General features: G+C 39.9%; 11 protein-coding genes and 1 long non-coding RNA gene across 29 annotated transcripts; 7 read left to right on the top strand and 5 right to left on the bottom strand.

The window, feature by feature from the left end:
- The first annotated feature begins 4,952 nt into the window (after window positions 1-4,952).
- LOC111272429 (uncharacterized) lies at window positions 4,953-6,305 on the top strand. The gene has a single exon (XM_022853880.2). The coding sequence runs from the start codon at window positions 5,231-5,233 to the stop codon at window positions 5,813-5,815; it is 585 nt and encodes a 194-aa protein (XP_022709615.1). The 5' UTR covers window positions 4,953-5,230; the 3' UTR covers window positions 5,816-6,305.
- A 4,410-nt stretch (window positions 6,306-10,715) lies between these two features.
- Window positions 10,716-34,216, top strand: LOC111272384 (uncharacterized). The gene is made up of 7 exons (XM_022853821.2): window positions 10,716-10,894; window positions 11,992-12,174; window positions 24,981-25,200; window positions 26,508-26,742; window positions 27,344-27,603; window positions 32,464-32,601; window positions 33,300-34,216. Exons 1-7 carry the CDS (start codon window positions 10,795-10,797, stop codon window positions 33,382-33,384), a joined length of 1,221 nt encoding a protein of 406 aa, XP_022709556.1. The 5' UTR covers window positions 10,716-10,794; the 3' UTR covers window positions 33,385-34,216.
- On the bottom strand, window positions 27,816-32,111 carry LOC111272417 (uncharacterized). Its single transcript, XM_022853861.2, has 5 exons — window positions 31,743-32,111; window positions 30,524-30,600; window positions 30,256-30,363; window positions 29,259-29,367; window positions 27,816-28,765 (listed from the first exon to the last, which is right to left on the bottom strand). Exons 1-5 carry the CDS (start codon window positions 31,762-31,764, stop codon window positions 28,533-28,535), a joined length of 549 nt encoding a protein of 182 aa, XP_022709596.1. The 5' UTR covers window positions 31,765-32,111; the 3' UTR covers window positions 27,816-28,532.
- A 635-nt stretch (window positions 34,217-34,851) lies between the features above and the next one.
- tzn (hydroxyacylglutathione hydrolase tenzing norgay) lies at window positions 34,852-37,832 on the top strand. Of its 2 annotated transcripts, none has more exons than XM_086973323.1 (6): window positions 34,852-34,898; window positions 35,210-35,420; window positions 35,722-35,911; window positions 36,161-36,330; window positions 36,657-36,776; window positions 37,184-37,832. In XM_086973323.1, exons 2-6 carry the CDS (start codon window positions 35,313-35,315, stop codon window positions 37,382-37,384), a joined length of 789 nt encoding a protein of 262 aa, XP_086829449.1. In that variant the 5' UTR covers window positions 34,852-34,898; window positions 35,210-35,312; the 3' UTR covers window positions 37,385-37,832. The 2 variants fall into 2 exon arrangements, with proteins under 2 accessions (XP_086829449.1, XP_022709586.1); XM_022853851.2 differs by lacking the exon at window positions 34,852-34,898 and adding an exon at window positions 34,905-35,088.
- Window positions 37,833-39,552: 1,720 nt separating this feature from the next.
- psidin (phagocyte signaling impaired) lies at window positions 39,553-42,320 on the top strand. Its single transcript, XM_022853915.2, has one exon. It carries the CDS (start codon window positions 39,809-39,811, stop codon window positions 42,170-42,172), a length of 2,364 nt encoding a protein of 787 aa, XP_022709650.1. The 5' UTR covers window positions 39,553-39,808; the 3' UTR covers window positions 42,173-42,320.
- Window positions 42,321-42,847: 527 nt separating this feature from the next.
- Window positions 42,848-60,481, top strand: Rab10 (RAS oncogene family member Rab10). Of its 6 annotated transcripts, none has more exons than XM_022853932.2 (5): window positions 42,848-46,391; window positions 47,215-47,378; window positions 54,431-54,617; window positions 55,490-55,709; window positions 56,211-60,481. In XM_022853932.2, exons 2-5 carry the CDS (start codon window positions 47,252-47,254, stop codon window positions 56,292-56,294), a joined length of 618 nt encoding a protein of 205 aa, XP_022709667.1. In that variant the 5' UTR covers window positions 42,848-46,391; window positions 47,215-47,251; the 3' UTR covers window positions 56,295-60,481. The 6 variants fall into 6 exon arrangements, 5 of the variants coding, with proteins under 5 accessions (XP_022709667.1, XP_022709676.1, XP_022709694.1 ...); XM_022853941.2 differs by having other exon boundaries at window positions 47,192-47,378; XR_002687533.1 differs by lacking the exon at window positions 42,848-46,391 and having other exon boundaries at window positions 46,398-47,378; window positions 56,211-56,744; window positions 59,642-60,481.
- Window positions 60,482-60,767: 286 nt separating this feature from the next.
- Window positions 60,768-67,787, bottom strand: LOC111272442 (uncharacterized). Of its 2 annotated transcripts, none has more exons than XM_022853896.2 (11): window positions 67,656-67,787; window positions 67,092-67,493; window positions 66,484-66,614; window positions 66,080-66,270; window positions 64,892-65,897; window positions 64,596-64,737; window positions 64,249-64,363; window positions 63,879-64,001; window positions 63,253-63,478; window positions 62,644-62,902; window positions 60,768-62,327 (listed from the first exon to the last, which is right to left on the bottom strand). In XM_022853896.2, exons 2-11 carry the CDS (start codon window positions 67,114-67,116, stop codon window positions 61,978-61,980), a joined length of 2,568 nt encoding a protein of 855 aa, XP_022709631.1. In that variant the 5' UTR covers window positions 67,117-67,493; window positions 67,656-67,787; the 3' UTR covers window positions 60,768-61,977. The 2 variants fall into 2 exon arrangements, with proteins under 2 accessions (XP_022709631.1, XP_022709640.1); XM_022853905.2 differs by having other exon boundaries at window positions 66,580-66,614; window positions 67,656-67,753.
- Window positions 67,788-82,389: 14,602 nt separating this feature from the next.
- Window positions 82,390-92,742, top strand: LOC111272486 (nuclear RNA export factor 1). Its single transcript, XM_022853976.2, has 11 exons — window positions 82,390-82,610; window positions 83,523-83,578; window positions 83,973-84,176; window positions 84,498-84,797; window positions 85,323-85,588; window positions 85,740-85,849; window positions 88,927-88,963; window positions 89,133-89,204; window positions 89,466-89,697; window positions 89,942-90,228; window positions 90,565-92,742. Exons 2-11 carry the CDS (start codon window positions 83,527-83,529, stop codon window positions 90,826-90,828), a joined length of 1,824 nt encoding a protein of 607 aa, XP_022709711.1. The 5' UTR covers window positions 82,390-82,610; window positions 83,523-83,526; the 3' UTR covers window positions 90,829-92,742.
- A 306-nt stretch (window positions 92,743-93,048) lies between these two features.
- On the bottom strand, window positions 93,049-99,055 carry Txl (Thioredoxin-like). The gene is made up of 5 exons (XM_022854011.2): window positions 98,388-99,055; window positions 97,221-97,299; window positions 95,202-95,372; window positions 94,908-95,055; window positions 93,049-94,457 (listed from the first exon to the last, which is right to left on the bottom strand). The coding sequence occupies exons 1-5, from the start codon at window positions 98,480-98,482 to the stop codon at window positions 94,102-94,104; spliced, it is 849 nt and encodes a 282-aa protein (XP_022709746.1). The 5' UTR covers window positions 98,483-99,055; the 3' UTR covers window positions 93,049-94,101.
- A 139-nt stretch (window positions 99,056-99,194) lies between these two features.
- Window positions 99,195-123,691, top strand: LOC111272521 (uncharacterized). Of its 7 annotated transcripts, none has more exons than XM_086973276.1 (6): window positions 106,075-106,285; window positions 110,649-110,709; window positions 110,792-110,858; window positions 117,247-117,488; window positions 117,731-117,995; window positions 121,906-123,691. In XM_086973276.1, the coding sequence occupies exons 4-6, from the start codon at window positions 117,352-117,354 to the stop codon at window positions 122,104-122,106; spliced, it is 603 nt and encodes a 200-aa protein (XP_086829402.1). In that variant the 5' UTR covers window positions 106,075-106,285; window positions 110,649-110,709; window positions 110,792-110,858; window positions 117,247-117,351; the 3' UTR covers window positions 122,107-123,691. The 7 variants fall into 7 exon arrangements, with proteins under 7 accessions (XP_022709802.1, XP_086829402.1, XP_086829403.1 ...); XM_086973277.1 differs by lacking the exon at window positions 106,075-106,285 and adding an exon at window positions 107,070-107,179; XM_086973278.1 differs by lacking the exon at window positions 106,075-106,285 and adding an exon at window positions 108,861-108,875.
- On the bottom strand, window positions 101,475-107,392 carry LOC111272560 (uncharacterized). Its single transcript, XR_002687597.2, has 2 exons — window positions 107,261-107,392; window positions 101,475-102,405 (listed from the first exon to the last, which is right to left on the bottom strand). It is a non-coding gene; the product is annotated as an uncharacterized LOC111272560 (long non-coding RNA).
- On the bottom strand, window positions 121,865-140,947 carry LOC111272493 (inhibin beta chain). 5 transcript variants are annotated; one of them, XM_086973263.1, is made up of 8 exons: window positions 140,485-140,947; window positions 135,542-136,276; window positions 132,582-132,860; window positions 131,834-132,068; window positions 131,343-131,595; window positions 130,701-130,916; window positions 122,319-122,454; window positions 121,865-122,100 (listed from the first exon to the last, which is right to left on the bottom strand). In XM_086973263.1, exons 2-6 carry the CDS (start codon window positions 135,654-135,656, stop codon window positions 130,785-130,787), a joined length of 1,014 nt encoding a protein of 337 aa, XP_086829389.1. In that variant the 5' UTR covers window positions 135,657-136,276; window positions 140,485-140,947; the 3' UTR covers window positions 121,865-122,100; window positions 122,319-122,454; window positions 130,701-130,784. The 5 variants fall into 5 exon arrangements, with proteins under 5 accessions (XP_086829389.1, XP_022709719.1, XP_022709739.1 ...); XM_022853984.1 differs by lacking the exon at window positions 122,319-122,454 and having other exon boundaries at window positions 140,485-140,946; XM_022854004.2 differs by lacking the exon at window positions 122,319-122,454 and having other exon boundaries at window positions 135,905-136,276; window positions 140,485-140,944.
- Between the last annotated feature and the right edge of the window lie 2,035 nt (window positions 140,948-142,982).

Here is a 142,982-nt window from a genome sequence, read left to right as displayed (position 1 = left end):
AAAAACAGAACAAGATTACCTAGTGAATATTAAATGCCTTATTACAGACCGCATAGCAAAAAACATTCAACATGAAGAAATACGAAGTCACGCACTCCAAGTAATCCCTGCTGACTGAACCATACGCAGGTAAGTTCTACCATCTATAAGCAGGTTTTGTACATTGACTGACTGAGTTCAGAGCAGATGGCATAAGAAATCTCGAGGCTTTCTTTGCCGCTATTCAGCACTATAATATTGGGCTTTGCAAGACCTAAAAATACATGCCCTTAATAGTTTTGTAACGAATGTATATGAAGGTAGATAGGCTATGTCTGGTAAAGCATCGTAAATGCTAGCAAGTTGATCAGCAGTCCCGTACAAAGCACCCTCACAACGAAGCTCATACATATATACACATAATTGACCGTTATAAATGTCCCGATACTAATTAGATCTATTTTTGATTAAATTCCATATTAAAAGAACTGCCATCCCGGAGGCAAATTTAATATTCCTAATTAGGACAATTTTATTCTGTCGACAATGCAGAATACTCATGCAGGCCACAGGTGTCATCTTTGTACCTACTACATAAATGTTTTAATAATTTTCTACGTTCTTTATTAAGTATAATATTTAATTATTATCTACGTTTTCTGACGAAGATATTCTAGGCATTATGAAGATTTCCAGACAAACTATTTGCACCCAACGGGAAATAGGTTGTTTCATTGTCTCCATTGCACCGAGCCATTGCAAGATAATATAATTATTCTACCAGCACCCAGCGAAAGGAAAATGTTCATTTACTAGCCTCTGCCATCATTGTAAGTAACTCAAAGATATATTAGGAATAGAAATATCATAGAAACACGCTTATTTCGCTGTTTTCGATAAGTAAGTATGGAACATTTAGACTGTTCTCGATGAAATTCGCCGATAAGACAACTGGGTTGCTGAGTGAAATTAACAAGGTCAGCCAAAACTTATCAACATACTACATCAACACACTAAACTTACGTCATCATTTTAACGCACTGCAACTTGAAGTTATAGTGAGGCGAAGCGGCGGGCCTTCGTAAAGTAAATAACGAACTGAGCCAGGCCTGAAAATAGTTCATCTTCATATATTAACTAATAATTGTAATAAAAAAAAAAATAATTATAAAGGAGAGAGAATTTTGTATTCTTCTGTTTGTGTGCGCGTATCATATTATTTAGATATTAAAACCTGTGGAAAACAACATTTTTCTTCCTGCACTACCAATGATAACTATTTCATCTGGGGCCATATCATCGTTATCTACCGTAGTACGTATGTAAGCGGTTTGTGTGGAAAGTTTGCAAAAAAAAAGAAAAAAAAAAGGCTGCAAATGCAGATCAGCGCAGAGAAGGCACATAATAACCCTTTAGCTACACCACTACATTAAATACGCATATAGTTGAAAATTACCAAATAACTTAACAACGGGTCCAATGGGTTGTTGCCAATAAACATATATGTAATATATATATATGTATTAGCTATTATATTCGTTATATTTTCAACATTAAACCTGATCGCAATTTTAATGTATTGTAGCTTTTATGAAAAGGCCATCCGTAACCATACGATAGCGTTAACGATAACAAAACCGTAATTTCCTATTATATAATAATGTTTATGAACTGTTGTTACAGGTGATACTACAGGCAACCTCAGTACAACAATGAAATCCTTGATTTTTATAGCGTTAGATAATTGAAATTCATTTACTTCGCAATAGACAAATCATTACTATGAAAGAAATTAATTGATCGAACGGCTGAAGAAGCTACAATATGGCTAGTTCAAAACGGAAAACAGCCGTTACAAGAAGTGCCTGCCAACCCTTGTCGACAATACGATACAAAAAATCGTGGATCAATGCATGACATTGCGGGGTTCGGCTTTAACCGAAGCTTAAACAAAGAACTACGGAAAATAGCAAAGTAAACATCTTTGTACGCAAATCTATACAACCATATGTTAAGACCTTTCTGTTGATACTTAGCTTTTTTGTTTATTCCACAAGATGGGAGGGATCACGTTCACGTCTGAAGCCCTTATGGACAGCCAACAACGACGCAGTTGAATGGAAACCTATTTTGCGTTATATATATATATATGAGTAATTTCGTACCAAAAAAGATTGAGGCAGTTAGTTACTATTAAGCTTGAAGTTTTGACTTCTATTTTTATTAGATTTTTAAAAAATTATTATATTAAGGCTATATGACTTAGCAATTTGCCTTTCGATTTAACAATATTTTTTTCAAACACCAATTTAACAACAATTTTTATAGATATGCTATCAAGTCTCCGCTGCTTTTTCAGAAGTAGTATAGTTTTTTTTTTTTTTGGAAAACCCCTAAGAAAAATTGGGAAAAGGAAAAATAATTGAAGCTATGTCACGTGAGCCGGATTCTTTGGGAAAAAAACAACTACAAACACCACCTTATTTGTAAAGTAAAATTAGCAGGTCCAAGGTTGTTATGTGCCCTTTTATAGCTAGTAAATGATAACACCTAGTAAAGTGCACATAAATGCTTGTTACGCATTTATGTGCACTTCACTGCACGCCAGGGGGCGCTGCTGATTGGACAAACAAAAACAGCTGGGGGAGCTATTATCTGCAAACACACTTAGAACGACTTTATTAGCCGAACGGTAAATATTACAGCTTCTTTTTTTTTTTTTCTTTTTTTAGTTCTTATTCCTAGTCATTTTCGCAATGTGTACAAATACTGCTGGCCGCTCAGAACTGAAAACGGTTCACGTATTGATCCTTGTAATACATCAAACACTGAAAACAAGCACCGTTTCGGCATCGTATATGTATGTCCCTTACAGAAATAGCAAACGTCGAATAACTGAATTTACGTTCAGCGTTTCTGTTATAATAATGAGACCTGGTGGCTCTGGCCATCTGTCTAGATCTATTTTGTACTTCAATGCATGGCAAAGTCATGTCGTGGTCGCACCTGACCTGAAGTGTTGCGGATGAACGCAGTTATCGCCAGTCAGAACAGAAATTTACCCACGCTATTGCCTGCAAGGATAGGTTTCTGAGGCAGCAGTTAATGAAGAAATCAAAGACTGAATCAAAACAGCTGTTGACCTCATTCTTACAGGTAATAGCAACAACATTCTGAGTTCTTGTTTTAATTCCATTTCGAAGGTTAGATAGGTGTAGGCATAAGTCTAGCTGGTAAACGAAACGCTAGTATTGCTATTGTACCTCAAATGAATTAATATGCAGCTCTGGATTTTATAGTAGTATTCATTAGATTTTTAACGTAATCATTATATTTCATTAAAAAAAAAAACGTGTTCATTATTAGATCCGGAAAAAAGCAACCTGCAAAGTAGGACGGAGTTATTACGTTTCATTAATAAACTGCAAAATATCATAAGTGTATCAATGTGAAAAATAATTTGATCAAACAAAAAGGATCGATAGGTGAACGCGCACAAACTTCGTTCGTTCCGCATCAAATGGTTCCTTTGATTTTGAGTTTACAGAGTCTAAAGCAGGTGGCAAATACAGGTCGACGAAGGTTGTCTAAGTTAATGCCATTACCTAAATAGAGCTTTTCCTTTAAAAGTGGATGATATCATCTAAAAATTCTAGTAAGCGTGTGCAGATAAAAGCGCATTCTTAGAATATTTAAAAAAATCGCCGCACAGATACTTTCTGCCAATATAAATAATATTAACGGACTATATATTTTAACTCTTTAATTATGAGCTAATTGCGCTAAAATAACAGATTTCCGTCCTTTGTACAGTAAAAAATCGCAAAGATATTATTATGTTAATATTAAAATAGTAATATTTAATTAAAAACGCATTCGCATATTTATTTGAAGTCTCAGAAAGTGCCCTTTGCATGGCGCGAACAATGCATTTTCGAAGAAACGGAGCCTAATGTTTGTCCCTCTTATAAATTTGTCAAGGTAAGAGCACAGGTCTTCTTTCTTCTCCTGACAACAGTCGAACCGAAACTCATGCCCTAAACCGGATGAGTCATCAATTCCTTGATGACCGAAACAACAAATTTTATGTCATTAACACAGAAGACGTCGAATGCGCCTATGGACAAATCGTACTATTACCTTGATGAACGAAACTGATCCAAAAGGATTTCTACAAGCTACGATTACTAACATCTTCACGTATTTATTTAAAATTATTATCATATCATTTTTAAAATGCGCAACGCCGAAATATAGGTATCTTCTCTATGACAATTTAACGCTAATTAGTGCATCTGCCTCATGTTTGACATGAGCAGATGCGCAGTAGTTACCTTTTTGGCCGTACTATACGTCTCGCCCTCTTCTAATGTGAAGGCGATATCTTCTTGTATCAGCAGCTTTAGACTAGAAAAATATCTAAATCTTCCTATCGCGCAGACAATTACGCGATATTTATGGGACAATTATGTATATATCTCACCGTAAGCATGACTTTTTTTCTTTATGTGCTCTAGGATAGTCCAACCGCTAATTTTCGCTTTGAATATGGACGGGCGGGAAAAACGACGTTGGGCTGTTAGGAATGGGGCGCCTCTTGTTTTTGATACGATATCTCACTACGTGTTCCATTTGGCCAAAATGTACCTGTCAATCAACCGGAGGCACGACCATCACTCCGACTAATCGTGTGTGTCTCATATGACTACAGATCAGCCAACAATGAATTTCAATGAGGCTTAGCATCTTTATGGATCGAGAAGCCGTTGAACCGTGCTTCGCTGTTAGTCTTCGCTGTTTTTTTCCAATGAAGGAGAATCTAAGCAAACGGCTTCTACTTTACTATCGTTCTCAGCTCATCCCCGCTAAAGATTTAGATCAGACGCGTCCCCTTGGTTCTGATCTTGTCCCGCCAGTCGCTATCATGCCTAATAGCTACTGAAATCCGCTAGAATAGTTTTCGGTTGCACAACTAAGTTCGTGCAAAACAAGTGGTTTTAGCTGCTCCTGTTCCCCGCCTTACATATAAAGCGTCTTCCCCCTTTTCCCTGTTTTCTTTCACAGCCATTTTCAACGAACACAACCGCCACTATATAAGCTTCGCTGACGACCCCGATTTTAACGTGCGTCGTTCTGTGTGTTTTCCTCATTCAATTTTCTTGGTGTCGCAGTATTTTTGTCATCGTTATTTTGGCCTCTAGCGTTTACCGTTGTTCTCGCGAGTTCGCGTTCTTCTAACTTCACCATTGCGATGTTGTCGTATATTCTCGTGTGCTTCGCTGTAACTTCAGTGACCGTCTTGGCTTCAGGCGATCCTGCCGCGCCCTTCGTTCCGAGAGCGCCGTTACTCTATGGGCCAGCTGCGTCTCCAGTTCCACGAGTGGCCAAAGCCGTAACAGCTTTTCCTCCGCCTCCAGCTCTAGCGGCTCCGGTAGCCCCTCTTCATCCGGTTATTGCAGCAGCACCAGCCTATGCTGCGCCTGCGTCGAAAATAGGAGCACCGGCCCATTTTGCCCCGCTGGCTGCGCCTCCACCTGTTGCATATGCAGCAGCCCCTGCTCCAGTGCCCACTAATCTCATTACTTCATACTCCTACCAGAGCCATATCAACCATGCGGTGCCAGCCGGGGTGTTCCCAGCCCCGGGGCCTCCGGGTGCTCCAGCAGTATACGCTGTCCCAGCGGTGTCGACACCTCTTTTAGCAGCCTCTGCACCGCTTGCCAAGGTATCTCCTGTGCCCTTGGCTCACGTTAGTCCGGCCCCTCTGCCATATGCCCCAGTAGCCAGGTATCCTGCGCCAGTCGCTGGAATTGCCGCTCCGTATAGATACGTGTGAGAACAGAGCGACTTCGGTTGGATGCCCGCTATTGCGGTACGTCTTTGATGAAGCGTGAGATTTTCGAACGTCAGACCCGTGCACCTGGCTTGAATTAACCTTAAAAAAATTATTTGACAACGTCATCAATTGATGTTGTACTAAAATAATGTTCGTTATAATCGTGGTTAGACACTTGCGGGTGTAAGCACACCCAATGTGTTGGAGAACTGCAGGGTCGAGAGCTACCGCTGATGAAAAACTCTAGTCGTAGGAACAATCATAAAACCGCATCTAGTCCAATTTACAAAACCAAGTTAATTAATAACATCATGAGAAATCATTTGTGTAAGTAATCACAAAAAAAAGCCGACCGTAGAATCTGAATTGGAAATAATGATTATTTATTATATATACTTTCTATGTCAAGTCTTGCTTTATCTATGTCAATGCTTCTATAAACTGCGTAATAATTGATAATATACTTTGATTGTGGTGTTGTGTTGCAAAAGTATGTTTTTTTTTTTATATACTAATCCAAGTAACAAGTCTGTAAAGAAATCGAGTCTAGAGATTAACAAGCTATGAACTAGAGTATATGACCATACCTATTTCATATAACTTATAAAAACACATTTTTCTACCGAACTGCTGATATTTTTTTGTCCCAACGTCTTCTTGCGTCGGAAATGCATGTAATTCTTCTAATAAAAAAAAAAAAAAAAAAAAAAACATTTAAAATCAACGCGTTCCTTCAGTGCCTACGTAAGCCCCTGCATTTTGTGTCCTCCTAAATCATCAATATCCAAGTAGATCACAGGGCATTTATCATGTCGAAGCTATCCCTTTCTATTGCTCTTCCACCGTTAACCAAGTGAGTCCTCATCGATGCATCACATATACGTCTATAGGTTGTACAGTACCCGTTATCTCAATTGCTAGCTGCATGCGTTTATTACTGTATCTTTACTGTTTATTACTGATCCTGTGTAAGTGACTCTATTTAAACAGCGGGTACCTTTACATAAACGCCAATCTATAATTTCTCGGACTCTCTTACCCACTCCTCATATCTTCCGCCATCTTCAATCCGCTGCTCTTCTAAACAGCTTCCGCCGTCTACCGTCATCGTTGAACTCAAAATGACAAATGCTACCGCCACTTGTTGCTGTCGTTGCTGTCAGTGGCCCTGTTGCGGTGATATCGATCGTGTGACAAGGACACGAGAAACCAAGACTTTATTCGGGGAGTGAGTTGCCCCTTATGAAGAAGCTGACATCAACGCTACCATTAGCGAAACTGCCTATACCTTGAGGGCCGCCCCCGCAAAACACGTTTCGCATTTGCGCGCAAGCCAGCGTAGTCTCTTCTTAAATGAGATGCCGTGAAAGAAGACCAGAAGGAGGAGAAAAAGAAGAACAGCGACGAGACGGGCTTTGAACAGACCGGACTGAGCTGAACCATTCAAATAAGCCAACAACGAGAAACTTAAGCATACTACTGACCAATACTGAAATGACATCCAAACAAAGGGAAATACACCGGCGGCAAGTCCTTCATTTAGTTATCTTTGAATGTAGCTAGGATGTCGTGTTCAGTCTTCGCATTCACACGCAGTGCGCGAGCCCTACCAATACAGCCTACAGTGGCTGACGCCACTCACTATTCACTATGTATGAATTGGACCCGACGTGAAGATAGAAGAATAGATTAGAGAAAGCGTCCAGACTCTTGCAATATTCACACATATGTATTTACGTTTCCGCGTTCATGCGTGCTCCCATAACCGCGCAGTCCGTGGATCGCAGTTGACTGTCGGACAAACTGTTGAAACGGTACATGATGTTCGATCCGCCCGGATCTCGAGAGCTACGTCCTACAGGATAGGGAAGCTACGTGGGAAAAATCTCGTAGAGAAAAATCGCCCACTGCATCCGAATAATAGCACTCCGAATGCGACGTCGTCATCGTTGGCGGAGACGGCGGTGCTGTCTTTATTTTGTTACGTATTCTGCAGATTTCTAAGTTGATGATAGTATATCATAGCATTTGATTGTGCATCTATAAACGTTAGTGTCCGTAGAGCGCTAGTTCGCTCATTGACCAGACCGATGCCTTTCCGGCAGTTACGGAAAATTTAACGATACAGCAATAGAGGATTTATGCCAATGCTCATATTTTCGTTATGAGTCGCCATTGTATGTTATAAGAAGCATGGGCGTACGAGCGCGATCGCTGCGTTGTAAATTTTGCATGGGCAATTCGAGGTAGACTGACAAAAATCATATTCTAACCACACAAAGATGTGCCGCTGAGGCATTAAGAACTTTTGTAGTTTTCGCACGCTTTGAACCACGCGCGTTTTTATGCGTGCTAGCGACGGGCGGACCATTGTGTCGTCGCGTCAACATCGTTAAGCGTAAAATCTCACTTGGTGAACTCTGGCTGTGGTAGATATGAATTGTAAACGAAAGTCGCAGGCCAGTTGCAGGAAACAACCACAAAGGACAACTATAGAAATAGCAGCGACAAATTCAGCGTCCGCAAAGTCACAGTACATACGACAAGACGCTGTTATGCTGTAAAAAATCGCATATAAATACGTATTTGCACGTATTTATGTGCATTGTACTTGCTCATATATATATATATATCTTACTAATTGTTTCCATAGCAATATATATATTAATTATTTCTGGCGGACATGGTAGACGCTAGTCTAAGGCAATACCATGGACGAAATGCTATAGTACGTACCCGACGTAAGCGCCATTGACAGCTGATAGAGCGTATGGCCGTGGCCGATTGCTATTTCTGATGTTGTACTGCAATGAGTTACGACGCTCCGCGATGACCTTCATAGGAGGTCCGGAAAAGATCGGCTCCGAAGAGACAATGCTGAACGATTTCTAAGCAGGCGATTAATTTCGTACCGAAGTCAACTTGCGGCGTTATCTGTTTGGAAAACACTTTACTTATTGTAATTAATATTTATTAGTGAAACACAAAATGGCCAACTGCGCGTCGGTGCTGATATTGCCTTCAACGAACTTGTTGTTTTGCCAAATAATATATATATAATACGCCATCCAGAGTCGTGGCAGTGCTTTTTACACACAGCGACTGTTAGATATGTTCTTATCATTTGTAGTTTATTTACATCCGTCTTTGTAATGCACCAGCTGTACACTGAAATCATACATTGTCGGATAAATTTTATGGAATCCAAAGGCAAAACTGTAAACATGCAAACTTAGCTATACGTTTGGTAGGAGCGCAATTTTAACTGAACGGATCATCATAATCTAAAAAACAAAGTTCTGATGATGATGACTAAGATGTCACAAAAAAAAAGGGATAAAGTTCGAACTATTGTGTATAGGAACAGGTATAGAACGTTTTCAGAAAATACATTGTCAGATATCCAGACATCCAATAGCATATATGACCGCCGCTGAGATATCAATCATCTTTTTGATTTGGGACGTTTTGATTCAAACTTCATTGAAAACAAGAAACATTTAATTCAAAAATGGTCCACCTTCAAACCGATTTCGAGTTTGTTTGCAGCTACGGTGACTGAACAAGTTGCGTCTACCGTTAGGTGGGCGCAGTGTTCGATATTAATGCGCTGGTCCTTCCTTAGTGACCCTTCTTGGATCTCCTACTGCGTTACTTCAAAGTATGTAATTGACCCGCTAAGAAGTTCTCATGATCGAAACCGGGTTTACGTAGATAAATAATTAGTTTATCTTACAGGTAGCAGGGCTTTCCGCTGAAAGGTTCTGATGAACTGGCGACTAGTACTAGGAACGAAGCCTCTCGAGCCCGTTTATTAAAGAACCAACTTTATCGCATATTGAAGCAATGTAGTAATCAATTTTATACATAGATGCATGAAGTGTCACTTCGCGGCCCTCGTTATTAACATTAGCTTTTCATCTCTGCAACATAAGACGCCATTACCTAATGATCAATCCGTGCCGTTTTTTTACGATTGTCTTTCTTTCTAAAGTGATATAGCTCGCGCTCTTCTGTCATTTGCTTAGTGCACTCTGTACGCATTTCAGCAGAGTGCTGATAGTTACCTCACATCGGAAAATCCATTCTGATTCCATCAAAGTCCTGAGATCCTGCAGGGCACAAAGAAAGCTCCCCATTACAATAATCATAGTATATCAGTGATATTCCATTCGAAAGAATCTACTACTATGTTATCACATTGTTTGGGTCCTATCTTCTTCGTGGGATTCTGCATATATCTCTCTATGTTTCGTGTTTTACGTCCGATATCGGCGTTAGGCATTCCATTAGACGGCACGAAGCGAAACGGGTCTATGCCCGGGTTCGAACCAATCTTCGTGTTTCTACAACGTCTCCCAAAGGTTAGCAGAAAGATACGTTACCCACTAAGCTATCGCCAGGACTCTTCATCTATCTATTTTACAATCATCCACCCTTTCAATATTACCCCTAGCAAGTAATTTTTTCTCGTCTGTAAAATTAGAACTTTTTTCTCGGCCGTATTGATTCATACCTTGGCAATCACTGGTGCCATTATCTAACGTCGAACTCTAAAAAGACAGATTTTTCAAGCTCTACGTTTGGCACTACGGCTTTTAAGCATTGCTTTAGATGGCGGGCCCCTCCTGTCAGTACAACACAAACCGTGTCCCTACTCCCGGTTCCCTGGTAACGCTAACTTAGATAAGCAGACACCTTACAACTATGTCATCTCGCCAAACCCTACTTTCACCTAAGTAATCGCAAGCTAACTTAGCGGATACTTAAGCCGCCACGCGTTAGGTATATATCGTGTCTCGACCTGACCATTATTGTCGTCCCGTCACTGGCAATTGCCTTGTATTTGCCAGCTGTTGTTGTCGTCGCCGCCACTGACTCCTAAGACATTGAGGCAGCTTGTACAGTTCGGTTTCGGTTGGTCAAAAATCGTGACTCTGGGCGAGAGCCACCGGCGCGAGGGTGGCTTCAGGCGTGAAATGCATTTGCACGCCCTGAGCCCTCACAACCCTTGCCGATTCCGCAAATCAACTGGTGCCACGGAACGTTCACTGCAAACGCACGACGCGGTCATGTCGGGTACATATATCCAATAGAATGAAAATAATCATTCGTAGCTATGGCATAAACAGCATCAACGACAAAAAATACTAATAGAGGAGCAAATCAGAGCAGATTTGAGTGATGTATTGTTGTGTTAAGGCCGCGCCCTCTATCCGTAGGGGCGCAGTTTGCAACAGATCATTGAAAAGCGATGAGTGAAGAACAGGAATTAATTGGAAGTGTACCGTGATTCGTTTGTGTATCGGTGGTGATATTATTATATTTCGAGATGTAGTGCTCTCAACAAGCGGAATTCAGGCGGATGCATTCCTGTGGCCCAACTATAGATATACGTGTCTGAACCGATTTTATATCATCTTAGAAAGCCCAGTTCACACATACTTATTATATCTGTTTTACATGATCGATGGAATAGGCTATTGCTAAAAGGATCTTGTAGTAACCGTTGGCAAAGATCGGAGATAGCTTTAAGATTTACCTATGTTGGCCGTGTTTAGGTGAAATCAAAATTAGCACAACACATAACAGATGTGTAATAGCATGTTGGGCGGAAGCCCTTGTCTGGAGGCAAAAGTCACATGAACTTTTTAACTTTTCACAGTTGCGCTATGAAAAGTCAGTGTTTCGCAACACCTGCCGATTGTTATCGTACAATCAAAAAGGTGTGTACAGCATATCCAGTATTCTCTTTCTTACTTAAATCACCACGGTTAAGTACCACCAGAGTACCTTAAAGATTCTGATTGAATTTTGCTGACATCAAGAAAAGTGGGATCAACTTATCTACTACCCCGCGCCCTTCCAGCTCTAGGCCGTTGAGCCGTGAGCTTATCGGCCATAAGCAAACGTTTCGTTGGTTTTAAACATTGTTTTCTCAGTTTTAGAAATATATTCCTGATGTAGTTTGTTACTATCAAAGGTTGACAGTTGCGTACGTTTTTCATCGATACGTAGAATCGATGATGTGATTGCCATCCATCGTTTTCATTTGTTTATTACGAATGGGTAATTTCTTCCCTATATGATTGATGAATCGTCATTTATTTCTGTCCTCACGCTCACCAATCACCGTTCCGTTCCTTCTCGTCGCGGTCTCGCGGTCGATTCGGCAGTCCGAATTCAGCGACGGGCAATCAACACGATCCGAGAACAAGAAGTTCCTCAGAACGTTTCCTTGGACGGTCAGGACACTCGCGACAAGGAAAGAGACCTACCCCTCAACAATATGCAGTCCAATTTCGAACGTCTGTGGAGTAAGTTTATCGAGAAGAAACGAATGGAAGAGCTCAGGCAACGTGAGTGCGAGACAAGATGATTGCCTGCTTTGCTTTCGCTTACCTTAACAATTCTTTCATAACCTGGTGTACTGTTTTGGTCCATTGTATAACGGAATTTCGGGTAGTTTCAAATTTTCCACCGCGAGCCTATGCCGCAACCGACCCTATAGACCTGAACTGATAATAGCAAAAAAAAAAAAACCAATAACTAGAATTGTTTCATTCAATGCTCTATGCGTGCTTTGCTATATCAGTAAAAGTCAAGTTCGTACCTCTCCTTAGCGACATAGAAAGAAGTTTCTATTCGTGAAGTCCTTAATATATCACATACGTAAATATACGCTCTGTACTCAACGTAAGCTTTCACTACTTGATACGATTAAACATTTATTGTGGTTTCGAATTTTTCATTGCTTGCCATTCACACAGGCAATAAAACGACGAGTTGTGCCACATTTTCGGTATTTAACAAATGTTTTTTTTAAATTTTCCAGTAATCTATAACGTAGTTGAAGTAGGTCCCTGGGTAGATAGGTTTCGTCAAATCATCCTCTCTCCTGCAAACCACCGTACTTTTTTAGATCCTAGCTTCTCTCGTATTGTTGCTATTATCCTTAAAAAGGTATGTGTAGCTACGCTTTACTGCTATACGCTGCCGGACGTAGTTTGCACTCTAGAAATCACACAAATTGCGTCATCCCTATACATGAGGTATAGACACCTATTGAACAATGGCTTCCACCTACCTAATTAGATCTATAGCAATAAGCGGTAATAAACCAAATCAACAATTCTTTAAAACAAAAACTTAATGCCACCGCTTGTTTTTGAGTAAGCAATGATTCTGGCAAGAAATCAATGAACTCCTATAATGGGTGACCCATTGTACTTATCTTATTCACTTAATTTCTTGATGGCATCTCTATGAGGCGCAATTCTATCATCTTTTCGAAATTTACCCGCCAATTTGTAAAACAGACAGGGGCCGTTTTTGACGCCCCTCCTAGCTGTCAAAACGACAGGACAAAATCGCCCTTTTTGTGTGACTACAGGACTTGACGAGTACAGAAAGTTATTAGAGCATTTTTCGTGTCAATGGCCACATATGGCCAGCATTTTATCAGTCTGAACCCCATCAAACCAGAGCCAGTTTTTACCATGGCACAGAAAATATTACCTACCGAAGGGCACTGGCGTTGAAAGGTAGTTACGCTCGTATGCGTTAATTCGTTCACTGTCTAACTTGAAGTTACGCTTAAGCACAAATGATTACAATAATGATGTTTTCCTTACCGCAATGCATGAGTGAGACTTGGTCCATTTTTCCTAATCTTCATTGAAAACGTTTCTTTTCGAACGAGGCCTGTCACAAGCCAGCCAATCATCACTTAAAACTTCGACGTTCAATTTGTCCTACCCAAAAACTAACTAATCGTATTCTCTGTATGAAATTATATAATCTACAAACAAAACGAAGCTTACATCAACCGAGTACCTTTCGAAATACTCTCGGCACCAGTGAACATTTTTCTGCAAACCTTTCAGCAAACCTTTCTGGGAATGCTTTCCTATACGTTCCACCGGAGTCGCATATCGCCTGTCTCTGGTATAATAGTATAAGGCCAGGGCTAACAAAACCAAATACGCTGCGTATATATATATTTATCGTATATTTACATAAATGTATGGCGATGAAATATCCGTGAATGTCTTCATTATGATCCCCGGTCCCCGCTAGTGATTACAAACCGAATTGGATATATTATTTTGAGCAGACAAACAGCCTCATAGTGATGACACATACTGGCCATAACGCCTCTTTCATTATCTGTCCATTGTGTCTTCTTTACTTCTTCGATATCTCATCAAAGCAAGCGAAGTAACGGTGTTCGTACTTTTCCATCCCTTTCACAGCTCTCCTAAGACAATTTTACCGACAAGCAAATACCTCTATTCGTGAAGTACGATCCTGAACTAGTTCGTTATACCTAGACATTAAATTTCAATCGGAACTGCTAAAATGTGTAAATAAATGTAAATATACAGTGTTAAGCAACACTCTCTTAAAAATATGATAGAAAATCATCCGACGGCCAAAGAAGTCTTCGTTTTATGTCTGTCGATCGAGAGTTTACTGCAGAAAAACCTTCGAACTGTCGGGAAGCTGTTTATTTATTTAAGTCAACAGAAAAAATCTCGCTGACATAAGATGCCAATTGACCGGCAAACTATTTCAAAGCACTTCTGCAACGAGAGCAAATCAAAAATAATAATTTGACTGAAATTATAAGCTAAAAATTGGTTAATCAGATCGAAGCTAAAATGTTCTAGAATTGTAGAAAAGTTGAGCTTTCCAGCATCGAACATTATTATTTCTCGACGGCCCACAGGCGGTATTAATCGTCAAGAAATTACGATGCCTCCTTTGACCACCTTAAACGTATTTCTACACCCCCAAAATTTGAGTACATTTAAACATCTCTGTTTTTTTCTTTCTATTATAGTGAAGTGAGTAAGCGCGCTACGTTCAAACGTCTGCAAAAACCGAAACTGCCCTATGTTGATCATATCAAAACGTGAATACTCTCTGGTACGAACCGCGCCCCGTACGTCCCCAGATAACTGTTGGAAGTCTGGATAAGATAGAAATAAAACATACGAAACAAATGAGAAATAGAAACGTAATTTTCGGCACAAGCTCCCACTATGAACTACAGAATACGTGTTGCGTAGAGAGAGAAACGTCGTTCTCGTAAACAGGCAGTTTGAGTCATTGTGCGGCCTGTTTGACGCTTTCGCTTCAGCAGTAGAGCATCTCTGTCTTTGTCGTCGCCTTTACGCGTCTTGACTTTCCATGTTATCTTATGTGACGCATTTTTCGTGGACACACGAAATTAATACAAACGTGTTGTGATTCAATCGTGACGGATCCGGCAACGCGCGACTGGAACAATTGTAACTATTACGAAGAAAACAATGGCTAATACGAAGTTGTTCTTCCGCTACGGCTTTTCTTCTTACCTGTCTATTTGATATTCTATCGCTCTGTGATGATTTGCATTAAAACAGCATTGTATTTAGGTGAGAGATGAAGGTGGTCCTAGCCGGTAGCTGCGCAAAGTGTGGCGGTACCGTGAGTAATCCAGTGTACTGAAGAACATACTCCAACGAGAACGACGGAAATGCCTTAACATGAGGATATACAACATAACAGCACACTAAAACAACAAAAGTACACGAATGATAAATATAATCATAATGGCATGATGAACTTATAGAAGAGTCCCTGCCCGAAGAGCTAATGTCTAACGCGTATCGTCCTTTATACGCCTGTACGCGCGTTTCGTCGAGCGCGTTTCGTCGAGCGCGTCTGTTTCGTGCCGTAATAGCTTCGTAGCGCTTGGGTTCAAACGGCTATCGACGTATTTCCTAAACGTGTTGGCCACTGGACGCGTACTGATTGTTAGGCAATCGTCGTTTATTCCGATGCAAAGGCTCATTTGTCGTAGAAGATTTAGTTCGCTATATAGGCGCATAATATGTATGGCTATGTACAAGTTGCCTAACAACTAAGATAAACCGTAGAAAAATCACCAGCTTCCTACTAAAGTAAAGCGCGTAGTCAGCGCGGATCTAGTTCACTGAAATTGGTCGAACTGGCCACACTCTCATTATGATGGGATTAATTTCTAGTTTTTTTTCCGCAGACAGACTTGTGGAGCCTGAGATGGACTTCGGTTGAAAAAAACGACGTTTTTTTACCCCCTTAGTGACTGACTTCGATCCTGTCATGGTGAAAATTTTACGATGGAAACGATAGTACCTCAGAAGTACGACTAAATTCCCTCATGTGAATTATGGACATCATTTTGAATTGATACTCTCAACGCTAACAAAGTACCAAAATACAAATATTGTCATTGTGGACCATCCTAATATAGATGTATACTGGGCGCTGCGTTTAGTCGCCGGAATTAGATAAAACTATCGTACAACGTTTGTCTGAATGTATCTGAATATGACGAATCCCCGTCTACACATATATTTTCAAGTGTCAAGTTGTTTCAGCACTTCGACGCATCTAATATGGCAGAATTTAGCGACTATAATATTAAGGCACGATTTACAGCACGTTACCTTGAATTTCCCGCGAGTCGCTCAATGATGGACGCGTTCCTTTTCGATAAGTACATTTCACAATTCCGACCACAATAGGACTCATCTCGTGAGTTCTGATTGCCTGCAATACGTCCATCTAATCCTTTATCCGAATTCAGGTTCGTCGCTTGTCTCACTGACGCTTGATGACGCCCATCTTGGGTAAAGAGTCTCAAGTGGAGAAAGATCGCTAGATCCTTAGTGGGCGTACTCGCCGCATCAGTGACCACAATAAAGTTTACCTATCGATTATGCGAACTCGTTTTAGTTCTAAATAACCATGTTTACATTAATCGATGATCGCAGCTCGACTGATAACAAGCGGTTCATATGACGCACGTTGCTACCGCCCTCGAAAGCTATTTCTAATGGCACATTAACGTCTAGACGTGTACATAGCCTACGTATACGTAATGATATACTTTAATTATATACATCATCATTAGCACGTATCCAGTAACATTATCTGGCGTATAATTGATGTAAATATTGGGGTAGTTCGAAGAAAACTTGCTTAGAAGCTAGACAACGATGGTAAAATTGGCTAAGTTAGACGCGAGTATTTGGCCTTAAATTTTCTTAAGGCCAAACGACTCAAATAAAAGCGACCAACAATCAATCTGCTATTAATTTCACTTCTGCGCATTGGCACAATTAGAACAATATCTGTATGTTTCAAGCACATCTTAGCCTACATGAACGATTCGCTTGGTAGGAGGTAAATGTGCTCTATTGCATTATTATAGCCGATGATGCAACAAATCCAACGTTTCGTTGGTGACAATTTATAAATAATGCCTTTAATTTAAACTTTATAGAAGAAATATGTTAGCTGAAAGATCTTATTCGTCCTTCGCTGTCGGTCTGTTCTCCGTAAAGACGTTTTAATAATCCGATCCGCCCGCACAATGGCGATCTCTACGTCGACAGCATCTGATTCGCTCCTTGATTTTTTACTAGCCTTCCAGGATCATGTACCCAATTAATTCCATACCTAAAACCTATAACGACCTGTTCCAGCCGACGATCCAGTCGCGGAGTTCAGCAGTGATGACCATCAATTCAAAATGGCCAATCATGCAATTGTTCCATGCTATTCTTGGGAGCTGTAGAAGGGGGCGGCAAAAGGATCCCAGTTTATCTGTGTAGCTGCACGCTGCAGAGTTTCCGAAATTTATTTACGCGTGGTAAACACCGTCCTCAGTCTGACCCGAGCTCGTTAGAGATTCGTCAGTAAACTATGCCATTCTGAGTGGCGTCAATTTTTCCGCTGGCAGAAAGCCCGCCACCTAACGCCTTCAGACAAACGCGGACCCGAAGCATTGAACGTATAATTAGTTAAACAGACGCAAGCGTTAGTTTATTGCGGCCGTCCTTGCGCCGCCTTCCAGTAGGAGGCCTTATCGACCTTCAACATCAGCAGTATCTGCCGCGGCAGTTGGATGGTCCTGTGATTCGTTATCGCAGGTGATGTGGCTATCTTTAATGAATGAAGGGTCACGAACACGAGAAGAGCGCCAATCGGTTGATGGTCACGAGTGACCACTTCAGTACGATCGGCAGAATGGTCAACAATGGCGGCCAGCGGTTCGGTTTTCTTTAAATTAGTTACTGCGAACAAATGTTAGTCGGTTATCGCCAGTGTCGTCGGCTGTACTATCGTGACGACGTTCAAGACGACGATTGATGATGATCTACTAAAATATGGTAGTCGACATTGGGGTCACAAGACGAATATACTTTTCCAAAAAAAAACGACACGGTGAATTTACTCGTACAGACCTCGCCGTTGTCATCCTCATTTTAGCGGTAGCAGTATGTGGCTATGTGCATGTACCATTTCTGGATGATAATGAACTTTCCACGTATTAATTGGCGATACACTGGCGTTTCATGGTTCCAAGCAATAGCATAGGACTTTTCGAGCATGAGACGTTTTCTAGTTCTTCCTAAATAAACCTGACCTGGTTCGGCAGTGAGTCACTTCTACCCTTCTCTTAGTCGGCTACTTCGATAAGCCTTAGGTAAATCCAGTTCTTTGGGGCGCATATCTACGCGCCGAATGAACGGCCTGTTCCACCTGAAGGTGCGCAAAATTGTTTTGTTAGAGTTGTCAGCGACGGTCCACGACACTCACAAATTAGTACAGAGGTGTTCTCGTCATTCGACTGTTATTACAAGTCGCTTTGAAACTTTTCGTCTGAAGACCGAGCTGCTCTATAAAGTTTCCCCATCTATCGACGTTCCATTGCACGAGACAACGAAGTTCACATGGGTAATCATACAAACAAAAGAAGTATAAAAAAAGTGTGCCGTATTTGTATATATAGTCTGTCTGCTTGACAAAAAACACAAATCACATCGCATCATTATTGTCTGTCTCATGATTTATAAGTTTTGCATCAACAGAACCTCATGAGACGCCGAGATTTAAGGCGCAAAGTTAATGTGAAAGCGAAGATTCAGCTCAACTGGGGTGTTGTGACACAACATCCTATATACGTATATTACGTCAATATCTTTTAAAAGCCCATTCCCGTATTTATCTAACCATCAGACTAATCTGATTTGGACGAGACTGTATTCCAAGCAAATTTTTCTAATACTTTACCTTTCTATGACCCACCAGCATTATCAGATACATTGTCTACGACATACGTAGCATTAGTTTTCAGTGGCATTTGAGGGAGCCTAATACGGCCTGCATTAAGCCCTTAGCTGATGGCCGTATGGTTGGCCGCCGGTTTCGTGACAGGTGACCTGCCCTGGCCTGCTCTGACCTATTATAGCTTGAAATACAAGAGAAACCACAATTTAACTCCTAACTTATTCAGTCTTTTAGCCTATCAGTTAAATAGACTAACAGCAAGGTCGTCCTACCATAGCAAGAGACATGAAGCTTCATGGTTGTATTATACCTTCGACGCACAATGAACTGTGTTGCAGATGATCATTACGTAACTATAATAACAAACGCCTAATACGTCGCTTTCCGTTAGCTAAGCATCGGTGGCTTTCAGCCATTTTGGCTGAAAAGTCTACTTGTCCGTGAACCATTTCACTGCTTTTACAGAACCAAAGCAGCATGCTAACCAGTAGATAAGATGGCGCCAACTGGTGGATAGTGGTACTTTGTTCACTATTTAATTGTGCGCCCATTGTATGAGGAAACCCAAGGAACCATAAGCTTTGTACTAACAGCGAACTATTACGAGTACCTAGTTGAAGAACTTAAGTGCACCTTGAGTTAAATTGGAGGACAAGAAACGGCGAGCTGACAAAGTGCTAGAGTTGACCTTTGCTTTAGCTAAATAAAGTTGACTCAAATAGACTTTCATATATGGAAAATGTATGGCTATGACGCACAAAGAGTTTACAGCAGCTCAAATTTGGAATACTTATTTATTTCCATACTGATTTAGCCTTGCGCCTATGCCGAAAGCAACGCTCGAACCATATGGCATGTTATTAAACGTCTGCTAACACAATGAAGCGTGTCAAAAATTTTCCGTGAAAATTACCTAAATAACATCTACGGTTTTGAGTATGGTGATGAAGTTGGTAGGGCGCCGAACTCATGACTATGTGGTTTTGGACTTGGTTTTCAAAACTTCAGTGATATTTTTGAATAATCCAGGTTGTTGTTGTTTTGAATGATACGCTTAATCAGAGTACTGAATACCACCACACATTCTGCTTTACATATATTTGAAATGAGCGCCCTACCTTACTGCTATTATATATTGTAGAGGTATCAACCTTGAAAGCTTTTAGCCATTACCGAAAAGTTTAAGATTAATCATGTTTACATTAAACAAGAAGTAGACATGCCATATCAATCCACTGAAAACTCGACCATATACACGTAATGCAATGTAACCGCAGTTTATCATGGCTGCAAAAGCACCGAGGTTCCGTCATTTCTAATTATTGTTGTGTTGTTAAACGAAAAAGTGCCAAAAATTAGGACAAACGAACTAGTTCGGCTAGGCCTACTAGGAGTGGGCCTCCGTACCCTTAAATTGAATATCACCAGTACTCACATCTCAACACAATAACTAAACGCCGTTGCAATATAGAAGGTTTCTGATTCTGCTATTATTATCAACCCACACAGCGAAGTACGTGGGCGAAGTAAAAAGCTTCGCAGCCGCCACTCACGTCAATATCTCCGCACTGGCGCGGTTACCATCATCGCGTAATGTTTAGACAAGTACGATAATCATCTGCGCATGCCGATAACGACGACCTGGAGCAAGCACGCAACGAAAACAAAGGAAATTAGAAATGGACAAAACGAGAACGCTTGACAGATCAGAAGTATGTATGTGTGCTTTTCAAGAACCGGGAAACGGCGGCGGAAAGCGACTGGCACACGACGGATTTCAAGCTAGAACACCCAAACAGTCAGCCGGAAGGGTCTCGAATATCGGTCGGAACGATATAATATTCTGGCAGTTGCATCGCTTTCTCGCCGCCGGCCACCATAGGTGCAACAAGAACAACAGTGACAATTATTGTTCGAGACGTGTGGGCCGTGACCGCTGCCACAGGCTTTTCGTTAATTGTGGTGCATCTGGGCGCCTGCAAAACGTCGTTCACCTATGTGCGGCTACAGGGTATTTTAAAAGCGGGCCGCCATAAATGCAAACCACTATAGACCACGAACACACACCAACGTTTCGTATGTTTTCGTACCGCAAGGCCATTTATAAAAAAAAAAAAGAGTTCCCTCATTTATTGTAGTGTTGAAATAGCTGCCTATTGTCTAAGCATATGGCTGTTATACTTTGACGAGGATTTTTACAAAGGAGTACCTTGACAAGGCCACGGTGCCTTTTTCCCCTCAATAAATGAGAACTGTCATGATGCTGTTGCTGATTTATCTGCCCTTGATGTTGTCTGCTTGACATTGATGTCGTACTGCTTTATCGAGACGTTGTCGCCGCCCTATAGCGGAGGTTACAGGACACTGTCCAACAAGCCAGACCAATTACTCAAGCGGCCGTAGATTCGCGAAATGCTCATGGGCTTCTTAACTTGCCGTATATCAGTATGGTTGAAAAACAGAATCCTGAGCTTATAATTAAATTGGACTTCGTTAAATGTCTACCGTATATAATCTACGACAATGATAAAATACACGCGGGCGAAAGTATCTCACCGGTTCGAGAAAAGAGGACAGTTTCACAACCTTTACTTAATATATGCTAAAGTAGCAGGAAAATAAAAATCTAGTAAAAATAAGGGTAGTAATAATAGTAAAACTCATGGACCGTCAAATGAACTTTTCAAGCTGCTTGGAAATGTTTGCCCCGACCCGTAAATAGCTCTGGGCATGTTTGCGTCTGCACAGGATGATACTATAATTTATTGTCAAAGTAAAGCGACCGTGCTTCGTACTTTTCTATGCATGCTTCAAAACTTTGTAAGCCGGGTTTCACTTGTGTAAGTCTCGCGGACTTTCATGTTGAGCCCAAGGTACTGACTATGGCGGCGGTAAATTGCGTTTACTAGCTAACCGAAGCAGATTCTCTGTATCAATAGTACAGTTAATACAATTTTTATTTTGATACGGCCGTAAAATCTTACATGATTATTCATCTGTTGATGAGTCACGTGGTATGCCCTGATTGGTAACGGCGGATCACTCCAAAATGTCGACGAAAAATATTGTCATCTTCTTCGACACCTTGGCCTCCTTCGTTACTATCGCTGAGGAAGCGACCGTTTCGTCGCCAATTCTTGCTTGTGTATATCCTATTGCGTTCAATGACGTAATTCGTACGCAGCCTTATCTCGTATATTTGACTCGATCACAGAACCACTAAGGACTTCTGCCTAGCCCTCAAAACCATTCGCATTAGCAGCATAGTCGGGGGCCCGACCAACCTTGCAAAATCGTGACAGGCCGTGTATATTCGGTTGTTGGTCTTTTCCAAATAGGTCCTTTATATGGAGTTTCGCGCCTTAGCCCATCTTACGAGCCACCATCGGTGCTCGTAAGATGGGCTCGTCTAGGCCAAATGAGTCGACTTGCCAGAAAGACCGAAGCCACGTAAAGCGAAGTCAGACATACATACTTGCATGCATGCAAAGCTCCGAAATAAACATTTGTAGAAGAACGCGTAGCTCACGTGCCAAACCGAAGCTTCGCTTGGTGACGAATTGGTTCCTCAGCTTAAAAACGTAACTGCACCCCGTAAACGATTTAAGATAAAGACTAAGAACCTGTCATTGCATCTATACTAGTAGAATCATCGGTAGGTGACTACACATAGCGTTGGTTTGAGCGGACTGTCCATCAGGACGGCTTGTCCACAGGACCAGCTAGGACGGTGGCGGGAAAAACAATTTCTAAAATTGGCGTTGCGAAGGGGAAATCAACGCACGTAGTAGACGCTTAAACGGCCCCTGCTTGGTTGTGGCAATCTTCTATTTTTTGTTATTATAATTATTATGTCAAATGCTGACGGTAGTTGTGATGTTTACGTATGTTTGAAATCATGTTTACGCCCTTAGCGGCGGAGAGAATCATAGTTACAGCTGAATACTGCGAATGGTTCGCATAATAAAAATGGAATGAAATTACGTAACTTCGATATACAGTAAAGAATCTGTACTTGATAAATGATGAGTTAACAAGTGGTGCGGATTGGTCATTCCAACTCAGAATAAAGGATTCGGTGTTTCGCGCTTTGGGGCCACAGAATCAATGTAATATTTGTAGATCGTAGTAGTACATGTTCCTTTCTTATTGTCGAAAACAATAGATTTGTTTAATCCTGTTTGTCGTATATTTCATTGGCGGGACCCGAATCAAGAACTCTTGGCTTTTTCAGCTAGAGGTTTAAGCTACCTAAAAACTGGAAAAATAAGCCTGATGCTATATTAGGAACACTTTAGATATTGTCCTTAATTTACTATTTGAAAAAAGAGCACTTGATAAACAATCAAAGCACGTAGACTTAAACAATTTTACTATATTATAGGAACGAGCCAAACCATGTCTTTCGCATTCTTTTCAAGAACCAGTCAGAATATTATACTTGAAGGTATCCGCTACAAACAACGTTGTTTACCGGCCAGTCTGTATTGACGATTAGATCAAATAAACAAAAGTCCCGTTCTGAAATTGGCGAACCATATTTAGCAGACTCAAGACTGCGGAAGGTCTCATGCTTTTATACTGCCGACAAACCCGTATCAGAGGGATGCGATGTCGAGCCCGATTTTCCGTTTATTGATCCTCTATTTTCCTTACGACGTTTTTTACGTCCTATATCATCGTTAGGCATTCTACAGGGACTAAAGCCTCTTTAGGTTCGAGCTTGGGGCACAACGTGTCCCTAAGATTAGCAGCAGGCAAATACGTTACTCACTAGGCTGTCACAAATACCCGTCTATCTACCCTAATGCAGCCAAATGGCACCGATTTGCTCCACTTTAGCTTGTAACCACCCGCTAACTCATCCCCAACGCAGCTACCCGTTCGATTCAACCCGTTTATGAAATGTTACGCATCGCATACCAAAGTCAATCGTGATTATTATTTACTTATCTAATTACCATTTGCAAAGGCGCTAAAACGAGATACATAAATGTGAGGAAATTTCAGGTTCAGTTTGTATCCATTGGACGCGGAACGATTTTCCAGTACAAGCCGCAAACATCCACAATAATCATATAGAACATATGGGAAGAAAATTGTGGTACTTGTAGCCGTTCCTATTTGTAATGAGGAGATGATTAGTGTTGTCTTTACACTCTTGGAAAACTCCAATCTCAAATACGTACCCTCTGCGTTACTTCGAAACGGTGGGGGTCATATTCCTGCCACGTAGTCAAGTGATTTAAGAACTTGAGCCTTAACGGTGCAAAAGTGAAAGATCGGTCTGTAGTATGTACGAGTGCAGTATAAGGAGCACAGAAACGTACGCTATGGTCGTAGAAGTAAAAAAGAATCAATCGGATCTGTTGAAACGGCGGATGTTCGTATCGCCGTGTGTTGTGTGTCTGCCAGGCTGTAACTGTAGATATAATTACGATGTTAATTTTAGACATTAGAAATTTCCGACAACAGTAGCTTTATGTCGACTACTAGTTATCGACAATACCGGGTAGACAGAGCACTGGGCATTTTTCATTCGTTGGCAGTACCTCTGTTCAGTTAATTTTGTGACGATGTGTTACCCACTTTAGCTTTAATGGAAGATTCAAGTAAATGCAAGTGTGAACACGTAATGATTAAATGAAGGATGGGAACGAATAAAGTATAGAGTCCAACGATAACAGATAAGAGTTTTTATGTCTCGAAGAATAAACAGACTCTGAAAGCGGATTTGCCTAAGAAATCGAGACAAACAAATATGAAGCTTGACTAAACATCGCAGAATTTACTTTGCATTTCAATTATAGTGCAATCACAGATAGTAATAGGTGTCTTTCGCAAGGCAAATGCATGAGTCATGAAAAAAAAAAGTAAAATCATGAATTTCGCTTAACGATGTTTCCCAGCTGGAAATCGTGAAATCATACTTTTATCATAAGCTACGCAAAGATACCTTATAAAATGCAGATGTCACATGAACGACTGACCTCACTGAAGCGCTTCGTCCTAATGAAAACCGAGCAACTGAGCATTTGAATTCGTTTGCCGTTTGCAGATGAGATTAACCGGCGCGCTCTACCCCTTCCTGACTACGTTCCTCCATTGAGACGAGCACTTCCTGACACACAATCGGTACCTCGTTACCTTCAAAGTACCTACTCGGCACGAAAGAAAATGCTTGATGTGCCTTCGGCGATCGGCCGAGCACAGCCAACCGTGTTCAATAACAACAGTTATAGCAACCACACCTATAATAAGACTACTTCACCGACGGGGTAAGCGACAATTTTTTCTATCTGTACAATGTATTCGATGGGAAATTGACCAGCTTATGTCAGTATACCATATTTCGATACGTGCTTACGCAGCCAAATATGATTGAGAATGTATGTGTGTGGAATCATTTCCTCTTTATAATCGCATTAGTGCTTCTTAACTGTCTTACCCTGTCTAAAATGACCTATTTAATTAACGCGCACTTCAGTACCAGCTTAAACTTGTTTTTAGTAATGAAGTATTCGCGTTACTTACTTCTCCACTCAATCGATTTCTGACTACTTTACTGTGGGGTGAATTTCCCAGAATTTGTTCGAGGCCGAAATAGTTTGAAGTATTATTGCTACGTTCACGGAATGGCCGTATTCCCTTCTGTCTGACTGTCCGCGTGACGACAAATCCCTTCGCTAACGTGCGCTGATTGAACATCCTTGATACGACTTGAGGGTTACGGGATATCTCCCCTTAATCCCGCTGTTACTTCACTCTCTCGTGCGGTAGTTGTTGCCATTATAGCCATGGTTGGTTTGCGTCATGCAGAGCTGGGTGACGGGTAATGCCGCAGATGCTACCGTGATTGTCTTGGGTATGCGCAACTGTTGAATCTGCAGGCCCGATAAGTGACCAAACAACGCATCGACCGACCACAGCTGCTACCTTTACAGGGGAAGAGTGCAGCTGCACGACGCGAACGATCATTGTCGCATTACGACTATACTATTATATGGGATATACTTTACGGACAACGTACTGTATGATGACACGCTCGCCGATGTAGCTAGCAAAACCGATAAGAAAGACACAGTGGTGATTTGCTCGGGCTGTGGGAGCCGGACGAACCACGATAGGTGATTTGTCCGGTAGCGCCATCTTCAATCCGTAGAATGATCGGTGGTGTGTACCATTACCATACACGCGTGAGAGCCCTGTAGTGTGAGTATCTACTCAGATGGGCCGTTTTTGCTACTAGCACATAGGATCAATATAGTCACAATCGAACGACCACCGTTTTGCAGTAGTCCCATAAGTGAGCAGGAATGCTAAACCGGGTGCGCACGCAGCAGAGTTTCTCACAAAGTGAAAATATGGCCTTTTGAACTTAGTGACTCCAAATATACCTATAGTGTGTTAACGTTCGTCTTCCCCATTGTACAGTGTCGTGCAACATTCTTGACAAATTAGTTCGATCCCAAGCACGTAGAAATATAGATTGCTTTGACCATCAGGTCTCCCTACATTTAAAGTGCGCTCAAACTATTCACTGACAAACAATGATGAAAGGTGTGAGTTTTTGGATGGACTTCAGCCGGCCGAAATCGCGTTCACCGATCGATAACTTGTACACGGGCGAAACGCGCAGGACGCTTGTCACTTGCGCGACTGCTAGCAGTGCGGCAAAACAGCGCCCACCAGTTCGCCTCCGCCAGCAGCAACAGCTCAGTCAGAAGATTTCCGGAATTGTAAACAACAACAACAGCGTCGCCAACAGTTCCAGCAGCAGAAGCCGTAGTTGTCATTCCCTAACATCACACAATCGATCGGTAGGTCAATCCTCATAACGTGAGGAAGCATTCGAAATCGTAATGTATGGTTACTATGTACGTACGTTGAAGTGTCTGGCTACGTTTAAACTGGAAATGGCAGGCTGATTGGATCTCAGACACTTTGACAGTGTTTATCAACATCTAAATGACGATTCGAATAGCTACAAAGTTGTGATGGGTATTAGGTAGGTTTTTACTAATGACCTTTTGGAATCTGCTCGAAACGTTCACAACGATCAAATCGACAGGGGTCGCCCTGGAGGTATTCAAAGATACGCTTCTCTCGCGGCCAATTCGAAATTAAGGCTTACTTAATCTAGGAAATCGCTATTTTCTATCTAAATTTTACCCGGATAATGTTTTATTATTTCCAGAACAACAGGATGTGTCACAAAATTTATACCCCTCAAACTAGTAAACTGGCAACCCTGCGTAACTATAAGTAGCCATCATAAATAGCCCAGTAAAATTTGCCACAAAGATTACTATCAAAATAGCTCAATACTGTAACATCGTACATTCGTATAACAAATACAAAACTAAATCACTTTAAATAAACATCAAAGTATTATTATTATTAAATATATTTTTTTTGCAGTCGTCCAAGAAAAGCTCCACGCCTGTGGGACGCAGCACGTTGAAGCCTGCTACATCCGATACGGAGCTATCTCGCCGTAGCACATCTCCTTATGGAGGCCCCCACGTTAGAGAGACTACTTCTTCCTCAAGTTACCCACTAGACTATAATGGCTATTCTGGCCCGAAAAGCTACACGTCTTCCCTTGTTTGCCAAAGCAGCCTTCAACCGGTTACCCTCAGCCCGAGACTAGCTCGCCGTAGCCTGACGGCCCTTAACAGGTTAGTATGCTGCTCGTACGGTTACCATGGTTTCATAGATTAGTGGATGAAACTTCAGATAGGTTTAACAAGACCCACTCTGGCTGCAGGCCTAGTAAGGGGAGGTTCTCGATACCAAATCGACGAGGTGATCCTGCAGCCTTTTGTTGGCAAAGTGCAAGACAGACGAGTGTATTAAAAAAAAAAAAAAAAAAAAAGGAAACGTCGCACACTTACAAAAAAGAAAAAAGTTTTATTTGATATTTTGAAATAATTCGAAATAGATCAGGTAAATTCAACTGTTGGAAAATTGGTGGGGGTGCTTTATCGTGAATGATCATCCCTCTTAGTACTGTTGACGGTTGTAAAAGCCCTGTGAAAAGGCTGGTTACGTATGATACGTGGGTTCTCACCAATTCATTATTGAGTCTATGCGCAACGAATGTTTGCGAACCGTATCGTATAGGGGGCAAAATTACATAAGTATGCGCAGCACTGTAGCAAACCCTAAACGCGAGTTATTGCTTGTAATACAACATCGGTGATGAGATAGGTGAGGGCGTGATGATGTAGACGACGGTTTTAAGATTCAATGAACCACCATCTGCATCATTTAGTGGTGGTGGCTTAGAATTTTTGTTATGCTCTATGAATTAAATGCCATATAAGACTGAGAGATACCACGCAAGATGGCCAAATTTTCATTCGAACTAATCTTCTCTCCAGCTAAATAGACACATCGGTATTCACGGTAAATTTTCCATTTTAATATGGGTTAGCTGATTATACAGGTAGTGGCGTCTACGTAACTTGAACGAAGTACTAGAAAGTATGCTTTGTCTCAAACAAAGGACTGAACCATCGTGGCTAATCACGATCCCTGCAATACTGTTAGTCTGAGACAACGGGTGTATGCAGTAACTTGAATTGCTAATTGAATATACTAACCGCTAAATGGGGCAGAGTTCAAAGTAGATAAAAAGTTGGTAAGCGAGGGATGTTAGTAGAAGATATATATATGTAGGCAGAAAATAGCATCTTGGCCTTAACGCCAACGCCGAATTACATAAATGTCGACTGTCGCATAGGCACACCTCTTTGTATAGGTCCTTTGCAGCCTTTTCCTCAAAACAGCCTCGTTCCACCGATGACACACAGCCCCAGGTTACATTTAGTGGATTATCTGACAAAAGTAATGAAAAAACAGAAACAATCTAAATTGTTAGGTTCGCCTTATACATATACATGAATTGGATGCGACTTGGGATAAAATGGGCCGATAATTCATTTTTAATCGTATCGAATACCGTGCTAATACAAAAACATGATCCAACTGGTAAACAGAGGTTTTCCCTGCTATTGTCGTTATCGATAAACCATAATTTCATTCGACCATGCAACGAACGTGTATTTCTATGACGTTTTTTTTCATTGTGACCTTACCTACATCCGTTGCTCTCTGAAAATTATTCTTCAAGTTATGCACTTTCGTCGAAGAGGCTGAGGCATTACTGGACCCGGCTGGGTTACATTTGCACAGTAAGCCAAAACAAAAAAAACACTACACTTAGATAGCCATTAATTAGCGACAAGTGAAAAGACCATAATAACATTGAGGTTATAAAAATACTTTTGTACTGAATTTGAATTGTGGCAATGAAAGCGCTAGTGCTCACTTTTGACTGATGTGAAGAACTTCCACTTCACACATACGGTACTAGGTCCTAGGCTACATTTAGAGCATAGGCGTTCTAGATCCGCCTTTTCCGGATAGGTAGATATTGCCTAAAGAAAGCCAACAGATACCTGGTTACGACTTCGTATTGGTCGCTCGTTTGCAGCTCTTCGTCGTTTTCACTCACACAGTTTGCATGAAAATAGTTTATGTTAATGCCGTTCAGCAAAAGTAATGAAAAAATCGTACGATATCGCCACCAGTAAGACCTAGCAGATAGGTCTCTCAAGGGTAACCGCAGACGTCTGTGCCGCTCAGCGTCCGATGCGGACAAACGTTTACATTCCACCGCGTAACTTTTACTGCATATTGTAATACTGACGGGTACTTCTCGCTGTAGGCTATAAGTTCAGCAGTACCCATTCGAACTATACATTACAGGCGGATGTCGTAATGATTTCAGTGGTCAATTGTTTAAAAACTGTGAAAAATAGACTGCAACCTTAGGATTGAATCCACAATTTCGAAATGAGATACTGCAAGAGAGTTACATATCCTTGCATAAGTAACAGTTATTTTCTGTGAATTGGACGATTGCCCCTGTTTAAGTTCGAAACCAGTTACTATAGTGATGCAAACACACGTAATAAATGTCACATCAGCGACGCTTTTTGGACAGGCAGTGTGACGGGATACGTTAAGGAAAAATACAGTGTTTAGTATTTAATTTCGGCACTTACGAGGAAACAATTGTTCCTCTGGATAACGTGTTTTTCGGATATATTCGTAAAATCGACTTAAAGAAGCTCTGATCAATAGGCCAATAGGAATAAATATAAACATGGAATGAGTCAACGACTCATTTCTCCGTGCTTCTTTACAACATTATTATCATTATGATTCTCTAATGATGTCTATTTTTAGTGATAGGCCTGTCTTACACAATTTAGTCCTATGAGAATAGGCTAAGAACGTGCACAGAAGCTCAATACATTTACCTCGTTGCCGAAAAATGTTGAATTTGGAAGCATCCATTTTAAAGGATAACTCATTTTACCAAAATCCTGTAGTTCTTTTTGCTTCTGCTTCCTCGCCGCGCTATCAACCTGTGATATCAACCGACAAAAAGTGATTTTTAGAGGAAAGATCGCAGTTAATTAAACATAACAGAGCTAAGCGATCGGGTTATAAGCAGAATTCGCTTCTGTGTTTTTTTATCATTTTCTATGAAGTAACTGTGATGTGCTTAACGTGCACGATACAGACCTTGTGATAAGCGTCCCACGTACATTCATAACATTCCATATGGTCAGCAAAAGCCGTCATCGGTCCGATGCAGAATACTAATAGCAGAAACGTAGATGTTAACTTTAAATTAGTTATTGTGTACTCTTATAAGCGAGTACAAGTTAAGTGAAAAATTGTCCGTTTGATCGGGAGTTTAGAGTGCAACGTCACTTTATCACTCCACAACGAGTTGGATTTACAGCATCTCAAAACGAACTTTACTGCTACTCTGCGTTCCTTGTCGTCGGGCCGTACGAAAAACGGTATAGAGATAGTACAGTATAAACAGGAGCCGCGTACCTTGTGCCGATTTTCGTTGGGACATCGCACACGGCAGGCGCGATAGATCCGAATGTTTGATATGGAAAAGTTATGTGTCAACCAGGAATGTTTTAGTCATACAAGTATATAGTTAGCTCATATATATGGATGTTCATCACAGGAGCCCGTTCCTATGGATAGCCATTAAATTCCACAGCTCTTAAAGCCTGAAAGCTCAGTAATTAAGCGTTTTCCAATAACACTGATCCGTACTTCAAAGCGATTCTTCCACATCGAGTAATTATCTTTGCTCGTCGTCATACGCATGTGAGTCTATGTAAGGATTGTAACAATTTTTATTTCATCACATAGTTCGTGCCTGTACGGTATATAGAATAACATTTTATGCTTGGTTTTCTGGGCTTCTTCGTAACCATCTTCCAAGTGGTATAGCCTATGTACGGCAAGACATAGGTGCTGTCGTCGAACATTGCCGAGATCGCTCTTCTGTCTAATTTCATAGGCACGAATGTACACGGTATCCAGCTGCCGCCTCATAGCTCCTTAAACCAGAGATCTTATTCATATATTTCTCAAACTCGTAAGCTCGAAGCTCGGCGAGGGAATTATAACAATGAGATACGAGCGCTTAACAGAATAGCGGCCCTCGCTGTCTATACTACTACTACTACTACTACTACAACTTTCAAAACAGGCGTTCTAGAGTTGTCGCATCCGACGGAACTTGGGAGAGCTGGACAAGCTATTCGCACGATGTTAGAGCTTCGTGCTGGCCTGCAAAGCCCTGAAACTAGAACATGATCTTCTGTACAGCGCCCCCTCTAAGCACCAGCCTTCAGCGAACATAGAAATGACAACAATTAATCTGCATCCTGGAATGTTGAACATTTACACGCTAAGTGTCTCATACACGTACCGATCGTCTGCACGAAGTTCATTTCAGGAAAATAATCTTCTTTATTCACACTGGACAATAGCCAAGTCGATTCAACTTATAGGTTCAATAACATCAGTTGTACACTGCTAGGAAGCTCGATCAAATTTGCTAACAGCAAATTTAGGCATGTTTAGGTGGCTTGACATGATCGTCCATTCGCTTAGTGTAGCGGATGCAGTTCCCCCGGAGAGATGTCATAAAATAACGAGAGGCGGCCTGGCATACGGCCTATAGCAAGTTCGTATCAAGATTTACAATGGGATTACTTGAGGAGATCTAGCGCCGTACGGCGTGCCGCAAGAACGTTGTGGTAAAGAGTGGTAGCCCCGTATTTCAACTCGATAATGAATCAAAATTTATCAGACACAATTTAACATCTTTGCCTGATTATATAGGTTGCTTTGAATAGTTCACCGAGATTTATTATTGCCTTTTTGGTAGATGTGATTTTAAGTTTTCGGTGTTGGTGATTCAAAAATAAGCGCGGGCATCAAAGCTAATGGTAGGGAGGTGTTTTAAATAGATAAGCCACAAAATTAGGGCAAGTTTTATATTCGGAAACCTAATCAAAATCATGTTACTGCATCGTGTTTCGATTTTGGAGATACGTTTTTAAGTAAAGCTGGGTTTAGCTCTTGTAATTATTTATTAATTACTTCGTAAGAAGGCTTGTAGCTGTAAAACGTGTCGTATATTTCAGACTGACCCAGATTGCCCAGGAAGGTCGAAAAAAACTTGAAACAAACATATTTCCCTCAAAAACATCGAGCTCGTCAACGCTACGCCGAACTGGAACATTTACCAAGGAGGACGACATTTCCACCAGAGATGTCAGAAGGTTTGATACATTTTTCCTGTCAAGCTGAAATGCAGCTGCATTTTTATACCGAGTTAGCAGTTTACTATTGCTTTTAAAATGAACTTTCACTTGTATAAAGTGAAGCGATTTTTAGGACACTAGTACTGTTTTGTAAAAGCGTCAGACAGCTGTATATGTTAAAGCAGGATTCGACATCTGCAGCTGCTTTTGCCTGCAAACAGGACAGTTTATATGTACAATGTAGCATTATTAACGATACTGTCTGACTAACTTATCAAAGGAAGTAACTTCCTCAGTACAGATTTGTTGAACTGACTTCATGGACCCTCAATCGCTCTCTCAATTGAGGCTTGCCGAAACTATCCTAATGGAGCTATATATTCAAAATCAGCCATATATATCTGCTTCGTTTCCAATATATCAATTGAATTGATATTTAGATTGTGCCTTCAATATAATCGAAATTCGCTTTGATGTCAATAAAAGCTGTGCGCTGTAGCCTACCATACGCAAACTCTTGTCCTCATCAATTGAGAAAAATTACTGACTAAGCACAGTTGTCTGCTTAGGAAGCTGTCTTTACTTTTCTAATTTGGCATAAGTAAATGAGCCTCTATATAAATCCTAATTTTGACATTATTGGATCTATAGCTAGCTACACCTCGAACTAACCTCTTAATTGTTCGGTTCACTTCGGGTATGTAACCTAATTACAGAAGTGGCGTCCCTTCATCTTCGTCACGTCAAAGGCCAGCTTCAATTACCGAACCCGGCCTTTGGAGAGGGTCCTATGTCAAATAAGCGTCTAGACACCCGTTTGGCAAGCAAAGCCTCGACGCGCATAAATCACCTCACTGACGTGAACGCCAATGATAGCCATGGAATGACGACTTCCTAAATGCACCATAAATGCAAAGGGAGTCAGCACTTGACTGAAACCTTTTCCATCCCCCCGGGAAGTCTTGACTCTACGCGGTGTGGCCCCAGTCAGCATTTTGCCCTTGCTTTCATAGAATATAAACTGATTTAACGATTTCTGATTTTATCCATTTTTCAATCCTTCGTTGAGTTCTTATTACGTCGCACCAAAGCTACATGATACAATATAAATATTATTTATTTTCAAATATTCTATACGTTATGCAACAGAATTGTGTTCATATAGCTTAGATATATATTTTGCAAGAATAATATGAAGCACGGTGACCGCTCTTCGTTCGTTAATTATTTCTTGCCTTTTCTCCTTACCTCTAATTATCTCACTGTTTATTAGACGTATTCTATATTTTAATATACGTTTCAAATAGACGTATTCAGGGTACACTGAACCATGATATTTTTGTTCATTTTTTTCATACAGGACAAAAGTACTACCAGAAAGGTACTAGGTGATTGTCATAAGCACGATCGGAAATTAACTAACAGACGCTTGCGTAAATCTTCGTAAACTTATAAAGTATGAAAAGCGTGTCCCAATAAAAATATATACCGCATATTAAGAATGAGCTGTTGTTTATTTAACTGCGACATTCGAATAAAGGTCAATAAACGCATAGACAATGGTACACAACATATTATTATGATAATCGTCAATAAAAAAAAAACAAAGGATTTTGTTGGTTTTCTTAAGCGATGTCACGAGCATGTCTTCATTTTTGACATAAACGTTGTTCTTTGTCGTCGTAATAACTGGGGTGTAACTAGTTCCTACCGGATCAAACGATACGGATTTCGATCTGACTGATCTCGGCAATTTTTTTTTTAATCATTAAAAGCTACTAAAATTGAATAGGTATCTCCACCAGCTATGAGCTCTGAAACGTGTTTGGGATATATTATAGGCTCTTTAGGTCAATTCAGCTTGTCACAATCATCCTCCTGCATTAGTTTTTTGAATCTGACGTGGCAAATAATTGACAAAGAAGGTTCAAGGTTAATAAGTGATCAATTAAGGTCGGTCCGGCTGAGAAGCCGGATAGAAATGATCTAATTCATTACTTTGATACAGCCGTCACAAGTACTAACTTAGTTGTTATTATAAAACAAAGAAAATAATATGTCAAAACGATGTAGGTTCCCAACAAAGTACATACCTAATTACATTTAGTACTTGAAAGCAACTATTTAATATACATATATTTAGGCACACCTTTGTTATATAATCGCAATAGATAAAGATCGCATGTAAAACAGCTAGTAGCCTTTGCCGATATCATTCTTTTTTGCTGAACAGCCCGCAACTGCAATACGCGTCAAAAATGCATCGATACGCACGCAATCGCGCGAGAAGCATTCGAATGAACCTGTCTACTCGAGTATGTCTATATTGTTTTATCGAAGGACTTGTAGGTCCCCAGTCACTGTTATATATGTAGGAGTTGTTGTCTTTAAAATCGAAACGGCTTGTTATTATCACAGCTGAAACACAAAGCAGGCAATCTAATGTTAACAACTGTCTGATCGAACGGTTGTCATCTATATTGTTACCGTTTAACCAAGGATGATGTAAGTGTTTCTACTCGCTTAGGTTGCAATTACCCACCAGGTTCTCTAGCCCATCTAAACCCAACAAGGTTTAACAGTCCATAATCAATTTTGTATACTGGGATGTGCCGGTTTTTTACAGCTTTGCGCGGAGTTGTCGACTTGTAACCACGAAATCATTGGCAAACCGCCTGTTCGCAGGCAACAATTTAAAAACATCTTCTGCAGTGTTAATAAAGCGAAATATGGCGGAAGTTCAAATCCTCGAAGCTTTAGATGATAACTACATGTACCTTGTAATATGTCCCAAAACGAGAGAAGCCGCGGTAGTTGATCCCGTTAACCCTGAAAAGGTAAGCAGCAGGTGATTCAAGAATGGCATCAGGTTCATTTATACGGTACTGCCAATCAAGCACCAAAATCGTGTAAGTCGTGCAATATCTTAAGATGTCTACGCATCATACACTTAGTTACCAATTTGTAATCTCAGTGTTTTAATAAAGTAATTAAATAATTTTTATTAATGCCAACAGCTATACTATAAACTTTTGCACAGAAAGTATAGGTATTGATAGATTAACCAAACGATAAAATCACAATTAAAGTTTCCGATTGGACATCATAGCTGTTCCGAATTCTTTCTTGATCCCGTAGGTACTGAGAGCGGTCAAAAGTACTGGAGTAAAGTTGACCACCGTTCTGGTGACTCATCATCACTGGGATCATGCTGGTGGTAACGAAAAACTTCTTCAGTTGCGTCCCGGTTTGCGCGTCTTTGGAGGTGACGATCGCATCAAGGAACTCACGGACAAGGTTAATAAGGACAACGTCAACATCACTATTGGTATGTCATCGTGACCATTTCTTTTTTTGTAGACCAGTTCAACAACAGTCCTATAGAGATGAGACGGTTATTCGCTCATTTACTGCCAGTATTTAATCTAGCACAACCAGCTATGTACGGTGGATGCACAGCCAGCTTATTATTACGAAAAAAAATCGAAAAATAAATTCCTGAACAGAATATCGACAAATTTTTGAAGATAGCTTTTAAGCATGTATAATGTTTCCTTATTCATTTGTCTTATTGCAGGTTCATTGACGGCACAGAGTCTCTTCACGCCTTGTCATACGACAGGACACGTATGCTATTTCATTGCAGGAGATGCGGAGTCCCCAGCTGAACGTCCTCCAGTCGTCTTCACCGGTGACACGTTGTTCACATCCGGATGTGGAAAATTTTTTGAAGGCACGGCTCAGCAAGTACGTCTTATAGATAACATTTCGCATTGGCACCTCGTTTTTTCTTGCCCTACATATTAGTAGTGAAGCGAAGGTTTTCAAAATAGTAGTTTGCAAAATACAGAGATTCTTGCTCACCCTGTATATATAGTATTATATTATATATACTAAAGTTGGTATTTCTTACTACAAGCAACCCATCTATACCTCAGTTGGGTTCTTCCGTTCGATACGTGTTCGAGAATGACAATGTACACGGCACCATCGTTTACATTTAAGTATACGAAGCAATCATTCTCATCATAGATTGTTCTGCTATGTACTATTACCTACCTTCATGGTTTCAGATGCAAGCAGCAATGGATAAACTGGGCTCGCTCCCGCCCGAGACACGCGTTTACAATGGACACGAGTACACCGTGAACAATCTGAAATATGCGCAACACGTCGAGCCAGACAACCAAGCGGTAATTGTTAAGCCATTATACCGATCAATTAACGTTCAACTATCATACCAATCATGAAGTTTCTTTTGTGAAAGAATTCTTTATACGAAAGTAATAATGATATACGACAAATGCTATACTTATTAACAAGTGGGTTGATTTTGTTGTGAGACTCTCGTTTAAGTAGTGTACTTAAGTTGTGACGCATTACTTCAAAGGACGAAACGAAACGTCTATACTCGGCTCCGAACCTAGACTACTACGTGCCTCTATATTAAGCAGGAATTATATTCATTAAACCGATAATAACGTATCCAGAAACCATTTAGAGTGGACTAGTAAAGGCCATACTAAGCTAAATGCAAAGCATCGGTCAAACAAAAAGAGAAACTATGAGCAACAGTGCTATTCTTTTCTCATGTACACAGGTGAAGGAAAAACTATTGTGGGCCCAAACGCAACGCGCCCAAAAAAAACCGACCATTCCATCGACAATCGCGGAAGAAAAATCGATTAACCCATTTATGCGAACCCGCGAAGCGTCCGTTCAGAAACATACTGGACAGCAGGATCCCGTTTCTACAATGAACGCATTGCGCCAAGAAAAGGATAGATTCAGGGCTTTATAAGGCTTAGATACACTCTCTTACATACGGCGGAACAACGATGCTCGTTGCAGCCTACGTTGCATACCCGATAGTTCAACGTGCACAGCTCTACTGACTGTACAGTACTTTCTGTTTAGACGTTTTAAAGCGGTGTAGAATTCTCCAAGATGACATGAGTATCGGAATTGGATCACGTGCGATATTCATGAAAATAGTGAATTCTCTTGTTTATATATGTAAGGAATATTCTAGATTGCGGTGTAAGCTTTTATATTAAGTCTAGGTTAGATTGCTAGGACACGTGTTTTAAAAAAAAAACTTCCAAATTGCACCTACAGTTATTGTACAAAAAAAAATTGTGCTATATCTATCTATATTAATAAAACTTGAAGCTATGAGTGTATCTTTTTAAATAACGTTATATTTTTGTTTGGACAATAAATTCCATACATCGTGAGTAATGTCATGAGTCCCACTGTGTAAAAATGAATTCAAATATATACTCATATATATAGATGACATTAATAAAGGTAATGATAGTGAAACATAATTAAAAAAGTAATTGAATTTTCACAGGAAATTCTTTCATCAACGGGCCATATCAGGTCAACAGAAGAATAATTTAAGCCTAATTTAAGCGATGCTAGTAAGAAGTTAACCTTATTAATGAATTTATTTAATTTATTTAATTTTAGAATGCGTTGCTTTATTGGTTTTACGTGAAGTCAACTTTATTGCCTTAACGGTGCATTCCCTAATGCACCCAGGCGATTCATGACACTGGTGTATCAATGCCTGGTCTCTGCAGGCAACGCCTGAATCGGCTGGTTTAAATTACCAAACTTGGGTGCGTTTTTCCCAGAGAGGGGTGGCTGGCTTAAGCTTTGCCTATTACACGACAAATGTGATTGATTGAAGAAGCTTATTTCCCAACAGAAAGAACTGAAGGATACTGTATATAATCGAACAGGTACTTGTACAAACGGATTCACGCGGAATATACATATTTTAGCTAGCGGATACTCAATGCCCCAATGTATAAAAGAGACGTGTCATGTCTTGAACTATACAACTAAATTACAAACAAATATTTTAGGCAACCTCAAAGGGGTAGAGTTTCGTTTTACTTCTTTTGTCTGGTTTTGGATAATTTAATACAAATAGCAAACCCGGACACGCGGTGTATTTCTTATTTACTTCTGTGGAAACCCACCAACTATTCTTTCAATTCAAAAGAAAATACTCTACAAAAAGTTAAAATTTCTGAGGAATAAGAACTCAGTTATTGCCTTTAAATTAAAAATATCCTGGAATTTTTTTAAAAGGTCGTGCTTGCACGCAAAAAAATTATTTGCATACTAAGCCGATCGATATTTCATATATATCAATCAATCAGTTACAATTTTCATCAAATCTACTTATGATTCATCAATATTTCGATCGAAAAATTACAGTAAGTTCCTTGATTAAAGGCACGAGAGGCCACAAGCATAATGGAGAAATCGGTTTCGAGTCATGATGGTCGCCTACAATTCATGCGGGACCTTAACCTAATGAGGCATTTGACGGCCCTTAGCTGCTAGATTCGTTTGAATGTAATCTTTATCAGCCCCCCAAACAATTTCACCTTTATCCTAATCGTCATGCCATACTCAATAAGCTTCTTTCTATAAATATGAAAATTGTAGTCTCAGTTCTAATCTTAATCGTTTAAAATTTTCAACTATAGAAACCTTTATATATAACTATTATTTTTTACATGACGTCTACAAAATAACATGTATTTTTTTGGAATTCAGAGTACACTAGGAATTACTGGTATAGCACTATATAAAAGTGTCATTTTTATATACATAGTTGCTTATGGATAATATTGTTGTCTAATAGGATACTTTGTTTAGGGTAGCCTGTTTCAATACTTTTAAACTATTGTAGAATTGAGAATCTCTACTTTTTTAGTAATATGCTGCAATGCTTTTTCCCGTTAGCGTCGGGATAATGTCTGTATAGTCATATTAATTAGTCAGTGTAGGTCTCAAACCATCAACCTAATTAAGATTTTACAACAGAAGTTAAGCTAAATTGAATGCATTTGTTAATGCGCTGAGATGTTGCTGCATAGAGCGCCCGGTTGCCCTCAAACCAAAACACTAGGCAAAGATCATTTCATTAGTGCGGTCCATAGGGCCGTTCTATCGCCGGTGCCCCGCAGTGTCTGTGCGAGCGCATGGTCGGGTTCCAGTGCGATTTTGTTGTTCGAACTTTGTATTGTGTAGAATTTTGTCCATGGGATCAAAGAATCAGACAAAAGCGTTGTGAGGTCTACTGAAATTTTTGGCCCTCAAGAAGGCGGGAACGGTGTCTTCCCTTCATTGTGAGTGGGGAGTACATCAAAAATAGATTTTCCGCAGTAGGCGTGCGTGTGTATCAAGTCATAAAGAAAAAATGCCTCCAAAAAAAGAGGAGCAACGTGCTCTTCTTGAGGAGAGACGTCTCCGGACAGTGTACGATTTCTTCGATAATTCCGACTACAAACGAGCCTTGCAAGACTGTGACAAAGTGATAAAAAAATATGGCAATAAGATGGGACCGACCGTGTACGCTTTAAAGGCACTTGCTTTAACTAAGCTTTATCGGTGGCAGGATGCTAATAAACTTATGGATGAGCTAATCAAAAAACAACCGACCGAGGATTCTGCACTTTCACCGTTAGTGATCGCTCTGCGCGATGCTGAACGCCACACAGAAGTAATTCCGTTATACGAGAGTGCATGCAAACGTGCCCCAAATGAAGAGATCCTCAACTCGCTGTTTATGCTTTACATCCGCGAGAAAGAAAGGGCAAAGGCCAAAAATACGGCACTACAATTACACAAGCTGACAGATAAGCGGACGTATTATTTTACAGCGGTTATGCATCAGTACCTCAGTGGCAAGGAATCTGAGGACCAGAGGCAGCGTACCATGTGCTTCACGCTAGCAGATAAGATGCTTGAACGTATGCCTCCATCGGTGGACGCTGAGATTAATTTACAATACATGATTCTACGGGACTCAGAGAGACTTGGAGAGACAGCGGAGTTTCTCGAGAAAAACGCGAGTCGTCTGTATATGTTGGACATTCCGGAAGAAAAATGGTTACTCTATAATCGAATGCAAGACTGGGATCGAGCTGTTGATATCAGCGAGGCTAGTTTTGCTCGAAGAAATTGTGAGGACCACAAATGGCTCCAGCGACGATTTGATATTGGCGAAAAACGCGGCGAAGCAATTGGCAATATTGCCGAGAAGCTTATAAGTCTCATCGAGAAAGTTGAAAACCACGACAAACGTCGAGAGTTGCTCATCAACAGGATGTTGCTGTACAAGAGGTTAGGTAAGTTTGATGAGTTCGAAAAGACGTTCATCAATTTTTACAAGCTCTTCGAGAATAAAACCTGGTGTGTGGCCGATATTTTGTTCCTCGTACGCGAGTTGCCCGAGGATCAGAGAACGCATCTAGTCAATACTATGTCGGAAGTTGCCAATAAAGATTCCCTAACGTGGATGGCCATCGATTTTGATCTTGGCCAATCCAGGTCCGATGAGGAAGAGCTTAAAAAAATCAAGATGTTGTGTGACAAATACCGATCGGGTGCGCCTCTTGAAAGGCAATCAGATGCAAACCCAATGGACGGCTACCTGGAGCTGGCTGTTGATATGGTCGCGGAGCGCTTTAAACGCTGTGGTGACGAGCGCAGTTTACTAAAAATCATCGACGAGCTGGAGTTTGCCAAGGAGCGTTCGCCGAACGGATTCCGGCTAAAAATGCGCTTGATGTGGTGTTACTGCGCGATTCAAGCCGGTCTAAAGGTTCTAGCCACATGCGATAACCTCACCATTAAATATCTGCAGTGGGAAAGCTTAGGGTACCTGATCAGCCCATATGTGCTTCGTTGCTCGTTTGGTGCGACCATTCGACTGTATAGGAAGATAATAGCTTTACATGCTAGCTCGCAGAAGGATATTGGTGAGGGTATTGTTTCCTGCTATAAATTCGGTTCTTTTCATAAAGTTGAGGAAATGGAAGAACTCAAACCATGGCTAGAAAACTCATTTGAATTGGCGAACGCCAAGGTGATGCGGGCTCTTCTGGCGTGCTCAATAGAAAAACTGCACGCCGACGAGCGTACCGGAGCTAAGCTAGAAGGATTCCTCGTGCCGACCGTAGCCTGGGACCGATTACAAGATAATCGTGACACGTCGGTACTGCCAAAGCAGTATCATTTCATCTTTACAGACTTCGAGACAAAGAAACAAGAGCTGAAGCTTCGATACCTCGTCTTGCGGCTATTGACGGCAAAAGACGAAAAAGAGTCGACCGAGGCTTTAAAAACGTTGAGAAAAGTATTGTCACCGAAAGCGAATGTTGCACCCATGGAGGATCTAAGCAACGCGTTCGAGTACTATATTGCACCGCTTACAATACTTGACTGTTGGGCCGATGGCAGTGAGCTGAAAGAACGAGTTAACACAATTACTAGCATCAAGTTAGAGTCGTTACGAAATTTGGGCCGGTTTGTGGTATGTGCCTTTGAGTGGGTTCTTGCTCTTTCTTGCATGACGGTATTTGCAGCTCAAAGCAAGAACGCCACTGCCAAGAAAATCCTCCTTGAAGAGGTTGTCAGGACACAGCAGCTGCCTTTCGCCGTGGACGGAGTTTTTACAAGTGATACCGGCACTTGTCCAGTGCTTAGAGATGATTTCGGCGCGTCGTGGAGTATATCACTCGTTGTCTTGAAGGGTGCCGAGAAATTGTTAAGGTGCTAATCAAACTCGATGACAAGCGTTTTGGGAAAGCTGTTGACTGCTGAAAATTTATGTTGGTTGATGAACAGATAGTTAGCGTTAAAAAATGAAGGTGGCTAGAGCGATAGAAATTAAAAAAAAAAATAAATTTTTCTATGTTAACATTTCCCATGTGACTTTTTATCTACGGATTATAAAACGGTTTATCTGCTAGATAGGTTGTGTGCATGATTGAATGACACTGAGTGATGTGCATTATACTTTTTTTCGAGCTACGGTAATAGTTTAATATTTTCAGCGAAGTCGAATTTAAAGCGATTGTCCGATAAATAAAAAAAAATGTGTTACTATTAACGGAAAAGCAACAAGTGTCACGGTTTTCGGTATAACAAAAACTGTACCTCGCTATACAAGTTAATCACAGTTTTCTGCGTCTCTGACCGGTTTTGTCTCTTTGTAAATTGTTGAACACGAACTACGGCGCTTTCAGAAAACATGATGTCGAGACAGCAGTCAGAAAGAGTACTGTTCTAATAAAAGGTGTTGATTATTTATTCTCTAAGTTCTTGCATAGCTATTACGACTCATAATTAATTGATGAGGATATTCGCGATCCTTGGCCCATTACACGTTTTTAATGGCACTAAATTGTAAGAGATCGGAGATAACATTAATGTTTACTACATGTAATACGGCTGGTCTATTTGGACCATACTGGTGGATTACTCGAAGTCGAAGAGTTTACTTTGCGACCACACAATTTGCAGAATGTTGGTAAGATGCGCAAAAAGCTATGACAAGCACGAAATAACTGAATACGATACAACATATTTGGTTAGTTTAGTTACAGTCTTCTATTTTAAACCAAAATAAATTACAGTGTCAAAATGAATCAAATCAAACCACTTGGAACACATACAGATCGAAGCTATGCTGCATGTACATCATAAGAGTAAATCCAGTAGTTACGGAAAGTGCTTAGTTGTGTTCCAGAAGCTTGCGCCCGTTTTATTAAAAAGTAAAGTAAGTAGTAAAAGATCTTTTTCATACCAATTTAGTCAACATCTAAACAATATATAATTTGTACTAGGCAATAGGTGTAGAAAGCTATCAAGCGCCATGTGTAGCAACATCATCAGGAATGGCGTATTAACAAATCAACCGAAAAACATCCAGCAATCAGTCTTTTGTCGTTACAGTGAAAATCTATAATAGCATTTATTATCGTAGTAACCGATGTACTACTTATACATCGGCAATAGAACATCAAAAAAATAACAACAAGAAAGATAAAATAGAAGATCGTGTTTGCATTTACAACTTGCGAATTTCGAATAACTGTGGAACCGCAGAGCTCGTATAATATTTCTGAGCAAAAAAAATACCTATTCAGGATGCAACCTCAACAAAACCTATATCGATTCGAGTGTCATTGTCATATTGAACTAGTTGCATCTTACTCGTGTTAAAGGCCAATAAAGTGATTGTAAGTGAGGTATCTATTAAATCCTTAATGTTGTTATCTAATAGGGCGTTCTTCAACAACACTACAAAACGAATCCGATGCTTAATAACGTAGCACTGGACCGCGACCGAGGTTTGAAACAGCTTAACGGAAAGGCGCAAACGTATTATTCGTTCGTTGTCCATGCCATTGTTCAGTGCTTTTGGAATTTGCTACTAAAAATTATGTATTGTTTTTACTTGAAAAGCCTTCTGTTTATTGTAATATTGTTAATAAAATATGTTCTCTTTTTGTTATATTCATTGAGTATATATTAGTTTCGGTAAAAATTGGTAAAAAGATACACGTTTAGGTTTGACTGACATTGCACGTTATGCTCTGCAGACTACGACCGGTTACTTAGGTACGGTAATTTATATGCGAATGGACTAAAAACGTAGCCAGAAGTATTTGATAATAACTAACCTGATCGTGAATATCGTAATAAAGTATGAATAAAAACGTAAAAGACGTATACCTGAAATTTTATTTTGAGCAGTAATTTATTATTTTCCAATATATTATTTGCTTAAATGATACACAGAGAACCGCTACCTCAATATAACGTTTGAGAATTTTCTGTCATTATTTCTTTATATTTAGTATAAATTTCGAAGTTATTGTTTCCTGTATTCGCTGAACAAAATATCAATAAAAAAGTATGTTCTATAGCACGAGACTGCATGCACATAATTTGTTTTATACAGTGGAATAACTCTTTGCGCAAAAACAAATAAAAGCGAGACCTTTTTGTCATTTGTTTTAACCTTTCTTCATCACCAGTAATTTCTTTTATTAGAGGTGGTACCCGAAATAAGCACTGCCCAATTTTCGTTAAAAATAATTGTTCTTCTATCATCAACCCGTAATTAACATATCGCTATACAATACTGAACATTCAGCTTGTTTGTTAGGTTGTTTCTTTAAAAAATGTCGTATTAAAACGGTTGGCTTGATCTTTTTGTTTTGGCAGAACTTAAAGGTAAACTTTAAAGATAAAGTTACTACGTCGTATATTCTGCAGACGAATGTAAAAAATCTGGCATCTCCCTGTTTCCCTTCCACGATCACACAGGCTAAATAGCCGAAGCCCCCAGAGATTCATTTGTGCTAATCATACAAACCGACTAATTAAAAGAGCAAAGCTTTGTGGAAATATCCCGACCGATGCAAAACGAAGTTCTTCGGTCTAGTCCAGAGCTTTTTCTAAAATCTTTCGACTCAATTCTAATCCCATAATTTTCCGAAACACCGTTTCAAGCCGTGAGTCGCCTACTATTTTGGCTCTTTTTTGTCATTGTTTTCATGCGTTCATTTATTGGTATGTTGGGCGCAAGAATTAGCGGTGAAGTGCTCCCAATGGCAGAGGTGCTGTCCGCCCGCTAAACTAACTATGCATGCACAACCTATGCTACGGCGGCTGCCCATACTTTTACTGACGATTTATTATGGCAATAGTAAACGGTGTGCTGATAGAGGCATCACGATCGTTGTATTTATCTCTACACCGCTCCACGGCGCCGCTGCTCGTGGCGTCTGCTTGAAGCTCTGTCTTATATTATCTGTTGTTATTTACTAATATGCCGACATCGACATCATTGTCCCTCTTCTCATTGTTGTTTTCGCCGGCTGTGCTATTACGGGTGTCGAGAAGTCTCTTGAGCGAGAAGAGGGTACCGTTTACTGTGTCTGTACGGTGCCGATGTTTTCATTTAGTACGTTATTCGCCAGTAGAGACTGTAGCTGCAGCATTAGAGCAGCAGAAACAGTGGCCTATATTTGCCATTCTACGATAATATTAGCCGTATTGATCCAATCAGTAGCAGTCGGCTGAAAAGCCGAAATTCTAAACTGGCCGAAATTTGAGAAACACATTCTATTTGTATCTTGTATTTTCAGAGAAATATCGCTCTAAGTAAAAAGTTGCATTGACAGCCGTCGCCGCGTGCACCGACCAGCTGTGTGACGCCTGACCTCTTGAGACGCACTGGCCAATATTTTGAGCGATCGTACTGAACGAATATCGTTTGCTCTCAAAATATAATCGCACTCTGATAAACGAGGAGAAGAGGAAAAACAACAGCATGGCGAGTAGACTACTACCAACATCATCCAGCAAACATTAGAAACAAACTTAACGATCAGCCATTGACTTCTGTTTGGTATCGACCGTGTCGGTCACTATGCAGACGCCAGCCACCTAATGCTACAGTCTGGTGGCGCTTTGTTAGCTGATCACGTCATCGCCATAGCGGAAGCGCTGGCAGGAGGAGCAACATCACGACGACGTTTCTGCCTGTCTGTTTGCCTGCCTGTATGGCTGTTTTGGGTTAACCATCCGACAACGAACTAGTGCTGCTGAACTATTCGCTGCTCTGTTGTCCGTAGTGGCCTGCGATTCTGTTGCTGTTGCTGTTGGACCGACTGGTGGACGCACGTTCCGTCGTCGCCTCATCGAAAACGAAACGGTCAACTTTAATAACAAAAACGCAAGCAACTGAGTGTGGCGGGTGTTTGTACTATATGTACGAGAAGTGTAGAAGGCTGGAAAATATAACAATTGTGGAGTTTTTCGTAGTGGTCAATTTCGTGGAAAATTTTTCCTGAAATTGTTGTGTTTTTTCGTATTTGCTCGTGCCGTCGCCTGCCCTCCTCCGTTTGTGTACCCCCACGACCACCATCATCACCATCAGCGCCACCATCACTACCATCGGACAAAGTGGTGCAACGTCCAAGGTGGTTGTTTATTATTTCGTACAGGGTTCAACCCCGATTTGTATCGCTTGATACCAAGGTATCGTAAACCAAGTAGCAAATCCAGGTTTCGGATAGTGTCTAGTTCTCTCTGTGAGGCGGGGCCTAAGCTTGTTAGCAGCGGTGGGGTGGCCTCGTTTTGTTAACTGTTGAATCTTCTCGTTCTTCGTTAGTGAGAAACATAGGTACTCACGACGGAAACGAACATCCTGAAACCCGTCAGCAACCGATAACTGTAATACCTAACTGTAACAACGAGGCACTGGATTTTTTCGTGGTATTATCATTGCTACTTTAGTCGTTATTGTCGAAGATATCCGACACATGTGTGTGTTAGATTTTACATAGAACAAGGAAAAGTGCGAGTACGACCCGAGTGCAGTTACAGCTGCCGTAGTTAGTCTGTTTATAAGGTGGTGTCTGTGTCGTACGCTGTGCAGGTGTACACAAGGTGCTTTTGTTCTTAGAGTGTGTGCGCTTACCAACGAGTTTTCGCTCTTGTGAGAGAGAAAACAATCTACGACTGTTGCATAGGTTTCGTATTGATCAGACACCCACAAAACGTTACGTCAGTTAGAAGGCGCGTGTGACGGTGCTTTGTTCAACCGACACTTTGAGATTTGATATGTTTCGCTGTGTATAATAAATTTTTTTTGTTGCTGTTGCTTGACATCGTCTGATATCAATAAGTTTAGTTCGCTAGATATATTTTCACTAACGTCGAAGCTATCAAAGAAAAGCTGGTCGCGTCAAAACAACAACAACCATAATATCGGAATTAGCATTGATACTCGTGGTGTTCTAGTTAACGATTGAAGAGGATAGTCGTTGTTGCGGCAACAATGGCCAAGAAGACGTACGATCTCCTATTCAAATTGCTGCTCATCGGTGATTCGGGTGTGGGCAAAACGTGTATCTTGTTCCGCTTCTCCGATGACGCTTTTCATTCGACATTCATCTCGACGATCGGTGAGTTTTACTAAGTTAGTTTCTTTTTTTATACTATTATGCTAGTTCTGCAACTAGCATAATAGTATAAAACCAATAGGAATGTGCAGATATACGGTTCTAGTCTTTTAGCAACAATATCTCCATTGGGACTGCTGTTCTTATTATTATTATTATTATTATTATTATTATGATAATTGTAGTGTTTCAAATGAAACTTGTTCGATTCACCATTATACAGCATCATGTAACAACGACGCCAGCCATTCAAGGGATGAATGAACCATATGTGATTTACTACAGTTAAGAACAGGCCCTTGCAGTCGCGGTTGACAATATTCAATGATAATCAGCTAAATCGAGTTATACGCATCAGTATTTTACTCTCGTTTAGGCATTCAGGTTGGTACACCAATATCAGCTGCCACTCAATATTTCCTGGGTGCCAGTCGTAATACACATGTTATGTATATTTTGAGGAAAATGTTAATCAAAGAAAAATTAAATAAATATAAATTAAATAAGACTATTAGCGAGCAAACGACATTTACAAATTGACATTTGAGTTATCCTTTCCCGAACCGCAACTTATGTGAGGCTTTCTATAGCTATTTAGATACAACAATAGTTCTCTTCGCTAATCACAGCACAGTCATGCAAACCATTAGAGACACAACCTTTGTTCCTATTGATCAACAGCAAGTGTTTATTGGTGTTCCATCACGTGTCTATTTGTATTAGATTCGATAGATGAGATCAGATTATCACATATGACTCTGTATTCTACTTATTTGAGTTATTGTTGTTCTATTGAGGTTCTATTATACGTGTATTATGCGTTAAAGCTTTTGCAATGAATCATCGCATGAATAATAGTGGAACTAGTTAGAATTTGTTTCCCGTTGTGCTGTACTGTGCTGATTCCCAATCTGCTAATGAAGCCCAGTCTCTACCAGCCGCTCATCATCGACTCTGTCCAAAATTCGCTCGCGACCTTCGTATATATTAAGAGACGAACGCTGCATTGCAAGGCGCCTGTAACTAACGTTAGTGATCAACAAACCTGCGAAACGAACCTTTCCTAGCTCGCTATAGAACCCAATAGTGATGCTGTCTTTAGCTGCCAGTGGCAACGCCGGCGACATTTTGTCGGTTCGAGCCGGTTCGCTCCACTGATACCTGCACTCTCTCACCACCATCTCCTTCGTTACGTGGCAAGTATCGTCGATAGAATAACGTCTCGGAGCTTCGTTGTCATTGGCGACAAGGCAGCGCGTTGCAAAACTCGCTAAAGATGAGAAACGCAAATGCTAGACGCGACAACAAGCGATGGAACAGGAGCTCCGTCATAGAATGGTGACTAACGTGTCTAGGCTAGTTGATTTTTTTCATTATATTCCACGTAGTGGAAATGTTTGTGTGCTCAACGATAGTCGTCGTAAAATTAAATTACTGGAATACCTTTTTTGGATCTCATATACAAAGTTGGGGAGAGACGATTGTTCCTGAAGACACTAGGTTCATGACTATATCATTTCTCACTCTTATACAACTGCATGTAGGTATATGCAATCTATGTAGGAGTATGATGATCCAAAAAATATTGAGTTACCATACTACAATCGACCAATTCGGCTAATGGTGGTGTTCGTCTTAGGGTCCTGAACTACTAAGCCTTTATGTATGGTCTGCGGTTGACGCTGATTTCTTTTTGAAACCGGTCAATCTTATAATAGCTGCTTGTTCATTGTCTGACGTGTAACCTCTGATGGGTAAAAACCATTCGATTCCTTGAATTTAATTGTCTCATGGGCGACAACGTAGTTAGTGGCGGCATAGGTTGCTACTTTGCTTATGGTTGAGGCCTGGTTGGTTAGCTGTGAAATTATTATTTAGTCGCCCGACGCGCCGCCGTCGGTATGTTAAAAAAATGCGCGAAACTTAAGAAATTAGCGTCGGATGGGAGCAACTCTTGATACTCTCCTAATACAATGCTTTTAACGGTAGCGGCCACGTCGAACGTGCGTACATAAAGGCACGAGCGGCACAACTATGTGACCGACTCCTCGAGCGCTTACCCCTTGGTGCTGATGGGCGCCGTCCTCTTTTCCGTAAGATTAAACTAAAAATTAAACCAAAATATCGCAATTCTGTTTACATCAGTCTGCTGGTGCATGTGTTTGTAATATCAGATTTGCAAAACGTTCTTATTTAATCGTCACTAAATGTAGCCAATGAAAGGTGCCCTAAAGGAAGAAATCAGGTACAACCATGGCCTAAATATGTCGGACCGCAATCACTAGTAGTTCTATGTTTTTTTTTTATTAGCTATAGCTATTTAAAAAAAGAAAAACTTGGCATGGAAAGGTACGGGCAAATAAAACATTTGGCTAAAAAGAACTATTCTAATGGTTACGTAATGACTAGCTAGGTGGTCTTCAATTTGTTTTGGGCTTGTTCTTGGCAAATTGAAACAAACGTTTTATCGCTTACGGTAAAAGTATTTTTGTCTCATGCTGTGTTTGGAAAAATGAAAGTCCAGTTATGTCTATAAGTACGACGCTCCGTGAAATGTTTGTAGCTTAAAGTCAACATCCATTCATTAATTTTGGGTCCTATTTGTAACAACCTTTTTAATTCTGTTTCAGTAGAGAAATAAAACAGACCTTAAAGAATTTGGTTTGTTGTCGTTAATTTACAGCTATATGATAACTTCTATTAAATGTTGGACGAGAACGTTGTCCACTGAAGCTAGCTATACAAATACCATTTATGATACTGATTAAACACTGTACACAGTTGTTTCACATGATGCTATTACATCTTCACGTCCCAGTGATGGCGGAGTAATAACAGGTGATCTGGGTTCCGAGCCGGGAGAGATGCATAGGTTGTTTTGTGTAGAGACCTAGTCGTAGGCAGCCCCCTTTAGGTCAGATCTTAACGGTTCGATTTATTACTATATGAACTGCCTGCTATCAAGAACAACTACTGAAAAATTTTATTTTGCTTGCTTCGGTAGGTAGCTAATCTTATAAACTCTTGTTGTGAATATGAATTCTCACATGTGTTATTTAATATTATTATATATAATTAACAATAAGGTACAGAACACCGTCGTGCCAATACACCGGTTATATTTATTACTGAATCATTTTTTGTATTAAAAACAAACACAGAAGGATACGTGACTTTAAAAGCCACTATTAAAAGAACTTAACCATTGGACTGGACTACCCCGCATTTTACTGGTCTCCACAACCTCACAGTTGCTACTTGTTATTGATATGAATAGTACTTCAGTCGTCTTTACGTGTTTATCAATGCCTGTTGGCTGTCTGTTCGCATTTTCACCTCATCGAACGAGAATGATTTGCAAACATGGTCTCTCTTGTTTTGACCGCAGCTTTCGGTGAATCATCGATAGACACGGACCCTGACATGTTTCATATTTTTCATTCGATACCTGTTATTGTGAAGCATTCTTGTATCAGGCGGCCGGTGACTTTCCAATCAGAAATAGACCGTGTGTGCGCCCACTTTTAAACCCTAATCCTGCCTTACTTCAAGTAGTCATAGGCAAATACGTTAGCACCAAGCCACGACCACCACCACGACGACGACGACGACAACGACAGCGGTGACGACATAATAGACGTATTTGCTCGCTGGTAGCCCGCCGGCCCCCACCGACCTACATGTACATATAACATGCTAACTGTCTGGTCCGACAATCAATCCTCGTCGCAGCGATGTCGCTGATACGACTGCGCTGTGTTTATTTATAATGGTTGTGCGAACCGGCGTATGCCGCGCTCGTACGGTTCCTGCTATGAAAAACAGCAGAGGCAAAATACACTGGGAGTAAAGAACGTAACAATTCAGTAATATGGCGATGCTCATGCCATATGCATATGGTGTTTCATGAATAGTCGGGGATGACTCATTGACGAATAGGTGGGGGCCTCCGTTTTCGTTTGGACTTTAATGACAACCACACCAGTCGCTATGAAAATGTAGTCGCAGATCAATCTTTGTAGCTGCGTTCTTTGTCCACGTGTTTCTTACATTTTCTTTCCCTTAGATCAAACAGGTGGCCGTCGGGTAGAATAGCCAAGGGCCATGGTAGCAATGGCCGGCAGACAGTGTCCTACAGGAGCCAATCGGAAATACCCTGTCTGCTGCCATACGACGCTGGTGCCTTGGTGCAGCTGGCGATGCGCCAGAGCTACTCCCACTCCTGTGAAGCCGGCGACACTAGTGTTTCTGTTGCCACTGTGACTGGAACCGTTGCTGCCGCCGCCGCATCGCCAGTGCTGCTATCGCAGGTAGAATCGTTGGGTATGGGCGTCTGCTCGAGCGCGCCGCCCAGCTCAAGCAGGTTGGGCTTTCGTTGTCACTAACTGGGTTATTTTCTTTCTAGCTCTGCGGGTCGCGTAGCACGTCGCAGCATCACAGCACACAGAAATACAGCGCACACGCACGCTATTGGGGTCGGCGTTCTTGATCCTGTTGCTGCGGTTGAGTTTAATTTAACGCTTTCACTGTTCATACGGCGGGCGCACGTGATTGGTTTGAGCCAGTATGCGCCTGGCGTACGAATTGTTCAATTACGGGAAAATACGATAAACAGAGTGGTGTGCTTCCGACCGGCAGTGGCGGCAGGGAAAACTATTGAAACGTAACTGCTGCGATTTTGAAGGAAGCTCGGCTTGCTTGTTCTCGATGGTTATGATGGATAAGTGAGCGGGGCCTCCGCGCTCCGCGTTTAATGTTCTCATCCCGTTATATCGATTATGTTTTCAATCGACTTACATTCAAAAAGCAGTAAAATAAACGTGTGACAGATGTCACCCGTCGATAATGATGCAGAGAGCAGATTTATGAGACGGGTGCTGGATTCGTGTTTTGGGGGAAGTTACTCGGCCTGAATACGGGAACTGTTTGCAGCATGGACGATGTTCGTGCATTTGGTAGAAGCAATGCTTCATGGATTTTTCTTTCTTATGGAAACTTGCCAGCAAAGGCTTTGTTTTAGTCGATAAAGGATCGAATGTACAGATGTAAATGTACGTTGAAGCTTCTTTCAGGCCGCCTAATATAAATAACAATAGACATAGAAATTATACGCAAAAGATATGTGCCAAGAGCAATTCCCTTTTATCTTCGAGGTCGTGCCATTCAACTTATATGATTCATTTAAATGTATCCCTGAGTGATTTAACAAAAATAATATCCATCATCAGAAGTCCGATATTACTATATGGACTCAACAGAACATTCAAATATAAGAATGTGGCATTTTTTTAATAACCGATTTATCGTACATAAAGAGTTTGTCGAACTTTTTTTTGCTTTTTTTTGGTAATCGAGCACAATTCGAAATATAATATATACCAATTTAGCAAATTGAGAAAAGCACTATGTCTCTTTACTTCGTATTGCAAGTAGTGTGTTATTCTAGCTTGCGAGTGTTTTTGTTTTTTCCATACTTCGAGAGATGCTTTTGTTTAAGACACTTCGGTGAACTATTTATCTATATGTGACGTAGGCGAAAATTGGCTTACATCTCACCATTTAAAAGAACATAGAAGCAGAACCTTCATATTAGATTTTTAGCGCGGGGACAAAGTAGAACTTAGGATGCAGAAGCTGACAAGAACAAACTCAAAAGTTACGAAATAGGCATAGTGAACTGTGCCGGATTAAATGTCCCTGTGCTTAAATTGTTTGCCCTTCAACGTTTGAATAAATCCAGTACTAATAAATGCTACAAACGACACAATTTTAACGTTTTAGCTTCATTAATAGTTACAAAACATGTTCGTCTATATGCTAATCACTTATTTAGCGTTGCACAGTACATTGATTGCTGGCCTCGAAATTCTGAATACCTGCTGTGAATTATATTTAATATTTTGACGATATTTAATTGTAGATTGTTGCTTCGAGAAAAATTGAAAAATCTTCACCAATTCAACCCAGCCGAAGATTTTCAATGTCTAAATACTTAACTGACGTATATATTAAAAATTTATCTGATCGATTTTCATAAAATTAGTGGCCACTTAGTGAGAATAATGCGCTATAGGTCAAAAAAGTCCAGAGAGTCTATAGATTTACTATTCTAGGTGCCTCCTTCACATGCAATAAAGAGTTTGCGTGTCATATCTTTGGCCACATTATCAGAAATATGTTTTTAGTCGTTTCGCAACCAAAAATATATTTCTTTTGGCTATTATTGTAAGGACGTGGAGTTCTCGTTTAAACAATGTCCCGGATAAGAAAGAGAGCGGGGGGGGGGGGATAAAGAAGAGAACTCAGTTTATTTATAGCAAATTGCATATGAATCGTTGTTTCTCCAATTGTAGGTAATCATTGTTGTATATATATATATATATATATTTTTTTTTTTAAATAGAATTGTGGGAACTGCTTGCACTGACAATTAATCACTTTGCTACAAAAAAGACAACAACAATAAAAACACATTTGGCGTTCATACCCAGCTGATTCGAATGGAGAGTCATGCAATCTTAAAGAAATGAAGATCACCTTATATTGAACCCTGTTTAGCTCTTGCAGTAATGGTACCGTATTACGTAGTAACAATTATAAAAAATAGATGCTAAACGTTATATAACAGGCTGCAATAATCTTACTTCTAATCCAATTACATGTTGAGTATTGTAGTCACTTATAGTCAAAAATATGTATGCTTAGGCCATTCCTCACAAAAACACGATGACGCTCAACCTCCAAAAGCACTTTGAGTCAGGTCAAAAAACATTTCCGGATGGAGTTAGTGGTGACTAAAGTTGAATTCTTACTACATGATTCATGTTTTGTATACGATGCAACACTGGTTGGCACCATCATGGACCGGGCTTAATGGTAAATCACGATTCCGGAGACGCGTTTGTTTTATTTCCGTTGTAAATAACACAGCTTGCTTATAGTTTGGTAATATCTATCCAATAGGATTTCTACTTTTCAGCGACAATATTTATCATATCATTAGTTTGATGTTTCTGTATTTTTATCCTCTGTGTTTTTTTTTTGTTGTATTTCAGGAATCGATTTCAAAATCAAAACGATTGAGTTACACGGCAAGAAAATCAAACTACAAATCTGGGATACCGCAGGACAGGAGCGGTTCCACACAATTACTACGTCGTATTATAGGGGAGCGATGGGCATTATGCTCGTCTATGACATTACTAATCAGAAGAGTTTTGAAAATATTGCCAAGTGGCTAAGGTTCGTAGTTGTGACAGGCTTCGGGTAAAGCGTTGTTCCTCAGCTGCCTAGATTGCATCATAGAAGAAACCATTGGACGAAACTAGTCGAAACTATGATTCCTGTGAAATCTTGTTAAACAATATGTTGACTCTCTAAACATGTCTCTGGTAGTAAGATTACTCCTGTTTATAAAAACAGTGCGTACTCAAGATCGACTCGTCAGACACTTGCCGAGTAACGCCTTGCATGTACGGGGCCAAGATGAGTTGCATCATAGTCGCGATTCTAATGTGGACTTTTAGATTAGCTTTCATCAAACTGCTGTCGACTGCTTACGAAACGATAGAAAGTTGACATGTTTCAGGCTGTAACAATAGCTGTGTTACTAACAGCTTTTGAATCCTTAAATAATAATTTATCTATTTTGATTCTATTTACGTTTATTACCAAAGCTTCATTTGAGTCTAGTAGCGTTTTCTGCAACATATGCCTTAGGCATATTTCATTAGACATGCACTTTATCATGCAATTTTTGCGCTTCTTGATGCAATGCTTTCGAATTCGCTATGATTAATTCATACTACTTTTCAAATTTGAAATTGAATAGTCCAATTAATAAAGTAAAATAGGGGCAGAGAGTAAGCTCACAGTTGAAATATATTTTGTCTAAAAAATCTACTGAAAACTTCTGCTTCTTCATTGTGGACTTTATTTCCTTATACCACACACTGACTCCGTGGTTGACTTTATTTTTCTTTACTCTATTTTGCTATATATTTTATATGTCCAGTTATGCATTATGGACGCGGCTCGGAGCAAATCCCATTAAAGAGAATACTTAATATATAATGAAAGGTTGAATGTTGTTTTGCTACGACCTAACGTTACAGATATATCGACGAACACGCAAATGAAGACGTAGAGAAAATGATTCTTGGTAACAAATGTGACATGGAAGCCAAGAGGGTGATTAGTAAGGACAAAGGAGAGGCGATCGCGCGGGACCACAACATCAAATTTCTTGAAACGTCAGCCAAAGCGAATATCAACATTGAGGAGGCGTTCACGCAATTGGCCGAGGCTATTCTGCAGAAACAGATGTCTGGGAGAGTACGTAAAAGTTCTCAAATACTCCATACTTCACAATGCCAGGGTTTGCCCGTTCCTTTTATCTGGTTCAAAATAAGTATAGACTAAACTACGGTGTCTTGGTAAACATTTATTATTTAGACATTGCATGAAAAAGGTCCATATATTATCTTCCTCGAAATTGAAGTGTCTGCATTTTTACGTAGCGATTTTTCACAGAGAGAATTGCATCCTTTGAGCACGAGCTTGATCTAGAAATTCTGTCGTCAAATGGTGTCTTTAAACAATTCGTTGACTGGCCGGGTGCTCACGGAACATTTGCAATATCCGTATCTCACGTTGCTTGCGATTTATAAATTATAACCATTTACCTAATGTGATCATTCACTTAATTTAAAACCTTCTTGAGTAATTGCCGATTCAAGAAAATAAAATGGTCTGGCAATTTACTCCATATCCCTTGATTTGATTTTGATCCCTTGACCTAACATTTGCATCTTGGTTTTTCTTATTTCTCAACAGGCAATTGATGCAACAGCTCAGGATAAAGTGAACGTCGCAGGAGGCGGTGACCGAAGCCGGTTCGGAGCGAACTGCTGCAACTGAATGCATCAGAGCGTCACAGCGATCTTCCTTGCATCTGCAGATGAAGATAGACAACAAAACAAAGGACATCTACGGCATTTCTTATTTTAATATGCTGTAGAGCTGTTGTACATGACAACACCGATTACGACAGATGGAGAAACTGCAGAGAGCAGTTGCGCGCTGAACGAATTCGAACAATTGCTGGCGATTCAGGACCCTGATTGGTGAGGTTGATCAGTCAAGCCAGTTTGCTGTGAGCAGATCACCCACCCCACAGTTTACAGTGAATTTGTTGGCAACGATACGGCGGCTAATGATGAGGACGTCGAAGACGATCTTGACGATAATTTTGACGATAACTAACACCATGAAGATAATGAAGGCAAAAATAGCCTGCTAGCAGTACGCATTAAAAGCAATCATCCGCTGGACGAACTGTTGCTGGGACTCGTAAAACTGTGTAACTCTGTCAGTTTATAATAACTACTGAATATTATACGATATTAAAAATATAATAATAATCATTAATAATAACAATGATAATAGATTCAAGGATGTTGTCCGGGTAAACTGAAAACTGTGCTTGGGTTGATTGGGTTCTTCGTAGGCTGGATGAAATCATAGAACTCAACGGTGATCATGGTAACGGGGACAGATTAATGCTGATGCAGATGACATGAACTGACAATAAGGTGGCGTAAATGTAATAGTAACAATAAGAAAATATACTAAGTATATCAATGTGAAATAAGCAGTGCTGATATGCAAGTTGAGGAGACTCCGGACGTTGAAATTTAACGCAGCAAATACTTTGGTGAAGTTAGTTATTGATCGGTGGGTCGTCAGTCGTTAGGAGCGAACGGGCAAGCGAGTGAGTTGATTGTAGTACCTGTTCTGTGATTCCACTGCTATCTTTGAGTGTACAAAACAAGCAAAATAAATAGCAACACGAGCAACAAATGCGGTGAGCAAAGGATAACGGTAACTTCGACGAGTTTAGGAACGGGAAGTAGCTAAAAAATAAACAGAGCACGAAACACGATAATGATAATAACAATAATAAACTAAAAATAAACAGCGTCACCATAATAAAATAACAACACATTGAAATCTTAGTATTATACGTGCGTGTGTAAATGCGGGTTTAATTGTGGAAAATCGGTTTGTCTAGTGACCGACCGCTGACAGGGTTCGAGAGTTCGGCGGAGCAAAGGACGAGGGGGTAAACGATGGGCTTGAACGTAAAGAAAAAACACATTGAGGCAAATGAAATATGAAAATTCTAGCGCCTAGCATCGAAGCAGCCTAGAAGAATAGATACATTATACGTAAATACGTGTAAAAATTTTCTATTATGGCAATTCGGTGCCGTTGTAAAGCTTTTTTTCCGCTATTCTTTCGACGAATCGAACAGTCTCTGTTGAAAGATTCGTTGCGTTTTCATTATTCAAGTGGACGTGTGCGATTGTGTAGTAAACTAAACTGTACCTTGTTTCCTTTTTAACTAGAAATATCGAAGCAGCCTGACTTATAATCAGTTTTCAGTGTCACACCTGTCCTCTAGCCTGACCCAGTTGGTAAATACGATAGAGATATCATATTAAAAGAAAAACTTTTTCGCTGATGATCCTTCTCTCTATGATGTGCCCTCTTCTCGATGCTCTTTGATCCTATTCATATCCCTCAACTCAATAGAACTGTTGCTTTCTATGCGAGTAGCGCGAACCCTGCCTAATTATAGTGGTACTTATATTCGGTGAATGAAGTTTTGGAATTAACAAGAGTTCTTATTGTCGTAGGTCTGCCGGCTTGTTTTCGCCTGGGCATGCCTCACTCGTAAGGGATATCCATCATCACCATTGATATTCCGTTGTTGGTATCTCCAGAACTAGACAGACGCATGCGAACTACATAAGATAACATGAACCTCACGAAGATGCTGTGTTGCAAATACGTCGCAGTGATGCCTATGGAATGAGAACAAAACGAAAGTTATAATTCATAATTTTAACCAACTGCAATAAAACAAAAGAAAATAGGGGTGGGGCACCCCAAATTCAGGTAAAGCACTGCGAGAAGTGCAAAGATAAAAATACGTCAAAAGATACGCCCGTTTCAACGGTAAAGACTAGCTTTTAGACGAATCATGACCTACTGACAACGACTACTGTTGTAGGTAAATTGAAGTGTGCTTGAAATTTCAATGTTAATTACCTCCTCCTTCTGTTTTGCATAATCATTAACAAACATTAAATCGATCTATCGATGATCTGATAGCTGTTATCGAAGGGTAGCATATAGCTGCCTGTCTGTGTGTACTCACAAAAAAAGCACGGAATTGGAAAATAATAATGATAGCCAACATTAGCAGCGGCGAACCCACATGAGTTAAAGCGGAATGCGGCAGGGCGACAGTACAGTGACTATCAGTGGGTTAGAGGAAGAAAGTCATATAGGAAATAGCAGATAGCCTAACTACCAGGTATGCTATTTCCGCGGGACATTACCCACTACTTTTTGTACTGCCAACTTAGGCTTATGGTAGCGTACGAGTTGCAGTATTCAGCCGCATTACTGTTCCAACTGATTGCCTACGATAAAATACTGGTGGTAGTGATAATAATTATAATGATGACGATGGTGGCAGTAGAAAACCTACGTGTTGGTAATGAGATCCCGCTTCCAGGTATTCCAAAAGCCTTTTTATATTTTTATACCTACAACTAGGACAGTTACATAAGCACAGAAGGAGGAAGAGAAAGGAAATATCAGAAAGCTAAAGGCCAACAACATATGACAACAATAATGACGATAACAGTAATTTAGGGAATAATGATAGAGAAAATAATAAAAATAGAACGGTGCACGGTATGAGTGCGGGTTGGAAATGGTGTGTATGAGGATATCGATGTTACTCATATGGTTTGTTTAAGATGCATGGGGTCAGGGATACTTCATTCGAGTCGAGAAATATTGTTTATAGTTCTATAGACAAACGAAAATGAGGAACAGAAGCAATTCGAATTGGTTATAGTGGGCCGCAAAAAAGGCAACTAAAGGATCAACGGGAGTTACGATACTAGCGTCGGTTCATCAGTAAAATCTGTTCAAATATTCTATTTCAACGCACTGATTCCTCAATTTCTTATGAACTAAAAACGCTCGAACTGAAAAGCAAAAAATGCGGGTGTCTGTTGTTAATAGGCTTCGAAGTGAAGCGCAAATGGTCTAATTGCCGGCGTCCGATAACCAAAACCGCCAAGCTTTAACCAAAAAGAAATGTTCACCCATGGGGCGAACCCATTAGAGAGTAAACGTAAGTACACTGTCAGTAATAGCTAACCATGACTTTTACCTCTCCGAAGGTGATTTCTCCTCTTGGAAATAAGGCCCGTCGAATGCTGTTGACTTGGAAACAGGCGCGACGCACCATTGTCCAGATGGGGACCACAGATGGGATCACGGCGTCGGAACACCGATAGCTCACCATCTAACCGTGCGCTAGCATAGGGCTTATGGCGCGTTTGATTTTACGATGATCGAAACAAGTGCAAACTTTCTTGTGAACTTGCTAACTTTCGGCGGTTACGAAAAAAATTGAAAACTGTTAAATCGATATGACATGGGATATATATATATATATACACATAGGTATTTAGGTCGACTGTTCTTCATTGTCATTTGTCCTTGTTATTAGATCTGCGAGCTTCAGCCCTGCCGAAGAAACGAGCAAAGTGAAATCGTGTCGGGAAAGGCCATGCGAATTGGTTCATGTGAATTCCTTTTTATTACGCGTGAAGTAATAACCTTTACACAAAAGTTGATAATACAGCAACGGTTTTGTTTAACCTATGCTGATAATGACAAATGAAGAATCAAATCCGCGTCAAACAGATTAGCTAAACGGCGTTGGGTGGGGATGAATGGTCTAGTTGATAAAAATGTGAAAGTTTAATTATATGATAACGGTAATATTGATAATAATATAATAATAATAACAGTGATGGTATTATAGAGAGAAACAGACACGTGTAACATGCAAAAAACACCAAAATATCTCGCGAAACAGCTGGATGACACAGTAATGATAGCATAACAGCAGAACTAAGATGAAACGAAAATTTCAAGAATGCACGCACTTAGGCTAGAGAGGTCTTTAAGACAAGGATAAAAATATTAAATAAAAAATATAAATAATTTTTCAATTCTGCGTAGTGATTGATACTTTCGTTTGGGGTTTAACAATAATTGTCTTAGTTAGACTGACCGGAAGGGTTTTTCCTATTGATTTGGTTTATCAGAGTCGTTAATATCACACAACCTAATACAAAATTTAACGATAAATATGGCGTACCAGTTATTCGGTTGACTCCGATCCCATTTTTCTATTGAATTGTTCCAACAATCCCGTTATCTTTTTTCAATTTCTTTACGAGTCTCTTCCCATGTTAATTAACTTCATTCGTAGTATATCGAATCTAGCGTAACCAATAGGTCGATAGGAGATCTTTATTTTTTTGTTATCCGATCATAGGAATCAGTCACATTCAACCAACTACTGTATAACTGGGTTGTCCTGCTGTCTGGGCCATCCCGTTTCCTTATTAGAATATACTAGTACTATTTTTTGTTTTAGCCACTGCTCTTTTGTCCGAGTCATTTCATCTTCCCACCACGATTTGTCCATTACCACACTGTGCGTATTCTTTCATATAAAAAATAGTTCTACTATAAAATTTCAAATCTAAATTCAAACAAATTTTATATCACCACTAGAATTAACTTAGAACTTTGCAAGTCCCGCCAATTACTCACTGCGATTTTCCCTATCGTACACACTAGTACAGCTGCAGATTCATTATCCTATTAGTAAGTAGCTTCAATCTTTTAGTATATATTTACTAATCAATTTTTTGTACATGATCAAGGTACATTAAATATGCGATAACCAAGGCGCAGCTTAATTCTCTGCTCGTAGCTAGTCATTAGTGCACTTTCGCTACTGAGGTTTTAGAATGGTACACCTACTAGTAGATATAGGAAGGTGACAGCAGGCCGCTCGTCTTTAGAGATACTCACCTCCGCATCTGACCAGTTCACTGTCAGAATAACCCAAGACCAAATTGCCAGTGTGAATTGTATTTTGTAGTATCCACGGCAATACGATAACTTAAGGCAGCGGCTGAATCAATTTACACCCCAGTCTTTTCTAAATTAAATCTTTCCGATTATGTATCGACACAACTTTTATAAGCAGGCGAAGTTTTTTAAGCGGACATCTCCGATGTTCGGAAACAAAATTTTATTTCTAAGAATTATTGAATTCTGCTCATCTTAGTTACTTCGTCCATGAGCTTAAGGAGCATGAAAGTGTAACGTAAGAGAAGCTCTTGGTGTATCTATATCGCGCCACGGGCTGCGTATGTTCTGAATGAACTAATGAAATGAAAAACTATACTTTCACAGAATGCTAATTTAGTAAAATTAGGAGAAAGTAAAGCGCTAGACAAACTGAGTTATATACCCAAAGCAATATCAGTGATCACTTATCTGTTAGGTACATTTCGATCGTTTCAGTTACTTGTGCGAAAACTCGTGCTTTTTGTCACAAGACTAAACATTATTAACAATAGGCACATTTCATTGTAGCTGTTTCTATTTACTAAACAGCCAAGGCACTTATTTTTTGCTTCAAAAAATTCTACTCATCATTTTCGGTTGGCTCCTGTTTAACACGAATTTCATACATTTCATTATCTGCTGCGCTATGGTCATCATTACTTGAAGCGTGAACATTAACGCTTGGTGTAGCTTCATTATAATATTGCTCTTCTGCCTCTTGATAAACATAATATTCGTCACTTTCAACGTCCCCCGCGTCTGTTTCTTGCCTGCTGATAAATGGAACCACAAATTCTTGGCGTAAGCCGGTCACTTCTTGTTCTTCATCGCATGCAACCTCATCAGAAAAATCGACTGCGCCGTATTTCTTCAGCACATCCATAATCTTAGCCCGAGTTTTGACTCTTTGGCGGTCTCGATTTGTTGAGCCTGAAAAGATGAGGCCATGGAGTCGTAGGTTTGCATACAGAAACGAGAGTTCGCTTCTTCTGTGAGCCACTTCGTAATCAAGATTTAACTTATCATTAGAAAGAAACAACTGTTTCTTTTAACGTAGTACTAACATTCGGTACGCGCAAGAGAACTCTCTGCCGAACTAGTGCGGAATTTTTTAATAGCTCAAAAGTTACAGCCTAAAAATAATCCATCCAATGCTATACTTACAAATTCAGGGAAATTGCTTTCTTTGGTGGAACATTAATAACCTTGCAATAAATTACTAAATTAGGTCGAGTAATTAACAAACCTGTATGAATGGCATTGACGAGAGCGCAGGTCGCGTCGACAGGGACTACGGGCTGGGCACCATCATAAGCTGTGTCGAAATAGGCGGGTAAAGTTACCTCTTTACTTCGCAGGCGCGAGTTATCTTCGACAGCTGCTGCTACAGCATCCCCTAGAGGTAATTGATAGAGCGATCGGAGCCGACCAGATCGGTTTATAAGAGCTGGACCGAAACAGACACGACCCGCGTCAGCCGGAAACATTTCTTGGAACTGACTCACCTGTAATTTGCAAAATAGAAACGTCAAGTACATTAAAATCGGTTAGACCTACATACAAGTAAGTCACAAACGAGGCTTTTACAGCTCTTTAGACGTATTTCACATCAAGACAAAAGATATGCAGACAAATGCATTTAAGTATATACTATAAATGTTTCGTCCTTTGAGGCCCGGTACCATCGACAGGCCGCCTTTCTTGAACCTGGACCAGCACATGCCTTCTTTAACACCACATCATTAGATCTTCAAGTATACCACATGAATTAAAAAATCAACGCAGATTAAATTTCTTGTATTGCGGAACATATATCGGAAGTGCTACTAGCAAACAACTTTGGCAATATGCTTACCTCACACTTGTTGATAATGATTGATTCTAGGTCATAGAGAAGTTTCTCTATTGGTAACAAGTGTAAAAACTCAGGACTCTCCTGAACCGAGATATTTTCTGGGAGAGGTAATTGGTCAAGGATGGCAGGTGAAAGCATATAAAATGACATCACCCTTTCGACGACCTCTTGATCCGAACACTGCATTCGACCCACCCGAAATGATACGCGACGTCGCTTTGGAGGCCTGAAAACCGTAGACCAGTCATAAATTTCATCGCGTTTTAAGACATAGTAGTTGGAAATGAAATTATTATCAGTCATACGAATTAATAGAAAGGTTGAGTCACGTTGACGGTTGTTAAAAATGGGGCACATCTTCCATTCAAGATTTTGTAAAAGTCTATGAGCAGGCTTTTGGTATCTAAAAGAAAGCTTCTTAAAATAACTGCCTATGCCGTCGCTTTTGTGAAGGAAATGAACAAAAACTAACGATGAGTTTTCCGTACCCAGGTAATTACTAAAAAACGCGTAAGTCACATGTCAAGCATAGCTTTCACACCAAAGCGTAACTTTACATCCTTTTCAATTAGCAAAAATATGATAATTTTAACTAAAAAGAGTTACAGGTGTTGCTTAAAACTTACGGCTTAAACCTGCTAATTTTTTCTAGCTGAAGAATACTTCTGTCCTCGATGGTACACTTTCGTAAGGAAGACTCTCCAAAGAGGCTGAATTTTAATGCGGTTCTGTCCTGATTAAACAATTTTCTGTGAACCGTAATAGAGCCATGACGAAATTAATTATAAAGCGAGTATAACATAATACATGAAATGGTCTGGAGTGCCACTGCATTATCAAATAAATCGGTTTATACATGAAGTCACATTTTCGTACCTATATGACTTTTATTTACTCATTTATCTTTTATATTTATTTTTTAATATTTAATGTTTATATTATTTAATATTATTATTATATAAAAATCACAGATTATACAGTGTCTACTCATGTTACCTATAATGTATCCATCTCTCGAGCGAGTGAGCCTGTACACCATAGGCCTTTGCCACTGATAAGATCGCTGATTTATCTGGACAGGATATCTGCTCCAGCAGATTTGTGATAAAAGCTACGAACCCCCAAAAACAACAACAACAATTCAATGCTTGACTAAATACCCACCTTAGGTTTTAATTCTTTGCATTATGCCATGCACAACTTCGACATGCACACAAATTAAGTTTAAAAATCGTAAGGTCTTCATGTATTATCGTAATCAAGTGCTATAGTAGTAGCAAGTAAATATAGTATCCAGCTAGAGCTAAGCTACGAATGCACATGAAAAACGAATTGACACGTACTTAAAAATTCATCTGCCTTATCGAGGACTTCTCTAGGTTGCGTCAACCATTCGATTGAGTCCCCTCTTTGCTTCCGCCACCATATGTATTCAACGGGTTCGACACGGAACTGCAATAGATACTTGCGCAATATTGGAGATATCTGTAAAAAAACATAATAACAAGGGAAAAGACAAATGCGAGTTTTATCCTGTCTGTATAAGAAGCCCAATAACAAGTGATGACGCATACGGTATAGGTATTGCATTTAAAGACTTAAATATGCTTTTTTAGGCCCATGAGAAAGATCCTCTTACCTCGACGATTGGTAGATCGTATTCGAGCATCGGGAATGTGGAAGTAAAAGGGTTGCCTACGAACGGTTCCAGTCGTGACAGCGGTTTTTCCTGCGGATTTTTTTCGCTGTCGATGGCGGAAGTGGCCTCGGAATTTTCGACAGGGACATTGTTTACATTTGTGCTCTGATTAACCTTTAATGTATTCTTAGCGTTTGAACTTGAATCGTTACTGGAATCTTCACTGACTTCGAGAATCACCTCTGTTCCGCGAGTTCCTGCCGTCGTAGAATCAACCACTTCAGGTAAAATCAGTTCTTGGCAATCTTTGTCGAGATCCATTTTGTTTGTGTCAAAACTTTTAGTGGATTTTGAAGTAGCTGACGTGTTAACGGCTACCGCAAAGGAGGCTTGAGAACTGCACACAGCGTCCCCTTCATCGTCAATCATTCTTTTAGACTCATCAGACGTTTTAGAAGTGCTGGTCTTCACAGAATCCTCCGAAATAATATTTGGTAACGAAGTTGTCTCTTTAACCGCAAATCGCTTCATGGGGTCATTTAAAGCAGAAGACCTTTCTCTATTATCGATTACGGCTACGACCTTCGCTTGAACGCCAGTCGATGAAATCGCAACGACATTTTTGCTTGGGGAGTTGCCCATAGTTAACTTTTTTGTCGAACTTCGCAAATTTCGGGCCATTACGGATGATGATAACGGGTTCGCGTAAAACACTTCCTGGGTCCCCGTAGGTGCAATTTTTTTGGTAGAAGTTGTAGCACCTGTGACAGACAAACAATGACCAAGCTGTGGAATGGTTTTACTGTCCAACGCAGCTGCCGGACTCCAGCTTTGTGACGGTAATGACGTTGCAACAAGACGAATACTCGTAGAACTGTGTGGAAGTTGTGTAATTTTTGCAGTTTTTATGTTGACGCTTGACTCAGGTCCGGCTTCGTTGAGTTCAGATTCTTCTACATTCTTAGCCAACGCGTAGAGTTCTGCTTGCGGTGAACCAGTGTCAAACCTGCAAGCAAAAAAGCTTTGAAAGTATCGTCTGGGCATATATGATATGGCCGTCTAGGATATAACGCTGATATTTCACAGTATACTGATAAATTTCGCCTTATATTTGTGTACGATCATAACAGCTTGATTCCGTTAAGAGGAGCTGTGGCTTATTTGTGTATGAAACAGCTTTACACAAACCGAAAAGGAAGTTGGATCGCGGCAAGAGCATTTCGCCAGTGGGCGATTTCCTTCACAGAAAATGCGCCCTGGGTCTTTTTGGCGACAACTTCTAGGGTAACTCTAGGGAGCAAAGACACAATTCGTTGAGCGAATTGTTTCAACTCAAACAGATCTCGGCAAACTTCGTCAACCCTGGTCTCCACTGGAACCTGAAAGTAACGCATTCGATTGAAGCGAATGAAAAACGACGCATCCGAATGCAGAAGCAGGATGAACAAATAATTGCACAATAATTTTCGGCAGCTTTTTTTCTATCTAGGTGCACCTCGTGCTTTTACTGAACACGAATAGTCTGTTGTCTTTATACGAGCAACTCGCATCGAGTGATGTGGTTCTAATTATCGCTGCTATTAAGGCCGTGCCTTGTATGTCGTGGACCTGACGAACTTTTGACGGACCGATTTCCACACAGCTAAATCTCGTTTTGAAATAGAGAACAACTTCAGCCATTCGCATACCCGTTCCGATTGTTCGGGTGTCAGGCCCTCCAGAGCTGTAAATGCGTTGGGAATCAAAACAAACAGGTATCAAACATCACAAACATTAGAAGTGCGAATATATCCATTGGCTATCAACAGTAAGGTATCTAGTCAATAACGAAACCGTGCTACATCCATTTACAAAAGAGAACTGTTGAAAAACTCTTTTTATCAGGCTTCGAGCGTCGGCAAAATGCATTTGAAACAAGCCTAATACAAGTCGTAGCTTTCCTTAAGTCACTCATTGTTGTAATGTTTAAAGAAACATTTCTTCTAGTCCGACCCTCGGCCTGGTGTGCCTTACAGCTTTTTTTTTACAGCCTTATTTCCGAATTCACGTAAACAATTGAAACTTTACCATCAACTTGACTGTGCTATAAACAAGTGCAGAAATCCGATTTCCTTCAAACACTATAAAAATAACGAAAACATGTCGTGGCAAAATATGACACATATTATAGCTAAACGTATTTTTCGTACTAACCACGTACCCGACTCCGGAGATACAGTTGACATCGCCGATATTATGTAAAAATTATTATTGATATTATGTACTTTATTTCATCACACCGAAGACACCGTTCAATGCACAAAAACAAGAAATACGTTGGCATACAGAGTAACAAAGCATGTCTTCACCATCTGTGCGCCGTAAATCATCTTTACGCATAACCAGGTTGAACCTCGAAACAGACTTAATCAATTTTCGCTGCAAACAATTCCTTTTTCACTGTCAGGTGCCATGCTACTACCCAGTGCGGGGTCAGGTGGTGGTAGATTTCGAATGTGGCGCTGCAGTCGCCGTTTGATTGCATCGAGGCTGAATTGGCGGAAACCTTTGGGGGCCAAATTGGTCCTGTGAGGTTAGCGAGGCCCGGGTGCTTCTGGTGAACCTGTACAAAATGCATAATAATAATGAACAGCTACGGGAAAAACGGGATATAAGTAGCATTGAATAAGAAAACTGGAGGCCTAACATATTATAGTGTGTTATAAATATAAATGTATAATCATTAAATACGTTTTAAGTAGACAGAAAAGGAGATAGACTCTACCATTTCCCATAACGCTTATATTGCAATTTTCACACAAATCAAAACACACGAATAGAGATTTGCTGAACAATAGGCAACGAACGTAATGCGAAACAGCTACTTCAATCGTCAAGTCGCTTAGACCCTCCTGTAAAGGAACAAGTGCAGAACATATGGGAAGTCAACTTACATGGAATAATCTCAATGTAATTTTGTGTACAACTAAGCAACGTTGTATACTTACCTGTACATATGCGTAGCTTATGCAGTCTTTGTCGAAGTATATTTGTATCACATTAATGGTGGAAATCTAAAAAAATGCTTTCTCAAGAGCATGGTATCTGAAAGCTCTGACAGGCTTCAAGTAAGCGGTGCTTCTAATCTACGTAATGCGAAAGCAACCTTATGGATTCGCATTAGTATGAAATACGGATTTACCATTTATATCAGCTTTATTTTTGAGATTGATGATTAAATGAAGTTACTTTGTTAAGTGCAAAAAGGGAGGGCCAATTTTTTCTATTTCAGTTCTTTCAAAAAAAAAAGTGTTTTACTTTTTTAGGCACACTCGTCCGGAGGCCTTGGGGGAGAATGACTCAATGGAGTTTAGGACACTGATTTTTCATTGAGTCTTCAAGAGTAAAGAGGTGCGAATAATTAACTAGCAGGATACTGTCCACTGCTCGAAAAAGCAGTCAACTTGCTTTTCCATTTTATGGTGATTGGACTTTCTATAGAAGTATTTTTGTAATATATTTAGCGTTTCTTTCTATGGCGCTTTGAGTCAACATTGCCCGTTACAAGCGTCCCGGTGCTGAAAGGTTTAAACCATAACAAAAATAACTTTTCTCCACATAAAAGTTCCGCTGTAGTGAACCAGCTACACGGATCAGTCGATCGAGGACGAATAAAGCCGCATTATTAATAAGCAAAACAGTTAGTTCTCTCTCTACATTGTCTTAATTTATTAAGTCGATAAAATAAGCTCCGTTACTATTGAGTAATATTATCATGCCCTTGACCAGGTTAGTGGCATCAAAAATTTCAATTTCTGTGAGTTCCTGTGCGAATTCAAAGTTAGGCAATAAGATCTGGCCACTAGGTGTTTTAGTCACTAATAAAGTTTTGTGCTATGAAGACGTTGCGTCTTCAATAATATATGGTAACTAAATATAAGGTTTGTAGTTACTCATCAAGACCCATATCATTGTTTTATCTTGTGCCTTGTTTGTTATCAAATCAGGTACCGGTAGCGTGCTAGTCGATTATTAGTGTCAAGAACAATCCGGCCAATAGCAACAGGTTGAGCATTAAATACTGGAGGCCATTACAGGCCGAAGGTCGATCAAATAAGCATATGATATACCATGCTGTAGTCAGCTTTTTGTTGAGCACTTTCTTTCGTCATTTTCATTCAGGTATTCATGTCTGTTCTGTAGGTTTTTTCAAATAAGAATGAAGTTCGTTGGAGATGCTCATTGCGTTAGCCTCATACATCAAGGTACAGAATTTAATATACGTGCTCCTTAAAACCGTAGTGAGTTTCTTCCTCTACTACTTTATATTGTAAATTTGTCTGAATAATTTTCTGATAGATTGAGGACAATTTTAAAAACTGATTCTTTTGTAAATTTTGTTGCTCAAGCAAAGCTGTTCAAGGCTTACGATAAAACGACATGTCGTAACTGGTGATAGAGATGCAGTTGTTACCATTGGTTTAATTTTGAGCTTGTTCGTGTGATGTCTAGGCCGCGCTTCCGACTGTAGAATCAGTTCTATATAATTCATTGTTTATAGTGCATAATTTGGTACCTGAATATTTCCCTCCAAAAAAAAATGGAAAAATGGAAACTACCTGTGTATTAAAAGAGATTACATGAATGAGGTTTATTAGTCGAATCTTCAAATAAATTCTCGGCTTTTTATAGAGGATCATATTGTTGAGTCTCCCGTAACTGGAAAAAAATTGACAATTTATTTTGTAAAGACGCTCTGGTTAGTTGAGTTATTTTCTAGCGGCTGTGTGATAACTAATTCAGTAAATATTGAAGTTGATTTCATCTATCTGCCGCCGTCTTCTCTATTCAACTGTAAGCTACACTATATGAGACTGGTGTGTACTCGATACGCAGCTGCAGCCTTGTCAAAGTATGGAGTTTGTCAACGAATGACATTTGTCATTCGTTGATAAACTCCATACTTTTGCCGTAATTGCTGCCGTAAAATAGAGCACTTGTTTCAGGTGAGGGATCGGCAACGGAGACTATATGCAATTAAGTTTATGGTAGCTTTGTTGGGAGCTTGCTCATGGCAACCGATATTTGCTAACAGTATTTTTTCTAATCAATAGAAGGCAGACGACGAAACTCGAGCTGGATTTCCATGGCGCTATGACACATAATCAAAACAGGGGTCTAGTTATTGAGAGTTTCTGATCAGTTCAGAAGAATCCCTCCTTGTGTATGCGAAGTATCATGGTCTACTATAGCTGTATTTCGCTAAGGGATCTTTCCATAGAAAATTGCATCAAATCTCAAATGCAGTCAGCCCCATTTGTAAAATACCAATGTGCTATCAGTATCTAAGGCGGTGTTCTTTTTGAGTCCAGTAAAGCCTGATACGATCCAATGACTCTCATGGGAAAAGTAGCCAAGTTCGCAAGCAAACCCTCAATTGCCAGACGCTCACTATAATTCGCTCAGAATCTCAAACTCGAATCTTGCTTCCCACATAGCTTCAATGCGTTTAGTAGTAGAAATACCTGAAACTCTAGATCGCTTTTAAGTAATACATTCGAGTACCAGCTAATATATAATCACGATTGTTGCGTTCTGTCTTTTCCGTGTCACGATATATACTTATTCTGAAATATGTACTTAGAAGGATTTTTTAGATTCTCTCTGATGCTGACTGGAGCAAAATGAAAAACGATCATACTCACGTCCCGTTGCGTTTTTCATCCAACTATCGTTCCTGCATCTCTAGGTGTCGGCCTTGCACTGAATAATGCAGACGTCTCGGTGTACTCCACGTTGAGGACTGTGATACACCAACAAGTTAGCTAAATACAGGTCGAGTTGAATTAACCTGCCTTCACATCGAGTATGGCCAGAAGAAGAATTCTCGCGATGAACAAGCCGTTTTAACAATGCGTTTCCCAACAGTGTTCGATTTAAGATGTTTGAGTATTAGCTCAAGCAAGTAAGTTTGCGCAAGTCGTCATTTGCCGAACAAACGAATTCAAATCAGGTCAAGCCGCCTATTTTTCTTTATATGTACAAACAGAAAAAAAAATATTCAATTCAATAAAAGAATGTAAGGCTTTGCCGTTCAATCAGTCCAGTTGTCAGCATTATTCCCAGTTTGTTTTTTTTATTTTTAAGGCATTCTCACATGTCTGTGGAGAACAGAATCGCTACACATCACACCTTGGTTGACTCTCCTTTATTTCACGCTGTAAAAAATGACATAAGTTGGTTCGGATATATCGTATACCGTCTATAAGCTTAGAGTATTTGTAAAAACAAGAATCTATCGTATACGTGCCTTTCATGCTTTCACTGACAGCTAAGTAGTATTGTGTTAGCTGCTTTACACGCGGTTCGTCATTGTGAGTAAATGTCGATATTACTGGGAATATTTTTCGAAACAGACGACTATAATTAACTGTGATTTACTATCGCGCATTGATCAAGAGAGTGTACAAACATTCAATCTATTTGAAATTAAAGTTAGCGTTTAAGAAAATTAAAATTAATATGAGAGACTGCCTAGATATGACGTCTGCAAAGATAATAGTTCATGCAATCATCGTAATTGCTATACAAGCCTTAGCTACCGCCAAAATTGACGTTCTAATAGACGCAAAGGTTTAGTATATTCATTTAGCTATATCACCTTAACCGCATAATAACTCCTTTATTGGCAGCCTGTATTTTGAACGGAGCATTGTATATGAATTTAACTAATACACGATTATAAGCTATAATAACAAGTATAATTCTATTATACTTGTATATATAATAAGTAATAATCGCACGACTGAACACCGTAGGTGTGACTGCAGATAATTTTAAAATGCAACAAGCAGACATTAAGCTTTTCTCGGCTCAGTACGATTTAGCACAGTCAATAAGCAGTATTTGTTGCTAGTAAACAGTGAATAGAGGTATGGTTCTTAAATTGAAACATCTACTGTCATTTAAGGTTAGCGATTCTTACATCAAAATTTGCACTCAAGAATGCACTCCGAAAATATTCAATCTCTCACTAAAACGAAGCGTTATAAAATGCATTAAAGGGAATGGCAATATTCACGGCCGAAATTTGAAGAACAATTTGTAATTGTGTATTTTTTTCACAATTTATCGTTTCATATTTATCAAATTCGAGTATATTTCAAGGCCTAAATGCATAGTTCGTAGGTCTCCGCATAACTTACATGACCACTGTATTACGAACGTATGAAGTTCAGCTAGTGTACACTTCTTCGTGTGTTCTGAGTATCTCCTTGCTTTTACTTCATCCAAAGCCTAATAGAACTACAATAAGTGGTACATACTAACAATTTGTTTAATGATAGTTTAACTACTAAGTACTTCACAAGCCCAATTGTACTCGAGTCAAATCATTGAAATTAGTTAAAGGGCAGCAAAAAGCTTACACACCATAAAACATCGTCACCCCTGCCGACATCTTGGCATCAATTATGCCACATTTAATCAGCCTTTCCCTGCAGATTCTATCCAGATTACGTTAGGTTGCAGCACTTGGCTTCGGGACGAAAGTTGGCCTTGTCAGCACTAAACGTGACAATATTCGTTGGGCCAGCAGAGTGCTAGGAAAAGGGCAGCAAAGGGGCAACGATCTAGCTAACTTTAATGTAAATATCGCAGATGGAAAACAGGGCGAAACACCTCTATAATTAAGCGGTATAGCAACAGTTAGTTTAGTTGATTAGACCCAGCAAAGTTCCCTCAGCATTCGCGCCAACCCTACTATGCATGGTTCGATTTAACGAAAACGGGTGAATACCAGTTTGCTAGTCGCGTTAATAGCATTATACTAACTAAACGAATGCAGTTCTATTCCCGGTGCCATCGCTGAATTTTGCTTCTGATGGCTAGTTCTTTCCATGAAATGAAGCGTGTTCATTCTCTGTTTCAAACGTAGGCTGCGTCACCACCGTGGCGTCACCATGTGTAAAGTCACATGGGCATCACGTGAGTGACGCTCCACGTGACTTTATACGAACCGTTTTTTCAAGTTCGGAAAAACTTTCGGCACAATAAAGAAATGTAACTTTTAACGAGGTTCGAAGTTCAAAAGGCTAGAAGAATTCTGCCCATCATTACCGGTAAACGTTTCCGTAGAATGGCTTTCACGAGGTGGGTACATGTGTCGTCAATGTTAATATTCTTCTTTGCTGACGTTTCGGTAAAGTTCCATGCGGTTCCATGTCGGACTTGTTGTCAACAAGTATCTTCTCTACGTCATCATCGGCACACAATTCAAATCGTCTATATGCAGTTAATTAACAATATAAAGTTGTTCGTCAAACTCAATTGATCCTGAAGTTCTGATTTCTGCGGGCATCGAACGGACGTAACTAATACTCTAGAATATTATAAAATAATAGAAACAACATGTTAAAGCGTCTTGTTCCGTTAGAGTACGGTGTTGGTGGTGCAATAAACATCTATAAGCATTTTGTATATTTAATAGCTGAAGAAAATACTGTGCCATCATCTTTTCGCGACTAAGCCTTGTTTGTTGTACTTCTGTAGCCTTACAAAAGCAAATAGTTTAATTCAATTATGTTTTAAATTAATTACTTTAAGCTGGACAAACATGTCGAATTGCTTAGTCAAGGGATCAGATACTCTCTCAGAGCTCCTCTAAACTGTAGATAGCTTGTCTTTTGACGAGATTAAAACCGAGCGTATTATGCAGATTAGATTTCACTGCTAAGGTATATGGTTTGTGGGGTTTTGTGGGACCTTAACCCATTAAACGTATACCCCTTTACCCTATTTTTTAATGTTAGTACGGAACTGATTGTAATATTACCTCAAATAATATGAAGAAATTATTTACATACACTTGCCTCTTTTATGAACCTTACCCACCTTGCGATGCTGTTAAACGTTTTGCCGTTTGGTTATATCATAGATATGTGTAATACCCTTCGCGCCTCGATAATATGACGTTGTCAGGGTTCGATATCGTTCCTGACCGGCAATGTCCCATACCTGCTTGAATTGATCCTTTTGCCATTTGACACAATAGTTTTAACTTTGACGTCGATTCGTGCCAAAGAGCTATCGACGATCAGGAATACGCAGTGACAGCGGAAGCGAAGGTAGCGTCATTATATGTTCATATTCTTTGCTTGTTTTGGCTGTTACTAGCATTTAGCACATTTATTGTTGACTACTCGTATGACTCAAATACTAGTTATTTTCTATGTACTTCTTCTTACCAATAGTTTAGTTAAAAATCGTTATCAGAGAAACGAGATGTACGTTTTGCTCACACTCTGCTCCCCAAGGAACAATTTCAACATAAAATCGTAATCGTGCGTCGACATAGCGCCAGGAGCTAAGGTGCTGAAATTTAACGGCGTATGCAAACGATTCTTTTTTCTTTGTGTAAGCTGCTGATATTGCTGTAACCGCTTTGTTCCTCTAAATGGTGACAGCCAACGATTGTAATTAAGGAGTCACTATATAGTCATAGATAAGTGAGGGAAATCAGTAGCGAGGCCCTTAAAGCTAAAAGGATTCGCCTACTACCACAAAAATAAAACAATGCGACGTGATAAGCAATGCAACGTCAACCCATTGCTGCCGATCACCGACTCGCGCAGGTCGAACCGATACATTGGAGAGGATAGGACCAACAGTAAATGGAGATTTACTCATCACAATCAGCATTGTACGTAAAACATTGTCCATTTAATAAACACCGTTTGTTTCGTTTAATTCTTTCAAATCGTTAAAATCAATCCCAAAAAACGCCCCTGTTCTGTCTTCGAAAAAATTAGTTGGGGTAGCGCGTTAAGACGGAGCTAGACTAAATAACCACCTCGCGCATATCGGCGCTAATTTATTTACGGGCTAATGGAGCTTACAGAGCAGATATTCGTCATTTCAGCTATCCTATTGCGTGCTAAAAAACGACGACAAGTCCCCAATAGGCACCAGCAATACACAATCGTACTTTTTTAGTTAAGTATCATGTCCAATTCGCTCTATTAAGTGTCTTTAACTTGAGCATATGCAGACAATGCTTCCGTGAGAAACGCAGAGGTCAGAATCACATGCTTCTGCGGTTGTACTTCAGCGGAAAATAGCCTAAAGACAAGCTTTACCCGAAATGTCTAGAGCATGCCCACGCGCGTACCTTCGTGCAACACGGAAGAAAGCGACTTAGGTAATGTGGACTATTTCCAAATGACCGAAACTGTCATGCAACGTTGCGGTAAATTATTTTCTGGCAGGAAATAGCTCACGTTGATTGTTAGAAACGTGACAGCCGATTGTATCGTTGATATAACGAATTCTTTCGTTGGCCAGCGAAAGTGGGGGTAAACAGTACTTCGTTATCAATTTTCAATAGTAACAACGAATATATTATAGTAGAGTAGAGAGACAATAAATAGAAAATCGGTCCTGCTGATGGCGTAGTGACTAGCTAAACTTGAAAGACACGCGGCAGCCTGGATTTGAATCCGAGCGTGGACACACTGTTTCATGCTTACAGCAAGCCATCTAATACGATGCTCAACGGCTGTGTCGGATGTAAAACTCTAAACATTAAGGACACAAACGAACTATTTCAGCTAAATGAAAACAAAATTATAATGAAAGCTACGAGAGCGTCACGATGCACCGGCAACTGGTGTTGGGAGTCAGCCCTACAAACATAGTGACAAGAGGACAAACGGGAGACTTAGCAACTCAGAATATCTACTTAAATAAAAAGAATATCTATAAAGTCGATAATTTACTATCTATCAAGGCTTTTTATGTCCGTTGACCACATTCAAGCCTCGTGACTACACTATCTAATTCTAAAGATTCGAGGCTGTTTATCGACCATTAATGCTATATACCTGCCCATTTTTTTATGAGGAGAAACAATGCAGTTGCTTCTGACACACATAGGCATGGAGAAACATCCGACATGGCTAAGCCGCAACATCGCCATAAAATTTACAAGTATAGTAGTCTTACTTGCGAAGCTGAATAAGTACGGATCCTAAATTAAATCAGTGGTAAACTTCAGTGCAACCGCGCGAGGCAATATCTTCACACTGGTGTATTATCCACAGGCGCCGCCATGTTTAACAGATGCGTCACAGATACGCACAACATGAGTCACACTGCCTAAAAAAGGCTCGCACGCTTCGGTCAGTAAACGGTGGCTGATTGAGAAATCGTCGTCACTTTAAAGATATAAAGAGCAATTTATAGCACACACTGTTTGACGATAACACGGCAGTTTTCGATCGAGATTGTTTTCCGCCTGTGATGTTAAATGTAGCCGTAGCAGTTAGACAAGTGGATACTGGCAAGAAAAGATACCGTCATTAAATGCGTCTACTAGTAACATCCCTATCCGATTGGCTACCGATTCCATTAAGTTCAACTGTACGAAAAAGGAATGTATTACATAAAGAATCTCCGCTATTGCAAAAGGGGTATTTCGACAAAGAGAATTGGTGAAAGTGCTCTGGACGCTGTAATACGTTACCTGGATATGCATATGCATATAGACACAGTAAAGATATCCTGATGTATCAGTGGTCCTTCATAGCGGCATCCTCCTACGTAACGATTAAACTGTACGCCGGCCGAGCTCACCGGGACAATTTGCTCTGCGGACATTCGTTTATCAATACTATTATTTAGGATCGCTTTTATTACAGAAGCATGCGTGATACATCGGAAGACATGAGCACCGCTGGCGTTATTAGCAACTTCTGTCATTAGCCCTTTTAGGTATTAACTAGTTCTGTTCACGTTTCGATTGATTAAAGCTATTGCCACGCATGAAAACGAATGATAACTCATGTAAGTTGTTATGTTAATCATCTGAATGATGACAAAATGTAGTCGATTGAATAACGACAAGAACAACAGTAAAACTTCAAAAGCTTATTGAGGCTAAAAGGGAAAATGCACACTAACAATGTTGCACTTCTGTTTCCCCTATACCAAAAGACCACACATTGTCAAAGGCAGCTGATACCTTCTGATAAGGTAAAGCTTGCCATCAGCCTCTACATTGTCTAACTGATTGCAAAAGTTGACTCAACATATTTATCGAAGGTCGATGTTGTCCCACTAATATCTAGTTAACATAAGTTTATACAGTTGTATTAGCTCGAATTTGAAACTACCATAGATCTGCCTTCCTACAGATGGAGGTTCAGTCACGCCAGGTTTCAGCATTGCCGACTCTACCATCAGACTTATTTGACATCGTTATCTCACTTATTTCTGTTGGTTTGATTCAAATCTTGCTTACGAATCACTGAAAAGGAAAATTGGATAATTCTAGTGTAATCTGTGTCTTTTTCATTTATAGCTTTATTAGTATTATTTTAGTTGCATCCCATTTTTGCATAGTCAGTATCAACGAAAACTCATCTTAGGCATTTGATATCAGTCTTTCGTATCTGTTTCTGAGAAGGCTAGGACCCCCTGCTTATAACATACTGTATGATAAGTTTAATTAAATAACAAAAAATATATAAGTATGTGAATGGAAATCGATGCAAAGACCTCCAACATTTAGTGCGCAACACAATAACACTGGTATATTGTTGGTATTGGTGATGGCCAGTATTCTCGAACTGACGAGACCGATAGACACTATCTCCTTGCCAGCCACGTCTCGACATGTGTTCACCATGTTAGCATTAGCGGATTTATTCGAGTCCAGTGATATCCCCATAGGTCGTCCGACGTCGTCATATACGCTCGCAACAACGAAGAAAGGTCACTGCCGATATCTGTTGTCCTGTAGATGTATTTTTGATGACAATCACTTTCAATATTTAATTCTGCAAGGGAGTACGCTTTTATGTAGGTTTAAATGCACTCCATTTGCCTCTGGTGCAGTAGACTCCTGCGAAAAAGAAAGGCGACGTAACCATTTGAAAAAATGCAGGCTGTTGACTCATTTAGATCTTGAACATAGATCGTTGGTGAGGTGAGTCAGTGATCGCATTAGCAAGAAGAATATTTAGGACATACCTTCTATTCAGAAATAACTGACTTGCCTTGACCGAAACTCATTCATATAACACCAAATACTGTGAACTCACCGTATTTGTGTCTGTTTTGGAATTTAAGACAGCTGACCTAACTATGAATTTGAAAGGAGGAAATAATAACCTAAAAATAGCCGAAACGAAACTGAATTGGATAGCTTATCTTGAAGAGAAGAGCTTTTACGCCATTACACTAAGTTAACCTTAGATTCTTCGTGTTCTAAACGAAATCGAATCTTAAGTTACATTACAAGGAAAATACACAAAATCGAAAGTATTTTATCGAGCTCTGCTACCTATCATCTTAGAATGATGTTAATATTCATCTTAGCCGATGCCTCTGATGGATCGATCTTGTACTGCTGTACCACTGCTTTTTGTCTCGTTTTAACCGATTATTCGCGCAACTTCCACTTCGCATTTATTTCGAATTATCAGTGTTTCTATATCTTCATCAGCGAGCTCGCCAATGTCCCTAGCATATCATATTGCAGGTGAAAGCGCAGCGCGTATAGAGGCTCCAGATCATGGAGCTAATTATTAACGATATTTATGGACTACAGAAGTAGAGTTTGATTAATTAGCACATCTACAAATTGGACAACACATGACAGACTAATCCTCGTTCAACGATTTTATCGAAGCGTACATAAAAAAGATAGCAATGGAAATTGTTTGACAGCCTTTAAGGGTTTACTTTCAGCTGACTCGTCTACATCAGATTTCGGTCTTTAGCGCGGTTTCAAAGCAAGTGGCTCACTACGAGTGATCTGAAGAGACCAGGTAGAACGTACAGCTAGTGTAATTTGGGTTTCGACTAAGCCATTCAAATCTGCGCATGCCTAGGTTCAAATGCAAACGATATTCGTGTCTGCTCTACTAGTAAACAAACATCACAATTATCATTATTTGATAGTGGAATTCAGTTCTGTGTATCGAAAAATATTTTTTTTTATAACCCTTCAGCGAAAAAGCGCTAGGATGAAGCGTACACCGGCACTGTTTACAGAATACATCTGTGAATTTCATTACTATAAGCGTTAATGTTAGTACAATAATGACTGAAATCACGTCTAGGAACACTAGATGCACGTAGTGTGCCTGCATTAGCAACGTATGATAGACGACATAGAACCTATTAGGCGCTGTGAAAGTTGCGGTTCCATTAAGGATTTCATTCTATTATTAAAATCGCGTTTATATGAACCTCAACCACATGCGATATTTTCATAACTTTTTCGGATTGATGATGTCATAAACAAGCATGATTCTTGTAGAGTGTCGTCGAACTGTACGATACCTTTCCTATTCAGCGGTATCACGTTTGCAACTTTATCTTTTTGCCATTTAATTTAGCTGTACTAATCTTTAAATCGATCTCTGTAAGATTGAACAGTATGACACAACAACGTCATGGTCAAGAAAGAAAAAAAAAACTGTATTCAATCTCTTTTAGGATTTTTTAAAAACTTAAAATTTAGGAACGCTTTGAACATATTTAGAACTAGTAACTATAAGTTACTACTAAAAAAATCGTCGAAAAAACTGCCGTGATAGTACAGTCATCACAGTTCTTAAAGCTCAAAGTTTATTGATGATACTGATAATATATAATATAATTATACTGAACAGTAATTAGCACGGTTATTAATTACTGCATCGAGTCTGAAGAAAGACTGCCATGTTACGCTGGGCCTAGTTGGGAGGAAGTACGTATAAACTGACAGTCGTGCCACTTCAATTTTTTGGATAAAATCTATTCCAGTAGAGAACGTATGTCATCGGTGGATTTCTTTTTGAATCCCTGAAGAGCGAAATGAACAATTATTAGAGAAGAAAGTTACATAACATCTCTGATTCAATTTAAATGAATCTCTTTCCAAGCAATAGCTGATCAGACTCACGGAACAATTTTCAACTTTAGCCAAATTTAACATATGGTAAATATGCAATGGAACAGCAGCAGCTTATTTACAAGTAGGTCGAGCTGTAACGGTCCGAAGTATGTTATTATCAATGTTCATTTCTAAGCCAGTTGAGTTCTGCTATTCTGCTTTGGCATTTTCTTCACTAATAATTTACCCACAGTTCCAATAGGCGACGAGTAGAGGGTATCATCAATGAAACGAAACACTGTTACTACTAACACTGCCAACGCTTTAATCTTCGATGAGCAGCAGATACACTACGAGATCGTGCTTTATCTTAGCCAAGGTTCGGAAGTAACGAGCGTTGTTTGTTCAGGACGACCCTACAGCCACCACCACCAGCTTTGCTGCAAGATAGCTCCTTAATCACAAATAGTGTCTTTTAAACAGTCACAGCTTAAAAGGGTATCATGTTTACATCCTAATTTTAGGGACACATTGAGGGGTCTAGGTTCAAACCCAAGCATAGACGGACTTCGTTTCATGCTGAAAGCCAGCCATCTGATGAAATGCCTACCGCAATACTGGACGTAAAACTCGAAGCAATTACGGAAACAGATCAATATTTGCCAACTCCAATACAAAGAGCTCATCATAGTGTAATTAAACGACCAAGACCTACATAGAAGTTGCAATATCGTGACAGATCAATAAACAGACCCAGTGCACATTATTAGATTAGACATAGTCACAATAAAAATGGATGGTAAAATAAAGCGAATGAAAGACTTGTGCCATTTCTCCCTGGTGAAATACTAGTCAATCTCACAAAAAATTAGCTTACCGGTAAGCGCTTGGAGCTGGACTAAGTATTTACAATGACCATGGCTCATGTCAAGCAGCAAACAGAGGTCGTGTGTCTGACTTGATCATCTACATGAATAAGTTCGTCGTGCGACAAGAGTCAAGACATCTTTAGTAGGAGCTCTGTTATCCACCTTGACTGCTGCCCCCTACCAGTAATATTATGTGAACCCCTACCAACGTCCTATGATCGATTATAATACGGTCACAGTGAAAACAACAAAAAACTCGTTCGTAGGCACTAATTATCTTCTTGTAACGAAATTTTTAGACGGTGGAAGTTTCCAATACGTCCCATTTTCCCCACGTAGTAAGAAAATACGCACTTCATTTTTATTCAATTGACTAACGAAAAACACTATTTATCCTTGAGAATATAGAATTCCAATACGACTGTTATAAAAGTTAAGCGAAATACAAATAAGTATAGAGCTTTTTTAAGAGCGTTTGAGTAATACTATTTACCAACGATTGGACACCACAAGTAAAGCCTATCGCATGTGGGCCGAGTGTGGGGCTCGGTCTTGACAGTCGGATTTGGATCTGTTAAGGCCATTATCTTTCACTAATTCTCAATTCCTTTTTGAATAATGAATTTGAAACCGAATGAGTCCGAGCCTTCGTATTAATAGTATTATGGATCGGCAAGCTCTTTTTGCCTTGGCATAAGAGAAGCTTGCTAGTGCTATCCAGAGTCTTGCATTTCGTCAAAATGTGAAATGCGGTATCCTATACCTCGTCCACGCATAAAAGTCACACGGACAAGTAGAATATTCTCTTTCGTCGGTCCCGGCTTTCTTTTGTTTTTTAGCTTTTTAGCCATAGTTACTCGTAGCATGAGGGCTGCGAGTGTACGAACCGTCTTTCTTAATGCCATGATCCTTTTGGTAGAAGAGTAACAAGATTATACTCCACTAAAAATATCTTTTTTTTTGTAAATGCTGCAGCCTAAAAGTACTGCAACATTAAGAATTCTTGTGCAGTTAATTTTGATGCTCATGAGTAAATTAGAAATAATGATAATGACAACAATAATAATAAACCTGAAAATTTAAGATCGTACCGATTCTCAGATGATTGCGATACAACAACACTGTGTTAAATGTAACATTTGTCATAAAATACCAACAATGGCTTATATCAAATATACGTTGCCTGAACAATATAGTTACTTGAAATAAAGAAAACCGACAATGGCTGGTGAAGTGCTATACATTACTACTTCGATCAGGATAGGACTAACTAAAAGCATAACTTCCATTCAACAAATCACCACATTATAATTATCCTTTATTTATTTATATAATTTTTTTATTTTAATTTTGCTTTATCATTTGTTATGTATGATTGTGTTATATCAACTGTTAAAGTCAAAGGAGTTGCGGAAAGCTTTAAGAGATATTCAACAATTGGCACCAACGTAAATGGGAAAAGATCTAAATGGTAGAACAGTTAACTTTGATTTATAGGAAAGCTTATGAACTGCCTAAGCCTATTAACAATCGATATATATATATATATATCTATTGTTAATAATAATTTCAAAATTGTTAGTTATCGAATTTTGGGAAAGTGTAGCCCCACATTTCCTCTCATATTGTTTCTTACTATATGACATTTGTGATTCAATAAAATTAAATATTTTCTTGTTTATAGTTCACGGCCTGCTATGCAGACTACAACTGCTTACTTTCAGTTGAAGCGCGCCAAATTCGACTGCACACCAACCACCCAATCGGCCATCTTGGAATAATCCAGTCTACGTGGCTAACTTCTCTTTGTGCGGTTTTGATTGAGTGCGGTCGTGTTTCACTAGTGGCCATCAATTTGACGCGTGTCGGTGCAGCTGCAGCAGTAATTGTGTGTTATTGTCTGCGTGAGAGTTTCAAAGAATACAAAGGCTGGGTGCATCAAACCAGGCGGAGTGCACATTTGCCCACAAGACGCTAAGGACAAATTCAGGTACCACCACACACTAAACAGTCTGCGAGGCCTATACGATTACCGCTTTGCATTAGCGGGTATCAATACGTCATATGTTGTTTCAGCTTCAGCTGTACCCAGGACAATGTTTGCCTGAGAGCTCGAACAGCAGAAAAGTTGGGCACATGCGTGCGAGCCAGCTGGTTTAATGAGGCCAGTTTTTGTTAGGTGCCTATGTATTAGCAGTTGTTTGTTCCCTCGTATTTTGTTAATATTTTCAAGCGCGATTGCGGTTGTTGTTTATCCGTCACTTCTTTTATCTTAGCTATTTACGCAGCAACGTGTTTGCTGCCATACTGATTCTTTGTATAAGCATAGTACTATAAAAGTTCGTTTACTATACAACTCTATAAGAAGCTATAGCAAAATTGATATTTACTGTAGCGGGAATGTCAAGATGAAAAAATGCTGCAAAATTTCCGATATGTTGCATGGTTGTTGTCGTGCGCTGTGGATCCATACACTCACAAATTAAGACGTACAAATCAATATATCATAGAAATACTCGTCGTGTGAACTTTGCATAACGATAAGACCTAAGCCATACGATCAATGGGTCAGCGAAAAGAATAAGCAATGAGTCTAAGAAATCGAGTGTGCATATCAGCAGATGAGATTTCAACGTTCATAAAGGCATATGACATTTTTTAACTCGTCGAATAGTGCGATGAAGTATCGAGAAATTACTGAATGCGTGTAGGAGTATTTTAATTTCGGTTTGCTTTGTTTCGTTTTGAAACAAAAGGCGTATATATACTCGGTAAAAGTATTGAAGTAAATGATTCTATTAGTAAAAACGTTTGAAATTAGGTACAATGATCAATTTTTAACCTGTTATGTAATAATTGAACGTTTCACCTAATACCTAACGGATATACACAATGTTTGCAGCACGATGAAGAAATACGGCCGCAACAAAAAAGGGCCGCGATACCCTGCAAGCAGACGTAAGTTGGCTGAACATTACAACTTGATGGATGTTTTTATAACGGGTGTTTTTGTATTACAAATTTATCTTATTCCTAATGTCACTCACTAGTACCCTCACTCATTTATAGTAGTAGTATCAATAGTGCAGAAATTGTAGTTTAAATGGAAGATTCTGTAGAACTGCCGGAACCAACAAATTTTAATTAGTATTTGTCGTACTCTCGTTATTTTGATTTTTGTTCAAGACTATACAATTCATCTGTTGAATTATAAAATCTCGGCTAAAAGATATTATCAACAGTAAATTCCATAGGCGATGTGAGATGCTGGCCAGGATAAAGGTAGTAGAGACAAAGCAAAAGTCATGAGAAATTCGTAAGAAGAAACAGTCTGTGTTGGTATTTACTTCAGGCGTCGACGAAGATGGCGATGCTGTTATGGATGGGGTACAAATACACAAAGATGGTATCCGCCACGGTGGATCCAGCTTCAACAGAGGCGATGGTTCTTCAGGAAGCAGGTTTTCTTCCATCGTGAGCCGCCTAAAACCGCAGGGCAATCGAATAAAGCCGAGATTTATGAAAAATTTCGACTCCAATCGTGCAATGCAGATGCGTGAGTATTTCTTGTTTACTGTATGGTCTCGTAAGACAAACATGCATGGTGTGATATGTAGATAATAGTGATGGTTATTTAATTTCGACGTTGTAATGAACACATCGAACGAAGAAATCTAACGCGAAATAAACCTATTCGTACTGGAAACATGAGCACAATGTGGTGCCAGCACCTTTACAGATTTCATGTATATCGTTCGACTTAGTGTTCTGCATTTGTCATGAATGATTTTTTTCTGGGCGATGGCTGTATTGTTAATACAGTTCATTGCTTAGCTGATCAGTGTCCTCATCGGAGAACTTAACGTTTTCTTTTCAGATCGCGGTGGCTCAGGTGAGCCCTGGTTCCGCATACTGATCCCTAGTGGTCGTCGGTGGGGGCAAGATTTCATTCTGAAAGAGCTCACAGCAAAATGTCCAGTTCAGTTTCGTGCAATGAACTTCCACACGGACCAGCAGTGTGCCACGTTTTATGTGAACTCATACCGTGTGTCACAGGAATTTCGTAAACTGAGCGGCACGATTTCAACTGAGGATGGAACAAAAATGAATATTATCGTTCGGAGTTGTGACCTTCCTCAGGTGTCGCTCACGGAATTTGCCGAGAATGCAATTAAAGGTATTGTCTAAATCAATAGTTTAGTCAGTGAGAGTACTATTACGGCAATAATCTTATTTAATTCACGTTGTTGCCGCCGGATGAAGGTTATAAATGCCATTCCCTTTTCACTGACAAGTGAAGACGTTAATCGTAGAATGTACTGTTTTTTCCGTTATCTTTGAAATTCACGTAGGTAATACAATCCGATCTTGACTGCGTCTACATTTTCCCACAAATTTAAAAAAAGCAGGTGAAAAGAACCAGTTTTCTTCGTACGACTAGTTGGTCTGTCGTAGAGTTACATGAAGTCCTGATAATTATATATATATTAGGTTAAAGTAGGCGTCGCGCTTTCCAAAGGAACGTATGATTATTGAACATCCGTTAAAAAATTAGAAGTATAAATTTCGTCGTAATGGCAGAGGGCATTATTTACTTAAGCAGTAGTGACAGGCTTCAATTAATGATTAAGTCGGAACGTGACTAAACATTTTTTTTGGAAAACAGGATTATCTAAGTATTTATTTTATTTGACTCTTTTAGTGGCCATGTCGAATCGGTACGATATAAACACGAAGTTCTTGAATCTATCGAAGTTCGAAGCGGACACGAGCTTGGTTGAAGCTGGTCTCTTCTTGCCATTGTCTCGGGTGAATGTAGCTAACTTCGTTGTTACGGTCATTATCGATTACATACCCGAACTGGAAGGTCTTGATTTTTCGAACAATTTGATGTACAACATAAGCTGCCTAGCTCCACTTGCGGTTAAATGTAAAGAACTGAAGACACTGAAACTTGCGGGGAATAAGGTATGTCAACTGAACTGGACTATAGTTTTTTCAAATCGCTACCTCAAAGTAGTAATTCGTGCGTCACGCTGACCCTTTTCAGATGCATGGTTTAACAATTTATCCTGCACAGTATTAATTTCTGATTAAATTGCAATCCTGTGAATTGCAGATCAGGAATGTAAAAGACCTGGACGCGCTGAAAGGTCTTCCCATAACGGTGGCTACATTTGCTGGCTGCCCGTTCACCGAACGATACAAGGAGGAGGATGCTTATGTTACGTACGTACCGCCAGACAATGGGTGATGCAGAAAACTCATGGGTAGCCACATGAGTTTTTCCAATAATGATGGCAGCAAAATACTTGCTGCCATTTAGACTCTGATGTAATAGAGCACAGAAGCTTATAAGGCCTATTGCTGTACAAGTGCAAGTTTCGTATAGTGAGCTCCAACGACTGAAAAAAGGCTGGTTTGTCCTCGCGGCGGCTTGATCAGAGACCCTATGCCTTCAATCCTTGATAGTAGATAACATATAGGCATAGACAATTAGCTGTTTAGTTTTACTGGCAAAGACATTGAAAAGATTGTTGTAACTAAACGTAGACAAACATAATCGTGTTACAAGCGCAGTTGATTTTCTCTGGTAAAATAAATTAGAAAGAATAACAATCGGCTTCGCCATTCCTTTAAGTAGACCCATAAGCGGATCTCATAAAAACCTTTTGTCTCATTAAAAATAGTGTTGTAATAAGCAAATTTCATTTAAATCGTTTAGAATTGTAAAAAAAATATTAACAGCGAATTCGTAGCCCTAAATTATGGTGAAATTTCTCTTTGAGTGACTTAAGTATATGCGTAAATATTTGTTAATACATAGCGTAGGCAAACGTTTGTTTAGCGAGCTCTTGGCAGAATTTAATTGCGTAGAGCATCGTTTAGGCAAACGTTTGTTTCGCGAACTTTTGACAGAATTTATTGCAGAGAGCTTCCGACTTTCGAAGGAGCGACGCCCAACCACACCTGCCTGCTCGCTCTTTCGACTATATTGTGTTTCATCCACTGTGAGACCAATACATGCATGAGTATCCTCACCCAGTCCCTGATAGGTTCAATTGGGTAAACACGGTTATCTATGTGCTCCACTGTTACAAATACCATAATAGCCCAAAAAGTACAGTCTCTCCCTACATTCCTTGGAACGATTTTCAGAAATTAGTTCCTCACTTTTGTTTATTCCAGTCTGCTAGTATACCTTACCATCCGTTGCAGTTTGCTTGAAATCTTTGGTTGTGTTATCGACAGCTGTGATCTCATTGACGCACTTGTTTGTGTATTTCAATGGACCTGTATATCTGTTATTTACATTCTTGCCTTATGTTGCTCCATATCGTCGCGGCGCTGCACTAAAGTTATTCCCAACAGAACGGGCTGTTTGGCCATTTTCCTTCCTAATATATTTTGTGAGAATCCTCGCATTCCTGCTGAACCGGTTTTAAGGTACTTCTGAACAATGTAGTAACTAAATCAGAATTTTGTTTTGTTTTGTCATCTTCTAATAAACAAATGAATCTAGTTGCCTGAGCTTGCACTGTCTACATCGATCAAAGCACCCGGTAAAAGCCGAGCGCAGACCTAATTCAGCTGTTACCACAAAAAACTGTCATATTATTCCTTTTTCCGTAAACCTGTCTCGTAAAGCTGCGATTTCACTGAAGCTAAAAGGGCCACGTACGTATGCTCCAGCCATTCCTTGCAATTATTCCCAGTTAACCCAGGATTGCTTTTCGAAGTGATCTAATATTGACGTCGGCTAATCGCTTTCACGTCCCTGAGGGTTCCAAGACGTCGGCACTAATATAAAATAATTGGGAGGGAGGGGACTGAGTGGAATGGTACTGTCCAACTGTTTTCCTTACAAGCCTTGGGCTTTCCCAAGGCCAGACAGTCGATTCACAGACGTCCCCGTAACTCCAGAATGGTTGACGAGAGGCAGTAAGGACCTCGTGTGATGACCAGGCTACCTAATCTGCCGTTGCTTTTCGGGGTTGGAACCCTGTGCTTCTGATGCCGTTGTAGCCAGCGGGTCTCGCTGGTTGCAGCAATAAGGAGGCAGATGAGTGGGTGTTTCCGTACTTCTCGCAGGTACGGGTATTACCTGCGCCCTTGAAGTGGTGGAGAACAGACACCTGGTGTGGCGCGGGGTGCTCATACAGAAAGCGTGCGGGTCGAAGGAACGTCGAGTGGCTGGGATCGAAAGCGACGGTGTTGACTACTGGGAATAGGTTGCTGAGAATGATTGGAACACGATTTAAAACACACAACTAAAAAAAAGGTTGACTGCGATTGATAAAAGAAGTTCACGACATTTTTCAACGCTGGAAAAAATAGTTTGCGTTAAGACCTGGTCCTTAAAAAATTGGGGGTTCAAAAAAAAATTAAGCAGCTACAAAAATTCGTTCATGGACATGTACCATTAGACAGAGCTGTTTGTTATTCTTTTAAGATAAGCAGGTCTCTACTTGGCAACCGGTGGTGGCATGGGTGTAGAGTGCCGAGTTTTAAAATTAAACACATTGGCTGTTTTAGACTTTGTTGTCCTTAACAACGTTCAGCTTGAATGCACAGATATTTCATCAGAAAAAAAGGTCTTTAAAAATTCTCTTTAGCGCAGGTTGCGATTGGAGATAACAGTAAATATTAGTGCATATTTATATGTGCCATAAACCGGAATTTGGAGGGTCTCTGAGCTCGCGGCTGGAAATGACCAACTACGTGAAAAGAAGGGAAAGCCTTTTAATAGCGAAAAATTCTTTTTTTTTCAAATAAAAATACAAAAATCTTACCGAAAAAGTTAAATTGTTCCTAATGGTTTATACGCACCTGGTACGTAAATTAGGCGCTTCTTAGAAAAACGCTATATTTTATTTTATCATTCTTATCAAGTCTCTTGGACAATTTACGATTTTATGCAAGACATAGTAGGTATAAAAGCTTGCATCGGTTAATTAGGTAATGATTTTTGTTTTATAGAACATCGATTCACTTTCATATGAGATACAAAACCGACCTGGTAGCTCAAGTTCGTGTTTGGCGTTTACGCGCAAACCATTCGGCTTAACGAGAAACACTCGTGTGGTCGAAAGTGGCTTCATGAAATTCGACCACCCATATCTAATGTTTCTCTGTGTGATCACCTAATGTTCTTTTGTCCTTCGCGGAGGGCTGTCCACCTCGTCAAGACGTCGTGGAATAATCTAATTGAAGCGTTGGCGAATTTAAAAAAGAGAAAGTAAAAGGAGGATGGAAGAGTCTTCATTTGTTGAACAATCAGCTTACGGTTCGTGATTAACTTGCAGTGCCGTCCGGGATCGGTTTCCTCGCGTTGTCGTTTTGGTAAGTATCGTTTCATACAAAGAATGTCTCCGATGACATAGTAAAATGTTTACCTTTTTTTTATATTTTTGACAGTACATTTCACAAAGATACATTTGTACAAAAAACTATGCTGCATTGAAAGGTTGAATGTAGCTACTGAATGTGGTTTCCTATTTTTTTTTTTCAGGACCAGAAGCAACTACCGCCCCCGATTGTGTTCGACCTCCAAGAAGAGAAGATTGCAGTACCGCGCTCTCTTGTAAATACATATTTTATTCTTGCTTAAATTAGCTTGATACCCAAATGTCCTAGAAGAAATGAAGATTAGCTCGGATAACTAATCCCATGAGGCCACATCATGCGCGGTCTCTATTCGTTAGGTGCACAATAGAAGACAATTTTTTAAAAAAAAATTCTTCAGGAACTAAAAAGCTTTTCACACAAACTTACTGTTTGGAATTGTTCTGTATACTAGTTATGCTAGAATAAAACTGACGTCTTTTGGTTCATCCTTTTACAGCCAAGCCATTTACCCGCGGATGCAACGCGGCCGCTGGTTGTTGGCTTTGTTGAGCAATTCTTCACGGTGTTTGATAGTGACGATAGGTCACCTCTGATCGATGCGTATCATGAAGCTGCTCTCTTTTCATTATCGTCCACTACTTTATGTAATTCAAGAGCAAGAAAAGATAGAGAAAAGCTTGACTACAAGGGAGACAGCCGCAACTTTCTACGAATGCAGCACGACCAAGGTAAATATGTAATGACTTGAGATTTTGAGCGTATTGCAGCAATACAGTGCAACAACGGCATTTTATACGTAATGTTTAGCCGGTACATTGCTATTGAGCCCATCCACAAGCCGTCAAATCTACTGCCTAGTGTAACGCAATGCATTCGTGACAACAGACTAAGGATAACCTAGTACCAGTGAGGCTATATGAATTGTTATGGATGTCATAGACTAAGTGCACGTATCGTTTAATTTTTCCTCAGACTTGAAACGGCGTCTGTTGCACCAGGGTCGGATCAATATTCTCGAATACCTCAAAAACTTTGCTAAAACACAACACGACCCAGCGTCATTCGTTGTAGATGTGGCTTTTGTCGAGCCTACCCTAATGATTTTCAACGTAAACGGGGTATTTCGGGAAAAGCGGCCAGATGGTGGATTCCTATCCAATCTTCGCAGTTTTCAGAGAACGTTCACCGTGATACCCCAAGGAGCCGGGTTGGCAATTGTAAACGACGGATGGTTTATTACTGTTGCCACCGATAAACAGGTTCGTACTTAAAACATGGTAAACGTTCAGTACCTATGTGCAAAATCAAAAGGAATTCTTTTCTCTGAAGTGAGCTCTATTCATAGAAGCCCCAGAGTATAACTGGTCTTTTACAAAGATCAGCCATACCCTGCGAATCTAATGAAACGTATAAATTAGTGTCCACCCTAGGCTAGAATAAGTTGGATGTTAGTTTTTCTGTGAAAATCAAACTTTGCGGGATCTCTCACAAGATCTGTAGCGAGTGTGACATGTACGTTCTCCAGATTTGTACGACCTGAATAAGATATTCGAGATGACATGACTTCTGTTTCTTCTATTGTTTCCTTTCAATAGTCCCGTGCCTATCAGGAACCTTCGCCTCCATCTCGGCCACCATCACCGGCAGCTGTAGTTGGTTCTGCAGCTGTTCCATTGCCGACTCCAACAGTTCCCGGCTCCAATGAGGAGATTATCATAAAGTTCATGGAAGTGACGAAAATGAATCGCCGCTTTTCGATCGACTGTCTTGCGCAACATAACTGGAATCCAGAAGCAGCTTACGACGTATTTCGGATACTTGAACAAAATAACAAACTACCTCCGGAGGCATTCCAGTAGAAAAATAATTGAATGGCAGCGCCGTCAGAACGAATCGCTATTACACCGCCAACCTGGTAAGCAGTCGCCGCTGCTATTAAATATAACTGGACGTGCTGCTGTGTTTGTGCGGTATATGGCCGGCTAGAAAGTTATTTCGAAAAAAAGCAAAAAAAAACAAAGCAGATTGTTTTTTGCGGGCACGTCACACTAGTGTGACGTGGCTTTCACTATCTAATTAAACCACCAATGGCGACGGCGATTGTTCAATATCATCAGGTAATTATTTTTCGAAACAAGAACACGTTATTGCAAATGTAGATATTAACCCTATATATAGATGTTGCGTGTGTTTAAACATTAGTAGAAAATAAAAAGGTTTGACATAAAACAAATGCTGGACACATGAAACATATATGTTCCAACACATGTTCTTAGTATGACTATAAGAAAGTCGCGTTCGGGTACGGATCTATGTCATAAAGCCAGGCAGATGATAACGACAGACCGATCTAATGTGGTCAAGTAGACAAAACAAAAAAATTAGAACAATTCTGTATAGATCGATGTTTGATTACTTAAGGCACATTATTGCTGTGAATTGAGTGAAGTTAACGGGTAGTGCATTGTCGTATTTTTTTTTTTTTATAAAATTTAATTGTGGAGCATAACCAAGAAGTACATAAGCAGAGATGCGACACGATGAAGCTTAGGTTTTCAATAAACTACTTCACAAATAATTGGCATCTGTAGATGTCGATATCGTCAAGACGTATTGTAATATTATATGTAAACAATGTGGCCAGTAGGACTAAGCAGATCGAAATTTTCTCTATTATGCTGATCAGGGAATTGTCAGCTAGTAAACGAGTTTAAATTGTTGAGAAATTCTGCTTGAACCTATACACCACTTTCGAGTTCTGAGTTTGTTTACTGATTTCTGTGACGATAAAAAGACGTTGCAGGTGTCAATTGATTACTTTTTACTCTTGGTTTGCTCTGACTTGGATACTATTGTTTAGCATTGAGTGAACTACCCGACAAATTATTGATGGAGTATTAACGGCGTTGAAATAAGCTCCCAAGCTTCTACATTGCTGTTCAATATTATCCGCTTCACATTAGTACTTTATATGTATATATATTAGTCAATAAAAGATTAATGAATCGTCACATGATCGTTAGACAGTTTTGGTGTTTAGAATGACGAAGTGGAAGTTCGCTTAAATAATCATGAGATGACAATAATTTTGAGTGTGTGCTATCAAAAAATGTTACGGTGTGTTTAAATATAGTATAAAATAAAGAGTTTGACATGAAACAAATGCTGGACGCTTTAATTTATCCACCACATGTTCTCAGTATGACTGTAACAGCAGTATGCTCGAATACTACGGATCTGTGGCACAGTATTGGGCATAGAATAACAGCAGACCAATCTAATGTGCTTAGAAAAACAAGGCTAGAACAATTCTCGATAGATTATATCTGATTACGTCAAACCTATTATTGATGCAAGTGCTAATGAATACAAAAAGTGAAAACACTGCGAGTAGCCCACTGTTAATTTTTTTTTGTCTGAAATTATATTGTGGAACATAATCGTGGAGAGTGACCGTGAAGTACCTGGGCAGAGATGCGGCGGAATGAAACTTTGATTCTCGATATAATTGTTCTACACATAGCTAATTTGTATATGGCGGTATTGTTGTATTAGTACGTAGAATATAAACAGTGCAGTCAGTAGACAAAAGCAGATCGAAATTTTCGCCGCCACCATGATCAGGGAATTAAAACGAGTTAGCTGATTAATAAACTAATTGTTGAGAAACTGCTAGAGCGAGGAATTCTCCACTTTAAAGTAATACTCATGTTAAGGCAAGTTGCACGAACGACTGATGCAATAAAATCATTGTTGGAATTAAAAATACCAAAGACTGTTTTCTTCGACTTTTCCTAGTTAGGTAAGCTGAAAATATAAATACTCGTTACGTATTTGTTTACAAGATACTTACGCTTACTAGCTGCAGTACAGCAAATGGGTTATGAATAGGTTGAAGAGAGACGCGAAAAGCATTTAAACGCAAATTGACTCGCAAGAAAGCACAAATGTTGTTGCGTATGACAAGAAAATACTGTCTACATCACAATAACAATCTCAATTGTTTAAGACGGGAAGGCGTCGACGGATAAGTTATATTATACGCACTATTTAAGGCAAAGAATTAAAGAGCACATATCTAAAACACGTTTTGCATCTGAAATAACTTTATTTTCGCATGTTTTTCTGGCGTCTCCATTTTTCAACCTCTGCCTTGATCTTAGGTACTCTGATCGAAAACATCGACATCTTCACATAAGATGCAGGTCAGCTATTTTGCAGTTCTCTATTATCAGATTGTTACTTTCAGAAGTCAGTCGGTTTTGTGAACAATGATCTGCCACATAGTTTTCCAAAACTTCACATCTTGTACGGAACGTTTTGCACTTTTCCTAAAAACGTTTTGTGTTTGAAACTCTCCAATTAAATATAGTCTTACATATTATTCATAATTATCGGTTGACATTTGTTTCCATCTTCTTTACTAACAAATGTATATTATATTGCAATTATTACTAAATCTCCTTCGGTACTTTCTTAGTCTCCGTATACTGCTGTATTTGAAAAAGATCAATTTACTCGTTTATATATATTTTCATCCACTTGTATCTCTCGTATGTCTGTATTTATTCGTCCACTATAAATTTATCTATATATCGATTATTTCCTATGGGTTGTTATTTATGTTCTCTTTTGTTACATTCTTTGCCTTACATCGAACCCATGGACGTATTGCAACGACGTCCACATTCGAACTAGTGAGCATTATATTTATTGTTTTTCGATGGATTAAAAATCAGATTCAACCCAATCTTCTTTGTTCCTTTAACTACCCTCTCTTTTCCAGCCCGTAATAACAAGAAAAACATGTGTATGTTTGTTTGTGTATCCAACATGTCCCAATAGAGAATCGCTTTTCGCTTTTGCTATTCAGGATAAGGTCACTAACAGTGCACCGTTCCTTTGGCCACCAGATGACCTTTGTTGGGCGTTCCGCACACCCACCAGGAGGATTGCAGGCAGGGCTTGATCTTGCAGTGACATGGCCAACCTTAATGTAACAAAGCTAATCTTGTGTAGGTTTGTTATGTATCGTGCGTTTAGACAGGTAGAACGTTACGACCAATTGGTAATAATTTGCTTCGCCGGCGCAACTAGGTAAGAAATCATTACCAGTCAACGAGTTCAGCTCTTTAATGGGCTTCGCCCTTTTTGCCGGTTACGCGCTTGAAGTCGCTCATATTCGTGGAGGATAATGCTGAGCCGAAGAACTGTAGCTTGTCAATACGAGTCACCTCTGACCCGTCCTGGTTATCCTTAATGAACAATTGTAGATTTGAAACGTTTTGGAATTTGACGAACTTTAACTCGACAATGGCATCCTTTTCGGCGTCTTTCGGGCTGAGTTCGAGAACCTGAACGGGTTTCATTGATGACGCTGAATCGAAATCAAGTGTGTGCGGTTGATTGATGAAGATACAGACAGTCTTTGCCGCATTGCTTGGTCCAGTCATACGAAACGAATGCAGCTTTACTGGTTGTTGGAATCCTACAGGAAGACGGCATTGCCATTTAAAATCATGAAAGTGAACAAATTACGCGAGTAATTAGAACATAAGTAATAGAATTGACTGATATCGAAATTGCACATCAGTTGCTTTGAAGTAATGCTAACAAATACTTATACAATGACTGCTCATATGTACATTTTATTAAGCTTCAGATGAGCTGAGCCTAACCAATTCTTCTTCCCAACAAATTATTTATGCATTATTATATGATCGACTACGCTGCGGTGACAAACTTCTTAAACATGTCTATTGTCCGATATAACAAAAATATGTTCAGCATCAATATGTGTACAGACATCTACGAATGTATATTTTAACCTAATGTGAAAGATGGTAAAAGTGAGGTTTCAATTTCATATTGACTTTTCATGTTCACGGGTCGCAAATATTTCGAAAACATAATGCTGTGAAGTAGTAGAGCAACTTGCCGATGCTTATTAGTAACTGCTCATCGCAGTCGGATTCGAGGTGGGCTTTTCCCTCGAGGAGCGCTGCCAAGTTGAAGTTGTCGCTCTCGTTGAGGCACTCCGAATTCTGTTTAGCAATGAATGGCGCTAAGTCTCCGTGGGTTTGTATCTATTTCAATAAATAACACACGACAGGAACAGGTAAAATTAAAAGTGAAAACTATAGGCAATTTATGGCAGCGGACAGTATTTTGTTAGCTAAATTTTGATTATAACTTCATTATATTCAGAAGCCATACTAGTAAGGATAATTACACGCTCGACTTCAGGGCACCGACTGAGGAGTTCCGTAATTTTGGTTTCCAACGTAGTAGGATTGCATCCCCGCATGTTAAAAAGTCGTTCCCCTCCGCGGAAGAAGATAAATGTTGGAACAGCAGTGACATTGTACTGTTGGGCAACTTCGCGAGCTTCGTCAATATCAACCTGCAAGAGTATAATAGGAAAAAAACAGGAGCGCACGAGGGTGCCTCCGGGATCATCAATCTGTGTCTTGAATATCATGATAATTATATTATTGAACAAAAACCAGTAATGAACCAAATTCGAGCCCTTTGAAAAATTCTAAATGACGAAAAAACACCTAAATATATCAAAATATCTACATGCGCTGTAAACATGTAATAAACACATAGGGTTTTCTTAACAATTTGAGAGATTCGTTAGTAAGCTGTTTGTCATTGTAAGTATTCCTTTATCGGATACTCGTGGTACTTGTAGAAAGCCAATTGTTTTTAAAATAGAACTAAATACAATATGGCCCATGGTAAGAGGTTCATTTTCGAAATGTATGAAAGGATCAACTTTTATGAAATGTTCTCTCGACCAGTAAATCTCTTCTAAGGCTATGAATTTAGGAAGTCAACGGTCGATAACGTTATCAACTATTATGCGGTTTTCAAAGGATTCAAACAATATTTCGGCAGGTTAGAGTGTAAGCTTCACAATAAGTGTTTAACTGGAGAAGTCGAAAATTCAATCGTCGAAAATCGGGTCGAAAATCAAAAAGGGCATATAAGAACATTTATAATGATGATCATGCATTTTTTTTCCGAAAAAATACTGTTTCTGAAGTGGGATATCTGTCGCCGATGGGCTTCACTATATAGACTGCAACCAACTAATATACAAGGTTCTTGCAAAAAATCCGGCAGACTTTGAAATGGAATAATCTTTGAACTACACGAAACTTGGTTTGTATATAGTCTACTAGAAACTTGTGAGTGAAAACCAGTTGAGTTTACTTCAGGAGAAGTGAGTTTAGAGAAAATTTTTTTTCGAAAATTAACACTAGGTGGCCATGCTTTTATTCGTTGAAGGCCACAGCACTGCGGAAATTCATTAAAAACCGATGAAAACATTAGGCGAAGAAGCCTTAACCTAAATAGTACGTGCATGATGCACGTGTTTCAAGAACAGACGTTACAGTACTAAAACCTTCGGGGAGCTAACCAGTGTTGAAACCCGAAGAACAAGGACGCATTACCACAATCAAGGGAGGTTTTCGCGAAAGCAGAGCTTGAAACTAAGCAAAGAAATGGGTCCCCGTGAATTTACTCCAAGTCAGTTGAAAATCCATGTGGTGCATTCCACGTGCAACTTGCGGAACTATAATTAAAAAGAAACTCGCCTGGAGCATACGGTTAGCACCGACGAAGCATGGTTCAATCTTTACTGCCAGTCAGAAAAAGCCCAAATAAGAGACTGGCGTCGCCCTAGAGAGAAATCGAGTTCAGCAGTATCGAGAAGAATACTAGAGCTTGCTTCTGATATAATAATATGCTCGTCGAGAATGAAACAATAAGCAGCCTGCTATCTCGAGTTCTGCGAGGGACTTAGGGACCGTTAGCACAGTATCGTAGCACAGTCGAAAGCATGCAGTCTGGTTATTTGATGACAGCGGCACACCATATTCAACTGCCCTTTGGATTGAGCAAATAATATTTTGGCTCGTGTAATTATGGAACTTTGTATGCCCTAGAAAAAGTAACTGGTTGGGAAGCGTATCCCATTATCAGTTTACTTTGAGAAGCCATAGATAGAGAAATCATATGTCAGAACGTTAATGGTAGGTACATGGCTATCTGGAAGCTGCCCAAAAAACTGAGATAAGTGTGTAAAAAAAATAAAGGCGGGAATTTCCAACACGTATTAAAGAATCATCATTTTAGCTCAATGACTTCGAAATGTGTTCAATTTCAAAATCCATCGGAATCGTATATATATATATATATATATATATATATAATAAATAAAATTGCATGAGATACCTACCTTAAGAAACACCGCATCAGCTGCATACGTATTCGAAAGCGTAGCAAAATGAGGCGCAATTCGTTGACAAGGGGCACACCTGAAAGAAAAACGAGTTTCTCACGTTAAAAAAATTGAATTCATGGTTGAAAAATCATCTAGACAACAAATATGCATTTCTACAAAGCAAGTGCATATCAACTAAGTATAACTAATTATATTCTGACTATATATTTAGGATCTACTGTAATGTCTTATTGGTCTACATGCTCATAGATGCTGCTAACTCCACATAACATGTTAAATTTCAGAAAATTCGTTGGAATGAACGGATACTGCGACAGAGTTCTCAGGTCAGGTACTCATCAGCCTCAACAACACCGCACCTATATTCAAAACATGTTCGGGACAGATCATATGGAGAAAAAAATTGAATTAATCGGAAATTGTAGATAAATACGAAGTCCAATTTTCATGTTGCTTTTTCTAGTTGTTGACAACCAAAGTCAAGACTATTTGACAACATTTTGCTTCATTTTTTTTCTATTAGTATTATATCTAGTTTTTCTCCCTGTTTGTTGGTCCTGATCGACACAGATGTCGCGTGTTGTTATGTCATACGCCAGAACTCGTCTTTACTAATGAGGAAACCTTGGCCTCAAAATTCTGTCGCTGTATACATATCGCCACTATTCTAATACTTTATTGAACGGATCACTACAAACTTTTACTCAGTACTTTGGGTATATGTGGATACTGTCGGCACGTGTGTACATAATTGACGTCAACTATTTCAACCTTATTGTGGAATAAGTTTCAGCAATACTCTCATACACTGATAAACTGAATGCTGCAGCACAACTCTATATCAACTGCAGCAACACCAACAACAGTAGCAGTTCCTATTGATGCGTAATTCTTACACAGCAGAGAAATACAATGATAAAGCTATCAATCCACTACTACGTATAACTTCTTACTATGATTTCCCGCCTCACTGAATTCTGCATTAACGCTGAGAAATCGCGCATATAACGCAAAGAAATCAAGTAGACTATGCTTTGTCGAATAAGTTACCGATTCCTAGAAATTCTTGCGTTTCGGGTCGAACTGTACCCCCTTTAGAGTTTTTCGTAATGGCAGCAGCAAGTGCCGCTGCTGTCACTGAAATCTCTTTTATTTACTTACCAACTGGCGGTGAAATCAACAATGACCAACCGGTTGCCGGCAGTGTTCATTTGGCTGTCGAAGTCTGCTTTGTTGCTTACTGTAATGACAGGCATGTTTTTCTTGGTATAGCGAACACGGTAGAGAAACGTCACTCCAGAGCAACTAACAAGTATCTATAGGCTACGAATTCAATCGCTCGTGCCGTAGCCTATAGTTGGCTGCTTGTCTTTTCACTCAGACACCGAAATCAGCACACAAATACACGAACGAACTTATCAGCAGCTTGCATCGGTTTAACTACGACCACTGCTATCTGTAGGCTATTAATGCAATGACAAATGACGGCGAAATGAACAGCCGTTTAATCTCTCTCGTCTTCACAGGAAGAGCAAAAGTGAACTGGCGAAATGACAAAATAAATCAACACTCCGGACTAGTCCTCTATTGTTGCTGTCGGATCTAAAAAAAAAATCATAAGTCTTCAGCAGAACAACCGGACACACTGCTGAAGCAGACACAACAGCAACGTGGAGAAGAACAACACCCCAAGAGGTTTGATTGTAGCGATATTGTTCTATATACGAGCGAGCCAACAAGCAGTAGCAACAGCAGGAAATTGGTTTTCCGTTTTTAGTCTTTTGGTAGCGAGAAACGGGACGAAAACAATTTCGTGACTATCTCTATGTGTGCAAGTCTTGTATTGTTATTGCAAATGCACTGCATAACGCGGCGGACTGTATCGTTACACTAGGAATTACTCCTACGTACCCCTACAAGAACCGAGCCAGTTTTTGGTGGCTGTGTCCTAGGAGGCTTAACGGTCGGCGGATGTCTGTTTTGATGGAAGTAGGTAAGGTAACAAATGTCGTCTGCTTTGTATTGCTGGTGGTAATATAAAAATGTCCCCGCGGAGGTGAAGAAACAGTGTGCCTGTGTGCCTGCTAGGTTTTTGGCAAGTTTGTAAGCCAAGTTTCGGTCTAATGTGCGTCATAATTTAGCTTAAATGTGAAAAAAAAAATGTGAAGTGGTCTATGTTGGAGATAGGCCATCAACCTGACAGGAGAAGTCAGTTGTCTGAAACAATGCCTACGTAAAACAGTAGCGTTTCGGTGGAACAAAGGGGAAGATACATATGCTGAGGTTGCGAAGCTGCAGGGTTGAATGCACGCGCCTCACAACTGTTATTGTAGTACTGATTGAGAAGATGCCAGAGCTGAAAGCTATAATGCACTTCAGGCACCCGAGGGTGGGAAGGAACAGGATTCGATAGTTGTAGTCGTCTCGAGTTGACAGAAGGGCCGCGGGCTCTCCAAAATAGTGTCTAGTGGTAGTAGGGCCGAACGCGAAACATTAGCTGTAGGGCGTAACGATTTTTACATAATAACAGCGATCTGTGTAGCTACAGAGGAAAATTAAGCTTTTTGTTCTTGTTGAGTACAGAAAGATCGTTTTGGTGTAATCAAGTATATACGTCTTCTAGTTTTTTTCATTTCTAATATATCGTGCGTTGTAACCTCGCGGTTTTTCAAAGTAAGACTTATCGATTAACTAGCAAGCATTTCTAACCCGCTTACCTCTTACCCTTAATATCTAACTAAGAAGAAATGACCTAATAGACTTAACGATCTAATAGGGCAATAAATATTCCTACTAGATTTGGTCAAACTGCATAAGATACCATGTGTAATCAATTCAGCGAAATTAAAGAGCACTTCTGAATTAATTTTATTACGATAAAAGACAGGTGCGATGAAAAATTTTGTCCTCAGTGCTTATGATTTGAACAATCTATAATCTCAACTACTATCCATTTTACACAATCTATCTCAGTTATTTATTTCGAATGACCTTAGAGTCTATTGCATTTCTTGATCGCTTTCTTTTAGTGATTGTTTATTTAAACAAATAAATCCATCTGTGGCTCGTTAAGGCGTCATCGACCTCTTGCTCATAGACCTTAGAAGAAGAACCGTATCTGTTTGAAAAATCACGCGCATGGGAGCCCGTCATTATGATAAGACATAAAATTGGTATGTACTTTCAGCTTTCAATTCGAATTTCACCCAGGCGTTAAGTATACAAATTAAACCCAGCACATGTCTCAAATTGGAATCATGTCGCCGCTGACTAAACTCACCTGAGTCGAACACACATGACATGTGGGCAACCTACTAGAAACGACAATCCTTCTGATAGAACTGAATCCGTGACGAATGTAATTCGCCGTAAAGCGTTTTGTCGTTCATAATAGATGAGACGCATGCTCGCACTGCGTCGTCTATTTGCAACTGACTCATCAATGATAGAGGTCAGCTTAGTTGGGTGAACATCGGTTTGAAGACCTGCTCGTGACGGTATGAGGGGGTTTGACGTAATCGGAAAGACTACCAAGAAAGGCGGGTACCATACTCATCGTATTCACTCATATTTATCATGCACGACGTCTACCAAACAACAAATAGTTTGTACTCTGTTGACAGCTAAACGGTCCGGCTATAGATAGTTTGATGTGGTTTCTTGGAATAAGCCCACTGGAGGTGTGATATTATGGGGGCAAATGAACTGGAAATAAGTAAGCAAAGTACAATAGAATAGACTGCTCTTGAAAATGTTTTTTTTTCTATTTATTATTCACCTTCCTAAGTTCAGCTCTTGATTTAACATTACTAAAGGCTGTCCCTCAGGATTATAAAAATCGTAATTTGAAAATTTAGAGGGCCTTAAGAGCTGTCCATATTCCTTATGTAGTAACGATGGGTGATTTGGCCAACGAATATATCTATTTTTGGTACAAAATGAATAGCGCTTCAGAAGAATTGGCAAGCATAGTACCAAACTACCATAACTCTATAAAGGTATTATTCTTAAAGTGTACAGCAAATACAATACAATATGCTTGTACTGACTTTTGGCTCTGGAATGTTTATGTTGGACAACTGTTAAACGGGTTTTACTATGTAGTTTTCATTTACTCCAACTCCAGTTGGCTCATAATGAAGCTTTATTTTGAAGGTACTTATATCTACTCGTAGCTTCTGGCTTGCTTCGTTTAAATTTGCTAAAAAATTAATAAAAGCTCTGCAGAACCTAGAAAGAGCGAGAACGTTTTGAAAAAGATATTATGCAGCTTGTTCTTTTATTGAGATGGACTACATCACAAAAACGTTTTTTTTTCTTTTTGATGTATATATTGCAGATCAGAAATCACGAGTATAATCAACAAAAGTTTACTTACACAATGCAAATATAGTTATTTCAAACGAATATTCGAAGTCAGATAATTTATTGATAAGTCCATTGATGCACACACCCTAACCCGATAGCGGTTTACCTCCACATATATATAGGTATTAAATTAAACCTTGAATGATCTCATTCACAATATTCATCTTTTTCTTCCTCTAAAGTAACAGTATTTCTAAATGCTATAATGTTGTTGGGTCCCTTAGTGTTTGTTTGCTAAAACGGTGAACTTCCAGCACAAAGGTGTAGTTTGGCATACTGTCCTCGCTCAACCGCCAGCTACGTTGCTATATATCTAATGTAGGGCCCACAGTGTTTTTTCTCTGCCTTTTAGCCTTAATGTGGTGTTTTCCTTATTTTTGATATTTTTCACAAGCAACCCGTCCTGGTTTCCCATCTCGTGTTAGTTCCTTCTCCCAGTTGCATTGCTGATGCATCGCGACCATCATCAGACAAGTTGATCCTCGGTCGCTGTTTTCTCGGGGCTAACAGCCTCGAGCAATTCGTGTCCAAAATCTAATATAGAGGCCCCAAAGCCTACCAGCCTGTACAGCCAATCCAAACCATTCGATGTAGCTAGACACATGGATTCAGCTGAAGGCGTGGTATCTGATCAGCGGGTCTCAGCTTCTTGTTTCTCTTGAGGCCTACACGTTCATTACACAGGCTTATCTTGAAGCATCGTCGTTACCATCATGTTGTGCTTCAGCGTTGCCCCTCTTTTGGTCAATTTTCTCAACCCGATCCGCAGTACAATAGCACGGAGCTCCCACGGGCAGTTACATTGTAGATACTGGAAAACAAAAGAGTAAATGACTTGACCAAGTTACTTTACTCCCATGCAAGCGCTTTCGCTCTCTCTCTCTCCCTCTCTATTTTGTTCCTGTCATCCAGCCCTCCAATTTGTGGGAAAAACCCAACCAAATAAGTGGGATGGAAACCGCTTCGAAAAGTTAGTCGACTCCACCCAAGGTTAAGGTTCCTGGGAACATTGCCGAAGGATTCATGCGGCAGTGAAGTAATGGCCTGATTCACCCCTCCAACAGTTCTTCGCTTTTGACAGTCGTGTACGGTGGATTCACAGCGCATCGCTGGTCGATAGCGCCCACGGGACACTTGAACAAACTCCGCGCTAGTCATCTTAAAACATCGAGCTTCGTGAAGGTTCATCACACCAATGGTTTATCCGCATGTCATACAGCTGTCTTCGTGAAAAAGTACGATTAAACGATATCAGCAGCTAGGTTAGGCCAATGACTTGGACGCACTTTGGTACTAAGGTGTCACTTAACATGGTGGTGCATTAAGGTAGGGAGAAATCGTTCAATCGGCTATTGCATCAATATGCATAACAAGAGATTGATTTAAAATTTTCACTGAACTATAGAAAAAATGTGGATATTATGTTGACGCTATTTCTCTTCATATTTGAATAAACATCTGGTCGTGCGATACTCAATCGAAAAATCTGTATTTAAGGTAACTTTATGAGTTCAATTTCTGCATGAGGGAATATGTCTTTCACTTTTTAGTGAACCATCCACGGAATCGTGATATGTATTTTTGATAGGGCAATTTTCTAAATGGTGTCAGTTGAGAACATTGCTCATGGCTTGTTTTCAGGGTACACAAACTAACGCATTTCTATGGAAGCTCTATGGTAGACTTCCTATATACCGACAGATTAGATCCAGCTCGAATGAGATTCGACAATCTCTTATGGATAAACCGAACTGTGGTTATGATGAATACCCACGGCAAGCTCGGTGCTCGCAATTTTGACGTTCAGACCTGACTATGAGGTATTTGGCTAGTCTATATATGCCCCCAAATATCTACATTAATAAAGCTTAAGTACTGTAATATCTATGACCTTCGTAGGACATTGCCATCGGACAGATTGATATTCAGTAAAAGAACATAATAATGATTCGCATCGATATATCGCACTTGCATAAGCCTATTTAAATCGGTCGTTGTAAGTATCTCTAGATTTCTGGGTGTGGGGTTCAGCACTTCTAGTTTCTAGATCTAGTTCTAAGATCTAGTTCAGGGGGTTCTAGTTTGTTAACGGACCGCGTCTTGCATTGATTCGCCTGCATCGCTATCATTCAAGTAGTCTAAAATAAGCAGTAGCTGGATTTAGCTGTAAAGTAATCGTATTTTAAGCAGGTTACGGGGAACTTGTACGCGGACATCACACGGCAGGACCCTATGTAACATACAATTATTCTTTTTGAAAATTTGCTTCAGCTCCTTTTTGAACCGTGTCTATAAACATATACTTAAAGGTCGTGCTTTAAATGCGAAGATGCATTCGAGTCTGTATTTACTTGTTGATTTACCTATTGCTATGAAACTGGTAATATCCACAATGTTGCAGTTAATAACACTGGACGTACGTGGGTCCGGGAAAATTCTCAGGGCAAAAAGATTTAATGTGATATTTCTTTAGCTTTTCAAACATATAAATGCCATTAGCTTCTCCGTATAGCTCACGTTGGTACATAGTAGACAGTGACAAGATGTGCTCTAATTAGATTTACTATACTCATAGCACTTCCGTGGAATGGGAAAAAACTGTTACCAACTATTGCTCTCCTGTAGAGCAGATAACGTTAAGATAAAATAATACATAAGAAATATCTACATCATATTTTAGGCTGTATCGTATTTATATTACAGTCAATCGCAGACTTAGATCGTCAATTGAAATAACTCTTCGCGCTCTAATGAAAATTTTGATCTTTGATTACAATGACCCTCAACAATGTACTCCGTGCGAGCCGTTAGAAACTATGCAATTTATATTCGTCGTATATAGTCGCAGGCTGAGCTAATGATATATGCTTTCAAAAAAACCTGATTGAAAAATATATATCACTTTTGTTTTGAATCGGATACATGTATTCACATAAAGGAAAAACTATTTTTTAGCATACAAATAGAGACGCAGGACATAACTCGTAGTATTTACTTATCCCGTGATTATTTTGTTTATTGCCTTCTGTGTGATCAATGAAAAACAGATGGATAAACGTTGGCAAACTGGGCTCCCGCTGATTTAGTCGATAAATTGACTTTCATCTTCATGACGTAGTTACTACGACTAGTATAGTTGCCTCATGGTTTCAGCATTTTATATCAACACCTGGTCATCAATTGCTTCGTCTAATACAATTTTTTTTCTTCTTCAAAGATACGTTCTTGTCATTCCCGAGCTTGTACGACTGGAGTGATAAACATTTGAGCACATAAAATGTGTCAGATCGTTTTCTAAATTATGGAGGTACTAATATAATCAAAAGATATAATCAGCAGCAGAATTTAAAATATTGGCAGCTTTGCGATTCACGTTCTACTAGGTAACAAGTCGTATATCTGAATATTCACTAATAAAGTCCTTGTTACAGTAAATGGCCGTTGCCGATGTTCTCTAGCTATCTAAACCGGCCCTTAATTATTGGACGAAGGAACCTTCTTTTTGAAGGACCAGTTAAGTTTACTTAGTAATCTTTTTGCCGTTAGTAGTAAAAGAGGAGAAACCCCGTCGCGACAAATGCCTTCCGACAGTGGGTAAACGTTGGAAGCATTCACAAAGAATTCACAAACACGTTGTGTATCGAACAAAAGCTGCAGCTTTTCTCACAGATTACTCTTGGCAAAAATTCCGCTTCATATCATATTCCGGTCACAACGTTCAGGTAAGATTAGTTGCTGTCAGAACAGGCGCGGTAAACATTTGTCATTGATTTTGTCTAACTTAGATGTTTCCATCTGTTCTAAAAAGTGCTGAATAACATTTCAGACGCGTGAAACTAATATTCGACACTATTCATTCAACATCGTAAGTCCATCGTGTTTCAGTTATCTTTTTTGTTTTTGGTTGGTCGATGAATCAAAACGTTCTCTCCTAGAGCATTCATCGCTTGTCCGCTCCACACAGGCGGCAACTTAACGCCCCTAGAGAAAGCCGAATGTCACCGTTCGCTGTGTCCCACCATCCGTGCGTTTTTCTCCCCGAGCGATGATACGTATCGGTATTCCCTCTGTAATCGACGGCTGCAACCAGCTCTGCTTTTCCAGACCTAGTGGATTTTCGCGCCGAGTCGGCTGTCGTTTGACAAGGAGAAGGCGAACTAATATACTAGTGCGAAAACAAAGCAATATTGTGAAAACCATCATCATTACGACGACCGTCGACACCACAGCCATTACCGTCTCATGACTTGCTAAGCAGAGAAGCACTTATGATGAGATTGTAAATTAAATCTCCTAAAGCGATAGGGGGAGAACAAGGCTAACCGCATGATTATCTTGAGATCAGGCGAATAAGTAAAACTGACGCTTTGGCTAAACCACCAGCAGCTAAACAATTAACATTTATATCGGCAATTAAACCGTGGTAGCGCGCCGACTTAAATGACAAAACCACAAGTAGAGATGAGTCTCAACTGCGGGCTTCTACATGCGGCTTCTATTCGCTACGAAAGAGTATCGTGGCGAAGAGGCAAACAGAACAAAGCAGAGTTACGTAATGTAAAGGGTCAACCGTCAAGGCCGCATAGACAGCAACAGTTATGAGAAATGTCAAATCGGTTTGTTAGAGCAACCTAACTAGATCGAGCTTAGTGGCAATGAACGGAGGCTGTTATGTTGCGTACATTTACTAGGTAAGGGTTTGCTGATACTAATTAAATTTGTCCAATATGGTGGTAGTAACTAGCCTAATGACGGCTAAAGAAATTCGGCCAAAATAGTAGAAAATCGCCGTGCGAACTGCTCGTAATCTGTTTGGGTAAGCTTAAATTAAAACAGAGGCGGGTGATGGTGAATGTCTTCTGTGTTTTTTTGGCCGTCCATTAAACGTCCGGACGAAATGGGAGATCGTCGAACTTGTATGGTTGATTCGTACTTATATTCGTTCGTGTGTGTTATGCAGGAAAATTATTGTTAATACGCTGAAAAGGTATTCGTCGCGTAAAGGAGAAACTGCAAAGGTTCGGCATGTTCAACAGAAAAATCATTGTGTGAACGAATAGATATAAGCAAACGCCGTACCCATACATACCTACACATTTGATTATTCGGTAAATTTACGCTCGAGAGAATATTTTAGAACGATGTCGATTGCGATCGAATGCTGAAATCGTCATTTTGGTGTGCCATATCTGAGGAGTCGACATCATTTGTGTCACTTATAGTATCTAGAAGCGCAATGTTTGAAATGTGCTCTATTAACAGGGGTCTGTTAGTTGAACAGGGAATGTGTCATATTTTGAAATCCGGTAAAAGCCCTGTGTCATTTGAACGCCGGTGTTTTTGAAACAGTCCTGTTTGCTTGTATTGTACGCATAGTTTGCAGACCTACTCACTAATGTCGGTTGCTTCGAATAGTACTAAATGAAAATTTGTAATTTTCTATTTGATGCTCCTATTGTTTCAGCATTTCGAGCTATAACAGAATAGGGAGTTTTAGCGACGTGCGCTGTTTAGTGACACTGGACACTGTCTACATGAAGATACTCGCTTACAGAATGCCCGATTCAAATTATCTAGCGATTCTCGTAAGCATTTCAAGTCATTCCCTAATCTGGCCGCGCTCTTTGTATTGTTTTTATGTGGTTTTCAATTTTTTTATACAATACCTTTATATTAAAGCAGTGCTGAAACTTGTACCATTTTGCTTTCTGAGCTTTTAGAAACACTTGCAATGATTACTCCGCATTTTTTCCACTAGCGCCTTGAAGCCCTAGACGAGCAATGTTAGCGTAAGCGCCAACGAACCCTTCACTACACGCATCCTACAGAACAAGCTGGAGAGCTAGTCAGCTTCGAGATGAGAACCTCTAGCATCACCGCGACTGAACACTCTCCTGATGATTTTTGCCGCACTCGATACTAAACATAGCAGAGGGCGTACTCTGCATAGCGGGATTTTGTCTCAACCTGGGTCGCTTTAAGCCTCCGGGTTGCCCTCCTTTCTCTTTCGGGAACAGTGCTTGCATCTCCGTTTGGGGGTAAGCGACCCTTCGAGGCCAGCGTGGAGAGGGTGAAACCCGCCAGTCACCAACCCACCCACAGCTCATAAGGACTGGGCCCACCCCGTGCGCCATCACCGCCACGAAAGCAAGCGAGGTATCGAGGGAGGGGTTGGGTACTCACACACTCACTGAACTGCCTGCTTGAACTGGGTGTTTCGTGCTGAGTGTGTGCTGTTCGTGCCAGCAATAGCGGCCTCTGCTTACAGGGAAATGGTGTTCGCGACTCTCATTAGGTGGTCTGTAGAAAAGTTCTGCTTCAGGCGGCAGCGCTGGTGATTCTTGGCCAGTTGGTTGCTAGTTACTGCCACAAGCCGGCAACTAATCGTGTGTCTTGGCGTTCAGCTTTACGGCTCAATGAAATGAGAGACGTTCACCCAATAAGAATTTTTGTATCGAGTATTTAGAAGTACGCGATCGCTGGAGGTATAGTCGGATAACCCTGCCCGCGTTCTTTTGCTATTGCTAAACAAGTGTTATGAGAAAGAGATCAAAGTTGTTTAGCAGTAGAACTCATCGTTGGAAAGACAGCTTCGGTGAAGTCGTCGCGATACTTCGAGTGAACGGTTCAACGACAAAGAGCTTCGTGTCGAAAGGAGGCTGTTGTCAATCTGTGTGGATCTACATTCTAGCAAGCTTCAGTCTAGTTCTAATGCAACACGTGAGATTGGCATGTGTTCCGTTTGTACCGGATCAATGGTGCTAGTTTATCTGAGAGCGTTCGAACTCGTCGGATTCGAATGCGTTTGGAGTGTTTACGTCGAGACCTTGGTGTAATGCTTGACTCCGGATAGAACTTAGAACGCGATTTTTGCATGTCCAAGTTTCATGGGTTCTCGGTTTGATATTTGCTTTAATCTATAGCTTGTCACGTCTGGAAAGATGACGTCACTGATGCTGTAGCTTCACGCCTGCAATTAAAAATAGTGACAATACAGCAGAATATTAAAGCGGTTCTTGTTAAAAGCTATGTTAGTGAGTACCCTTACGTAATGTGGCCGTAGTGTCTTGGTGGGATGAAACGGACTAAGCGTCAGCGTTGCTAACGCGAGTGGTACCGTCATGGATCCTCGACGAACCAATTTCTTCATAGCAAGTCGCGCCCCGGCGGACTATTCCGACAACATTAATGACTATTATGAAGAAGGCCCCGATTACTGGGAGAAGATTAGGAAAGTGCCTCGTGTTGCCGACTATGAAAATTCTGTCTACCTCGCTCTTGGTAAAATGCGCTCGTCTTTTGGGTTCGAAGTATTATGATTCTCTGCAGTAGTTAGTCGTATATTCAGTAGCCTATATGTTATAGCTGTGTAATAGATCTATTTTGTTGTGAATTGAAATGTGATACTTCGGCCTCTGGGCTTATTGGTGTGAGTTATACAAGACTGAATTCGAAATTATGGAAGCAAAAGGACAGTTATCTAACTGATTGATTTATATACATGAAGAACAAGTCTCGTTTCTTTTACGTGAGACAATACACGATAATTACCAGCGGAAAACGGTGTGAGCTGACGTAGCGTATCATCACTACAACTGAATGAAATTAAGCTGTATAAAAATAGTAATTAACACGCAACTATCAATTATGCGTTGCTGTTGTAAATTTCGTAACTGAGTTGTTTTATATATCCGAGGAGCTTACGGTGGCATTTAGTCAATTGTGTTTAGCTTATCAATGTGCCAGCCGTCCTGTTTCCTACTTTATGTAAGAAATCTTCCATATATCAGCGTGATTTGCAGTTTTCTAGTTAATGGGACAAGCCTAAAAACTGATTAAAACGCATGACTGTTTCCCACAGTTTATTGGAGGTTTTAGGTGTAGTGCTGTAGGTAGTTTTTTGATTGTAGCAAATTTATAAGGTGATCTGTTAGGGTGCCGATCATGAATAATAGATGACAAAGGCATCTATTGCTCATGATAAAGACCTATTCGGAGGAAGCTGCAACTAAATGTACGTAACCATAGTAGCATAAAAAATTGGTGTAATATAGCCGCACTACTATTAAATAGGATATTATGAATGTCATATACCTTAAAAAATTATTTGTGTATCATTTGTGATTTTCAGTTAAAAACCGCGTCCTGAGCTTTGTAAATGTCCTTTGTCCTCATGTATAGAGCAACCACAATTTTCAGTCCGTAATGTCAAATAAAATTAGTTTATTTAAAATAAAATTAGACGTTCACCTTTTTATGAACAACAGAAATCGGTGCTTATCAAGAAGCTGATTAACTCGGAAGTTAAGGGAAGGTCTAAGAAATGGGGATGGTATACACATTACGTTAAAAGAGATACATAGACAACGCTGTGTTCCGTGGTAAATGATATAATATCTAAACTAGAGAGATATCGATGCGTTACAATACCTCCATGTTATAGAACTACTATTAGTTTAAATAGCCATATTTTGGGGTCGAGGAGTGCTGTGTGACTTGTTACGTCAGATTCACGCTAATTTGTGAAGAGTACGAATGTTGCACAAAACAAAATTACATGTGGCTATTATTAAAGGTCATATATAAAACGAATGGACTAGAAAAGAACCGAACAAGCCATGTTATAGGGAACATTACTGATCGCGACATCGGGCTTGAACCGACGATCTACAGCAGCATCTGCAGAATACTTCGCCATACAGCCAGCTTTCTTGATTAAGATTACTCTAAAATGCATCCGTTAATATGCCTTGCTAATTTTCGTATTCTATAAGTTAAATACAACATAATATTTTAACAGCAAAATAAAAAGGGAATCTAGGTGTGGCGTCCGTTGACAACCAAATTGACGAAATTGTTATTAAACCCATTGCGTTCAATAACTATTGACATTAGGGGTTCGAATCGAAACGCTTACTTTTATCTTTTAACATTCATCACGGGTCGCTGCAGTCAACTTTGAAGAGATATTTGCTAACGCTTGCTAACGGAGTGAAGTACAACGAACTCACTTTACTAAAATAAATCTATGATTTCTTTTTGGTTGCATTTCAGTTCTGACTGCGGCTCTCTGTCTTCTAACACTCATCCTTCTGTACGTGGTCTTCATAATGAGGTAAAATAATAAAAATTAAAAACTGAACTAGGTAATTAATTAGTTATATCGTAGTAAACACTTTATGAAACGTTTTTTGCAGGTTTGCATGATCAGAAAAATACGACCTTGAAAGCCTGAAGAGTGCAGCTCGGTATATGGACAGCTTGGTACGTGGATCCACAATTGGGCATTACTAATTCGACAGTTATGGGTGGTACGCCGTAGATATACACAGTATTTTACGTAAATCCTTTTCCGAATAGGTAGATACATGTAGAACTTTGAGTATGAGTCCAATACATATATCTGTTCGGACAGGGAATGTATGAAGCTCTATGGTTAGTCGTTCTTTTTTCAAGAGGACTTCCCTCTCGACTGGTACGCTGCGTCATAAAATGAAGAAAAATAACTACATTCCGACTATTTATAACGTAAGTTACTTTTGCAATATTGCATACCCTCTGATCGATGGAAATTGTTCGGGAGCGTTCTAACTGAATTTGGTGAAGTGTAAAACGCAGTGTTGAGTAGTTTCTAGGTTGCGTGTAGCCATGGACAACATCACCGGGAGTAGCTTGAGGTTACTTAGGAGCATGAATTTCTGCGCTGTGTAAAGCTTCGTGAAAGTAGTCTAATCCTTTTAATCGGGCCACCTTCATTAAGCGGAATTCGCGTTGAAGTTCCGTTAAGCCCTTGCGAGGCACGGGAAGCACAGAAAAGAAACAATAGTTTTCGTGGAAAATATACTTTTTCTAAGTCAAAATAGGTTTTTGGCGATTGATGACCTCACTCAGCAGAGTCAAAGCCACTGTTATTGTTATTAGGTTTCTATGGTTCAAAATCAGTTTTATTCCCTTTATTATCGGCCTACGACTATAATGCATTCCGAGAAATTCTGAAGCAACCTCTATTGTTGGAATTTGCAACTAACCTATTGCGTAAAACCCGACACGGCCATTTACCGTTCCGTATCGTTGGCTCATTGATGTTACCTCTCAAAAAGCCTCACCAAGAACGGTGCTTACATTCTCACGCCACATCAAATCGAACGAAGGCTGACGGTTTTCACTGCCCTCAAAATCATCTACAAAGATCAATACGACGTTGCAAATCAACAACTAGCAGTGACGATCACGAAGCTCTTACAGACGGGCAAACGCTTTTCAAATACCCATGGGATACGGACCAAACACTCGTTTCTACCATATTCCCCCTGCGTTCACAATTGTATGTGGTTTCCTGCCGCTATAAGAGAAGCAATACTAACTTATGGAGCTGGTTGACTGCAAGTGGTATTGAGCCTTGTCGAATTGTCGCTCATCATCATTACGACGTTTTTTCTCGAAGTTGTCAAGAACGACGAGAATATCTCATATTCTGATGACTATCCCCAAATCGAAGTGTGGTCACTCACTTCTTGAGAAGAGAGTATATTTTTAATCGAAGTAATATCAAAATAGATATTGCCTGGAACCAGAAAATCCTGAAGCGCATCTGCAGTGCCCGTTAATGGTGTGAAATTAGTGGGTAATGTTAGTAAAAAAATGCTGATTAAAATTGCATGTTACAATGGCAAATACCCTGGTGACAGGCGCGATGTAAACAAGATATACGCAAAATCTTTCAATAATAAGAGGACATTTTTGGTAAAAGCTTATCTTTCTTTATTTGATTAATGAATGTCTTTCAGGATAAATAAGTTTGCTTAAGTGTGTGTTTTTACTGGCTTTGGACTTCAGTAGCAGAAATGCGGTAAATTTCGGTCCACCACACGAATGTAGAGCAAGTCTGTTTCTGTCATTTATTACAGCCTTATAGTTCTTAAATATATCTTATCTCGTTTATAAAATTTTTAAATCAAGGTAGCTTTCGTGTGCTTAGCTATGCTTAGCACTAGTAATAAGGTTCTGGAGGAGTAACCTGGAGCACTGTTTAATTAAGGATGTAATGGCAGGTTGCAGTCAGTGCTCTTCTGATGCCGTTTACCGAAATTTAGTTGGCGCTTTAAGATATAAACTGAACCTGAAAACTAATAAGGCACGATCGACAAAAAATCTCAAGGTATTTCTAGGCTTCTTTATCAGACCGGTACGACGGAGTTATATATCTTGCTGGAGCTTACTGCATGTTTTGATAAACATGAACGTTTCTTCAGCTAGGTTGTTTTTGGTGTCAGTGACAAAAATCACACAAGGAAAATAGTAACAAGTGGCGCGCAAACAATTAGAGAGTTCCGGACTGTTTGGATAAAATTAATTATTACTATATTTCTCTAAGCACAAATTACATGATATGCAGATTAATCATTTAATAGATTTTTGACCAGTATGAATTATGCTGTTTTCTACTAAGCGGAGTTCTATACTACAGTGTCACTTGTTGTCTGGCGTTCTGTAATTAGACGTCATGTTTTTGGGCTTTTCATTACCTTTTATATTTCCTTTCCAAACACATTCGCCAGTACCGCGTACCATTTTAGAATGAACAACCTTCCTACTGTCGAACCCGTACCGCTATGTGCTTCCTGTGTGCGGCTCTGCGTATAGGTACTTGGAATATACGGTTAGTCCTTGTATCTCTTGTTCTCAGCTTGTATTGTGTGAACCAAAAGCCATAGGTGATGTAATACTAGTATGATTGCCCATTTGGTTCATATCAGCCCATGTGTGTACATGTACATACAGAATCGTATAAATATTCTATTTTTTATATACTACCATGGATGATGTTAGCTTTGCACATTGAGCCAACCTGTTGCAAGCACGGATACGTAAGCGGGTCCGATGGTCTCGCGTGCGTTGCTGTGAGTTCTACCATAATTTGACTGAAATCGCTTACCTTTAAAGTGAGTTCGTAAAGTGAGGGTAGAACGAATAAATTCTTGAGACTGCGATATTTTGGGCTTGCGCTAAAACGGTCTATGGTAACGTGACAGGTTTGCTAAATCTCCGCCCCTCCCCCGACTGACTGCCGTGGTTACCGCAACATTTTTGTGCCTGTTCCTACTACATTGGTTAGCATTGAGGAACAACTTACCCCGTGTACGATCGCCGCCTGCATCTATTTGTTTGATGCATTCGACGCCACAAGTAGGCCAAGAATGTCGAAAGGTGTTAATCGATACATTATGAAATCCATTCGGTCAAGCCTGCCTCTGGACCAGCACAAGATATGGCCTTAACATTGCATTCGAAATGTATGCGAAAGTGTTAATCTTATTCTATGTCGACCGCTACCAGCCGGTAAAGATGAACGTGGCCCTCCAATGTACAAATATATGTACATCAATGTGATTATCGATAAATCCCAAATAGAATGCCAAATAGTTTGAACTCAACAGTAATCGGTTGGCATGTACGTGAAATACTTGTGCTGACCAAGGAATAAATCATTGTGTTCTTACCAATGGAATATAAGGTTTACAAGATTTTGTTTAGCTAACGGTGGTTCACTTAGCGTAGCACCATGTTAGGGTTTCTGGTTAAGAGATACTTTTGTCGAACAAATCTACCAGATCGTTACGGCTAGACTAAAATTAAGCTGCATACCGCCATAAAAAAGACTATTCCTAGAACTAGGTTGATTATAGTCACGTATGAGAATTGTTTGAAATCATCCCTCTAAATATTGAGGGCAACTTTAAGAGTTTTAAGCTACGTAATTGGGCAATAACATCACAGTAGAGCTTGAATAGAATTAAACTGAAATATATCTATAGAGATTTTAATATTGAAAGTTATGGTTCAGCCTATGTATCCATATTATCTGTATAGGCTAGTAATTACGTTATAGAAATTGCGTTCGCGGTAGCTTTAAGCTTTCTAGATATCATTCAGCATAACGAGTTTTAATTTTTAATTTTTCTTTTTATTTATTTATATATTTATGTAAATATATATATACTATATATATATATATATAAATACTATATACTTGTACGTGGATAAAATACTCAGGCGATAAATGAAGCAAACGAGCAGGAATGTTGCAGACGTACGCGATGTTGATAACAATAACAACGCAATTTTCGTATGAATTTGTCTATAAAATTGAAATGGTGAATTTGAGTATTTAATACGTGTGGAAATCCGTTACATTAACAACGAAAGGCGTAACTATGGAAAGCTGCTAGACAACCATTTTAAAGCATGAGCGCTGGAATGAAAATCAGGAGATACGCAGCATACACGATCCGCATCCTGAAATAGGCAATCATGCTGAAAGCAGACTACGAACTTCAGTCCTGGCCGGTTATACGCGACTATGCAGTAATGTCAAAGATATTGTATGGCAAGTGGTTGCCACACAGGAGTCGAGTGTAAGTAAGTTCCGAGGAAAAGGAAAGAAAAACAACGCAGAAAAGGGTCACATACACCTCATCTTATGCATTGTATAGCTTTCTTATGCCAAACACAACATAATTACAGCTTAAACTGTTTGTTAATAACAGCTTTACTCGCACATTTACATTAAAAGGTATTTCCTAAATCAGCGCCAGCCGGACGTTTTACTACGGCAACACAATAGCCTAGCAAGTTTGACATCCTGTGATTACATGTTGGCACCGTGTGAGTTAATCACTTGTTACAGTTGCTGTTAACTATCCATTCGATCACGGTACCGGCCTATCATGTTCCGTCACTAGTCAGCATTGAACTGTTGCTAAAATCTCGAGCAGTGTTGACGGCACATTCGCTTACAGACGGGGTCCCCCACATGGACACGAACAATGCTGACTCGGCCATGAAATTCAGTTGAAGCAAACAGACGTAGTCGAAACGGAAACCGCAGATGGGCGGACTGCACTATCAGAGTTCAGGCGGTCCATAGCTACATTGTCTTCTTTGGCTCTTCATTCCCAGTGAATCGTGCGCATCGTCCGAATCAGCCTGTGTGTGAGGTTCCGCTATGGTCCAGCTGCCACGCCGGCAACAATCAGTCTAGCTTTTCTCTTTCTTTATCGCTTTCACAAGTTCTTTTTTTAGTGAGTGTGCCGAAATGACTTTGCGCAAGTCCGTCGTAGCGGTGCCGGCATCAGCAACGGTACCGATTAGTTTCTGTCGTGGCCGATAGTAACTGACTGGCTGCGTGACACACAACCGCTGCCGTCATAGAGACAGGCGCAGCGTACATGAACGCTTCAGTCCTCTCTATTCGCATTGATGTCGTTGGACTCCTCTCGACTTTAAAGAGATGCATAACATTAAATCGATAGTAGACAACATACGTTTACATTAGAGTCACGAATACGGTGGTCAGAAGACGGATTTTCACGCAATCCATTTAGATACACAAACTGCCAACATTTTGTTGCTGCACATATAAGGGACAAGTGGTCAACAACGTTAGGAGCTATGAAACAGACCAGTGTCAACAACGAAAATAACAGCGGCAACAGTGGCTTCGAAGGCAGGAAGAAATGACAAGGGAAAAGTCAGGTGCGTCCTCTTTTGTTATACTCTCAATGGAAAACACAAGTACGGTGTAGACAACGATAACCAACGTTGAGTGAACCGAATTGCTCGTTTGTTTTCGCCTGACTTCGATAGACTAAGACAGGCTAAACCAATGTAGTAGCTCGCTCATGTGCATTAAGATTTACCGTAACCTCGCTAGGGCAGATATGCCTTGATGAACGTTTGATACGCCTAGGTCGATCACGTTTCCTAATGTTACTGCTATTCGCCGTAGCCACAATAGCTATGAGTGGTAACGACATGTGTCGTCGGCTACGAGAATCGGTGAAGCTCAACGGAATAGCTTTGCATAAGAGCTTAATCCTAATTTCGAGAAAAGCAATCGTTGGATTAACAGTGATAATAAGACGAGTTGTGAACCAAGAAAGCAGAGAGGCATTGCCACAGGCGGGGAAGGAGGGGCAGTGATGCATTCGGTTGGTAGAGCAAAGGCTCTTATTAAGATATTATTAACCCCGGCTTTTGCCGCGGACCCAAGCTAAGGGATCAATCGTTGTCGTAGATTACCTATTTAGCACGTCAGTCGGTCGAAGCGTCAACTAGTAATGCATTTTACATCCTTGTGGTTCTGGAGGAAACAGCTGAAAACTATCGGAGTGTGGGCGCAACCGATCACAAGGTTACGAGATGTTGTTACTGAGGTAGACTCTACCGTAAGCACTCGTCGAATTACCCTTTGAACCGTTGATTAAGTGTTGTTTGCTTGGTTTATCTTTACGGACTGCACCGGTGCAGTCTATAGGCTCCAACAACCCGTTGTTGCATAGAGGCCTGTGGAGATTACTGCACAAATAGCGAGAAACATCGTGAAGATCCGCTTGAAGTATTCAACATTTCTTACCAATGCGAATATATTTTGCCCCTGCGAATATGTGCCATGCTGTAATGGTTGTTTTTGATGACGATAACATAAATTCGTTCTATTTTTGCTAGTGCCTTGGTAGCCCAGTTGCAAGCAATCTCATGTTCATTGAGGAATGCGAGGGTTTATGCTAAAACCGAAGGAAAGTGCCTAGTTAAAATTTATCAGTAAATTCGTATAAATATAACTGCTTCTTGATTATACTGCATCTATTAGATGGACGATGCCTGGGAAATGTGATAGCTTCAACGGCTTTTTCTTTTGGTCTACCTTTATGTCGAAAGATTCGCGTCCGACCAGCGAATCATTTCGACCGACACTATGGGGTTAGTACCAAGTTCCGAATTGGTGGCACACGATAAAAAACAATATCGCGACATACTCCTAGGATTGTTTCGCTCCGAAAGTTACCCCGATTCGAATAGAGCCTTTTATCGACGTATGGAATCGACGCAAAGGTTTGTTACCACTATCAATAGAAAAACTTATTCTTGCAGCCAGATGGCATCCTTTCGTGGAAAACAATTCGCACCACACCCATTGCCACTACAAAATATTGACTTTGTCGAACCAGTGCCGAATACGCCATTATGCGCCTGTATAAAAAACTCTCAAGAAGAGCTTCCTATTTAAATAAGTGGTGTTTGAATTCGACTTCGCTTTCCGGGAATACCAACACGGCCAACGGCAACCTTCACAGACGACATAAAGAAGATCGCAACGGGGGTGGCAGAGGATCTGGACCCGAATCGCGCGGAAGGCCGTGGTCACGCTTGTTCGAACGGGAATGTCCCACCCGTGCAAATGGGTCAGGAAAGGATCTAGCAGGATCACTCTTCGTGAATTATGGACGCTCCATGCCGCTACTGCCGACCACAGTGTCACAGTGCAACCTTACCGACGATTCGTTTTCTTGCACAAATTTGAGTGTCGGTCTAACCGGGTTCCCGGAGTTGCCAGCCAAGGTAAGTTGCTATGACTGCCGAAAACAGATTTCCTTAGTGTCTTTCGTTTTTAAATAATGCTGCTATAACGTTAGAACAGGGTTAGGTTATGAACCCGATTCGATCTGTACAGCTGGCATTGAATATGTGTTAACCTGTTGTTAAGTAACGATTTGCTTTTCCAATATGTCTTTCTGTTTCTACTGATTTTGTTTCCTTTTGTTGTAACAAACCAAAAATATTTTTCATTAGTGCAACATTAATGGAACATGTCAGCCAGTGACTGGACGTCATAGTTGTAGCATTGTGACTATACGTCCTTGTGTTGAGTTATAAGTGCCGTTAAAGGGATAAGTCGCTAAGAATAGCGAGGAAGCGCTGTGCGTCGTTAGTTTTACTGCCTAAATTTCAAGAGCGAATTAGTTTGGAAATTATGCTTTGATACGCACGACCCATCAATGCTGTTTAATAGCACATATAATAAGACTCCTACAGAAAACAAATTTCGTTAACTTGGGGCGAAAATGATGCTGAGCTTGGTTTTCACACTAGCAGATTTATAACAGCCAATTATATGGTAACACGTGGGCTCTTTTAAGTTAGAAAGAGCTAGGTGTATAAGTTTAAATACGCCGCTAGCTCCCTGCTAATGTATAAACTATCGTCGACTAGGTTATTCCGCGGGTAGGGTTGCCCATATCGATGAATATACGACAAGCAACGTTGATTCGTTCTTGGTGACGCTGTAACTCCAAAGAGACGTAAAAAACGGTAAAATGCATATATAGATACACAATGTGTGTGTCTATAAGGTAAAATATTGTAATATAAACCATTAAGTAGATTGTGTTCAACTATATCTCTTCTAAAAATACTATATAAGAGGTTAAATATGAGAAAAACCGCCTGACTAATTAACACCGCCCAAGCCATTCATCAGATGGCTCCACACTGGATATTCTACTCGTACCCAACTATTATTTGATTCAGTTTGATCCACAAAATATGTGTTTATAAGTATATTTTAGTTCCAGACAAAACGTGACGTCTATTCACTTTAACATTCAGTTCACAGCTAAATTTCTCTTCTATCTGCTGCCATACTATGTCCTTTTCCAGCGCCGTTCTTCCTCAAAGAAGACAAATTTGCTATCTCCAAATTCAATGTGTACATGGTGGTCGATTTCGTGGGGATTCACCCTCGCATACGCGATTTCAACACATGTCAGTCTTGCAGTATTCTTTTGCAACCACTCGCTTTTCTAAACTGCAACGTAGCCAAGCTGAGGCCTGAAGTTGCCTCTAATTGGCTACCGTGGAGCTTAATTTTGTGGCGCATCTAAGTTTCATCATCTGTTAGGAATTATGATGCAGATGTGTTGCTGATTGATAATACATTTATCGCATATCAATGTCAAACGCTCATAATGGTAACGTTACTTGTCGATCAGAAGTCAGCCGACAGTGACTAAAACAAGGTATCTTCGTTTGCGTACTGACTTTAATGCATAAATACTTCTCGGTTAGGGAGTTCCTCTACGAGCCAGATACACCTCAGTCCCGATAAATGCGTGGACAGCATGATCGAATAGTTAATTTTAGCAAAGAAATGTTTACTGTTTCTAACAACGATCATTAGACAAATCCGAATCGGATCTCATTTTCTCTCTGTACGACTCCACACGCACGTCCAATGTGGATTTAATAATCTCATATACGGGGCCTAGGACCAAGCGCTAGAGATCCGCAACCAAATTGCTCGTTACGCTATAGCCAATTGGCCGAGCTTTGCAACTTACGCAGAGGACGAAAGCAACTATAGCTATAACAGTGTAGCCGAATACCGCGCGCCAATCTTTCTACGCGTGAGTTAATATCTCTAGGCAATATCTACAATTATATATTTGAAGTGTACAGTAACGGACAGCTTTGGTCTCAAGTCTGTGTGTGAGACGTTTGCGCTATCTAAAAAACGATAACGGTGGCCATTATGACGGGTACTAAGTGATATCCTTATAGCCAGCTGTTCAGGCACAGAAAAAGCAGGCCGGTCGTAGATCGCATCAGCAACCATAATAAGCAAAGACGAAGCGTTAATAATAACGCTTAACGTTAATAATAATAATAATAATATTATTACTACCAAATTCAGGTACTATCAAGATTACTGAGTTGTACTAAAGCAGCCAGTCATGGAATTGGCTAGACGTTTCGGGTCGTATCCTCTCATTTTTACTGAGACAGTATGTAAATGCATACGACACTATACTGGGTATCGAACACACGTGATTGTAACGATTATTTGTGTGCTGATAATGAATTGGCTTAGAAGCATTGCACGAGATCGTCTAATTTTTTTATAATCCTTATCCAAAACTGTCCTGGCAAAATTGATAGCATCAAAATTGTACTAAAATTACAATTATACTATATTAGATTATTATATGGCAGTTCCTCTTTCTCGCAAGGCCCGAGTGCATTCACCTGCGTTATCATATATAGGGGCATTGCCAACCAGGTATTTCCAGGTCGTCCACACTAAAATTATCCCGATTCTTAGAAAAAAAATGCTCAAGAATTGTCAAACAAATATCAACTGTAGAATGCTGTTCTTATTTAGACAGAAACAAATGGAATCGAGTGGCTGGAATTCAAATGGAGAATTGGGCAAAAACCGAATATGAGGAAAGAAGACAGAGAGAAAGAGATCATACTAAAAGACAATACAAGCGATATGTGTTCTTGCTATCGTTGTTGGCTATGTCAGTGGAGAGTTCTAGCTGTAGGTAGTAGAGACGCTAATGGGAGGTTCGCATTAAGGCCAAGAGGATATTCACTCGCTTAGAATTTAGGCGGTGGGATCAATATACTTCGGTCTCTGTACCGTTGTATTGAACCTTCTTTGATCATTCTGTTTTTCTCTGAATCGGGACCCTCTGGTAAGAACAGTCTAGTGGGACACCAGGCTGGCTGACATCGGGTCTTTGGCTGCGCTGCGACGACTTTTGTGTCAACGTTGACATCGATAGAGGTTAGCGTAACACTAGTAGAGGCAGGAACGGTTCTGCCTTTTTTCAACAGGCGGAAATAAGGAAAGAGGCAAGTTGAGCTTCAGCATTGCGTGTACGTGCACTTAGAGAAGAAGCAATGTGGCCACACGCCTAACACGGTTTTCGGCTAAGAATGTATTTTAAGGAGAAACGCCACGATTGTTGACCACATGTACATTCCCACATGGATATGTATGCGTAGGCTGTGGCATTTAATGCGATTAAATGTATGCCTACGTTTTCAGGCGCGTTGGCCACTCGTTGAAGTTCTGGGTCAGATCGCTAGTCTATAACGGGGGATTAACTGGTAGTACCGTAAGCCTAGTAAAAGTCGCAATATTTCACGCACTTAAAGCGAACTGCACTCACTGGATTTGCATTATCTCATTATAGAATTAATTGTGTAATGGCTCATAGTTAACATTTAAAACATTGATGGCATAACAAATTGAAGGCTAAGACATAAACACGTACAAAAATTCAGAGCGATGCGATATCCTGCTCGGAAATCGGCAAAACAATAAAATTCGATATTTTTATGTGATTTTTGAGCACTGTAGAATCATTTCGAGAATATTACTTTATTAGACACGTGTGAGCGCCATTAGTAAACATTCGCTTGTCATCATTGAAGCTCTACTGCTGGACGAAAAAGACATGTGTATATACATTTTATCCTTTAGTCCTATCTTCTAACCGAACGTAAATCAGCCTTCTGTCGTGAACGCACCTTTAGACATCTGTTATATTATCAAAATAAGCATTGTAAACGTTCAGCGCCCCGCCACTTGTATCGTTACGTATTAGAGCCTGCTCGAACTAAATAAATACCATACGTCATCGACGCCGGATATAATGTTTTATTATCAAATTTATTTCAGGTTAAATTTACCCGACATCACAGAAACCGGATGAATCACGAGCTGAGCTACGCAATCGCGACTGCAAAATCGAAAGTAAACCTTTCCGAGATACACGAGGCGCTGTCCCGACAGGGAGCCGCACAACTGCCCGACGACGAGGATTCGCGATTTGTTGACAATCCTTACGAAGTTGTCATTGACATTAAAACACCTCTGTGAAGAAGACACGGATATTGGAGACGATGTTATAATATGAATAGTGCAAGAACAAACTTGTTCTTCATACGTCAGTCAAAGTTCTATTCAAATACATTATTTCTTGCCGCTCTACCAAAGACGAGTTTCATCGACTATGTGAATATGCTAACTTCTTCTTAAAATTATACATTTCTAAACTGTGTGTAATGTCGTTTGAAATGGTGGTCGCTTACATGGACAGCCGCAACGCTCGGCGTCCGCTTACGTCGCCCTCGGAAAAGAGCTCAGTCTCTCACGAGCTGTGCAGGATCTTGTAGTATAAGCATCAATGGTTATTTGTACTCGTGCCATTTATTTTTCTGAAGAATCCTAATTGAGAATAAAAACAGCGAAAACCACTGATCCTACGGTGCTGCGAAGATCTGTCATCAGCGTGCTTAACGAATCTATTTAAGTGACCTTGTCGTACATAGAGAAATACATATTTGATGTTTTGCTTAATGAAAACGATCAGTTTATCGAACCGTTGCTAAAAATGAGCCGCTTTTGTATCGTGAACATGGCTTTCGTACGAAATGAGGGGGTGCATATTTCTGATGCCTATTCACTACTTTCCTTTAATTTATGATTTATAGCCATTATTCCGATGGTAACATCCGCTGCTCAAAGTTATGCTGAAATGTTGCAAAAAATGCTAGTCGTCAGAACGAATTCTTTGTTTTTTAAACGGCGTTTGTGTAGCGCCGCTAACGGGATTATAGCTAGTTCAAGTTGTGGTTCGATTGCGTATGATTAATACATTCTGGGTATGCCGAAGTAGCTTGAAGAAATTTCAAGAAGCTCGTCATTAGAAACTTAAGTAGATATGTATACAATATGCAAATTTTCCTTCATAAACAATTCATAGGCGTGTACGCGCCAGCCAGAAACAGCTAACTCTCCGTCCAGAAATCGTTTAACTACTGTAAATGCTTAATAAAGTTCTTAAGCATTATTAGACTGTTTCAGATACACATTGACACGAAGAGTATAACTACTGCGTTAACATGTTAAAAACAAACGCCCTCTTATGTCTATTCTATCTTACCTGTAGGACCTCAATCGGCTAGAATACATCTTTCAGCCATAGTATAAGCTTAATCTTTTATTTAGTTTGGGATAACACCGGCACTGATAGGCAATAGTATTGCGTCGTAGAATATGGAGTGAAACAATTATAATGCATTGTAAAAAAGAAAACTAGCGGGTACAGTTACTCTCAACCAGTGTCTCGCCCATATGCAGGCCTTAACAAAATAGGGGCTAGGTACTAGAGTACCACTATGCTAAGAAGTAAAAATACAAACATCCGCGTTTGAATAGAAATAATCCTCATAACGCAGATGCTCTGTAGATGAGTCGGCTGATCGGTTTACATTGTACATACACACGTATACATAAAATGTGCTACTGGAAACTCGATGATTCTCACCGCCACCGTTGAAGGTACGGGAGCGCGATGGTGTGAGACGACAATTGCCTTGTTATCTTAACTTGATATTTTGTGGGACTGCATACTAAAAAATGCAAATAAACAAATATTAAGAATACAACGGAAGTGAATGAATTGTCCAGAAGTGTGTGATGATTTCTAACTGTCAATTGTAAGCGTAGATATTTATAAATGTGACAGCCCGAAATTCTGTAAAGCTTGACTCGTTTTCAAAAAATGGCATACCTTATTTGCTATGTTAAAACTTGTTGCATCTGCATAGCCAGTTTACTGAGAATTTGCCTATGTACATGATTCGCTAGATTACTCGTACGATCACATCGGTAGGCTATTGAGAGTAAAGACTCGTTTGAGTCTAAGCAATAGGCGCGCAAATTCAAATCGAGCAAGCGCCACGTCCTGTTACTAGCTAAAGTCTGCTTGGGCCGCTCACAGGAGTGGCGATTCATTCTTGCAGGGAAGGCAAAAAACTAATTCATAACATATGTGAGCGTGTTTCACTGAAATGAAACGCGATAACCTAGTTCTGTAAATAATATAAGCTTGTTGCACAAGCCAATATTTGCTACTATGTGCTATATATATATATATATATATATATATATATACATATATATATATATATATATATATATATTCGTTTAACTGAAAACGAAAAACAGGAGTATTATTCTTCACGAGCATATTCGAAGTTCTTCAAAAACTAAACGTCACATGTATTTGCGATTTCAACAAAGAGTAACGATGTGTGGATGTCTGCTTAATCGTCTAATTTATATGGGCTTTAGTGACGATGAGCTATTCAAACAAAACGTGTTTCAGCGCCTGAGCGTGGATTTCAGTCAACGGAATTAAGGAATATATCATAACAATACATTATATTACCACCATGTTATATGTATTGCTGCTGAAACCGGCAGTTTTTCCTAGGAGACTGAGATTATGTATGCAAGATTGGCATGACAATAATGTTCTTCTTAAGCAATGGTATTAAACAGATGCCAAAAAACTAAAATAGGTGATAGTTCACATCGTCTCGACGAACCCTTTCGCTATAGGCATTTCGTTGATGAGTACATTGCCTTCTGCGCAATAAATCAAACAGTGTTACGTGAAGATGAGGTCTAACGCGAAATTGCAACTCCAGAGGGAGCTCAAGTGTGAAAGAAACACGATTAGCTTACGACAAGTGTACCTATTTATAAACGTAGTCTGCGCCAATTACTCAGCAATCATATGCACATCATTATGTTGATATAAGGTGGTTGTTCCTTTCATTTTTTAAAAAGTATCGTTACCTGAGTTGCGAGCATTGTCAGAGCTTCGATTTATCAGGAGATATCGATTAAACAAACAGAGCACTAACGCAATTTTCATCATCATATGACCCTTCATATTATATCTGATAATTACTTTTGTCCAGAAGCTTTAACGAGTAACCACTCTGACATGATAGAACATTATCAGCTCGCCATTATCTATCAGAGAATACGGGCGAATGTTCGATAAACAAAGCGTATCGTTCGCTTTCTGAATCAATTCAAATCTTTTGAAAAACCTGATCAGGTTAAGGCATTTTACCGATCAATAGGCCAAAAGTAAATGACTCCCGGACAGCGAAACGTGGATATTCGGACCCAATATTGGTTAGTTTAGAATTTTAATTGTTCCGAGTTATTCTCTGAACGTGCCGTGTTGAAGACAACAAAATTTGATACTATTTACTATGATAGATAGCTTTCGATAGCCCTGTAGTTACATTGCCAGACCTAGCAACGCTAACTGCTCATGGCTGGTTTGATGAATGTTTGGCAGCGCACGTATGGCCGTAGGATTACACGATAAGCTTTGCGAGCTAACTCTAAACTTACCCGAATTGTAACGGTTAAGGTAACTAGCCGACTGCAACTTGATAAGAATTTTATTTGTCGCACTCCGTTCGGCTGACTGATGAAAATAGCACAATGATGATTCTGTCTAGCGCTGCTACGAATAGAAAGTGTGCTCTGGTGTTATGCAGACGAGATTTGATGAGGGTTTATGAGAACTTAGAAAATTAGGAATGAAATAAATTAGTTATTGATCAAAAACAAGCGCATGCCGTCCCTCCGAGAAAATCTACATACGCTTGAATTTCGTTCCTTTTTGAGAACGATATTTTTGTGTTGTTCATATAAAAACTAAGCAATATTAGCCTGCCAGGCTCTTCGGTTGAAGACGTATAGTCAGTAGATGTTTTTGCATGCCACTACTGTAGAGTTTATAATGGCCAGTATTATTAGCGTTATGACGTAGACAACGCAGTTAGAACTGTTGGTTGATTTTTGGCCGCTGATCTGCCGATTGATCCAACCATTGGTAGCACCGATTGTTAAGAGCTAAATATATTCCATCGCATATTCAACTTACCTTCGGCAAGCGAACTGACCGAATATATATACATATATAATGATCCTTGTGGTAGCAGGAAATTAAATAATAGTATCTCTAATACCTGGCATTAGTTGCAATATTGAGATGTCAAGAAGACACTTTTATACGTTTACACCACCTATAGGCGAATGTCACCACGAATGACACAGTGATAAGCGCAGGGTTTACACGATATCGACGCCCTTCACTACCGAGTGGTGTCGACTGGACAAAATGGCAAAACAGCCCTTGTGATCGTACATAAATGGTTTAGGCAACGTCCAAAGTTATCGAGTGCAGGGGACGTAAAAAACTATGGTAAAGATGTTCATCGGTTCATAGCTACTAATAGGTGAAGTATGATGGCCTTCGTTTGTTCTACTTTGTTTGGGGAGGGCAATTTAGACTAGCAACATTTGGAATACAGTGACCACATTCAAGTGAATTGTAGTAAAGTACTTCTGATTTTTCGAGCATTGATCACTGTAGCATCCATTTTACACCTCTTTTAACAGCACGGTTAACGGTATCTTATTTATTTTTAGTAAACCATTTAAACAGCATGTAAACATTTATTGATAACTTGAACTAGCCGAAGAACACTGGATCTTCGCCCGGAAGGAGCATGTTTTAAATGCGGAGCCTTAAGCAACTGTTACAATTAAGAATATGCAATCTCCTCTAATAGGCCGCAGCGTCAGTTAATTATGGAATACCTTTAATCATATATGTATATATATATATATATATATATATATCAATACAGTGTAAGGGTCTTCGGTGTTTATAAGTTATAGACATAAAATGTGCATCTACGGATACATTTCATTATCTATTAGGTTCGAGGTGAATTTGTTTGCACTAAAAAATCGAAGGCAAACATATCGAAGTATAAGTGTATTATAGCCCTCATGTCGAATTCTTTTAGTCTATCTGTGCACAACAAGCTCAGCTAAATGGTTTCTATAGCAAGTGCCTAGTCTGCGAAGTCTCATCTTCAAAACCCTCACCTTCTCGGGGGCGACGGACTTCCTGCTAACACTCTCAGACTTTTTGATTATGACCCAAATTTATTTCTGAATGTTTCAATACCATTTATTTATCTAGCTATCTAAGTAAAAATGAATTTAACGAGCCGCCTTGTGCCATACAAATGCTTGGGCGTCTGGCCAATCTTTGTAGTAAGAGGCTTCTTTAAAAGAGGCTCGCCCTGACGTTGTAAATGGAAATAAACGAGAGCTTTCCGATTGCCGTAAAAACTACGGCTCTCCTAGCTTGCTATGGAGGGTCTACACTTCAAACAGACCCACTAAAAACAAGGGAGCAACCCGCATGTCCAAGCTTTTTACTTGGATTGCATTAAGGTGCATACATAAAAGTCCTAAGTGCTTCGTGAAGTAGCAGATGGCGACCACCCTCACATACAACGATCGCTTCTGAATTGCATACAATATAATACACTAATTCTTGAGAAATGGACCAATAGCTACTCTTTTGCTTGCTCGTCACGTATATTTGACACTATCAAGCTGTTCAAACATAGCCTATTTACAATATACCAGGCTTGAATTTTTGGATAAACTGCAAAACCTAGATACTCTGCTGTCCAAGAACTCACTTCCTCGTATGTGCTCTCCATCTCCCATCGTTGGTCGGGAAGCCTTTAGATGGGATGATAAGTTTAAAGCAAAATGACCATGATGAGTGTCGAAGCCTTTCTAAACTCAAACGGGCGGGAGAGATGAATCGGATTCCACAAGGTCTATTAATGTTAGCCGAGCACACCAGCGTCTGCTAGCTCTCCAACGAACGAACGGACATATGCACGCATGCATCGATGCATACACAGCAAATAAATTATTTGAAAATACCGCGGAAAGTAAGTACAGCCTGGGAAAGGGAGCAAGCAATAATGAACGATAGTAAATCTATTGCGAAGAGCGGCTTGGCAAGAATGGGACGATGATGCGAGTTATGAAAATATAGCTGAGGAAGGTGGCACGCGACCGAGACAGAGTTGGCGCTCCGAAACATGAAGGCACAAGGCCACGTCTACGAGATGCCATTCAAGACATTGGTATACGGAACTGAAAAGCTCAGTTGCTTCATATCGCTTCCGTATGTTTGGTCGTTCGTCGTTGTACGATAGGTAAATTACGAAGGAGAGATTCAATCCTAAATAACGGTATTTATCCTATTTACTATACGAGGGATACAAGCGTTATTGATATCGACAGATATCTATCTTAATTTCGCTAATGAAACGCGGCCGGGGTATTGATTCATGTCAAAATTGGTCACTATACAAAACTTGTTTTCAACTGGTCGATAGCGATCGGGGGCAATAGTTTCTGGGTCAGTACAACGCGTTTTTTTTTTTACTAGGTAGTATTGGGTTGTCGAAAAAGTATTGGCTTTGAAGTAGCATACCTTAGGTAATATCAGTCGTGTCGGGCCCCGTTGGTCTAAAACTTAAGATTGGGAAGTAGCAAATTGTTGGCATGTTCTCATCCAGATACAAATAGATAGAGCGCCTTAAAAATGAACTACATTAATGCCGAAATTTGCCACATCCCATAACTTTATAATTCTAAACGTACAAACACTGCCCAAGTCCATAAAAAAATTTTTGCTATTTCTAGTCAAGGTATGTGACGAGAAGAAATGACTCAGAGACACTTTTGATCCTCGGGAGGTTTCGATGTTGACCATGCTCCTCGAACGTGGTCGACCAATTATGAAAAAAAGTTGATGCGAAAGTTGAGTCACGTTGACACGTGAGTAGTCGTGGCATTGCCATGGAACTAAAGATCCACTGCCACCCAGTTCTAAACCAGTTGAAGAAAGCCAGCTATAGCAAAAGCTCGATATTTACGTGGCACACGAAAAACTCTTTGCTTAATTGTAATTCGATTTGCGAAACTCTCTATAAAAACACAACAGAATCGAGCCATTAACGTTTAACAAGGTGATGCTATGCGTTTGCCGGCATTAGAAAGAAATCGTGCATTATTAGCTACTGCCGCCTGGCAAAGCGATTGCCTAGAATCCCTACTGACAGGAAAAAAACGGGTTAACCGTAACTATTGAACGGGAAGAGTGTTGTCTTCCACCATGACAAATCTAGACGACGTATACCTTAAGCTACTGGGCAGAAATGAAGAGAATTTTGTCCTTTTTCATGCGTTCGTCGTACACAGTGCGGATGTTGCATTATCAGATAGTCCTCTGTTATGGTCCCTTAATGGTGTAAGATTAGTAGCAATAGAAGAATGTAGAGGGTTCTTGATCTTTCACGCGGAAATGTTCTACAGTAATGAAATTACGGTGCTACTAGAAAGGCAGTAGAAAGCCGTCAATAAAAAAAATATCGCATAATTCATTCGGTAACATATTTCAAAAAGGATAAAGAATACTTGTTTCAAATTTGCTTAAATAATGGTCGGTCCTTTTTCGGCGGTCTCAAATTGATCCGAAATTTCTATCTACAATAATTTAAAAATATTTAATGTTTTATGTATAAAGTATAGATGTCAGTTGCTGCATCTAGCTCTGAAGAATATCTAATCGGTTTCGTTTCAACTAAGCAACCTCTTGGAATAATCTAAATAGGTTCAGCCGACTCCCTCGACTGTGCAGTGCATACGGCACAACTTTCCATAAAATCAACGAGTTTAAGCGTTTTATTGTTGTTACAGCTGATATTTCGATGTATTCCAAATATTTTACTTTAATGGCGCCCCTTGTAGCCTGTAAATAGCTTCACTCAGAACTTTGTGGCACGGCTTTCTATTTCTAGTTCTCTCAACGGGTTTATCAAGGATAGCTGCGACAGCCATTAGGGGAGCCAGCTCGTCGATATTGATTCCGTTTTACATACGACGTAGACGCTGATCGCGTGAAACATTAAATAATATGATACAGTGATTAAAAAGTTTTCGTTGAAATATGTGCTCCATTGAAAATCGAGTCTGCGATCAAATAATCAAGTACTTAGCATATAGGCTTGTCCAGTACTTTTCCTGCCAACTTTCATCTAGCTATTCTATATTGTCATTTCGTAGAGCTTCTTCCTTGGTTTGATCGAACTTTGATAGATATTTTTATTTTTTTACAGAGGCATATCGATTTAATATGTATAGCACCGTAAAATGTTAGACCCCCTTGGAGGTTTCCAATTGTTCAAAATAGTTGAGGTTTCGATACTGACAAAGATAGACCTGGGATTTTTCGCCACTTTCAGGAAGTGAGGTAGTTTTGCGTTTTTCTTATTGGTAAATTGTACGAAACACTTATTTTTATCTTCTATGTTCAGCTTCCCAAAGTTCTTGTACGGCCAAGCCTGTTTTGTCATTATCGTTACAAAGACTGTATACTGATTTTTTTAATGTAAATCGCTACATTTTAGGCGACTCTACTGTTCCATTTTTCATATGCTGGTCACAAGTAACAGATTTTCCATCGTTACACTTGTAATCTCCAACCCAAGAGAGCCTTCTAGAGCTGCCGTGACCTGCATGACGTTTTTTTTTTTTATCTCTCATTCATAAATCTGTTCGCCTTATTGATGAGCGTGCACGTAATCAGTCAACTCTTAACTTTTCAGCAGCAATACGATTTGTGTTTAAGCCGCCCAAATACTGCTCTATTATAGATATAACTTTATGTACAAAGTTAATCGACCCACAATACACGGTAGAGACATACTGACCTAACGTTTAAGGTGAGCTGAAAACGTTCGTCCTGCTGATTACGTCATATATATGGAGCCATGTCCATTCCCTCAAGGACTAGTCTACGCGCAGCCACATTCATCGACGATCATGTTCGGTACATCGGCCTTGACGAGCTGGCCCTTCCGATCGTAGTAGATGAGACTCATGGCTCTTAGGCGCGTGGGCACACAACAAGCCGGAGCAATATTAGACTGTAATGATCCAAGGGAGAATCCCGGCACCCCTAGATTAATTCATGCTGTGGTTAACAGATAACAGAAATAGCCTATCAGCTAAACATTACATACTGCAATCGATACCGTACTCGACCCCGTTAACTGCTACACATAAAAATGATAACATAATGACTTGGTACGTTACGAAGGCATATACGAGCTCTGCTTCTGAGTACAAAACGGAGTGGCACGATTAGTTTCGCTAATTTTTGACTGACAGTCTTATCCCGTCACCGCAGCGAGCATTATTTGATTCTAGTTGTGCGGATAAAACACAAACTAGGCCAGCCGATTGTCAAGGTCTTGAAAACGTAGGCTTGTAAATGCCGTTCGAGAGAACAATTTGTTTATGACTTCGTTCACAAAGCCGCGCTAACTATTACCATTGACGCATCGACTTACCTTTTGTCGACGATATCTATCCATGATGTAGGAGTAATGTGAACTGAATGTGTCTGGCGTTCGTGAAATACTATTGCAACTGCCGTTGCAATAGTTAGCATTGTATCCGACGGGCGCAATGATCCACGAATCCCACCCTAACGCTCGGAAGTCGATGTAGAGTTTTCGTTTGCAGCATCCCTGTCCGTTTACACAGGCTGGATCTCTCGTTGGGAAACTCAGGTGACGGTGCCGCTTTCTTCGAAGATTATCACTATACGTTTATTGCGTACGAATTAGGAGAACAGTGGCAGGTAAAACGCTATAGTTCAGGGGGCCATTGATTAAGTCTGATCGCCTTGATTAGCTTTTACGGCTCTTTTATAAGATTCGGTTCAGACTGATTGGCCTATAGAACGTCAGGCGCTTCAGCTTTGTAAAGGTTGACACAAACTATTGCTATCTGCACGTATCCTGCAGTTCCATATGCTACTATAATATCAGCTACTAACCGAGGATCTTCCTCCATGTTCAGTTCGATGCGAGGCTGCCCCATAGCATTGTTGCTTTCGATGTGGAACCCCCTGACGCAGCCTATACAGTCAACCAGAAGGCGTAGTTCCTTCCGCTTCCGCAGCCAACGGGCAACCCGATCTGTCAGGTCAACCTGTAGGGACCGTGGGTCCGGAGCGCCCCTCATAGAAAGTTCTGCTCGTCGAAGCAACACCAATTCGCTAAATTTCTTCCCTGTATCAAAGGGTTAATGGCACAAAGCATGATGGATTCTTCCGCTAACTCTTTCCTATTACCACTCATAATAATAATAAAATCACGCTATCAATGAAGATAGTAGCGTTTAAGACTGTTCGGTGAGTAGTTACGTTGGTTGTAGTCAGCGTAATTTACATCCATAAATAAACTCAAAAAAAAAAAATGTTTCAAGCACTTTCACTCGCCCAGAAAATAACTACCCTTACATTCTTACCGTAGCTAACAGCCCTAATGCAGCGCCTAATGGCAAGCGGTAGCGAACGAAAGAAACCCGCATTGTTTAGAATTACTACTGAAACAGAGCGATGATGACATCTCTGTGTGCGTGTGGTAAACCAATGTACACAATCGTAGTAGAGCTATGGAGGAATGGCGTGGATTGGATAATCGCACATCTTAATAGAGTTTCACAGATCGATCATATAAATGCGTAATGCTTTTGTATCGGTCGAAAGATCCTTGATGTGTCATGTACCGTAGAACACGAACCTGTCACTCTGTAATGACTGACTAATTCAAATATACATATCCAAACGCTAAGGGTGTCCCGATGTGACGGCTTATTTTTTTGCTGATGCATAGATTCGTCTAGACGAAGCGGCAGTATCGAGGTCGCAACTGGCGAGGTGATCTTCACTGGTGAAGACTCACTGGGTTGTATTACGCGAAAATGCAGTATGGCATTTGCTATCCGAAAACTTGCCCGCAATCTAGGTGGTTTTCGGAACAAGAATACTGACTGTCCGTTCACCACCATGGGGTTCCCACCTGAAACAAAAATGGGAAGTGGATAACTAGTCTTTCCCTAGTCATGTATGTTTTTTTTTTTCAAAAATAAAAGACTCAACAGACGTTTAAATTTAAACGCTTTGTTCATTATTGAAAAACTACCCATATCCTGTACACGGTCCAGACTGCGCCGTTGAATAGATGTTTGTTTCGCTTGAATAAGAGAAAACATGGGAAAAAAAAAGCATTAGAATTAGATGTTTTGCTAAATTGATCATGCCACACGTACGGCTCGGGAAAGAGCCGACAAAGGTTAACGGCATCGATTTCTTGAATGGCCAGAGAGCTGGAAGGAATAACCATATATGCTTTGTCGTTTGCTAATGAATATCATTCAATTTAACTGGTTTTAGCGAATGTACTGTCGTTCCAAGCTTTCAATAAACAAATGTCTGAAGCTAAGTAAAATGTCATTTTGTACTGAGGTGGGGGGTCTGCAATGCTTGACACTCGGCTGTGCTTTCAGTGCATTGATTACCATCACCGATTGTAAGGTCATGCACTTTCTTGCGCATCAAACATCGTTGTATATTAGTGGCAGAAATAGCAAACAATCGATAATTATAAATGCAAGATGTATTAGCTTAGTCAAAAAGTAATATTCCCTTTTTCGTATATCTTCGCTCCACGGTTTGTTTACTTTCATAGCCCATTCGAAGTCGCCTTTTGTTCTCCTTCAAAAGTCTGCTGTAACTTCGTTGCACGGTGAACGTTTCGGTTTATGTTTGCATCTTCAACATCTATTTTTTCCAGGTCGTTGCCTGGGTCAAAAGGCTACGGAGGAGGTTTGGGCTTTTTGTGCTGTGTGCAATGAAGACGTATTGCCTAGCGATCTGCTGGGCGAACTGCTAGGCGGCATTAGCTGGAATCGTATGGAAATTTAGCGACACACGATTGTTTGAGGTCGATAAGGACCTCGAAGCAAATGACTTGTTAATTAGGCGAAACAAAAGTCTGCAAAAGCTTGACTAAGGACTGAGCATTTCTTTTTCTACTTCCATGCATCACGCAACGAGCAACCACAATGATAAGTTCCGAAAAGGGGTGTCTTTACGCCCGAAAAAATCTTGATTTGTGTTTGGTTGAACTGGAAAGATTTCAAGCGTCAGGAATTGTTTCGAAAAATCACGGCAGTCGATCGACCCATATTCGATTCCGTTACATAAACGAGACCATCCAACACACAAGGCCCGATAGGCAAGGTAAAGTCGTGTTCGTCTTCGATGTTGCCCACCGCAAACGGCAAAGGTCGCTCAAGTTACCCTGCGAAAACTTAACTAACAGTTTCTTGTATCCACCATATCTTTTCGACCTTGTGTCGGAACATTGCCACCTAGACAAACTAGACTCATAGCGGTACATTTAATAATAGAAGGGTCTCAAAAGTGGCTGGACGGCTGCTTCAGTGGCAAACCAAACAATGTTTAGTGAAGCAAAGTAAAACAATCGCTCAGTTGCAGAAGGTAAAGGTGTGTGCAAAATACCTATTAAAATTTGGATGAAGTATCGCATTTAAATGAAAGGACGGACATTACTTTTTTTTTAGTAGACTAATATGCTCCCATACAAGAAGCCAGCTAATACGATCTGAATATTACTAAAATCGTCTGAGAAGCTCTGTCCGCAACGTAGATATGTCCGCAATGTAGATCTGTCCGATAATACTATTTGATATTTCTGCGGTGCATAACACAAAAACGTCTATCATTACGGATAAAAACATTTTACCATTTTCCAATTACAGAGTTAAGAATAATGTGACTTATATAGGAAAGAGACTGGCGCAGCAGCGGCCGTTTCTGTTTACTTTGAACGTCAAAGCAGGTAAGCGCCCATATTAGAACTTGAACGAGCTCCGGATCTTTCATTCAAAGTTACCTGCAAATCTACTAAGACTTCACTAATAAATATCGCAGATGATGGTACTGATTCATTCAACCTATACTGATCATAATTAACACTGGCGTTTCCAGTGTGCCTAACATTATGTAGCAAATTTCCGTTTTAAAAATCTTTTTTTGACATAAAGTATTAGCTGTTTTAGAAACGTCGGTGGCTAATACTGTGAAATGTTAAGGATCGACAATGTTTGATGAACCGCTTCGGCTTTACCGACCATTGTGAAACCGTCATCAGATGGGCATCGCGCCGAAGAGAATACGAGTGAACCAAAGCAGCGAATTTTCTGCTCACAGAAGTACGGCTTTTTTAGTGAGATTACTGATTGAACCAATAACAGCCTTTGGTTTAATTCTGACTCTATCAAATGGGTTGTTCTGAATTTATGCAGATGAAATACTTTGCCATTAAACCTTAACTGTCGTATGTTTGTGTAGTTTTGTACTTCTTATGATCGTCTCAGGCTACTTCGGCCTTCCGTCGAGCAGCAGGAATTATTCAGATCCTTATCACCGCTAAAAATTCAAATTCGTCATCTTGTACCTTGTGTACTTACAATCAGTTTCAATTAATGCTGGTATATAAGTGAATGACAAACTGCTAATAGTTGGTACAGGTTGCAATCGACGACTATAGTCGCCTATAGTTGCACTTAAATAATACGCCTCACTTCAATACTTCAATCGCAAGTTCATTTTCCAGTTTCCGATCTCGCGTAAATGAAGACTTTTTGCGGAACCTCAACAACAAATCGAACTTACCTTGGTTAGGCTGAATAGAAAAACTGAGGCGCCTTGCTTGGCCCGTTACGGCTACCGGTAGGAATAAAATCAATAAACACATGGCGAGCTGCAAGTCCGGCACTGTAGGACTCATGAAGAATTTGAGTTGACGTTCATATCACGAGCGTCATTAGAGGCAATGAGAAGATGCTAGAGGGAAGTAGCGACCTGTAGACATTACTTCCGTAGCCGTAAATATTAAATTCCTCTATACGAACGCACTGGAAATAATCCCATTTTAAAACGACTGACCGATCATAGATTCCGAGTTGATCGTTCTTGCTGACTTAAGATATTGTACGTAACTAGCACCAACCGTCAGCTACTTGGTTAGAGACTTACTTATTACTTTGTTGCACAATATACGCTATAAGGACGACCGTAAGGACATCCCAATGATTATTCCTGCGCCGACATCTTTAATATCTTTATGTCTGTCTTGACACAAATTCACAAATTTATCGAAGTTGTAGTTACGCGTCGTCTTGCTTGTACCAACACTTTATCGTTTGGTCCACGAATGTTTTATGCAGGCGCTGAACATGCCATCGCATTTTCCTGCGGTTCTGCAAGGAGTCATCCTGCGTTTCTGTGCATTTGTACTCGGCTCTTTTCTGAGTCTTTTTCAGAGGTTCACAGGCAATAACGTAACGTAAAGAATCCCGACGCAGCACCGTTGCCTCGTGAAGAGAAATGGACTATCCCGAGCGGTTTCTGAAACCAATAAATCATTTACACATTTTTATGTTAAACTAGTGCGGACTTTACGCGCATGTTTCTCTCAACATATGCGGGCAAACTGCTTTCTCAGCAATTGTATATGGTGGCGGGAAACTGAGAGAGGGTATGCATTATAGTTCTTAACAGACGGATAGTACGAGGTGCGTCTCGTAAACAGGAAAAGTCAGTCACTAAAGTAGTTTTATTAGCCGCTGCTTCTGTACGTCGCTTAGCTTAATAAAATGACGTTTCGGCCAGCATGCTCCATCTGATAAATAACGCAAAACCGTGTTTATATATAGAAAGCATTTATCCTATAAACCAATTTGCCGATAAGGGCCAATGGTTGGGGTCACTGACTAGAGAGGAACGTATGCGTGGCTCGAACGCTTCGTCGATTCGGCAGTGTAGGAACATGCACGTTAAATTTCTACATGAAATACATAAAAGGATCTCTAATTTTATGATCGTCTTCCCGTCGCCTACGCAGCAGTGACAACGTTCTTGCACGACATGGATTGTGGTGTATTGCAGACCGCACGGTGTTTTGCTAAGTGGCAAACAACCTATTTGTTAATTAAGTCTGCGCCCGTATTGTTTCAGTAGTTTGGGTTGAACGCATGTCAAACTGCAGCAGAACGAGTTCTATTTTGAAGCATTATAACAAAAAATGCCGTACGTCTCATAAAAATTTGGGTTAGAAAAACGGATTAGCATCGGTGAGGGTCTGATCTTAAAACAAACCATTTTTGGTTCATGCAAAGGAATGACCAACAAAAGTCATCTATATCTGACGATGAAACATATTATGTATGATGACATTTGCCTCGGAGAAAAGGGTTTCCCCATTATAAGAATTTAATTTACCTTGGTTAAATAGTATCGTTTTTATGCGGTAAATTTATAACGAACTGGAGATATTGACGAAGCTACAGGGGATAACTTTGTTTACAGATAACTAGTAAAGAGACCGTTCGTTCTGAATTACGCTACCCGGTAAACCGTTTGATAAGCGCAATACTGCAGAGGAATAACTGTCCCTTTAGTTAGTACTGCCACTTAAGACACAAAAAGTTAATATAAGTGCTGTTTAGTAAATATAGAAATAATTGAATTCCTCGATAGTCAAACAAAAACAGTAGTCGGGTCATCATTTTTTAATTAAGCTGACTTCATGGTTTCTCGTACATCTTTTTTATTTCGAGGTGCCTGAAACTCAAAATCCGAAAAAAAAAACCGTTAGATTAATATTTAGCGTTGATGTCAAGCTACATTTTTTTAATATTCAGGTACTTCATCGATCCCCATTATGACTACGCTGATCGGGTCGACTGATCAACTAATTTAAATGCCAAGAACCTTATGTTGTAACGACAATAAACTTGTATTAGATAATGAGGGATATCTGGAGGAAATTATGTGTGGCTTTTTTTATCTGTCTTAGCTGTGAGTCAGCTATCTCTTCGACGACAGGCCTCGGAATTGCAGTCTCCAAGGGCCTGTCAGGACTAAAGAACTCAACAGCGAAAGACTGTGTGTGACAGTGATTTTCAGCGCCAGAACAACAACTACAGTAGTTCGAAGACGACTTAGAAGGTTCAGAGTTATGGCGTGCAGAAATGTTGGTGGACTGACCTGATTGTGGCGTACTCGTGAACATCAGTATGGTTTGTTTTGCAGTTCGTGCCCAAGCGATGGTGGGTCTTCCGGGAACCGAGCATATATGTATTATTATAACACTGACAATATGAATTGTCAAGCTATAACGATTATCATTAGTATAACAATATAATAGCTATAATGATTTTCAGTAGTATTTGCGAACCATCTTTTCACCTATAGTTGTACTTGTTTGCGGTGCGTCAACGGCACAATACCTCTTTGTCTCCTAATAATTGGACGTTAGGAACATTCTCAAGCTGAAACTAAGACTGGACATTTCAAGTTTAATGTCTGGGACTGTCGTTAGACAATCCATTAGTCAACTCGACCCCAGCACAAAATCAAGTGTGTATCTGTACAGCGACAAACCAGATTCTTTGAACGTCCCATTCAGTTCTCATAACATTTATCTCTAAGCAAACGTATACTGCCGCACTGAAAAGGCACGCACGAGGTCTGAATTCCAATAATCAATAGTAGTCAACATTGGTGGAACAGAATCATTGACCAAGCTCAAATCGATCCTAAGCTAAATAGTAAAAACTAGATACATGATATGCTCAGGTTCAGGAGATAAGAGAAATGGTGGGACTAACTCCGAACGATGATCAATAACGTTTAACATCGGTAGTTATTAGAGGAGCATGACACCGTATCATAGTTACATTTGCAAAAAATATCGTTGACGTGATGCAGACAGTAAATTAATTATCATTGCCATCGTTCGCTTGTTTTTTTCCTTATTGATGTCTTTTTTTTTCAATTGGAATATCCGACAAGCATTTAATAACTGAGTCTGGGCTATTAAGTTAAAATGTCTCTGGCTCTTAATGGCCGTTGACGCAATTGACGCGACATAAAAGGTTCTCGCTTACAGCTGGCAGAGGCGACAGTTTTGCTTGGCTTTAAAAGTGGGTGGGGCTTCGTCAAGAGCCATTAAAGATCGTTCCCTCGGTCGGCTAAATCGCCGGCCTAATCCACAAAAGCTGGCACATCACAACCCATTATCACGAATAAAATTTCGACAACATACCCATGAAGAATCAAAGTTCTGTGACCCTGTTTTTCGGTAGCCTATTTTTGCTCTTGCTGCTATTACTCTAGTCTTAGCGAATGTCAAACATTTTTCGACCCTTTAGTCGAATTGAATGGGTCTTTGTCATTGCCTCGAGTTGTTGTAGGCAAGAAATTTTATTTACACTATTTGTGAATATATATCGGACCAGCTTACAGATGGCCCATATACAAAGCACCAACAGTATAGAAATGCTGCGTAGCTTAGATTGTTCTATTTTTTTTATTGGATATAAAAAACTAGTTATTTATTGAAACCTACGGGATAGCGGAATCGATTTCTAAACGTACCACAAGTAAATGGTTCTATTTTCTTTTACTTTGTGCGTATAGGTATATGTAACTATATTGAAAGTACTGATTATAAGTTGACTGTTCATTTTTTTAGTGAGCTGTTTATCGTCGCCTGGCAATAATGGCTAATGTTTGCTCCGGTTGAACGTGAAGCAGAAAAGTTAGCTTCATGTAAAAACTTTAGAACGATACAATCACGAAAGGATATTTTAAAAGAAAATCCATCCCATTTTAAAGAATAGCATAAAATACCCACGTACGATTTTTCTGTGCAACACGGTTAACAATTCTTTCGTATGATGTATGGTGAATTTATGTTTCTAACTTATCATTTTCCTTACTTGTTAGTTATTCCGTTATAGTACTTTATTTACGTGGACAAGCAATACCAAGAAGAGGATACAGGCTTTAATACTAAAACACAATAATTAGTATTCCTTTTGGAACTCAACTCCAGTCCATCCTTTGATATTGACTTGTACGTAAGACTACTAATGAGGTATCAAAACATCGTGTTAATTTTCAAAGTATTGAAAATGCTGATAGCAACCGACAACAAAACGTATATAGGGCACGTCCATATTATATATGATATTTAAATCTACATTGAAAACAGCTTGTACAGGATGACAATAACGGTGAAAATCCGAGTTGCCAATTAAAAGGCGGCATAACGTAACCAAGCCGTATACTCATTTCAAAGGCTGCGATTTAAGTGAGTAGCTTTATCAGTTAAGGTGCCATGCAATCAGCACCAACGTGCTCTAACAACACGAAACAAACAACAAAAACACGTTGAGGATTCACGGAGATGTACCATAATAGTCTCCCTCTTCATGAATATGACAAGATTTCTACTTAAAGCAATAATTCGGTAACATACTTATTATGGTTTGGACCAAGCCTGTGAAAAGTATCCGTCGATAGAAAGATCATATGTTGTCATTACGTACGCAGGCACCAGGAGGGGACCTACCTTTGAAAAGTGCGCCCAAAGCTAAACCATCACGACGCTTAAAGATCCACGAAACGTACACTCGGTATCTTGTGTACACCTTCGCACTCGTAACTACTGTCAAATCAATTTGGATTTTATTAGAAGAGACAAAAAATGCCTATACACCGTACACCGATGTCGTCTTTCTAATTCAAATATGCATCCAGCTTCTCACCTTTATTTCTTCTTTTACAGTTATAATCCTCTCGGGTACCTTGGTCTCAGCTAAGTTGTCGTGTACCTTATGCGCATCCGATAACTTTTAAGCTCAGTGCGTAACGGGTGCGCTTTTTTCTCGTGGTATAACAATCCAACTATGCCATGACATCCTTTTTAGGTCATTGCTTCTGAACTAACGAACTTTCCCTTTTGATCTAACCACCTTTACCAGTATAGTCGAGTACATAATTCATAAAACAAATGGGGAGTGTTTAACTGGGTATCTCCCTCGCTCCTTGAAACATAAAGTCAAGGCGCATAGCATTTGAATGAAGGAGTTAACCAAAAAGCTAAGCAATGGAGCCCAAGTGAGCACGATTTGGACCTCAAAACAAGGAGCGCACCTAAAGTCTTTTATGGTCGTGATAGGGCGGAAATTGCCAGCGATGTCCTGTTCGTTCTCGTCGTCGTCATCACCCGCTCTTGTACGTTGTACGATTGTTGTCTGCGAATCGGAGGGAGTCCATGGTCTACCTTCGTGTGTGCTTGCTCGTCGTTTGTGTCTTTACCCTCGCCCCTTCGATCGTTAACCGTCGCACATCTCCACAGTAGAAGGCCGTTTCCTAAAGCCACAAGCAAGCTAGCGGTAGTCGAAACTAACCTAGGATCAAGCAACAGCTCCCGAGAGCAATAGGTCCGGCGAAACCCGGAGCAAAGCTATCTCTGCAAAGCCCTCGACGGAACCGTGGTTGTTGACAACGTGTAAAGAAACCAATGCTAAGAGCAGATGCGTTGTATTTTCTTTCGAGACCTTTTATGGACCCTATTTTATTGAACAAAAAACTAAAGCTGGGGAATCGCTGCACCCCGATGCAACGGCTTTTCCTCAGTAAGAGCTAAGCCTACATGGTAGCTCGCATGAAAGATTCCACTCGAGGGAGTTGTTCCTTGGGGTCTCGGGGTGAAGAGAAAACGGAAAAATTGTGCAGCTTAATCATTGGACGCATTTTCTCACGAGTTGCATGTATAATCAGTCACAAAATGCCTAGAACAGTCCGTTAGTTACGGTGCCTATCACAAAATGTTGTCTGGTAAAAGGTAAATATTCAACTTTTATCGACATTGTGCTAGACTGACGTGATCGTTTAGGATAAGTTCTGCAAAAAAAAACTGTACCAATCTGACGGAAGATTATACAAGGACAGATAGCTTAATTGCGATACATTTCAGCAAGAACAGACCGACCTGATAAAATTTTTCTATGCCACGGATAATTTGATAGATATTAGGCAACATTGGGTATATATAGCTAACGGGGATTACTTAAGGCTGAAGACCCGCTTTGTGCGAGGGGCGCATATATCCTTTGAGGGGTTGTGGTATCTACGAGTTCTAGTACCATTCTTGAACTTTCCTTTCCTCACTTTATTGATTATTTCAGCCCGATCGAAGTGCTTGTGTCTTAACCCTCAGTGATCACACATTTCACCTCGTAGACCAGTCAAGGTAAATTGTTGACAACCATATATCATAGTTTGTAGTAACATTTCAAATTAAATACATACAACAATACGTGTTTCCCATTACACATGATCAAATAAACACGAAAATGAAATAACCGGCCGTTCTTGGACACGAAAGCACGACCCGTGTAGCTTAACTTCGGCTGAATACAAAATATTTCACCTTGGCTTTATACTTCATCTAGCCGTTAATATATCTCAATGGTAGTGGAATTAACTAATAGATTTTAATATGCATCTGGTGTGGCTGACGGCAAATTGTGCGGTTTATTATAGCTCTAACCTACCACAGCATATCGCGTATAGTTATGCCATGGGGCGTTATTTATGATGAGTTCAGCTGACAATTGACAATAGAGCACACTTCATTTAGATCATAATGAATATAGACCTAAAGAAGCGATTGACGTACGATACAATGTAAGAAGTGTGTGCCCAGAGCGGAACTCTTTGTCTAGCTTTGTAGCGGCTTGGTTCGATCAGGCTCACTAAAGTCCCTTGTCGGATTTCTAATGGCTCCTATTGATGGTATTTGTTTTGTGGATGCTGGCAGCAATAGAGTAAAAAATAGAAGAGGAAATTTCTAGCAAAAACGCACTGAATGAACAAGTAGTAGAAAAAATCATCAGAACTGCATGTAACATTAAATAAAATGAAATACCATTTGCATATAAACACAAATATGATAATAGGGTTTCATGGAGAAAGCTTTCGATTTTGCTTTGATGGTTTAGGGGTAACGATTTTAACTACTAAACTTTAGAAACACATAAAGTGATCCAGATTCAAAACTGAACGTAGACAAACTTTGTTTCGTACCAGATCGGGCTAGCCGCCCAAAATGTCGGTCAAGGGAAGTGTCAGATGTAAAGCTCGAATCATGTAATTCGTTTTGTAAAAAACCACTAAAAGCGTACCGCTTTTTGCTGTACCGTAGTCCTGAATGGTTTCTTTTGCTGCGTTGTAGTTTACCTGACCTACAACAAAATAC

Source organism: Varroa jacobsoni, unplaced genomic scaffold (genome assembly GCF_002532875.2).
Source record: "Varroa jacobsoni isolate VJ856 unplaced genomic scaffold, vjacob_1.0 scaffold_187, whole genome shotgun sequence".
NCBI lineage: Eukaryota > Metazoa > Arthropoda > Arachnida > Mesostigmata > Varroidae > Varroa > Varroa jacobsoni.
Note: the sequence above shows the minus strand (reverse complement) of the source record. Positions and strands in the feature narration are given on the sequence as shown.

Bases quoted from the DNA above. Each gene is read 5' to 3' on its own strand.
- Txl (XM_022854011.2), bottom strand. From the start codon at position 98,482: ATGCCTGTCATTACAGTAAGCAACAAAGCAGACTTCGACAGCCAAATG. The intron at 95,373-97,220 runs GTAGGTATCTCA...ATACTCTTGCAG, and splicing joins CTGATGCGGTGTTTCTTAAG to GTTGATATTGACGAAGCTCG. The intron at 94,458-94,907 runs GCAAGTTGCTCT...GTCTTCCTGTAG, and splicing joins GCAGTTACTAATAAGCATCG to GATTCCAACAACCAGTAAAG.
- tzn (XM_022853851.2), top strand. The intron at 35,912-36,160 runs GTATGTCATCGT...GTCTTATTGCAG, and splicing joins CAACGTCAACATCACTATTG to GTTCATTGACGGCACAGAGT. The intron at 36,777-37,183 runs GTAATTGTTAAG...TCATGTACACAG, and splicing joins TCGAGCCAGACAACCAAGCG to GTGAAGGAAAAACTATTGTG.
- LOC111272384 (XM_022853821.2), top strand. From the start codon at position 10,795: ATGCATTTGCACGCCCTGAGCCCTCACAACCCTTGCCGATTCCGCAAA. The intron at 26,743-27,343 runs GTAGGTCAATCC...TTTTTTTTGCAG, and splicing joins TAACATCACACAATCGATCG to TCGTCCAAGAAAAGCTCCAC. The intron at 27,604-32,463 runs GTTAGTATGCTG...CGTATATTTCAG, and splicing joins AGCCTGACGGCCCTTAACAG to ACTGACCCAGATTGCCCAGG.
- Rab10 (XM_022853932.2), top strand. From the start codon at position 47,252: ATGGCCAAGAAGACGTACGATCTCCTATTCAAATTGCTGCTCATCGGT. The intron at 47,379-54,430 runs GTGAGTTTTACT...GTTGTATTTCAG, and splicing joins GACATTCATCTCGACGATCG to GAATCGATTTCAAAATCAAA. The intron at 55,710-56,210 runs GTACGTAAAAGT...ATTTCTCAACAG, and splicing joins AGAAACAGATGTCTGGGAGA to GCAATTGATGCAACAGCTCA.
- LOC111272429 (XM_022853880.2), top strand. From the start codon at position 5,231: ATGTTGTCGTATATTCTCGTGTGCTTCGCTGTAACTTCAGTGACCGTC.
- LOC111272486 (XM_022853976.2), top strand. From the start codon at position 83,527: ATGAAGAAATACGGCCGCAACAAAAAAGGGCCGCGATACCCTGCAAGC. The intron at 83,579-83,972 runs GTAAGTTGGCTG...TATTTACTTCAG, and splicing joins GCGATACCCTGCAAGCAGAC to GCGTCGACGAAGATGGCGAT. The intron at 84,177-84,497 runs GTGAGTATTTCT...TTTTCTTTTCAG, and splicing joins CAATCGTGCAATGCAGATGC to ATCGCGGTGGCTCAGGTGAG.
- LOC111272442 (XM_022853896.2), bottom strand. From the start codon at position 67,116: ATGTCAACTGTATCTCCGGAGTCGG. The intron at 66,271-66,483 runs GCACGGCCTTAA...CGTTACTTTCAG, and splicing joins TCAGGTCCACGACATACAAG to GTTCCAGTGGAGACCAGGGT. The intron at 62,328-62,643 runs GTTTGTTAATTA...TCATCTTTTCAG, and splicing joins CGTCAATGCCATTCATACAG to GCTCAACAAATCGAGACCGC.
- LOC111272521 (XM_086973273.1), top strand. From the start codon at position 108,716: ATGGATCCTCGACGAACCAATTTCTTCATAGCAAGTCGCGCCCCGGCG. The intron at 108,876-110,648 runs GTAAAATGCGCT...GTTGCATTTCAG, and splicing joins TTCTGTCTACCTCGCTCTTG to TTCTGACTGCGGCTCTCTGT. The intron at 117,996-121,905 runs GTAAGTTGCTAT...AATTTATTTCAG, and splicing joins TCCCGGAGTTGCCAGCCAAG to GTTAAATTTACCCGACATCA.
- psidin (XM_022853915.2), top strand. From the start codon at position 39,809: ATGCCTCCAAAAAAAGAGGAGCAACGTGCTCTTCTTGAGGAGAGACGT.
- LOC111272493 (XM_086973263.1), bottom strand. From the start codon at position 135,656: ATGAGTCCTACAGTGCCGGACTTGCAGCTCGCCATGTGTTTATTGATT. The intron at 132,861-135,541 runs GTAAGTTCGATT...TTTTTGTTTCAG, and splicing joins TTCTATTCAGCCTAACCAAG to GTGGGAACCCCATGGTGGTG. The intron at 131,596-131,833 runs GTTAGTAGCTGA...ATAAACGTATAG, and splicing joins AACATGGAGGAAGATCCTCG to TGATAATCTTCGAAGAAAGC.
- LOC111272417 (XM_022853861.2), bottom strand. From the start codon at position 31,764: ATGAACTTCGTGCAGACGATCG. The intron at 30,601-31,742 runs GTACGTGTATGA...TTCTGCTATTAG, and splicing joins GAACTTCGTGCAGACGATCG to TATTCTGCATCGGACCGATG. The intron at 29,368-30,255 runs GTAAATGTATTG...GGCTTTCTTTAG, and splicing joins CAACATTTTTCGGCAACGAG to GCAATATCTACCTATCCGGA.